The sequence below is a fragment of the Nycticebus coucang genome, chromosome 3 (genome assembly GCF_027406575.1).
Source record: "Nycticebus coucang isolate mNycCou1 chromosome 3, mNycCou1.pri, whole genome shotgun sequence".
NCBI classification, from domain to species: Eukaryota; Metazoa; Chordata; class Mammalia; order Primates; family Lorisidae; genus Nycticebus; species Nycticebus coucang.
The window spans coordinates 6,208,109-6,347,655 of NC_069782.1; the positions used below are offsets into that span (position 1 = coordinate 6,208,109).

At 49.5% G+C, this 139,547-nt stretch overlaps 5 protein-coding genes and 2 non-coding genes across 9 annotated transcripts; 5 read left to right on the plus strand and 2 right to left on the minus strand.

The window, feature by feature from the left end:
- Nucleotides 1-22,555: 22,555 nt before the first annotated feature.
- Nucleotides 22,556-23,432, plus strand: LOC128581912 (S-formylglutathione hydrolase-like). The gene has a single exon (XM_053585251.1). The coding sequence runs from the start codon at nucleotides 22,584-22,586 to the stop codon at nucleotides 23,430-23,432; it is 849 nt and encodes a 282-aa protein (XP_053441226.1). The 5' UTR covers nucleotides 22,556-22,583.
- Nucleotides 23,433-25,357: 1,925 nt separating this feature from the next.
- LOC128581911 (NADH-cytochrome b5 reductase 3) lies at nucleotides 25,358-49,246 on the plus strand. The gene is made up of 9 exons (XM_053585250.1): nucleotides 25,358-25,479; nucleotides 33,420-33,551; nucleotides 35,694-35,766; nucleotides 36,145-36,251; nucleotides 38,249-38,378; nucleotides 38,943-39,026; nucleotides 39,238-39,323; nucleotides 44,372-44,471; nucleotides 48,149-49,246. The coding sequence occupies exons 1-9, from the start codon at nucleotides 25,459-25,461 to the stop codon at nucleotides 48,319-48,321; spliced, it is 906 nt and encodes a 301-aa protein (XP_053441225.1). The 5' UTR covers nucleotides 25,358-25,458; the 3' UTR covers nucleotides 48,322-49,246.
- A 1,079-nt stretch (nucleotides 49,247-50,325) lies between these two features.
- LOC128582794 (U6 spliceosomal RNA) lies at nucleotides 50,326-50,432 on the plus strand. Its single transcript, XR_008379235.1, has one exon. It is a non-coding gene; the product is annotated as a U6 spliceosomal RNA (small nuclear RNA).
- Nucleotides 50,433-54,869: 4,437 nt separating this feature from the next.
- Nucleotides 54,870-55,019, minus strand: LOC128582975 (U12 minor spliceosomal RNA). Its single transcript, XR_008379362.1, has one exon. It is a non-coding gene; the product is annotated as a U12 minor spliceosomal RNA (small nuclear RNA).
- A 280-nt stretch (nucleotides 55,020-55,299) lies between these two features.
- Nucleotides 55,300-80,293, plus strand: POLDIP3 (DNA polymerase delta interacting protein 3). 2 transcript variants are annotated; one of them, XM_053585248.1, is made up of 9 exons: nucleotides 55,300-55,479; nucleotides 68,327-68,717; nucleotides 70,026-70,112; nucleotides 71,546-71,641; nucleotides 72,200-72,379; nucleotides 72,933-73,010; nucleotides 75,744-75,873; nucleotides 78,579-78,645; nucleotides 79,974-80,293. In XM_053585248.1, exons 1-9 carry the CDS (start codon nucleotides 55,421-55,423, stop codon nucleotides 80,149-80,151), a joined length of 1,266 nt encoding a protein of 421 aa, XP_053441223.1. In that variant the 5' UTR covers nucleotides 55,300-55,420; the 3' UTR covers nucleotides 80,152-80,293. The 2 variants fall into 2 exon arrangements, with proteins under 2 accessions (XP_053441223.1, XP_053441222.1); XM_053585247.1 differs by lacking the exon at nucleotides 55,300-55,479 and adding an exon at nucleotides 56,001-56,287.
- A 4,797-nt stretch (nucleotides 80,294-85,090) lies between these two features.
- Nucleotides 85,091-93,677, plus strand: RRP7A (ribosomal RNA processing 7 homolog A). The gene is made up of 7 exons (XM_053584492.1): nucleotides 85,091-85,193; nucleotides 87,004-87,146; nucleotides 89,140-89,265; nucleotides 89,973-90,090; nucleotides 90,452-90,549; nucleotides 90,972-91,170; nucleotides 92,226-93,677. The coding sequence occupies exons 1-7, from the start codon at nucleotides 85,121-85,123 to the stop codon at nucleotides 92,309-92,311; spliced, it is 843 nt and encodes a 280-aa protein (XP_053440467.1). The 5' UTR covers nucleotides 85,091-85,120; the 3' UTR covers nucleotides 92,312-93,677.
- Nucleotides 92,774-114,855, minus strand: SERHL2 (serine hydrolase like 2). 2 transcript variants are annotated; one of them, XM_053584491.1, is made up of 12 exons: nucleotides 114,776-114,855; nucleotides 113,585-113,734; nucleotides 113,388-113,501; nucleotides 113,032-113,073; nucleotides 112,633-112,652; nucleotides 112,180-112,254; nucleotides 110,660-110,769; nucleotides 109,865-109,944; nucleotides 101,569-101,603; nucleotides 95,411-95,493; nucleotides 93,837-93,933; nucleotides 92,774-92,902 (listed from the first exon to the last, which is right to left on the minus strand). In XM_053584491.1, the coding sequence occupies exons 1-12, from the start codon at nucleotides 114,777-114,779 to the stop codon at nucleotides 92,783-92,785; spliced, it is 930 nt and encodes a 309-aa protein (XP_053440466.1). In that variant the 5' UTR covers nucleotides 114,780-114,855; the 3' UTR covers nucleotides 92,774-92,782. The 2 variants fall into 2 exon arrangements, with proteins under 2 accessions (XP_053440466.1, XP_053440465.1); XM_053584490.1 differs by lacking the exon at nucleotides 92,774-92,902 and having other exon boundaries at nucleotides 93,700-93,933.
- Nucleotides 114,856-139,547: the final 24,692 nt, after the last annotated feature.

Consider the following 139,547-nt stretch of genomic DNA (forward strand, 5'->3'; position numbering starts at 1 on the left):
CCACGGTTGGATTAGAGGGGCCTGGCACTGTGCCTGAAAGTAGTAATTAAGAGTAGCTGGAAGCTTCTCATGAAATAGAAATGTTACCCTGAGGGGAAACCATGAAAGTTAGCAGGTAGAAGGAAGGGAAGCGAAGGCACTGGCCTTCTTTTTGATTTTTAATAAAATGGTCTTTTTTGAGGAGAAGGGGATGGAAAGGGATGGAAGAAAGTTCCAGAGTATGCCACCTTCTTAGTGCCAGGCCCTGTCCCCAGCACTGACCAGCAAGACCTCACTGACCCTTGCACGTGGGGATGTCCCCTCAAGGCGTGCGGCATCCCCCGTCCCTAACTCGGTCTCCATTGAAGGGCTCCGTCCCCGCACCATCCACAGCCCCCGCGCGGGGCGCTGGAGACCCAGAGGGATGGGGGCAGAGGAGCTGCGGGCAGCAGAGGCCGTGACCGCTGAAGGCGCCCGCGGGAAGGGCACTCGGTCGCGAGCCCCGCGTCCCCGCAGGCGGACGCCCCTGCCCCAGGCCCTCGGTGTCCCCAAGCCTGGCGGCTCACGGGCCCCGCAGCCCAGGTGTCCCACGCGGGACCCGCGGCCTCTCTTCGCCACTAGGTGAGCAGGCGCCGGGTGATCCCCAACAGCACCTCCCAGGGAGGGCTCGAGGTGGGCACAGGAAGGGACGCAGAGCTGGGAAGGGGGATGGGCAGGACCCCCAGCCCAAGGCGGCTGGACCGGACGGAGTGAGAGGGCAAGTTAGGCTTGGGAGCGCCCCCTGGGGGCCGGAGCCTTCCTTCAGGACGCCCCTACTTCGGATCTCAGGACCAAGGATGCCTTTGTCAACCCAAGGCTGGGTCTCCCCCGCCCGGCATTCCCCGGCTCTTTCCAGAGCCATCGCGCTCTGGGGATCCTTGATGACTATGGGCCTCCCCGGGACAAAGGCAGGGAGAGACTGCGGATCCAAGTCCTCCACGGACCATGCTTTTCCGTCCTCCACTCTGTCTCCACGTACACTCGGTGGGCGTGGGCGCACACACGTCCAGGGTGCAGCACTTGATGCATGCATGGCCCACTGCACCCATGCACGTGTGCACACAGACACACTGCCTTTTTGGTGAGTGTGAGCCATCCTTTTGCCCACCACACTTCACCTGGTTCCTCTCAGGGCTGGTCAGTACTCCTTCCCCTAGGAGACTGGAATGTGTCCCCATAGGGCCTTAGGTTTAAGGCCTCCTGGGTGTTCAGAATAGTGAGCCCTTGTAAGTAGTAGTCCCAGGATTTCCCCAGGAGCTCTCTCTCTTCTAGACCAGGACCCTCAACTCCCAGCTTATGCATAAACACTCATGTATTTGAACTAAAATAAAATCTTAGGCCAGGCACAGTGGCTCACTCCTGTAATTCTAGCACTCTGGGAGGCGGAGGCGGGTGAATTGCTTGAGCTCACGAGTTTGAGACTAGCCGAGCAAAAGCGAGACCCCATCTCTACTGAAAAAACCAAATAGAAAAAGTGAGGCAAGATCACTTGAGCCCAAGAGTTGGAGGTTGCTGTGAGCTATGACACCATAGCACTCTACCCAGGGTGACAGCTTGAGACTCTGTCTCAAACAAAAAACAAAAAACAAACAAACAAAAAAACTTGCTGGGCAACTGTAGCACATACATCAAGGGTGGCAGGTTCCAACACAGCTAAACAATGGCAATTGCAAAAAAAAAAAAAAAAAAGACGGGCATTGTGGCAGGTGCCTGTAGTCCCAGCTACTTAGGAGGCTGGGGGAGAAGAATCACTTAAGCCCAAGAGTTTGAGGTTACTGTGAGCTGTGATGCTACGGCACTCTACCAAGGGCAACAAAGTGAGACTCTGTCACAAAAAAAAAAAGAAAAAAAACAAGACTGAGTGCGGTGGCTCACATCTGTAATCCCAGCACTTGGGAGGCCAAGCCAGGTGGATTGCCAGAGGTCACAGGTTTGAGACCAGTCTGAGCCAGAGCACTGTGGTGGGTGCCTGTCATCCCAGCTACTTGGGAGGCTGAGGCAAGAGAATCGCTTAAGCCCATGAGTTTGAGGTTACTGTGGGCTGTGATGCCACCTAGGGCTACAAAGTGAGATTCTGTCTCAAGTAAATAAATAAAAATAAAATCGTAAGCCTCCCCCTCTCAACAACTAACTGGACCCACTCTTGGCCAAGAGGATCCCTAAAACCAAGTTGCTAGCCGTGAGAAAGGCGATCAGATATGTCTCATCATAGCCCTTACCCTTCTTAGAGATGTCCTCCGTGATTTGCTAACAGTTCTAAGGTTATGCAAGACACACCTGCAGGTCTTTGATATATATAACAAACCTTTAGAGTCAGTCTGGTACTTTGTCTCGGATTAACAGATCCTTTATCTGAAGTATTCCTTTTAGCCAAGTGTCAGCTAAAGAATCTTTAAACCCACCTATCACCTGTAAGCTCCCCCTCACTTCCAGGGTAATTCCTAAATGTGTAAAATCAAATTGTGTCCCCACGACCATGAGTCCACTAGCTGAAGGCTTCCTGAGTCATGGTCTTCAAATTTGTCTCAGAATAAACCTCTTTAAATTATTTTACACAGTATGGCCCTTTTTTCTTTTTTTTTTTCTAGACAGAGTCTCACTTTGTCCCCATCTGGGAAGTGAGGCTGCAGCGGGGTTTCCTTTCTCCTTTTTCAACGTTTTCAGTCATCCTCAAATTATCCACCTGGGGGCGCTGATGGCCTAAGGCCACTGTTAAAGCAAGGGGATCAGGGCTGTGGCTGGCCAATGAGGCTGTGGCATGGGCTGGGCAGAGAGATCCCTGGCTCAGCCAGCCTAGATGTCTTCCCTAAGGGCCCCATCGCCCTCTCATATCTCCCAGAACCAAGCTCAGTCTTTCTCCCACCTGAACCTTCTCCACGCCCACCCTAGGGCCTTGTAGGATGCCAAGATGACATGTTTATCTTGACTCCTCCACCTACCCCCAGGTCTAGCCCTGAGTATGGGAGGGGAGGCACCTTGAGAGCAGAAGCCCAGACGGGCCTGGGCTGAAAGAGGCCAGGGGCCCAACCCTGCTGGCATCTCACCTGGCCAGTGGGGCCCTTGGCCTCTTCCATCTCCAGAACTCCTTGGCCTCCATCTTCGCCCTGAATCTGGCCTGGTGACCTCACAGGGCTGCTCACAGACTCAAGGGGGTACCCCTATCACCCTCTCATCTCTCTGTAATCACCTATGTCTGGCTCTGCTCTCTAGGCCTCCTGCAGTTTTGGGAGTGAAGGAACACCTCAAGGCTAAGGGCTGTGTCCAGGGAGGTCAGGGTCTTTGGGGGACAGACCCTGGGACAGGGGGTGGCTATGGTTGGGTCCTCTGCCCCTTGTACTCCCAGCATGAGTTAAAACATGGGACTGTGAGTTCAGGCAATTCACGTGCCTCAGACTCCCAGAGTGCTAGAATTACAGGCGTGAGCCACTGCACCTGGCCTGGGTTTATTTTTGTTTTATTTTTTTTTGTTGCCCTGGGTAGAGTGCCATGGCATCATAACTCATAGCAACCTCAAACTCTTGGGCTCAAGTGCTCCTCTTGCCTCAGCTTCCTGAGTAGCTGAGACTACAGACACCCATCACAACATCTGGCTAGTTTTTCTTTTCTGTTTTTGAGACAGTCTCACTTTGTCCAACTTGATAGAGTACTGTGATATCATAGCTCACAGCAACCTCAAACTCGGGCTTAAGTGATCCTCTTCCCTCAGCCTCCCAAGTAGCTGGGACTACAGGAGCCCACCACAACGCCCAGCTATTTTTAGAGACGAGGTCTCGCTTTTGCTCAGGCTGGTCTCAAACATATAAGCTTAGGCAATCCACCCACCTTGGCCTTCTAGAGTACTAGCATTACAGGCATAAGCCACCACACCTGGCCAAGACTAGGCTTTTCAAAGTAGAGCTAGCAGCTCTGCTTACAAATGTGAGCAGCCAGGTGTGGTGGCTCACGTCTGTAATCCTAGCACTCTGGGAGGCTGAGGCAGGTGGACGAACCTAAACTTCAGGAGTTTGAGACCAGCCTGAGCAAGATTGAGTCCCCATCTCTACGAAACATAGAAAAACTAGCCAAGTGTTGTGGTGGGTGCATGTAGTCCCAGCTGAGACAAGAGGATTCCTTGAGCTGAGATTCTCTCAAAAAATACCCCCCAAAACAAAAGTCCCCCCCAAAAAAAATCAAAGTAGAGCTAGTACCTTCAGTGGCTTAAGACATCTGAGTGCAAGTCCTTCTAGATTTTGAATATTTAGCACTTATTTCGCTCACCTAAATTGCAGACATTTTTAAAAGCAATTTGCCTATATCAAGCTTTTCCATGAGATTCAAGGTCATTTCACAGAAACTACCACGATTTTTCTGTTTGCTCTTGAATTTGAGCAGCTTAGCTAACAATTACATTTGATATTTAATATCAATTTAATATTAAGGACTTAACAGGCACATACTGGTTTGGGGACAAACACCCTGGATCTCAGAAGAAAGTTACTCAGGAGGGCGAGGTGGCCTGGATAGGAGCCCCGAAGGCACCCAGATGCCCTTGTGGCAACGGGGATTTGGGGCTGCAGTGAAGACAGCAGATCTGGCCTGTTTTCTGTCAGCAGCAGGAATGTTGGGAGCATCTTCATGGCCAGAAATGAGAGCAAAGCTAGGTGCCCTGTGGGTCCCCACTCCTTGGCTTGACAGCATGTCCTCTGGCTCCCCATCCTTTTTGCTAAAGTCTCATCCCACATCCAGTCACCAAAAACCTTTGGGAATCAATGAGGTGTCCTGGCACTAATGACCACAGGGCCTGGTCCTTTTCCTTCAGATCCATTGAGGCCAGAGTGAAAGGAGAGGTGCCTCAAGTGCAAAACTGGAGGGGGCACCAAAAGTCAGTAATCAAGACAATAATGCAATTAAAACAGGGAGAGGGTTTAAATAGACATTTCTCCAAAGAAGGTGTACAAATGGCCAATAAGCACATGAAAGATGCTCAACATCATTAGTCACCAGGGAGTATGAATCACAACTGTAACGACATAACACTTTATATCCACTAGAATGGCTATCATCAAAAAATCAGAGGGCGGTGCCTGTTGCTCAAAGGAGTAGGGTGCAGGCCCCATCTGCTGGCCCCAGCCCCGGCTAAAAACTGGAAAAAAAAAAAAAAATCAGATAGTAACAAATGTTAGTGAGTGAAAGGTTCTGGACCCAAAGATGAAAGATTATTCCAAGGTGTGAAACAAAGGAAAACAGAATCCCTGTTCTGTAAAAATAATGTAGCCTTGATTTCCACCTGGGTGCAGGTGCGGTGAAATCAAGAAAAGAATTCCACATGTGGGTTACGGCGGATGGGGAGTTGAAGAGTCAGGGAGGGCAGCAATTGGCGGCATTCCTATTTCCTGGGAGGGACATGAGTCTGACCCTGCCTGAGCAGGGCAGACCTATTTGGGCAGGTACAGCTGATTCCATCAGTAAGGAGGTGGGGAAATCCAAAACCTCCAGTATTGCTGTTGGGAATGTAAAATGGCACAGACACTTTGGAAAACAGTTTGGTGTTTCCTCAATATGGTAAACAGAGAATAGAGAGATGACCCAGCAATTCCACTTTTATGTATATGCCTAAGAGAAATAAAAACGTGTTAACACAAAAATTCGTACATAGATTTTCATAGTAGCATTATTCATAATAGCCAAGAAGTGGAAACGACATCAATATACATAAACGGATAAAGAAAGAAGATACAGCCAGATCTTGTCTTGGTTTCTGGTATCCTTCTTCTTCTTCTTCTTTTTTGAGACAGAGTCTCACTATGTCACCCTAGGTCTCACTCTTGCTAAAGCTGGTCTGGAACTCCTGAACTCAAACAATCTACCCACCTCGGCCTCCCAAAGTGCTAGGATTACAGGCGTGAGCCACCACAACCAGATTCTTGTATCATTCTTCAAAAAAGGAACTAAGGCTCCTTGGAGAAATGGTTGATTCTGGGATTAGGGCAGGAAGCACACAAAATGAGCATGGAGCCCTTGTAGTGCTGGGAACTAAGGAGGTGACCGAACGCCCACATGGACACATACGCACTATAACGCTCTCTGTGAAGGGACACGAGCTAACTAAAAGAGCTCCCAGTAGCAAAGCTGGGAACAAAGTGAGCAAAGAATAAACACATACTGGATTATAACCCACAGTAGGACAAGACTGTCAAAACATACTCATCAATCTGTAAGAGGTGAAACAGCCTCAACACCCCCACCTCCACCCACCGCCTGTAAAAGTTACTTAACTAGTCACGTCAGCCAGTTCTCCCCTGGTTTCAACACCATGAAGGCCATCACAACCCTGGGCTGAAGAAATGAGGCAACAAGTCCTATAGCTAATAGAGATTAGAGGGCTGGATGATGTATAGCTAAAGATAACTTTGGGGGAGAGAATAAGAACTCGGTGAATCTCTCACAGTAAAGCAGGCTTTGAGAATGATCTCCCTGTCTTCCTGGGATTCCCAATCTTGATAATAAAGGACAACTTTAATCTACATGAGTGTCTGGCTCTTGCTTCTGGTTCCAGCACCCCAGTAACAAATCCATCTAATACATATAAATGAATGGGAGCTGGGCTTGGTGGCTCATACCTGTAATCCTAGTACTCTGGGAGGCTGAGACTGGTGGACTGCTTGAGTTCAGGAGTTGAAGACCAGCCTGAGCAAGAGCGAGACCCCGTCTCTACTAAAAAAGAAAATAGAAAAACTAGGTGGGCATTGTGGTGGGTGCCTGTGGTGCCAGCTACTCAGGAGGCTGAGGCAAGAGGATTGCTTGAACCCAGGAGTTGTAGGTTGCTATGAGCTATGATACCATAGCACTCCGAGTGAGACTCTGTCTCAAAAAAAAATCCAAGTAACTAACGTAGCTGTCTCATCATCAAGGTGAAGCATAACTCCTTACTCCTTAGGTATGGACCTTGCATAGCAATTTCTTTACACAGAGTCCCTCTGCCTGGATCCTTTCAAAAGCGCCAAGCCGGGCGCGGTAGCTCATGCCTATAATCTAGCACTCTGGGAGGCCAAGGCCGGTGGATTGCTTGAGCTCACGAGTTCGAGACCAGCCTGAACAAAAGCGAGACCCCCATCTCTACTAAAAATAGAAAAACTGAGGCAAGAGGATTGCTTGAGCCCAAGTTGGAGGTTGCTGTGAGCTATGGTGCCACAGCACTCTACCCAGGGTGACAGCTTGAGAGTGTCTCAAAAAAAAGAGTGCCAGAAGGTGCATAACTCTATTATCCTCATTTTACAGATGGCTTAGGGAAACTAAACCTCAGAGAGGTCAAACTCTAGGTCAGTTGGTCCAAGTCACACAGCTACCCTGTTTCCCCGAAAATAAGACAGTGTCTTATAGTAAGGTGGGCTTCCAAAGATGCACTAGGTCTTATTTTCAGGGGACATCGTATCTTTCCTGTGAGTAGGACTTATTTTCGGAGGATGTCTTATTTTCGGGGAATTTTTCAGCTCCTCTAGGGCACTTTTATTCTGTTCCCTGTCTGGCAGTTCTCCATTGTATGCCCTGGGATCTAACAGGGTATGAGAGGTACTCAACAAAATTGTGAAATGACTAAAAGAAGCAATGAGCATTGAAAAGAGGAGAAAAAGAGAGAGAGAAAGACTGAGTTAGAGAGGGACTGCTCCCAGTGCCACTGCAGAGAGGCTGTGTGGCTCTGGGCAGGTTTCTTGACCTCTCTGAATCAGTCTCACTTTCCTCATCTCTGACTTGGGGATAGACTTTCTGACCTCATAGGGTTGATGTGAGAATGAGGTCATTGGTGTGTATTGGATATGAATTTCATTCCACATATACAGTTGTGCAAGAAATGTTTTGTTTTGTAAAAGGGAATTTCAGTCTTGATGTCCCCAATCTGCAAGGACACATGACTACTCACGGAGGAGTTTCAAGGTAAGGGACTGGGCGGGGTAGGTTTCTCAGGATGGGCCATCTTCACAAATCAGCATAGTGGGGGCTCCCACTGAACAGTTCCCTGCTGAATCTCCATCTCCTTGGGTTCCAATAGCCCATTATTATTATTATTTATTTATTTTTTATTTTTTTTGTAAAGACAAGAGTCTCACTTTATGGCCCTTGGTAGAGTGCCTTGGCCTCACACAGCTCACAGCAACCTCCAACTCCTGGGCTTAAGCGATTCTCCTGCCTCAGCCTCCCGAGCAGCTGGGACTACAAGCACTCGCCACAATGCCCGGCTACCAATAGCTCATTATTTACCAGGAAGACGCCCGCTCTCTGGCAGTGTGGCCCACCGATGAAGCAGGTACAACTAAAACCATTTTCCCTGTTGCCTAAGAACCCAAACCCAAAGAGGGGTGCACCTCGCCTTAATCCAACACTTTAGGAGGGCAAGGCAGGAAGACGGCCTGACTGGAGAAGTCCCAAACCAGTCTGAGCAACATGGTGAGAGACCCCCCTCCCTCTCTACTACTAGTACTAATAAAATATTAGCCAGGCCTGGTAGCACAGGCCTGTAGTCCCAGCTGCTTAGGGGACTTAAGGTGGGAGAATCAGTTGAGTCCCAGGAGTTCAAGGTTATAATGAGCAATGATGTGCCATTGCACCCCAGTCTCGGTGACCTCGGTGACACAGCAAGATAGTTAAAAAAAAAAAAAAAAAAAAAAAAAACACCCCTGAGTTGGGGAGTGGAGCTTGAAACACGGTGAGGCCACCTGTCAAGCCCCAGGTCCCAGCGTGGGTGGAAGAAAGCATTCCCCGGGCGAGCCCTTCAGCTCCACGTTTACAGACCTCCTTTAGCCTCTCCCCACTCGCCCCAACCCTGGGTTCGCCTCTCTGGACCCTTCCATGCGTCCTAAGGAGCTCTGCCCACGCTGTGGAATCCTCTCCCACTCACTCCAAGCAGGTAGCTTTCGGTCCCGCCATACCCTTCCTCTGAGGCAGCAAGTACAGGAAAAACAGAAAGCAGAGTCCAAATTAACATCTGTTCTGGGCAAAGCGCCTGCACCCGCCAGCTGCACAGTGCCTCTCATTTCGGATGGTTCCTTTCCTTCTTCGTTTGCGTTAAATCATGTAAGTTTTTAGGTTCCAGAGTATTTCCTCATTCTGTCCACCGCCAAGGTCATACAGCAAATCGAGGACCCTGCGGTGGCCCGCCCCGGATGGAAACCAGCTCACTGCCACTCTCCTGGCAAAGGCTAAAGTAGCGCTTCCCCCAACCAAAACCAGCTCTGAGCTTGGGACAGGAGGTACAGAACCTCACTTGAGCCCGCCTCCTTCACCACAGTGATTGGCTAAAGACCCAAACTGGGCCAATTGGGGAGCACCAACCCGGTGGCAGCACTGATTGGGCCACTGGTGGGCACGTGACAAAACAGACCAATCAGGATCCTACGCGAGTGTTTCTCCATCTGAGATCCGCCCGCCTGCGACTGAGTCTCGGCACCTCTGCACGGAATCGTGGGCGGAGGAGGGGGCGGAGCTTCGGTGCTTTGGCTGTGGTCATTCCCAGCCTTTCCAAGACCCGTCATATATTTGGTGAGTCTGCCCGAGGGACTTTAAAGGAGGTTCTTTCCTCCTTACCTAGTTTTGTTTTCTTTAAATAACAAAAAATATTTTATTAAAACATAAGATTTACCGAAGTTTCCACGCAAGCCATACAAAGTGGTCACAAGCCCTTTTTCGAAGGGGAGAATCTGTATTCAACAGCAAAGTCACAATGTTATTAGTGAGAACTATGATGTTTGTTGACTGTTCCCATTTTGGTCCAAAGAACCTTGTTCATCTACAGCGTCTAATGTTAGAGTATATTCTAAAGAACTGGTTAGCGGCTTTTAATTAGATCACCATAAAAGGGGGGAAAGGAGCCCATAAAATAAAACTACCTCCCCATAAAAAATAAAAACACCCACACCCCTGCCACTAACCCTGACAACTACCTTCATTCACAGTGCTTTAGACTTATACCATGATGGGGGGGAATGAGTAAAAGCACAGAGAGGCCGCTGCTTTTAAACGTTTCATAATATAGAAGATACTTCTAGCCTCTGCTCATGCTTTACAACAGTGAATCACAACAAGACATGCATTTGCTAATGTGCATTTAATCACCAAAGGACTGAAGATGTCTGAACTTTTATCTGCAGTGTTTCCAAGACTGTCCATTAAATGCAAACAAGGAAGAAGTATTTTTTTTTTTTTTGAGATGGAGTCTCACTGTGTCACCCTCAGTAGACTGCTGTAGCGTCACAGCTCACAGCAACCTCAAACTCTTGGGCTTAAATAATTCTGTTGCCTCAACCTCCCAAGTAGCTGGGACTACAGGCACCAGCCACAAGGCCTGGCTATTTTTTGTTGTTGTCATTGTTTAGCTTGCCAGAGCCGGGTTCAAACCAGTGTGGCCAGTGCCATAACCACTGTGCTACAAATGCCAAGCCAGAAGAAGTCTTTTTTTTTTTTTTAAATAGACAAGAGTTTCACTTTGTCACCCGTGGTAGAGTGCTGTGACGTCATAGCTCACAGCAACCTCAAACTCTTGGACTCAAGTGATTCTTTTGCCTCAATCTCCCAGTAGCTGAGACTACAGGCACACGCCACAATGTCAGGCTATTTTTAGAGACAAGGGTCTCACTCTGTCTCAGGCTGGTCTCAAACCTGTGAGCTCAGGCAATCTACCCGCCTAGGTCTGAAACCTGTGAGCTCAGGCAATCCACCCACTTTGGCCTCCCAGAATGCTAGGATTACAGGCATGAGCCACCTCAACTGGCCAAGGAAGAAATCTTGACAGAACAGGAGAAGTGAAGCACACTTGAGGATCAGATGGATTTAAATATTATTCATGGCATATAACCTAGCCCATGCTCTAGGTGTTTCTATGGCGTGGGCTTTGCTGGCCTTCCACCGCTCTGCTACAGCCATCTGCTAATGGATCATCTGGATTGGGAGTGTTAACAAAGTCTGGATAGGTAGCAGGACCATGTCTGTAGTGCTGGGACCATTTATCTTTCAAATACCTAAATATATTCTTCCTGACTTGTCTACATTATGATGATAAATTTTGGCCATGAAACATACTTTAGGAGCTGCCATTGAGTATTGTTCTGGAAGAAATAGTTCAAATTTAAAAGTCCCTCAAAGGCAAGGGAATCGCGTAAGCCCAAGAGTTAGAGGTTGCTGTGAGCCGTGTGATGCCACAGCACTCTACCCGAGGGCGGTACAGTGAGACTCGGTCTCTACAAAATAAATAAATAAATAAAATAAACAGGGGGAAAAAAAAAAGTCCCTCAAAGGGAGAATCCTGGGAGCCAGCAATGATCACTTGAAAATCATGGGCACTGCTCTCATCTGGTTCTGCTTTAATGCCAGGAACTGGTTCTGCCAGCTGGTCTTTCTTTGAGGATCCTGCAGGGCAGCTGGCCATCTCATCAAATCCTGAGTTTGGCTTCTGCCTTTTTAGTTATTTGAATCAGGCTTTATGGTGGTATGCACCGATAACCTCAACTACAGGGTCAGCTAATGCAGGAGGATCGCTGGAGGCCAAGAATTGGAGACCTTGTCTCTTAAAGAAACAGACAAAAAAAAAAAAAAAAAGAAAAAGAAAAGAAACAGACAAAAAACATGGACTCCAGAGTCAGCTAGCCTGGCTTCAGGTAAACTCAATAGCTGTGTACCTGGGGCATGTCACTGAATAGCTCTCTGCCTCTCCTTCCCCCAGCTAGAACCATTACTTTGGGGATTAAATGAGTTAATAACAGCACCTGGCACACAGAAACCCCTCAGTAAACACCAGCTCTTCAAACAGGAACATGCTGGGTCCTACACTTGGGACCCTTAACTCCTCCCTACATGGTGGAATCTCAACTGTGACCTTATTTGAAAATAAGGTCTTTGCAGATATAATGAAAGACTTCAGGAATTTAGGGTGAGCCCTCAATCTAATGGCTGATGCCATTGGAAGATACCAGTGAGGAGAGGGACGGGAGAGGAGAGGACATACACGAAGAGGAAGGTCATGTGAAAACCAGGGTGTGCAGGCAGAGGTTAGTACCGCCGCCCAGCCAGCAATTCCAAGGATTGCTGGCAACCACCAGAAGCTAGGAGAGAGACTTGGGAAGTTTCTCCTTTGGAACCTTCAGAGAGAATCATCCTTGATTTTGGACTTCAGGCCTTCTGAACTGTGAAATAATAACTTTCTGATTGTTAGGGCTAGCCAATTTGTGGACTCTGGTTTCGGCAGCTCCAGGACACTGATCCAAGCTCACACAGGGCAGTTTGGTTATATGAGTAAGAAGCTCTAACACTTTGCCCTCTCTATTCCCAAACAATGCCATGTCTAAATGTTTATTTCTATTTATTTATTTGTTCATTTAATTTTTTGAGACAGTCTTACTTTGTTGCCCTCAGTAGAGTACCAGTGGTGTCACTGCAATCTCAAACTCTAGGGCTCAAGCAATCCTCTTGCCTCAGCCTCCCAAGTAGCTGGGACTACAGGCACCTGACACAGCGGGTGCTATTTTAGAGATAGGAATCTCCCTCTTGCTCATGCTGGTCTCAAACTCCAGAGCTCAGGAAATCCACCCACCTCTGCCTCTCACAGTGGTAGGATTACAGGCATGAACCACCATGCCTGGCCTTTCTGCCATGTTCTATTGGTCAAGTGATCACATAGCCCAGATGAAAGGAGAGGGGACACAGACTCCCATCTTTCACTGGGGAGGGTGTCAAAGAATTTAAATGTTTTAAAACTGCAGCAGGCTTGCTATGAGGATGAAATGGTGTACTTAGTCTCAAGGGATCACCATGGGTCATTTATGAATATGAGAGAATGCAGCTTTATTAGAAGCCTGGCAGACAGGACTTAGCCAAGTGATCAAAGATAGCATCACAGTAATAAAGCACAGAGACACTGCCACTTAAAGAAGCCAAGATACTCTTGCCTTGGGGCCTGTGTGCTTGCCACCCTCCCCACCCACAGTGTCCCTGCCCAGTTATCCCCAGAGCTTGCTCCCTTACTTCCTCCAGGTCTCTGCTTCACTGTCCCCACCTCAGAAAGCTCCTCCCACTACCACGTGCATGCCTGTGACCAGCTCTGCCTTGCCTTTTCCATCTGACATTACATGGATTTTTTTTGTTTGTTTCTTGTTTATTTTGTTCTCCAGTAGAATGCTAGTTTTTCTTTTTTTTTTTTTTTTTTTGTAGAGACAGAGTCTCACTTTATGGCCCTCAGTAGAGTGCCGTGGCCTCACACAGCTCACAGCAACCTCCAACTCCGGGGCTTAAGCGATTCTCTTGTCTCAGCCTCCCAAGTAGCTGGGACTACAGGCGCCCGCCACAACGCCCGGCTAAGAATGCTAGTTTTTCAAAGCATTTTTGTTTGTCTTGTGAGCAAACAAGTATCCCTTGCAGTATCCCTAGAACCCAGGACACTGCCTGGCACATAGTAGGAGCTCAGTCAAAATAGGTCGAATGAATGAATAAACCTGGTCTCCCTTGATTTAACCCACTTGTGAAGGACCTGCACCTGGGGTGTTTCTTCCCACTGTTTTCAGCTTGCATTTGTGCATATCTCTGGGGACTGAGTCACATTCATGTCTGGTTTCCCACTCTAGCCCATGGCACACTGTAGACCCTCAAGGATCTACCTGTTCACAAGCACCTGGCATCTCAAGGAATCCTCACCCCAGCCTTCTCAGCTGGGTGTGATCATTCCCAGCAACAGACGTGGTCCAGAGAGGAACAGTGGCTGGGCCAAGGACACTGAGGCACAGCTGAGCCCTGAACCCCAGTCTCCCACTTCTCAAGGAAAAAGTGCTTTACAGCTCCGAAGCTCCACAGGGGTAGCAAATCCAATACCTGGAGGGCCATAATTGGGAGCTGGTGCAGCAAAAGCCTTGGCTGGGGGCAGTACCTGTGGCTCAAGGAGTAGGACGCTGGCCCCATATACCGGAGGTGGTGGGTTCAAAACCAGGCCCCGGCCAAAAAAAAAACACCCTTGGTTGTTCACAAAAAGTCAGAAATCCTGACTTGGCCATTGAGGGAACAGCCAGGACAGATTCTCTGTAAGTGGCTGCCATCTTTTGGCCAGTAGTTTGCAACCTCTGCTTTATACTGTATCTACATTCTAGACTGATCCTCCATGTTATGGTCCAGAGAAAGGACCGATTCATCAACCAAAGTCAAGAGCCATGATTTGAATGTGGGATCTGGCCTGGGGAAGACAGGATTAGGTGGGTAGTGATTCCCCAAACCCCAACTCAATCCCTGCCATCCACTGTAAGGCAGCCCAGGCAAACACCAAAGAGGAAAACCAGATGCAGACCGAGTGGGGAGGGCTGAGTTTCAGAAGAAAGCAGACCCAAGGTGTGGCCTCCAGCTCTCTCCAACTGTGTGATGCTGGCAAGGCTCTCCCCTCTCTGAGCCTTGGCCTTCCCTCCGTAAGATGGAAACACGATGCCCTGAGTAAGGGCTGACTCGTTATTGTCCAGCTTGGCTGGTCCAATGTGAGCTCCTCCACCCCAGGGGCCTGGCCTGATTCCACTTGCTCTGCAGGTTAAGGGACCAACAGGCAGGACTGTGCTTTGAATACGTCCTGAAATTCCTGCTGTGTCTACCACACAGATTGCATAGAAATCAACATGACTTTTGGCTTCAAAAGAGGCCTCAGGACAGTCCCGCTGACCCTGGAGGCACCCTTACCATCCTAGTATCCCTACCTCACTACACTTCTTCCCAGGCTAAGTGGGTGCTTGGGATCCTCCATGACTGACATTAACAAGCTTTCTGACATTAACAAGTTTTGTTAGTCCTGTCTTCATTTTTTTTTTTTTCAAATGAACTCATCCTTCAAATTGCAAGAGCCCTAGGGTATTAATATATTAGCTCCACAGTGGCCCAGCTGTGGGTGGGAGGAAGGGAAGTGGGGGCTGGTGATCTGGCTGGTTCTGGCTTCCCCCACCAAGGCTATGGAGACCATGCCGTCCTGACCCAGGGCCTCGCGTGCCAGCTGCTTCTGCAACAGAAATGAGGGGATGGGTAGTATGGGTAGAAACATCTCCCCTGCAGGAGATCACTGTTCAGCCTTCTACCCTGGCCAGCCTCTGCATCTCTTCTTGGGTTGTCTCCTCCTTCCCTGCCCCAGGACCACATTCAGCCCCTTCAGAATTCCAGAGCTGAACCCACTGCCTCCCTAACGTTTCCTGTCCCTTCCCACGCCAGGCCCAAGGGTAGCACCTCATCCAGCCAAGCAGCTTCTCCCCAGCTGTATAAGGCCTCAAGCCCATTGGCCCTGCCTGCTGGGTGCACTTTTCTTGCCCTGACCATGGGGCTGAGCCTCCAGGACCGTCATCAGCCACCACAGCTGCTCCCTCCCTCGTTGGTCTTGAAGGGAATGAAAACGTTACTCCACAGAATATTGAGGAGTGTTAAATTAAAGGCACTGAAAGTGTAGGGGAGTGTTCAGTCTCAGCTTCTATCTGTCTGATGGTGGGAAATAAACACCTCCTCACTGGAGATAGCACTTGCTTATTAGCCCAGAGAAGGTACCAGCAGGCATCAGAGGATTCTGGAAACAGTCTGTCTTCCTCCATTTCCCCACCTTCCCTGCTCCCCACCTCAAAGAAGACAGATTTTTCCCACCTTTCAAAAGATAACCCAGTTCAAAAGACTGCACTCTGGGAGGCTGAGATGGTCCTCCTGATGTAGTTGGCAACCAGGAGTTGCATCTGGTGTGTTGTGTGCCTGGGAGGCTGAGGTGGGTGGATCATCTGAGCTCAGGAGTTCAAGATCAGCCTGAACAAGAGTGAGAACCTGTCTCTACTAAAAATAGAAAAACTAGCTGGACGTTGAGGCAGGTGACTATAGTCCCAGCTACTTGGGAGGCTGAGGCAAGAGAATCACTTGAGTCTGGGAGTTTAAGGTTTCTGTCATCTGTGGTGCCATGGCACTCTACCCAGGGTGACAGAGTGAGACTCTGTCTCAAAACAAAAACAAAAAACCTTAAAAAATAAAAGACCGGACCTGCTCTCTCCTTTGTCTTGTAACTATATAGGATTTATGACTCTTTGTTAAAATAGTATATAAGCAAGGCCCTAAACCACTGTGTTGAGAGAGAAATACTTTTAATCTGAGACTTCTCTTGAGGGATGATTTTTGTTGTTATTGTTAACATGACTTTTGTTTTCAGGAAAGTTTCTCAACTAAGAACCTAAAAAGGGAAAGAAAAGAAATTATGTGTGCCAGGCACAGTGGCTCATGCCTGTAATCCCAGCACTCTGGGAGGCTGAGGCGGGCAGATTGCTTGAGCTCAGGAGTTTGAGACCAACCTGAGCAACAGTGAGACCCTGTCTCTAAAACTTAGCCGGGTGTTGTGACGGGTGCCTGTAGTCCCAGCTTCTGGGGGGCTCTAAGTGAAACTCCCACTCTGTTGCCCAGGCTAGAGTGCTATGGCATCACCTAGATCACAGCAACCTCAAACTCCTGGGTTCAAGTGATCTTCCCAACTCAGCCTCCCAAGTAGCTGGGACTACAGACAACTGCAATGATGCCCAGCTAGTTTTTTCTTTTTCTTTTTTGTTTTGAGACAGAGTTGCCCTTGGTAGAGTGCTGTGGTGTTATAGCTCACAGCAACCTCAAACTCTTGGGTTCAGGCGATTCTCTTGCCTCAGCCTCCCGAGTAGCTGGGACTATAGGCACCTGCCACAATGCCCGGCTATTTTTAGGAACAGGGTCTCACTCTTGCTGAGGCTGGTCTTGAACATGTGAACTCAGGGCAATCCACCTGCCTCAGCCTGCCAGAGTGCTAGGATTACAGGCGTGAGCCACCCAACCCAGTCCTGTGCCCTCTGTTTTTATTTGCTAAATCTGGCAACTGGTTCCTATACCTATAATAGGGACCTTAGGGTCCATCAGGGGTAGGACAGCTCCAACCTGGCCCAAAACTTTGTCCTTGCACCTGCCTGAAAACCTCTTTCCCAAACTCCCCTTAACTTCCTGGGTCCCTGGAAGGCTGGAGCCCAGAGACTCCAGGGGAGCTGCTCTACCACTGACCCAATTAATCTGCTCTCTATGGTCTCAGGCTGCTCCCCTAGAAAATGGGACTGATGGTTTCTCTGCCCAGCCTCTCTTAACCCAAGGATCATACTCCTTAGCTGGGTCAGGGATTCTCAGCCAACATTCCTGAAGGAGGAAGGTTTGAGGTTTGTGAGAGTTTCTATTCTTTGGCTCATGGCAGGACTGGGAGATTAAGATGAGGGATTAATGTTTTTGTTTTGTTTGTTTTGTTTTGTTTTTGAGACAAGGTCTCAAGCTGTCACCCTGGTTAGAGTGCTGTGCTGTCATAGCTCACAGCAACCTCCAACTCTTGGGCTCAAGTGATCCTTTTGCCTCAATTTTTTCTATTTTTAGTAGATATGGGGGTCTCACTTTTGCTCAAGCTGATCTCAAACTCCTGAGCTCCAGCAATCCACCCACCTCCGCCTCCCAGAAGGCTAGGATTACAGCTGTGAGCAACTGTGCCAGGCAAGAGTTTTCTTCCCCCACTCCCCCAAAGCAAATCATAAACCAGTTAAACCAGTTAAACTTCAGTAATAATTAATTCAGGCCAGGATCATCAACAGATTCGGAAACCATTCTATGGAGTTTGTTGGGAATAAGAACACTTATGTGGTATCAAAGTGAAAGGCTACCTTACTCTGGGGAGGTCTGGCAGGTGCCACCAACAGTGGGATGAGCTGACATCACAAATATCCTGACCTCAGATCTGTCTCCAGAGTCAAGGAGACTAAAGACACTTACCACGTAAATGCAATGCTTGACCTGGGATCAGTATTTGGGTCAGAAAAGAAGAATAGCTAGAGGCTCAGCGCCTGTGGCTCAGGCAGCTAAGGCGCCAGCCACATACGCCTGAGCTGACGGGTTCAAATCTAGCTCAAGCCTGCCAAACAACAATGACAGCTGCAACCAAAACATAGCTGGGCGTTGTGGCGGGCGCCTATAGTCCCACCTACTTGGGAGGCTGAGGCAAGAGTATCGCTTGAGCCCAGGAGTTGGAAGTTGCTGTGAGCTGTGATGCCAAGGCACTCTACCCAGGGTGTCAGCTTGAGGTTCTGTCTCAAAAAAAAGAAAAAGAATAGCTAGAAAGGACATTATGGGGACTGGAATGGAATATGGACTAGAGGTTGGATATACTAATAGTATTATATCAGTTACATTTCCTGAATTTGATAGTTGCACAGCATAGCAATGTGGCCTTGTTTTTAGTAGATATGTAGGCAAGTTGTTAGTGGTAAAGGGCCAGACAGCCCCAACTAACTCCCATGTGGTTCAGCAAAAGCAAATGGAGAAACAGGGAGGGAAGGAGTGTGAGAGGTGGGGGTAGAGAGAGGTGAACTGATAACAACTGGTGAATCCAATTGTCTGTTGTCCTATTCTTGCAACTTCTCTAAACAAGACCTCTGGGGAGCACACAAGCAGAATCAACTATCAGAAGCAGAAGGGGCTTTACAGACCTTGCAGCCTTCACCAGAAGAGGGGTTAAAACAAACAAAAAGACCTTGCAAGCCTGCCTGCCCTCTCTCTGACAAGCAGCAAGGACTGTGAGAAGGAGAAGCCTTGGCCTGTTGGTTACACAATTGTCTGCAGTAGAGCTGGTCAGACCCTGCCTTGCTAGCTGAAAAGACAAGGCCTCAGCCCCTAGTCAATGTCATCCCTGCTTCCTCTCCCTGTTCCCCCAGGCTGCTCCACAGTCAGCACCTTGTGGAATTGAGCAGTCCTCATGGGGCTCAGGGGAGAAATCTACCCCTGGCTTCTCAAAGAAACTGGATCTCAACTTCTCTCCACCTGGTCTGCCCACATCCCCTGGGGTGACATCCCCACCTCTGTAGATACAGGCAGGATGGCGAGGGGGAGGAGGACTCAGAGGAAAGGGACAGGAATTTTGACATTGTCTCCTAGAAAGCAGCAAGTTCTGGGGCCTCACTTGGCCACCACAAACAGATTGAAACCCCTGGAGGGGAAATTGTTGGGAGTTAAGACCCAGAACTACAGGGTAAAATAAACACATGTGGGCCAGTCCCTTGCCAGGGCTAGGGGCAGCCAGAGGACAGGATGGATGCCAGAGTACAGGATGGTTTGGGGACCAAACCAGCTGGAGGTGGCAGACAACAAAGACTTCTGACCTCAGTCTTCACATCCCAGAGGTCATAGCAACTGTCCTGACCACCCAAGTGTCCCAACCAGACAAAATCTGTCCCCAGTTTTAGCTTCAGCCTTTATCCATTCCTGTATCAGGTCTGTCTGGAGGTCACATAGCTATATGGGCCGATATCAGTGGGAGGCCAGGCCTTGCATGGGGGTCACTTTCTAGGGGACCTTCCAGATGGAACCAGGAATAAAATCTCCTTTTGTGCTTCACACATTGAAATTGTGTGAGTAGGCTGAGGTATAAACGCAGATGGGATTTATTACAAGAGCAAATTGTTTTAGTAATACATGTTGATTGCGAATGATGTGATTTTTATGTACAGAAATAATTATAAAGAGTGTCAAACAGCTTGTCAACCTAAAAGAAACCCAGAGAGAAAGGCTCTGCAGAACAAATGATTTTATTTGGGAATAGCAGAAAGACTGCAATCTGGGATGCACAAGCTACAGCAGGTCATAGCCGTGTCCAAGGAGGGGGGGGGGGAACTGGAATCTTTTAAAGACAAGGAGAAGTTTGCCTAGGTTGTTTCAAAACTAACAATTATAAAAACTGAAGTTCACAAAGACCAAAGGTACAGGAGTTTGTTGCAGGAGGTGGTGTGAATTTATCCACTATGACTAAGCAAGTGGCCTTGTGAAAGTAACTCATCTGACTTGACCCCAGCGAGGTAACCTAAAAGCGCTCTAGGGGGGTATGACTTATCCTACTCACAGCCATGTTTGCCTGAGGGCTTCTTTGTCAAGGCCTCTCTGACTCCATTTTGTTGGACTTTGACATAAGCAACTCCATTTTGTTATTTGCAACTTTCTTTTTTTTTGTAGAGACAGAGTCTCACTGTACCGCCCTCGGGTAGAGTGTTGTGGCGTCACACGGCTCACAGCAACCTCTAACTCTTGGGCTTACGTGATTCTCTTGCCTCAGCCTCCCGAGCAGCTGGGACTACAGACGCCCGCCACAACGCCCGGCAATTTTTTTGTTGCAGTTTGTCTGGGGCTGGGCTTGAACCCACCACCCTCGGCATATGGGGCCGGCGCCCTACTCACTGAGCCACAGGCGCCGCCCGTTATTTGCAACTTTCACAAGATAAAGTAAGAAGGCCAGGCATGGTGGGCTGTGTCTATAATCGTAGCATTCAGAGAGGCCGAGGTGGGTAGATCTCTTGAGCTCAGGAGCTAGAGACCAGCCTGAGGAAGAGTGAGACCCTGTATCTAGTAAAAATAGAAAAACTATCCAGGCATTGTGGTGGACACCTATAGCCCCAGCTACTTGGGAGGCTAGGGCAAGACGATTGCTCAAGTCCAAGAGTTTGAGGTTGCTGTGAGCTATGATGTCACAGCACTCTACCCAGGGCACAGAGTGAGACTCTGTCTCAAAATATGTAAATAGGGTGGCGCCTGTAGCTCAAAGGAGTGGGGCGCTGGCCCCATATACCAGAAGTGGCAGGTTCAAACCCAGCCACAGCCAAAAACTGCAAAAAAAAAAAAAAAAAAAGTAAAATAAATAAGGAAAGAGAAAGTTAAGATCTTGAGAAAGGCAGTGATAGCATGATGACTTCAGGAGGAAAATTATTTCCTCCTTGAGTCTACAAATGTATATAATAATTTAAATAACCATAAAAGGAAGGAAAGTAGATTCCATTCCAGCTTTGATTTTGTAGGATTGTTTGCTGGACTAGCATTTACAGCCTTAATCTAAACTGCAGCAGACCAAATAGCTCATGGGAAGGAGAAACAAGAGTTAAGCTTTGAACACTCTGTAAGAAACACTGTAACATCTCAGTAATATGACACTTTGGTGACAAGGGGAAGGGATCTCCTGGTTCTTGAGAACGGCCACCGGATCAGTCTATAAGTAGCTGCAGGAGCTGTTAGTCCGGTTCAGTTCTTATTCTTTCACGGACTCGCTCACTCTCTTTCACTCCTCCTACTTGGACACCCCCTGCCCCGGGCCCTTCTAAGAAGACTGCTAAGATTTACTCTCCTACTAAGACTGTTTCTCTCTCCCTTCTGCTAAGATGAACAGCCCTCAGGCACCTAAGGGGAGTTGATCCTGAGCTAGGTAGCACAGCAGTCCCTTCCTGGACAATACATAGCCCGGGGGCTGGAGACCTGGCCAGTACCAAGCCCTGACAAGTGGTGAGGGATAATGGAAGCCACTGGCACTAAACAGCATTTTTTTCTTTTTCCTCAACAGTATTTAAGTTTTGCTTATTTTAAACTATTAAGAGATGAGTCTTATAAGGAAAAGTCACGTGTTTGGGAGGGATGATTAAAAGGAGAACACCAACTTTATCACCTTGAAATTTTACAAGAAGAAACTCTAACATCACGTATCCAAGTGATGATAAGTGATAATCCTCATTAATTTGGTTGTAATAAAGAAAATCCTAAGGTGCTAGGGGACTGGATGAGCTTCTGCTGAGGCTCTGGATGACGTTCTGCTGCTCTCGTCACCATGGAAGGTGTTTATAGAGAAGGGTTGTGTATGAAGAACATTAGCAAGGTGGCAGTTACTGGTTCCACATGCTAAAGTCAAGCTTTAGATCATAGGGGGCCTCAAACTGCAGCCCGCGGGCCACATGAGGCGGTGTGATTGTATTTGTTCCCATTTTGTTTTTTTACTTCAAAATAAGATATGTGCAGTGTGCATAGGAATTTGTTCATAGTTTTTTTTTTAAACTATAGTCCAGCCCTCCAATGGTCTGAGGGACAGTGAACTGACCCCCTGTTTAAAAAGTTTGAGGACCCCTGCATATGATTCTGTCTTTTATAATTTTTTTTTTTGTTGTTGCAGTTTTTGGTCAGGGCTGGGTTTGAACCCATCACCTCAGGCATATGGAGCTGGCAACCTACTCCTTTGAGCCATAGGCACCACCCTTCTATAATTTTTTTTTTTTTTTGAGATAAGCTCTCTGATATCCAGGCTGGAGGACAGCAGCATGATCATAGCTCATTATAACCTTGAATTCCTGGGCTCAAATTATCCTCCTTCCTTAGCCTCCCAAAGTGCTGGGATTACAGGTGTGAGCCACTGCACTCAGTCTTCTTTATAATACTAAAATTGTATGGCTGGGCGAGGTGGCTCATGCCTGTAATCCTAGCACTCTGGGAGGCCAAGTGGGTAGATTGCCTGAACTCACGGGTTTGAGACCAGCCTGAGCCCGATCGAGACCTCGTCTCTAAAAATAGCCCAGCATTGTGGGCACCTATAATCCCAGCTACTTGGGAGACTGAGGCAAGAGAACTGCTTAAGCCCAGGAGTATGAGGTTGCTGTGAGCTGTGATGCCATGGCCCTCTACCCAGGGCAACAAAGTGAGACTCTGTCTCAAAAAAAAAAAAAGACTTCCGACTGCTTTTTCTGGCTACGCTGCTATGGCTGTTGAGGAGAAAAATGGCGTTGAAACAGATTTCCAGCAATAAGTGCTTTGGGGGATTGCAGAAAGTTTTTGAACATGACAGTGTTGAACTGAACTGCAAAATGAAATTTGCTGTCTACTTACCACCAAAGGCAGAAACTGGAAAGTGCCCTGCACTATATTGGCTGTCTGGTTTAACATGCACAGAGCAAAATTTTATATCAAAATCTGGTTATCATCAAGCTGCCTCCGAACATGGCCTTGTCGTCATTGCTCCAGACACCAGCCCTCGTGGCTGCAATATTAAAGGAGAAGATGACAGCTGGGACTTTGGTACTGGAGCTGGGTTTTACGTGGACGCCACTGAAGATCCTTGGAAAACTAACTATAGAATGTACTCTTACATAACAGAGGAGCTTCCCCAACTCATAAATGCCAATTTTCCAGTGGACCCTCAAAGGATGTCAATTTTTGGCCACTCCATGGGAGGCCATGGAGCTCTTATTTGTGCTTTGAAAAATCCTGGAAAATACAAATCTGTATCAGCATTTGCTCCAATTTGCAACCCAGTTCTCTGTCCTTGGGGCAAAAAAGCCTTTGGTGGATATTTAGGACCAGATCAAAGTAAATGGAAGGCTTATGATGCTACCTTTCTTGTGAAGTCTTATCAAGGTGCTCAGCTGGACATACTAATTGATCAAGGAAAAGATGACCGGTTTCTTTCAGATGGACAGTTACTTCCTGATAACTTCATAGCTGCCTCCACAGAAAAGAAAATCCCCGTTGTTTTTAGATTACAAGAGGATTATGATCACATCTTCTATTTCATTGCAACCTTTATTGCTGATCACGTTAGACATCATGCAAAATACGTGAATGCATAAAAAACTTCAGGGTTATAAAAGATGTAAAAACAGTATTGCCAACTATAAAAAGATTGCAAAATGTTGGATTTTATAATGCTAAAAGAACTTTATTCTGTGGTTAAATCACGTTCTGAATAAAGACATTAAACTTAAAAAAAAATAGAACAGAATAGAAAATATAAAATAAAATTATAATCATGAAAATTGAAAAAATACCTACTTGATCCTGACTAAGGTTTATCCAAGTAATCTATGGTAGTAGGTCCCTCCCTCCAGGGCCAGAGTTCTTTCTTTCTTTTTTTTTTTTTTTTGAGACAGAGTCTCACTTTGTCACCCTGGGTAGAGTGCCATGGTGTCATAGCACACAGTAACCTCAAACTCTTGGGCTCAAGCAATCCTCTTACCTCAGCCTTTGGAGTAGCTGGGACTACTGATGCTTGCCATAATGACCAGCTTGTTTTTCTATTTTTAGCAGAGATGGGGTCCTGCTTTTGCTCAGGCTGGTCTGAACTCCTGAGCTCAGGCAATCCACCCATCTGGGGGGCCTCCAAGAGTGCTAGGATTACAGGTGTGAGCCACCCTGGCCAGCCAGAGTTCTCTTTCTTTTCTTTTTTTCTTGAGACACAAGCTGTCGCCCTGGGTAGAGTGCCATGAAGTCACAGCTCACAGCAACCTCCAACTCTTGGGCTTAAATGATTCTCTTGCCTCAGCCTCCCAAGAAGCTGGGATTACAGGTGCCCACCACAACACCCAGCTATTTTTTTGGTTGTAGTTGCCTCCACAGAAAAGAAAATCCCTGTTGTTTTTAGATTACAAGAGGGTTATGATCACATCTTCTATTTCATGGCAACCTTTATTGCTGATCACGTCATTGTTTGGCGGGCCTGGGCTGGATTCGAATCTGCCAGCTTCTGTGTACGCGGCTGGCGCCTTAGCCGCTTGAGCTACAGGCGCGGAGCCCAGAGTTCTCTTTCTAAAACCAGCAGGTCATTCACTGAAGGTGAGTTTGAGCAAAAAATTAAAAAAAAAAAAATAAAACCAGTAGGTCACTCCTTCTCATGTCTAGATCTTGCATGATTCCCTACTCTCCTGGACATCTCAGTTCCTCCCATCAGGGCCCCACGCTGCCTCTCCCTGACCTCATGACATCACTCTGTGCCCCCAGCTCCCCTGTATCAGCCTCTCTAGCCTCGCCAGAGAGGCTGCATCTGTTCACCTCCTCTTTATGTCCTGGCTCTCCAGATTCCCTCTGCTACTGGAGAGGCGTTTCTCTGCCTGGTTAGTGTCACACTGCAGGAACATGGGTAGAGACAGTTCCTCAGAGTACCAGAGCTCACCCCTGGGTCCAACACCCTTCCACGAGGACAAGGCCAGAGAGTGGCCATCCCGCCTAACATAGATAAGTGTCCACCGTCGAAGTCACCCATTCAACAAGTATTTATGGGGCTCTATGCTAGGCTCCAGGCATTCCGGGGACTTCAAACCGGGCCCTCGAGGGAATGCGCAAGTGGCTTCAGCTAAGAACTGCCAGGACCCTCCACCTGTGAGGTAGTGGGGTGGAGAGAGAGTCCGCGGAGGCACCTGCGCAATAAGCAAGCGCTGTCCCCGAGCCCAGCCGGCACGTCGTCTCTGAGGGAACCGCAGGCCTGGAGGTGGGACCGCACTGGGCAGCGGCAGGCACAACCCAGGCGGGGTCACTCCCACAGGCCTCAGGGCCCCCGCGGGGAAGGTTCTGGATTTTACTTTCGATCCCAACACGGGGCGCGCCATCTTTTTCCCTCTGTGGTAGCTAACGAGGCCCAGAAGAGGCCCCACCCCGGCCACCCGGCGGCCTGAGCTCGGCGCGAGGCCACGCCCGCTCTCCGCGCCGCGCAGGGAGCCCTGTCCGGGTCCCCGGTCCAGCATGCGGAGCAGCCGGGCCTCCGCCCCCGCGCCGCGACTGGCCCGGTGCCGCCCCTCCCCCAGGGTGACGCGAGCCGGGGCGGGGCGCGGAGCGACTGTCTAGGCGGCGGCGGCGGCGGAGCGAGGGCAGCGCGGCGGCACCATGGGGGCCCAGCTGAGCACGGTAGGTGGGGAAGGGGACACCGGCCACGGCGGGCGGGCTGCCCCGCGGGGCGTCGCGAGGGAACGGCGGCGCCGACGGCCACCGTGCCGCGAGGGGGCGGGGCCGGTCTGCGGGGAGGGGCGCGGGACCCCCGCCGCCCAGGGTGCGCCCGCTGCGCCCGGACCGCGCACTGCGCGCCGGCCGGTCGCACCCGGTCCCACCCGGCCCCGGCCCGCCGGGCGTGCGCGGAGAGGATGGTGACTCACGCCCTGCCGCCCGAGGGGCGTGAGAGAGGCCGGCACCTGGGGCAGACAGCGGTGGCCCAGCCCGCTGCTGTCCCTAGGGTCACCCCCATTCCGGAAGCTGTAGCTGTGAGTGTGTGAGTGCATGAAAGTGGTTTTTGAGAGTGCGAGTGTGACTAAGCAAGTTCAGTGTACGTGTGTGAGTCTATGTGACTGTGAGAGTGAAAGTATGTGCGTGAAGTGTGAGTAGGCGCGTGAGTGTGAGAGCGAGTGTGTGAACGTGTGTGTAAGGGAGTTTGTGCGTGTGTGTGAATGTGTGTGATGTCACTGGATGAGTGGGCTTCGCACATTTTTATCTTTTTACTTTTATAATTTGTACTTGGATAGATGTAGGGGTACACGTGGTTTTGGTTATACAGGTGGTGATGTCTGGGTTTTTAGTGTACCAGACACCCCCGATCAGTGGTTTTTCTTCCTTTACACCCCTCCTACATCTTACAGCAGCAAGAAGAACACCCATGACACCTGGGCATCCTCTTTAAGTGGTGGGCCAGGCTGGGGTCAGGTGCAGCCCTCCCCGGAAGCCCCACTCTGTGCTGTGGCGGCCGCACTAGAGAGGTCTACACTGTAGCCCCATTTCACTGCTGGGGAAATTCAACCCAGATGTGGCCACCTGGGGGCGCAGGCTCTGGTGGGGCTCCAAAGTTCACCCTAAGCGTTCTGGGTTGGTCCAGGGCCTGCATTCCTTTTGCCCAGGCCACCTCTTCTCTCTGCCTTTTTTTTTTTTTTTTTGAGACAGAGTCTCACTATGTCACTCTCAGTAAAGTGCTGTGATGTCACAGCTCACAGCAACCTAAACTCTTGGGCTTAAGCAGTTCTCTTGCCTCAGCCTCCCAAGTAGCTGGAACAACAGGTGCCAACCACAACATTAGACTATTTTTAGAGACGGGGTCTCACTCTTGCTCAGGCTGGTCTCTAACTCCTGAGCTCAGGCAGTCCACCCACCTTGCCCTTCCAGAGTGCTAGGATTACAGGCATGAGCCCCTGCGCCTGGCCTTCTCTCTGTGGTATCTTAAAAGTGAAGTGATGCTGGCTTGGCACTAATGGCTCAAGTGGCTAAGGCGCCAGCCACATACACCTGAGCTGGCAGATTCGAATCCAGCCAGAGCCCCCCCAAACAACAATGATGGCTGTAACCAAAAAATAGCCAGGTGTTGTGGTGGGTGCCTGTCATCCCAGCTGCTTGAGAGGCAGAGGCAAGAGAATTGCTTGAGCCCAGGAGTTGGAGGTTGCTGTGAGCTGTATGCCACGGCACTCTACCCAGGGTGACAGCTTGAGGCTCTGTTGTAAAAAAGAAGAAAAAAAAAAAAGAGTGATGCCATGAAGGCTGAAGCTACGGAGGACATTCCTCACCTCCTTGTGGCACGTGGCTCTCGGGCTCCCTGGACCGGAAGGCTGGCACTGCAGGGTTCAGCCCAGCATCTTGCCACCTTCACCTCCACCTCTTGCCAGATGCCTCTTCCTCCTTGGGCACTGGAGGCCCCTCTTTGGGGAAGCAGGCAAAAGGCCTCTTGGCCAGGGCATTTACTCTGGAAAGTGTGGCCCAGCCTGGATTCTGGTGGTATCACCAGCCTCTGTGTAACATCCTGCCATTTTCCCCAAAAAGCACTCTCTTCCACCATTGTTGAAGCATCCTATGGGCTCTGAAACCTGTCCCCTCCCTTCTGCTTGCCCTGTGCTTCTTACCTTCGAACAGGTGCCATTGGCCAGTGGAGTGAGTGTTGTATCCCCAGCACCTGTTTGCTCCATGCAGTTTGTTGAACAGACTGATGGTCCCCTGTAAGGGGAAGGGCCCTGTGTGGGAGTCAGGAGACCTTCAGCAGCCCCTCAACCAAATCTGCCTAGCAGGTAGATGGTGATTACTCCATGTGGTTCCTGCTGGGGTCCCGCCTGGGTCCAGAATGTTCCCAGCACGCCCTGAACCTGGCCTTCTGGCTCAGGGGCTCTCTGAGGTCTGCAGGAAGCCCGCTGGGGGCCTCAGGTGCCAGGCATCTTATCTGGGTTATGCAAGCCCATGGGAGGCCTCCTCCCACACTTTGGGGGGCCCAGCCCAAGGTTGGCTCTGAGTTTGCCAGCACTTAGGGAGAGCACTGGGGACTTGGCCTGCCATCCTGGACCCTCGCTCTCTTGACTCCCAGCCCAGCTGTGTGCTCAGCAGACCCTGATAGGCTGACACCACAGGTAGAGTCTACCAGGCTTTCAGCAGCACTGTGCCTAGTTGGTGACCCAGATCCTAGCTTTGGCATCCACCTGCCCTCCCTCCTGGGCTCCCTTCCCCCCAGTCCCCAGACAGACTGGGAGCCACCACTGCAGAACTTCCTCCATTTCCTCCCACTTCCTCCTACTTAGAACAGGACCAGGAGCGAGGCAGACTTCAGATCCAGGCAGGACAGCTGGTGGGCAGGTAAGCAAGTGCACTGACTGGCTTGTCCAAGCCCCAGGTCAGGGAGCTCGCACCTAGGGAGGACTGTCCCTGACAGGTTGGGGATCCTACCCCAAACCTGGCCCGGGCAGGGTGGGTATCAGGTTCCGGTGGGGAATTCCAGGGTGAACAGCTGGGCTGGGTATTCTGTGGGTGGGGAGCAGAGCTATGCAACCACTCAGCTGTAGTAGGTGAGCTAGAGGCTCCCAGGATATGTGCTGGAACACTGGCCCCATGTCCTTGTTCCCCTCCATGCTATACGTATCAGAAGCAGATAATGGGCTCTCTAGTGGGGTAGAGCATGGCCTGTGGGGCATTAGGTCAGGGCCTGGGAGGCAGATGACCCTGAGACCCCTAAGTAGTGGGGCGAGGTGGTGTGAGAGTTTGTGTGTGAACATGCACACTGCACAGCTCAGGAGGAGCTCGGGCAGGACCTTGACCTCAGCCATCTGCCTCCTGTTTACTTGGCTCACTGCTCTTGGGGCTGGGGGTGGTGCCGTGGCCTGGGTCAGGGGCAAAGCCTGTTGCAACCCAGGTCGGCAGGAACAGAGTGCACCCCGACTCCTGTGAGTTTGGTAGGGCCTCTGACTTTTTTTTTTGAGACAGAGCCTCACATCTCACTTTCTTGCCCTTGGTAGATGGCTGTGGTGTCGTAGCTCACAGCAACCTCAAACTTTTGGGCACAAGTAATCCTCCTGCCTCAGTCTCCCGAGTAGCTAGGACTACTGATGCCTGCCACAGTGCCTGGCTTTTTTTTTTTTTGAGACAAAGTCTCAAGCTGTTACTCTGGGTGGAGTGCCATAGCATCATAGCTCACGGCAACCTCAAACTCTTGGGCTCAAGTGATCCACTTGCCTCAGTTTTTCTATTTTTAGTAGAGATGGGGTCTTGCTTTTGCTCAGGCTGGTCTCAGCTTGTGAGCTCAAGTAATCCACCCGCCTCGGCCTCCCAGAGTGCTAGGATTACAGGCGTGAGCCACTGCACCAGGCCCCCCAGCTATTTTTGTTTTCTTTTTTTTTTTTTTAGATAAGGGTCTCCCTCTTGCTCAAGCTGTTCTTGAACTTCTGAGCTCAGGCAATACACCCACCGTGGCCTCTCAGAGTGCTGGGATTACAGGTGTGAACCACCATGCCCAGACTGGCCTCTGACTTTCTGGGGATGGAACGTTTGCCGCCGTGCTGCTCCTGGTTGTGGTGTACCATTTCCTCTGCTGGTATCTGTCTCTCTGGCTTGGGCTCCTCAGGGGGGGCCTCCTGGTCTGTGTCCCCCACATTGAACATGTGCCCTGATATGTGAGTGCCCACTGGGGTTTGTGGATGAAACCATTGACTGACGGTGATGGTTTGTGATGGTCTGCCCCAGCAGCCTTACATATAAAAACTCCACCTCAGCAGGGCGCAGTGGCTCACACCTATAATCCTAGCACTCTGGGAGGCCGAGGCGGGTGGATGGCTTGAGCTGGTGGGTTCCAGACCAGCCTGAGCAAGAGCAAGACACTGTCTCTACTAAAAATAGAAAAACTAGCTAGGGGGCAGCACCTGTGGCTCAGTGAGTAGGGTGCCAGCCCCATTTACTGAGGGTGGTGGGTTTAAACCCAGCCCCGGCCAAACTGCAACAACAACAAAAAATAGCCGGGCACTGTGGCAGGCGCCTGTATTCCCAGCTACTCGGGAGGCTGAGGCAAGAGAATCGCCTAAGCCCAGGAGTTGGAGGTTGCTGTGAGCTGTGATGCCAGAGCACTCTACCAAGGGTGATAAAATAAGACTCTGTTTCTACCAAAAAAAAAAGAAAGAAAGAAAAACTAGCTGGGTGTTGTGGTGGATGCCTGGATTGCTTGAGCCCAAGTTTGAGGTTGCTGTGAGCTATGATGCCAGAGCACTCTAGCCAGGGCACCAGAGTGAAACTCTGTCTCAAAAAAGAAAAAAAAAAAAAAAAAAGTCCACCTCCTCCCCTTTGGTGGCCAGGGGGGGTCATGTCTGTTACCTGGACCTTAGTTTCCTCACTTGAAATGGGGTGGGTAATAGCACCTACCTGAGTCCTATGGGCTTGAGGATTATGTGAGGTAATACGAGCAGAGTGGCTCTCCTCTGCTCTGCTTAGTGGGGAGCAGACACTGGGAGGAAGGCCATGGCGTTGGTCAGTTGCCCACAGTGAGCCTGCCTCACAGGCTGTGCTCCTGGAGGGCAGTGGGTTTTTCAGACAAACAGGATGGGGTGTGCCCCGCCTTCACTGGGAGGAGTCTGGGCTCTTGTCCTGGTTCTGGAAACTTCTAAACAAAATAAAAAAAGAAACAGAGGATGGGAACTTATTATTATCCCGTCACTAATTCATTCCACAAATACTTGCTGAGTGTTTTCTGTGCTGAGTGCTGGAGACAAAGTGGTGATGAGATGCACACAGATACTGGGGTTTCTGCTCCAGGGTTACGTGTGGATGAGATGGGAGCTGCATGGGGGCTTGGCAGAAGCTCCCTGCACGGGCCAAGGCCAGGATTCAGGAATTCACCATCAGAGTTGCTGGGATGTGGGCCTCTTTTTCTCATTTGTGGGCTTAGGGCAAGTGAAGGACAGGGGACTAACAACAGAAAATGGGAAACCAAAGCCTAGACTCCACCCGAGGCCTCCTGAGTCTCATTGTCCCCGCTTGTCTGGTGGGAATGCCATCAGAGCTCCCACCAATGTGGGAGGGCCAGCCCAGGGGTCGTAAATTTGACTCTGCTGTGCTGGGAAAACAAAACTCCAGGGAGCACCAAAAACAGCACCAGGTGGCTCTTAATGTCATTTCCAGGGCTCCCAAAAATGGACACTTCCTATGGATGTAACTTTACCCAGTTTTTTCACTACACCAATGGATATTCCCCATGGATATGGTTTCTTTGAGTGACATGGAAGAGGTCCATAGCACAGGAATCATCCAAAGAGTCCTCACCACCAGGCAGTTTACAGGAGGGCCTGAGGACTGTGAAAAGTCCACCAGGAGCCTGGTTAGCTAGGGAAGATTTGACATTTGAGCTGGTCTCTGGAGGATGAATAGGAGTTTGCTGGTTGGATAAGTGCAGAGGAAGGGCATTTGGGGTGGAAAGGAGAGTATGTGCAAAGGCCTGAAGCAAGATGGGCTTGACATTGAGGGAACTGAGACCTGGGATGTATCTGGAGTTGAAACCATAGAGCTGGTACCTTAAAGGTAGGTAGTAGGGAACCATGGTGGGTGTTTGAGGAGGTGGAGCTGCCTATTGGTTTAGGCAACCATGGCTGGAGGCAGGATATTGGATTTGGGCTTTGGGTCCTGTGACTTGGACACAGAGAGGGTGTTTTGTTCTGGGAGGTGGCTCAGGAGGAGCAAGGCTTTGGGGTAGAAAGGCCTTTTGGCAAACTCTGGTTCCACCCCTGTTTGGTTGCATGACCATGTGGTCACTCATTCACTCTCAGAAACAGAGATAAAAGCATCATGTGGTGTCACGAGTGGTACTTGGAGGGTTGGCTTGGTGTGACTTAGGGCAAGTTACTTGCCTTCTCTGGCTCTCAAACTGCATCTATGGCCTAGAGCTGAAGTGGGGAATATCCCAGAGAACTCAAGGCCAATACTTGGGCCAGAGCCAGCTCGGGGTCATCAGCCATTGTCTTGTGCTAAGCATGGCCTTTTGCAGCCTTTGCTTTCCTCCCCAGTCTCCCTGGTACTAGGTGGGACCTGGGAAGGAAAAGTGATTCTCCTGAGGTCCTGAGCTGGTCTTTGTGACCACAGAGTCTTTAGCTATCAACCAGGGCCTTAAATGAACCCCAGGATGGGTGAGACACCTGCACATCTGCCTGGGCTGTGGTAGGTGCTGGTTAAATGGGTGGTGGACAGAGCTCCCTGTGGGGCGGCCCTGGGCATGGGTTGGGAGTGGGCTAGGCACCTGCAGCCCTTCCTTTTAGACGTTATACATACCAGGGGCCCCATGGAGGCCCTGCCTGGGAAAGATGCATTTTATTCTATGTGGGACAAAGGGCCTGTAACTATAGACAGGCAGCTTGAAGCCGCTGGGCCGGTTTGGGGCCAGGGGCCAGGTGTGAAATCTTAGTGTCTCTGCCCTGCATTTACTTGAGTACCCACCTCTCAGTTGGTAGTGGCCCCATGAAGGTGGCAGGAAAAGTTCTTGTGAATGAGCCTTTGCTTCCCAGTTTCAGACCCCTGTATGATGTGGGCTCCCATCTCATATCACAGCTCTCCAAGGAGGTAGGCCAGGTAGTGGCTCTCACCTTCCTGCTGGAGACAGGGCATGAGGCTCAGTTAGGGCACCTATCCTGAGTTATTGGGGAGTGGGGAGTTCTGGCAGGGCTTCTAGGAAGTGGAGGGACTGGCACTAGGACTTGCGTGGTGAGGAGAGTCTCACCTAGCCCTGAATAGATCAGGAGCCACTTCCAGATGTGCAGTCTGCAGAATATGCTACCTCAAAAGTTCCACAGTAAATCCCACAAAGGAAGAAGACAGGCCTCCATGCAAACAAGGAACTTGGTTCTGAGTTTCCTGGCAGCCAAGGTGAAAAGGGGAACTTGTAGGTGAAGAGAACACACATGGTCATTTGCTAAGAGAACTAAAGTCAGAGAGGTATACTTGAGAGGGTGAGTAAACAAGTTGTAAGGCTTGGCGTGGTGGCTCACACTTGTAATCCTAGCACTCTGGAAGGCTGAGGCAGGAGGATCCCTTGAGCTCAGAAGTTTGAGACCAGCCTGAGCAAGAGTGAGACCCCGTCTCTACTAAAATTAGAAAAATTAGCTGGGTGTTATAGTGGGCTAACACTACCTACCTTTGGGGCTGCTGTGAGCTAGGCTGATGCAACAGCTCTCCAGCTGGACAACAAAAGTGAGACTCTGTCTCAAAAAAATAAAATAAAGATAAATTTACTCTTGAGCTTCCTGGTAGCCAAAGTGAAAAGGGATACATGTTTAGACAAGTAGCTTTGTTTGTCCCTGTTCCACATCGGAGATGGAGCTTTTCCAAGAAGTTTTTCTCATGGTACTGAACCTAGAAGACTGAGTAATGTGGTGGGAGGTGTGGCAAGTCTGTGGATTTCGTAGCTTCTCCTAACACACCAAAAGGGATGATGGGTTTTCTGGATGAGCATGGTGGGAAGAGGGCATTCCCAGCAGAGTGGGTTCCTGGAGTATGAACTAACTGGCAAGTTTTGGGGGAAGGTAGGTGGCGAGGCCCTGTTCCACTCCTGCACTGACCTTGTGGGCCTGTCCCTGTTGTTTCAGTTGGGCCATGTGGTGCTGTCCCCAGTCTGGTTCCTCTACAGCCTGCTCATGAAGCTGTTCCAGCGCTCCTTGCCGCCCATCACCCTTGAGAACCCAGATATCAAGTACCCACTGCGGCTCGTCGATAAGGAAGTAAGTGCCAGGCATTGGCCCCTCCTAGCTGTCCATGCGGCATTTCTCAGGCACATGCTCTGTGCTCTGGGCAGGGATCCGCTCTGAAGTAGGTCCTTACTATCTGCCCATTTTATAGTTGGAGAAAGTGAGGTGATGTCTTTTGCTAAGGCCATCAGGAAGTGGTGGAAGGAATTAAACCTAGGTCTCTCTGACCACAAAGCCTGTTCTCTGAAGCATGTTGACTATCCCATGGAAGATCAGAGTGGGAGGGGCCTGTCAAGACTTTTGGGTCCCAGCCCCCATTTAGCAAATGGAAAAATAGAGGGTGAGAGGGACTGAATGCCCAGTTCCCTGACAATATGGACTCTTCCTTTCTCCCGGTCCCCGCCTACCCCACAGGGTCGTGGTCACAGCCTGGCCGGTACTTGTTGGGCCTGCATATCTTTTACATCTTCCCCTGGGAAGTCTCTCCTGACCGGGCTCTAGCTGCCCAGCCAAGAGGCTCCCTCTGCCCTCCTGTTTAACATTTTTCTTTTTCAAACCTCTGGTTATGACTTAAACTGTCCTCTTCCTCCCTCGCCTCGCCTCAGTCACTCACGCTCTTCATAGCTGCTCTCTACTCTATTTCTGGCCACCTCCAGCTGCTGCAGGAGGGGTGTGGCAGGGAAAACTGAGTCATAGAGCACAGAAAGTCATCTGCCTGAGGCACTGGGCCCTGCTGTCCACAGTGGGTTTGTGCCCAGCGTGTCTGACCTGTGTCCTGCGTGCAGCTCAGTCTCCAGGGCACGGAGCTTGCAGCTTCCTGCGACGGATGGGCGTGTCTGTGAGTGTCCCAGGAGTTCACAGAGAAGTCGAAAGCCAGAGAAAAGCAAATATTACCAAAATAAAAAGTAAATCACTGCTTCCCACCCAAGGCCACACTTCTCCTTGCAATATGCTTCATACATATGTGGTCACAGACACACAGGAGGATCCCTTGAGCTCACGAGCTTGAGACTGGCCTGAACGAAGTGAGACCCCATTTCCATTAAAAATAGAAAAATTAGCCAGATGTGGTAGTGGTACCTGCAGTCCCAGCTACTCAGGAGGCTGAGGCAAGAGGATTGAGTGAGCCCAGGGATTTGTGGTGTCCGGGAACTAGGCTGACACCATGGCACTCTTGCCTGGGTGACAGAGCGAGACTCTGTCAAAAAAAAAGGGCTCGGCGCCTGTGGCTCAAGCGGCTAAGGCACCAGCCACATACACCTGAGGTGGAGGATTCAAATCCAGCCCGGGCCTGCCAAACAACAATGACAGCTGCAACCAAAAAATAACTGGGCGTGTGGCGGATGCCTGTAGTCCCAGCTACTTTGGGAGGTGGAAACAGGAGAATCACTTGAGCCCAGGAGTTAGCGGTTGCTGTGAGCTATGATGCCACGGTACTGTACCTAAGGTGATAGCTTGAGGCTCTGTCTCAAAAAAAAAAAAAAAATACCCACCCTCTTAAGGAGAACTCAGGGGCTTCAGTCTTAGCTCCTTCCTTGGCCCACCTGGCTCTTAGCCAGCTCCCACCCCCTCTAGAGGGGAAATGGCTGCCACTGCCCCACCCATTGACCATGCCCCCTGGGGTGCCCGCCCTGTGCAAAGAAGCCTGGCTTTGGGCTTATGGCCATGGCCAGCCCTAGCACCTCCTGGACAGGAAAGGCTGCTGTTTGCTGTTCTGTGCGGCCCCGCTGCAGTCCCACCTCCCAAGGGCTTTTAGGTGCTGTAGCTTCCAGAGCCCCTCTCTTGGGCCATGGGCCTGGGCAGCCATGTCTCAGCTTTGCCCAGTTTGATAGTCCAGGCCCTGAGTTCTTCCTGCCACGCCCACACCACTGTTTGAGCAGAAAGCAGAGATGGAGTCTTCCTTCCCCCTCTTTGTCCTCCCCTTGGGTTTATTCTCTACTTTAAACACTTTGTTACGAGGCCCTGGAGGATCACTGCCCCTCCTGGGCCTGCAAGAAACTTCTGTGCCCTTGCCTGCAAGTGTGCAGGTGTCATATCCACACATGGCATCAGTATCGCCTTTCAGGAGGGCACTCGGGCCCTGGGGAGGGGTGGGGACAATGGGGAGGTGTGGGCCTTGAGGTCTGGTGCTCCCTCCACCTGGATGCTGTCCAGCAGCTTCTGGCCTCTTTGCAGATCATCAACCATGACACCCGACGTTTCCGCTTCGCCCTGCCAACACCCCAGCATATACTGGGCCTCCCCGTGGGTGAGTCCTGCCTCTCAGCCCAAACTCAGCCAATAGCAGGCTGGGCACTAGATCAGAGAGGCGAAACTTTGTGCTTCCCTTAGGGAGGGTAGGGAAGCTTTCAAGGAGGAGGTGACAGCTGTCCTGGGCCTTCAAGGGTGAGTCTGTCAGGATGAGAGTGGGCAAGATCCCTGGGCCCCTGGCAGTGGTACTGTAGGAGTAGAGACATGGAGGCAGGAAGCTAGGCTGTGATGGGAACCCCTGTAGGGGAAGCTGGGGGCAGTGGAGCTGGGCTAGGCTCTGAATGCCAGGTGGGGCACAGGAGTGGTTGACAATGGTCAGGGGTCATGACCCGCAGGGATAATCCCTGACCCGGAGTGACCCTCCCCTGTCCTGCAGGCCAGCACATCTACCTCTCAGCTCGAATTGATGGAAACCTGGTCATTCGGCCCTACACGCCTGTCTCCAGTGATGACGACAAGGGCTTCGTGGACCTGGTCATTAAGGTGAAATCTCTAGACCAGGATAACAAAGAGGCGGGTAGGGGTGGCTGTGGCAGCAGCCCAGGCTGCCAAGGGGCCCTTGTGTCCCCACAGCCTGGTCTCTAAAGACCCAGTGCTGCCTTGTGCCTGGTTTCTGAGTAAATAGCAAATCCGTTCACCAAACAAAGCCAAGTGGAGGGGTCTTGGCACAGGTTGGGCTGGGGACCCTTAGCAAAGACAGGTGTATCTACAGGAGAGGAGCCAGGAGGACTGACTGGCTCGTGTAGAGGCAGCGACAAGCCCTTTCCCTGCTATGACCCTGGAAAAGCCCAGGGAACTGAGTGCCGAGCATGGGGCCAGGGCGGCCATCCCACCGTGCTCAGTGGCAGGGCCTCTGTGAGGTGCAGGCCCCTAGGGAAGTGTGTGAGGAATGTGTCAGGGTTATCTGGGGAGCTGAGGTGAAGGGCTTTTTAGGGTCCCTCACTGGGCTGGAGGTGGGTGCTCGCCAAGAAGATGCAGCATCAGCAGCAGCAAACTGGAGAGGAGCGCTGGCAGGGACCCCAGACGCGAGAGAAAGAGGGAAACTGAGGAACAACCGCAGCACAGGGCGTTTTTATGAAAATGAGACAGGAGCTTTACTGGGCGCCTGTGCTCCCTGACAACACATCCTGTGGGTGAGGACCACCCCAGGCCCACAGCAGAGACCCACCTAGTTGAGGCCCTGACCTCCGGCCCAAGAGGGGGAGGGGAGGTGGGTATGTCTGTCCTGGTTCTGGCCTGGGGTCCTTCCGTGCTGCAGTTCCCAAGCCTGGACTCAAGAGCCTACCTTTGGCTAGAGCAGGAGTTCTCAATCTTCCTAATGCCACAGTTTATTTTCATTGTTAAAAAGGGGTCGTGACCCACAGGTTGAGAACCGCTGGGTTAGAGGCTGGGCACTGAACAAATGGTCACACAAGAAGCCAGCGGACAGGGGACAAGTGCCCAAAATGGGCACCAGAGCTGGGCAGGGGTGGGCTGGCAAGAGCAGCTCCTGAGCAGGCAGTGACGAAGGTGATGTCTGGGGCGGAGTGGGCGTCAACCAGGAGAAGAGGGAAGAAAAGGCCCTTCCAGGCACAAAGGCCCCGAGGTCAGGAGGCTAGGGGCCTAGAGTAGCCCTATGGTAGGCATGGGAGGTGGGAGAGGTCCGTGGGGCCAGGATGGGATCTGGAGGCCCCGGTTCAGGGCTTTGCCCAGAAGTAGAGGGAAGTTGGTGAGGGCTTGGATATCTGTCCATGGTGTCTGTCATTGTTAAAGGAGGGTCGTGACCTGGACTATCTGACATCGTTAGTCCAAGTGTGGAGAAGATACTGAGGGGATTCAAGTTGAGGTTGGAGAGCTCATAGGCAACCAGACCAGAAGTCAAAGCCCTGGCCTGGCACCCTGGCACTTCTCCCGGGCCCTTCCTCCCTTCCATCCCCTGGGGCCCTTTGCACACCCTTTCCCCCTTCCTCCTTCTCTGCCTGCCCAGCTCAGACACCCCCAACGAAGCCTTCCCAACCTGGGAAGGGTGAGCTGCTGCTCCTCTGTCCCCATCTCTATATGCGTATTGGGTCCTCACTTCCAATTTCCAAGGCAGTAAATCCCAGAGGGCACAGGGAAGGCCGTTGTTTCAGTATTTTTCTGACAGCACAAAATGGGAAGACCAAACCTCCACCAGGGGGCGAGGCTGAGCCTGTCTGAAGCCTTCACTGTGCTGACAAGTCAGCATCCCCGGACAGGAGGCCGAGAGGCAGGGAAGTATTAGTATGTCCAGCAGCTTGGCCTTGTGCTCTAGGCTGGCACTTTGCTTTCTTGAGAGGGTTTTAGGTGGAGGATGGGACCTGGTACGGGTAAGTTTTGATGGATGAATGAGCGGGATTCCACAAAAGAGGCCACGCATGGGCTTTGGAAGAACCCAGAAGAGGTGACTGCTTCCCACTGAGGGCAGAGCTCGCCTGGGAGACCCTGGGGTGGGGACTGAGGGCTGCGGATGTGTCCTGCAGATTTACTTCAAGGATACCAACCCCAAGTTTCCTGCTGGAGGGAAGATGTCTCAGTACCTGGAAAGCATGCAGACTGGGGACACCATTGACTTCCGAGGCCCGAATGGGTTGCTGGTCTACCAGGGCAAAGGTGATTCGGGTCAGAACCCTCTGGCTACCAAGAAGGAGAGCCTGAGAGCTTGATGGGTGTGGGGTTTGGGGTGTGGGTGCTGACTCCGCAGTATTTGGATACACAGCCCTTGCTGCACAAGCTGCCTCCTCTCCAGGAACTCAGGCTCCCCAGCTGTGTAGAGGATAAGTCGGCAGTGCAGGTCTTGCAGACAGGCTGTTCTTGGGGGCCAAAAACCTGGCACAGATGGCCTTTGTCAGTGTCTGAAAACAAATGAGCAGAAGGACCGAGCCTGGGCACTGTGGTTTGCAGCCTCTCTGCTGCCCTACACTGCCAGCAGCGAGGAACTCCCACCCTTTATTTGTGACTAAATATGTGAACCTTGTAAAGCAGCGGTTCTCTCTAGCATCTGAGCGGAGTCCTGGGTCCCCACTTTACCCTCAGCTCCCCCACCCTGATGACTGGGCTCACATTGTAGCTGTCTCCACCTTGGACTCTTAGAGTGGGGACAGGTCCCTCCCACCTGTAAGCCCCTGAGCCTGGTCTATTTGAGAGCTGTGTCTCACCCCTTCCCTTTCTCCCCAGGGAAATTCGCCATCCGTCCAGACAAGAAATCCAACCCCGTCATTAAGACAGTGAAATCTGTTGGCATGATCGCAGGAGGGACAGGTATGTGGGACCTGGAGCCCCTGGGAGTTGCCAGGTGACAGAGTCATGGGTTGGGGTTGGGGCACTGGGTGAGGCACAGGCTTCGAGTGATTTATGAGCTGCCCCGGTTAGGGGCCCAGGCCCAGTTGTACTGGCACTGACCCTGCTCAGGCGCCTGGCACCATGCCTAGAGCAGTGCTAACTCAGCATGGGGGGCCTGGTTGTTTTGCAGGCATCACCCCAATGCTTCAGGTGATCCGCGCCATCATAAAAGACCCAGACGACCACACCGTGTGCCACCTGCTCTTTGCCAACCAGGTCAGTAGACAGTCCCCACAATATGCAGACTCAGTTTCCCGAGAGGGGACTTAGGGCTTGGCCAGGCGTTCAGGGGATCTGCACAGCTCTGTTGAAGTGCTAGGGATGACTGGGATGAGGGGTGCTCTGGACATTCTGTGCTCTGGCAGCCTTTGCAGCAGCAGGTGGAGGTCAGAGTTTACAGTGCAGAGTCTGAGTGTCTGACAAGGGGGCACTTCTTTAGAGGGGAGACTTCTTGAGCACCCCAACCCTGACTGCTTCCTCCAAACCTTAGAGCTTCCTTCTCCTTGAGCAGAGTTTGGAACCTGCTAGGAGGTGGGCAGAAGGCTGGCCTGGACTGGGCCCAGGCCGATGTCAGAGGGCCCATTTTACAAACAAGCAGATAACTTCCCGGGTGTTGGCAGGGGTTGAACCTTGGCCTCTGTGGCTCACTACTCCCATCCCCATGCCTACTGCCTGCTTGCCCTGGCCTGCTGTGTGACTGTGGATGAGTCACTTTCCCTCTCTGGGCCATTATCTGTAGAATGAGCTCATAAAGCAAAGTTGTGGCAAGGTCTTTGCAGGTTCTGTGTTTTGTGACTAAATATGCAGACCTTGTAAAGCAGTGGTTCTCAGCCTGTGGGTTGCGACCCACAGGAACTATATTGAAGGGTCACAGCCTTAGGAAGATTGAGAACCGCTGCTATCAAGTGACACTCCTCTGGGGGAGAGCAAGATGAGATTATTTTTCTCCTACTCCAACAGTCAGGGGCCATGCCCCAAACCCCCACCTTATGCCTCTCACATTTGGTTTATGTCAGCTTGGTCCCTCTGGTCCAAATGCCACACTGCCTATCTGTGAGGAAACTAAACCCAGAGGGGAGGGAGGGGCCTGCCTGAAGTCCTTGGACGTGGATACTAACTAGGACTCCTGTACACTTGCAGGAAACTGTCCCAAGGCAGACTAGGTCCAAGAGTGGGGAGAAAGAGCCAGAAATTCTGAGCCTACTGGTGTGGAGAAAGGGAGGGCAGTGGTTGAGCTTGTTGGTGCTGGGTAGAGTCTGTGGAGGCCTTCAGGTTTGCCCTCACCTGTGAGCCAGGGTGAGGTCATGAGATTCGGCCTCACCTATGAGCGGAGGCCATCAAACTCACCCTCACCTATGAGCGGAGGCCATCAGACTCACCCTCACCTATGAGTGGAGACCGTCAAACTCACCCTCACCTATGAGCGGAGGCCGTCAGACTCACCCTCATCTATGAGCAGAGGCCGTCAAACTCACCCTCACCTATGAGCGGAGGCCATCAGACTCACCCTCACCTATGAGCGGAGGCCATCAGACTCACCCTCACCTATGAGCGGAGGCCATCAGACTCACCCTCACCTATGAGTGGAGGCCGTCAGACTCACCCTCACCTATGAGCGGAGGCCGTCAGACTCACCCTCACCTGTGAGCCAGGGCAGTGGGATCACTGCATTTTGTAGCTCAAACTACACTTTAGAAAACATTATTGTTGCCTAGAGCAGTGGCTCACGCCTGTAATCCCAACACTTGGGAGGCCGAGGTGGTGGATCGCCTGAGCTCACAGGTTCAAGACCAGCCTGAGCCAGAGCAAGACCCTGTCTCTAAAAATAGCTGGGCATTGTGGTGAGCGCCTATAGTCCCAGCTACTTGGGAGCCTGAGGCAAGAGAATTGCTTGAGCCCAAGAATTTGAGGTTGCTGTGAGCTGTGATGCCAGGGCAACTACCAAAGATGACAAAGTGAGACTCTGTCTCAAAAAAAAAAAATATTATTATTTTACAAAACATTTGCATTTTACCTTATGGCACATGTCTGGCCTAATGGAAGCAGTGGATCCCAGTTTGTTTTGCATTCATTCTGTGTGAATCTAAGTCTTGTAAGAGAGCGAGAGCCAGAGAGCAAGGGTGACAAATACAAGGGTGACTAATACAGGTCTTAGCATAGTATAGAAATTGTGTGGTACCAGCCACTTCAGAAGCAAAGGTGGGAGGATCACATAAGCCTAAGAATTCAAGGATGCTGTGAGCTATGATAATCGGGCCACTGCACTCCAACCTGGATGACAGAGTGAGACTTTGTCTCTTAAAAAAAGGAAAAAGAAAATTGTTTTGATCTCACAGATCCTCTGAAGGGTCTGAACCCCAGGCTCCCCAGGCCACACACACTCCAAGAGAACCTATCCAGAGGGTCCTTGCCCCTTCCTTCTTCCTCTGCAGCCCTCTGCCCTCAGGGTAGCAGCCCTGGGGTCCCATCCTCTGTTTTATGTGAGTAACAGTGGCGGCCACTTCACAGGATGGTCGTTAGGATTAAAGCATGAGACACACCATGGCTTACATGCGAGTTCTTCCAGAATTGATTAGGAGTGAAGGTGGGGAGGGGCTGGGTGAGGACAGGAGTCCTGGGGCTCTGCCCTCAGCATTAGTCCACAAGTGCAGTGGAGACTCTTAAGTCTCCACTGGCCTCTGTTCACAGGTGAGGGTGAGTCTAATGACCTCTGCTTGATATTCTCAAGATGCCAGCTCTTTCTAAATAACACTCAGATTCTCAGCTGGCTCCCCTTTTAATGTAAAACAATCTAGAAGACAAAGTATACACACACAACCAGGAAAGTTCTGGAAAAGAGTAATAAGGAAGAATACATTAGATGTTAAAAACACTCAAAAGTGTCAGTGATGACGACAGTGTGGTTCTAGAGCCATGTGTGATATCTGGACTTTCAGGATAATACAACAGAAAATCTAGAATTGTGGGCTGGGTGAGGTGGCTCACGCCTGTAATCCTAGCACTCTGGGAGGACGAGGTGGGTGGATCGCCTGACCTCACAGGTTGGAGACCAGCCTGAGCCAGAGCGAGACCCCCTCTCTGAAAAATAGCTGGGCATTGTGACTGGTGCCAGTAGTCTCCATCTACTTGGGAGGCTGAGGCAAGAGAATGACTTAAGCCCAGGAGTTTGAGGTTGCTGTGAGCTGTGATGCCATGGCACTCTACTGAGGGTGACAAAGTGAGACTCTGTCCCCCCTCCAAAAAAAGAGACTGCTTAAAAATTAAAAGTTCTGGGAGAAAAAAAATAAAAACACACAGCACTATAGATAAGGTAGAAAGACAATTAACTAGGGAAAAATTGCATTACCAATAAAAAATTCATATCTCTAACATAAAATGCTTTTACAAACTAATAAAAAAAAGACACGACTAGACAAGTGGCACGTTTATTTTTTATTACTAATAAAAAATGAAAATTAAAGCAAAAACTGGGCACAGTGGTGGGCACTTGTGGTCCCAGCTGCTCAGGAGGCTGAGGTAGGAGGATCACTGGAGCCCAGGAGTTCTGTTCTAGCTTGGGCAACATAACAAGACCTCATCCTTTAAAAAAAAAGAAAAAGAAAATGAAAACATAACGTTTCCTTGCAATCAATATGATTGGCAAAAATTAAATAAATATTCCCCAATGCTAGCAAAATCCTAGGAAGATAGATATGCGTGGGCAGGCAGCTGGGCCGTGGTGACCTGGTGGGGTGAAGGCCTTCTCCACGCACAAGTCGCCACCGAGAACCCACCGCTTCACATTTACCCTAAGGAACAGGGAGGGCAGTGAGAGTGCTCAGAGCCGTGCCATTTATGAAGGAGGATGTGTGAACAGCCTTGAAATCCTTCAGCTGGAAACAGCTGGTCCCTTGTTTGCTGGGCAGCTGGTAAGATGGGGTTGGTGCAGGGGCTACTGACACACGGACAGTCTGAATAGGAAAAAATATAAAAACTACACACTGAAATTCTAATACAAGGTCAAACAATTAAGTTCATAAACTTGTCTTGATAAAGTGCTACATACGTCATTGCTGAGTATCACTGAAGTCACCTTTGATGTACGCCCCTTGGGACCAGCTATGCACCTATGCCAGTGCCTAGTCTATCCTTCAAAGCAATTTTGGAACTCTTTTTGTGGAATGGTCAGCAGAGCTGTCATTCGATGATCATTAAGTTCACACACTCATCCTAGAAAAAGTGCTACACACCTCATTGCTGAATTTAACACTACAGTCACCGTTTTTGTTTGTTTGTTTTGAGACAGATTCTCACTTTGTTGCCCTGGGTAGAATACCGTGGTATCATAGCCCACAGCAACCTCACACTCTTGGGCTCAAGCCATCCTCTTGCCTCAGCCTCCTGAATAGCTGGGACTATAGGTGCTGCCACAGCACTTGGCTAATTTTTCTATTTTTGGTAGAGACGGGGTCTCTTGCTCAGGTCTGGAACGCCCGAGCTCAAGTGATCCACCTGCCTTGTCCTCCCAGAGTGCTGAGATTATAGGTGTGAGCCACTGCGTCCAGCTAGGGTCACCTTGAAGACTTGGCCATCTGGTACCGAGTCTAGGCACCTCTGGTCACATGCTCCCTGGACTGGGAGCAGAGAAGCTACATCCCTGGGTGGGTCTGCCCACCTTTCACCCAGCCTTGCTGTTGGGCAGTGACCTTAGCAGTACTCTTTGGCCTCATGGTCTAACTCCCATGGTGTCAGTGACACTGCACTCTAGCCTGAGCTGCTCATATGTCCCTGAGTGACCTGCAAATACACCAGCCTTGGCCTGGGGTCAGAAACTGGGGCCAACTCAGGTGAAGGGGGAGATCTCTGCATGCCATCCTGGGAGGGATGAGGCTGCCGGTGCAGCTGGCCAGGAAGATGGTGGGGAGGTAGGGGTTGCAGGGAGTGGTGGGTAACAGCAGAAAGATTTGCCTGAGGGAGGGTTGCAAACCATCATCCTTTTAACTGAACTGGTCCTCACTTGAAGTATGATAAGCACCCCCAGGGCCAGTCTCCACCAATGTTTGGCAATCTCCTTCCCCTCTTCCTCCCTCACTGTGGTGTGCACGTCTGTCTGCAGGCTGTCTGCAGACTGTGCTTTGACAAGTTCTTCTGGGCAGCCTGGGCCAGCTCCTTGGGGATGCAGGGGAGGAGGGCCCTGGCAGCCGTTTGGCATCTTTGTTGAGTATCTCCCAGGGTCATTCCTGCCACCCCCAACCTCCCTGACACTTGGCCCCATTCGCCCACAGACGGAGAAGGACATCCTGCTGCGGCCCGAGCTGGAGGAGCTGAGGAACCAACATTCTGCTCAATTCAAGCTCTGGTACACGGTGGACAGAGCCCCTGAAGGTGAGCATGGAAGGCTCTGGCCTGGGGCTCCCTTGTGTGAGCCTCAAGCTTTGTTTGGGGCCCGCTGTGGCCCTGCCAGGGGGAGGTAGTGTGACCCCACCTCACACATGAAGCCTGTAGAGCCAGAAAACACCAGACCCAGGAACTCAGGTCTCTTTCCCCAGAGCGGGGTCCTTCCCTGACCCAGTGTGCTGTCCCCTGCTGGATAAGGAAGGCTGGGCGTTGCCTCTGGTCTAGAGGCACTCTGCAGTGGTCTCCCGGGGCAGTGCTGGCTGCAGGGCCGTGGCCCCCACTTTACAGTTTGTACTCAGTGAGACACTTTACACATATCTTCTCTCCCATTGTCAGCCCTGGGAGGTGGGCTGGGCTGATGGATGGTGACCCTCATTCTGCCCGTCCAGGCGGTTGAGCTGTTGGCCTAGGTCGCAGTGAGGTGGGAAGAGCCAAGTCCACACAGGAGTGGGTGACTGAGGCTGCCCCAAAGCTGGAAATGCGAGTGCCCTATGGGTTGACTGTCCTTCCTTTATCTGCTTTAGCTGGAGATGTGGCTACAAGAAGTATCTTTTTTTGTGTGTGTGTATGTGTGTGTATGTGTTTTTGGCCGGGGCTGGGTTTGAACCCCCTACCTCCAGCATATGGGACCGGCGCCCTACTCCTTGAGCCACAGGTGCCGCCCTACAAGAAGTATCTTAATTCCTTCTTTCTTTAAGAAAAGCAGCAGCTCAGGCTCCTCAGGGTCAGGAAACTGGGGAGTGGTGAGGACTGCAGTCTGTTGCCCCAAGCAGGCAGCCCCTTCTCAGCCGTGGGCAGGCTGGCCGTGCAGGAACTCAGCCAGTGCGGCCAGGCCTTTCTGCTTTTCTAGAGAAGCTGGTTCCTGCATCCTCATGGGGAATCTCCAAGTTTGGAAACTGGACATTTTTGAAGCACCCACCTGGGTGCCGGGCTGTGGTCTGCCTCCGTGTCCTGCCCCCTGCCTTTGCTGTCCCTACCCCATTCACACTGGGGGGCACCACCTGCTGACAAGAACACGCAGTCCACAGCACCCTCTGCTCCCCCCAGAAATGAGCAGAGGGGCTCTGGGGGTGGGGCCCATCTGGTGAGCTAGCCCTGAGGATGGGTTGCCCAATTTGTTTTTTGTTTTGAGACAGAGTCTTACTATGTCTCCCTGGGTAGAGTGTCGAGATGTCACAGCTCACAACAACCTCCAACTCTTGGGCTTAAGTGATTCTCTTGTCTCAGCCTCCCAAGTAGGTAGGACTACAGGTGCCCACCACAACGTCTGGCTATTGTTTTTTGGTTGCAATTGTCATTGTTGTATTAGCAGGCCCAGGCTGGGCTCGAACCCACCAGCTTTGGTGTATGTGGCTGACGCCCTACTCACTGAGCTACGGGCACTGAGCCAAGGGCCACCCAATTTGGATTCTGGGTCTTTCTGTCTGAGACCCAGACCTGGGGCTGAATGCATCTTTGAACTTGATATCCATGTCCTGAGGACCTTGGCTGGACTGGCTGCTCTGGGCCAGCCCCTCCTGGTTGGACCCTCCTCCCTGTGTGTTCATGAAGCCAGCCTGGCCCCAGGATCCTGCATGCTGTTAAGGGAGGTGGAGCACAGATGGGAACCAGTTTGTTTTTTTTTTTGGTTTTTGGCCGGGGCTAGGTTTGAACCCACCACCTCCAGCATATGGGACTGGTGCCCTACTCCTTGAGCCACAGGCGCCGCCCCGGGAACCAGTTTTATTTGTAAATTATAGAGTGGAGTAGCAGGTGGTTAGTGTAGTGACAAGACAGGGTAGAGCCAGGCAGGGGGCTGGGAGTGGGGCTTTCTTGTCCTGGGAGCCAAGCTGCTGTTTTTTTCTGCTAGTAAAGAAAGGAACGTTTTTCTTGTATCCATGTTTTGATCAAAAGGGAAGAAATGAAAGATGGGTTAGCTCCCTTCTCTTTGCAGTTTCTAATAGTGTGGTCACGGTAGGCTTGTGGGCAAGGTGGCACTTAGCTATGGCGAGAACACCCTGGCCGGGTACCAGCGGGAGTCCTTGTCTGCTGGGAATAGGCGGGTGCTGCCCCTGGCGGTAGCGAGCAGCAGCGCCAAGCCTGGCATTGGGATCGTTTGTTTTAGCAATAATAATAGTTAAGTCCCCAGGTTACCAGCCGCTGAGAAGAAGAGTTGTGTGGTTTCCCAGCATTTTTCACTGACTTTTATTACCTCCCTGACCCCCAATTCAAGACTAGTTGAGCTACTGCTGTAACATTGAGTATAAGCTGAGACTCTAGATGTTAGGAAAGAGTGTGGTAATGAGCCAGTTCTCTGTCTAGTGGAGCTGAGGGGAGGAACAGGGGCAAGTAACCAGAACCCATGACAGGTACAGCAGACTTACATTCCCCTGCAAAGCCACCTTCGTGCGTGTGTAGAGAAAGATACACTCTCCATCATCTAAATAAAAGTCCTGATAAAATTGAGATTAATCCTGGTTATCTACACAGTTTGTATGCTAGCAAATGGTTTATTCTCATACACTTTTTTTTCTTCTTTTTTTTTCTTCTCATACACTTTTTTAAAAAGTATATTCAAATCCGTTACTGAGCTAGGAAAATGTTTTCGTGCCCCGCCTTGTTCCAGAAGGGATTTTAAGAGGTTTATAAAGATCATATGATGAGTCACAGAGGCCCAAATGGAAAGTTGAAGTGAAAGAAAAACAAGGGCAGGGCCATAGAATGGAATCAGGAATGAGGTTTGTACAAAGTGTTCCGTGGTACATACTTGCTGTGGATGGGTAATGCCTATTACTCTGAGCTTCCTAGCAGCCAAGGTGTAAGGGGAAATGTGGTCATACTCAGTACAGCTGACTCTTCCTGGTTCCAAGGCCGGCTGAGACTGTTTTGGCCTCAGAGTGCACATAGAGTGTCGTCCATCGAGGCGAGGTGTCTCAGTGCCAGCCAGCACCCTCCTCACTGTGGGCTTCTGCAGCAGCCTTTCTGTTGGTGGTAAGGGCTATGAGGAGGCTCTTTCTGGTTGCAAAGAACAGGGACAAACCATGTAATATTGGGTGTCCAGGACCAGAGGGGCTTGAGGGGACAGGATACCACTCCCCAGCTCAGCCAGTCCTGGTGGAGTGCTGCGTCTCTCTGACGGGAGCCTCAAAGGCAAGCGTCGGTGGCACAGCATCCGTCCGTCTCTCCCACCACTTCCCACATGTCTGCACGCTGCTGCCGCTGGCATTCTGCCCTCTCCCACCCACCACCTGCTGTGTCTCTCTGACCATTGTCATTGCCCTTCCAAAGCCAAGCAACAAGGTCTTCCTGAGTGATAGTGCTGCCCATGAGGCAGAGGTAGGGGCTAGCCAGGGTCAGGTGCCCACAGTGGGGTCAGGCCATGGCTGAGGAGGAAGGATTTGGCAGGCAGTGGCCTTGGCTGGCCCTTCCATCCATCCCTTGGGGCTGAGCTCCTGCTGAGGTGCTTGGCATGGGGGTCATCTGAGAGGACCCTGGCTGCATGGCCAGTATGTGTCCTTAGGTCCCCAGGTGGTATCTGTCCCACTGAGCACTTAGGAGACGTGAAGGTGGTGAGTGTAGCGCAGCTACCTACTCCTCATCCACAGGAGCCGATTGAGCAGGTGGCTGTGGGTTGGCTGGTCAGCTGCGCAGCCACACATTGGCTTACGTGGTCTCTCGCCCTACAGGCTGGGACTACAGCCAAGGCTTTGTGAACGAGGAGATGATTCGGGACCACCTTCCGCCCCCAGAGGAGGAGCCGCTTGTGCTGATGTGCGGACCCCCACCCATGATTCAGTATGCCTGCCTGCCCAACCTGGACCACGTGGGCCACCCCAAGGAGCGCTGCTTCACCTTCTGAGGGCCAGTGCTGGCCGCATACACCTGCCCCGCATACGCACCTTGCCCCGTCCACATTGACCCCACCACCACCCCACTCTGCCCCTTTTCACACTGGGGCCTACCTTCAGCCTGGCCTGCCCTCGCCCTGGTGACTACCCAGCTGAGCTGGCCCCCGAGGGGCCCCTTTGGGAGCAGGGTTCTGTTTCAGCCACAGTGGAACCTCCAGGATAGGTTCCCATCCAGCACCCCCATCCCTGTCCTCATCCCCTGACTCCCCCAACACCACACTACAAGGCCGAGAGCTCCCAGTGCCACATTCTGCTTGCTGCCTTGGGGCAGTGGACCACAGTCTGGATGGAAGCCCACCCTCGCCAGCGTCCTTGTTCACCCCTCACTGCCTGCCTTGGGCCACGGTCAGGCCCCTGACACTACATGAGATGGGTGACACTAAAAAGTCCTCTGGGGGTGGGCTGCTGCGGATGAGAGGCTGTCCTGACTCCAGGGCCCAGAGCGGAGTGGGGGGGACTGGGCAGCTGGGGAGTTGGCTCTTCCCATGGCCAGAGTGGGATGCAAGTGCTGGCCAAGACCGGGAGGCCAGCAAGTGGGCCCTCTGGAATGGCGCCATTTCTCCCAACACAGCAAATGTTAAGCAGCCGTGGGAGTCCCGAGCTGTCAGTCAGCAGCCCCACGGGCTACCCTAGGCCAGCAGTCCTGACATCAACCTACAGCAACCGTGTTGGTTTATTCCTCCGTCCTAAGCCCACCTCCTCCTCCCGCCTTGTCCCAGCACAGGGAGAGTTTGAGCAGTGCCTCTTGTCCTAGAGACCTATGTGACCTCGATGTTGCCCTTAGGTAGCAGCTGTGCTAGCTCTTGCTACTGGCTTTTTCAGAGTCATTTATGAGCAGAAAAAAATTGAATTAAAACTTTGCTAATGTTAACCCTCCAGCAGCTCCTTGAGGCTCTGTGACTGGTGCCGCAGAGTTGGGGGCAGGGTGGGACAGCTATTTCTGATTGTGTTTGTGTGTGTGGTTGAAAATTTGGAAAGTGCAGAAAAGTATTCACAGGAAAAAAATACCCGACATCAGAGGCGAAGGCTGCCAACTTTACCTGAAACCGCTGTGGGCTCCTCCTTCCTCTCAGCATCAAATGGGCTTTTCCCTGTCACCAGATTCTCATCATTAACCCAAAGGATCCTGATCTATTCTTCAGTGAACAGTTTTGTGACTAACAGTGGCCATTCTCACCTTCCTCCAGATGCCTATCCTAGAAAGAGGAGGCCCAGGCCCAGGGGCAGGGACTCTGGAGTTCAGCCCTCTTCATGCCCAGCCTCATCCAGGTCATCTCATCTGGGAAAAGGCGCCCCAGGCCTGTCTTTGGATAACTGTATGCCTCCAGCCTCTCTGTACAGCCCTGAGAGGAGTGTGGGTGGGGCAGGTGATCTATAGCCCCATTTTCCTCTGGAGGCTCCTGCAGTGAATGTTTCTCACGCTGAGGCCTGAGGTGAGGTAGGTGTCACTGTCTCAGGTGCTGGGTACTCAGCTGGGATGCCTGAAGCACAGCTCGTCCCTTACTCTGTGAGCTGGGCTTCTCGTGGAGACTAGACAAATTTTAACCAAGGGTGTCATTTGTCAGATGGTACATTAAAGACAGGTGATGAGACGAGGCGACGTGAGGGCTGCGCCTAAAATCGAGCAGCAGGAAAGCCCCTCTGAATAGAGGGCGTTTGTGCTGGAACATGAAGAGCTGGAGCTAGGTGTTCAAGGTGGTGGGAACAGCAAGAGACCCTGTGGTTGAAACAAGCTTGTGGAATAAGCTTGTGGCTGGAGGGGCTAGTGGAGATGAAACTGGGGAGGGAGATAGGACTAGAATGGGGCTCAGAGGGAGTGACCAGCAAGCACCAAGGCCCTGGTGCCCAGTGACTAACAGTGGCCATTCTCACCTTGATTCTGTATTCCCTGATGGCCCAAGGAATACAGGGAAAGCCAGTGTGCTGGAGTGGAGTAGGGAGGAAGCCAGGATGGGGTGCTCGATTTGGCAGCACTTACACTAAAATTGGAATAATACAGGGAAGGAGAGTGTGGCCCCTTCACAAGGATGACATGCAAATTTGTCAAGTGTTCTATATTAAAATATATATTTTTAAGAAAGAGAAGATGGGGCAAGTTCAAAGAAAGGAATGCCTGATAAAGCGGGGGGGGGGGACGCTCTCCTCTAGCCTCCCATTCTGTCTCTGGCCCACAGCTTAACCCTCACTACCTACTGGGGGCAAGGAAAGGACTTGGCCTGGGACTCTGGTGCCCAGTGGCCCTTCTCCACACTGCCAATTGTTTGATACACATGAGGTCTCACCCCCATTCCTGTGCCTGTCTGAGGATGACAAAACAGGTCAGGCTGGGCCCAGGAGAGCCTGGCTCCTGGAGGGGGAAATGAAAGGCACCCACCTCCCACCATCTCTCTTGCTGTTTCCCCTACAACAGGGCAGTGAATGACGTCAGTCATTATCTCTCAGCCCTTATGCCTTTTTTTTTTTCTGAGACAGAATCTCACTATGTCACCCTTGGTAGAGTGCTGTGGCATCACAGCTCACAGCAACCTCAAACTCCTAGGCTCAAGCGAGTCTCTTGCCTCAGCTTCCTGCCTAGTAGCTGGGACTACAGGCACCTGCCACAATGCCCAGCTATTTTTTAATTTTTGTTTTTGTTGTTGTCATTGTTGTTCAGCAGGCCCAGGGCAGGTTTGAACTCGCCAGCCCCAGTGTATGTTGCTGGCGCCCTAACCACTGAGCTATGGGCACTAAGCCTTTTTTTTTTCTGAGTCAGAGTCTTACTTTGTTGCCCTCAGTACAGTGCTATGGCATCATAGCTCACAGCAACCTAACTCTTGGGCTCAAGCAATTCTCTTGCCTCGGCCTCCCAAGTAGTTGGGACTACAGGCACTGGCCACAATGCCCAGCTATGTTTAAGAGATGAGGTCTTACTCTGGCTTAGGCTGGTCTCAAACCTATGAGCTCAGGCATTCCGCCCACCTGGGCCTCCCAGAGTGCTAGGATTATAGGCGTGAGCCACTGTGCCTGGCCAGGCCTGACAACTTTAAAATCATGATTATAACAGGTCCTTCACTCCCCTGAAAGAAGTTCACAGGTAATATCCTACCTACACACCCAATTTTATTTACTTTTACTTATTTTTTCTGAGACAGGATCTTGCTCTGTTCCCCTCCTCCCCCGCTGGAGTTCAGTGGCACAATCAATAGCTCACTGCAGCCTCTTTAACACAAAGCTCTATTTTATAAAAGAACAAGAAAGGAAAGGAATCTGTAATAAAATTATGGGAAATGCTGAGTCCAAGCCCTTCAGACCACTTGGGCCTTGGGAGCACAGGCAGTTGTCTGGTTGTAGGATCCCAGGGACTGCCACAGCCCCAAGTGCCTCCAGGGGTCGGTTTTCCAAGCTGGGATCGAACTCCTGGTCAATTTTCAAACAAAGTGGAACCAAATTCCTTCTGCTATGGTGCACCTGCTTTGCTGGACGTTCCATGTTTGTTCACACTGGGCAAAAAGTCCTGGGTGTCTATGCAAGAAAGGGAGTGAGGCCCTCACAGATTAAGGGGCCTCTTCCCTGCAGGAATCTCCAGGGAGGTTGGGAAGGCCCTACCCAGTCTCCACCTCCCCTGTCTTGGAGACCACTAACCGAATGGCCCCCACAAAGCTCTGAAATGCCTGGATGGGGGTGGGGAGGAGCCATCCCAGAATTAGATGACCTCAGTTTATGACCCAATCTCCCTGGTTTACAAAAATCATTTAAGTGTCTTTTAAACATTTAACTTTTTTCATGTTAAGGTTTTATGTTAAGGCCACTCCGGTGGCCCCCTGGGTTCCTCAGCATCTGCCCTAGACAGTGTCAGGGCTGAGGCCCACCTGGCCCACCCTTCTTCCTGGCACCCCTGGGAGGGAGGAAAGGCTTAATGATGATGTCAAGGGAAAAATCCAAATTCTAAAATAATTTAAAGAGGTTTATTCTGAATTGGGGACAAATTCTGAAAAGGTCTTGAGAAAATGTGTCTGAGGTGGCAGGAATACAGTTTGATTTTATACATTCATGGAGACAGAAATTAATTACAGGTAAAATCATGAAGCAATATGTGGAAGGTATACATTCATTTCCCAGAAAAGGCTGGACATCTTGAAGTGGAGCTTACAGGGCATGGGTGGGTGTTAGGGATTCTTTAGCTGGGAACTAGTTGAGAGAGTTAAGTTTCGTTTGACTAGGCAAGGGCAAGGTGGCTCAGCCTGTAATCCTAGCACTCTGAGAGGCCAAGGCAGGAGGAGGATCACTTAAACTCAGGAGTTCAAGACCGGCCTGACCCTGTCTCTACTAAAAGTACAAAAATTAGCCGGTGCGGTGGCATGTGCCTGCAGTCTCAGTAGCTACTCAGATCAACTGAACCCAGAGATCCAAGTGAGCTTTGATGATGGCACTGCACTCTAGCCTGGTTGTGTTAAGATAATGGGTCTTCTCTCCATGTAATATTGTACTAGAATTAGGTTGGAAAGTAAACCACATTATATTGGATTAATAAACATCTATTTAGTGAGATGTTACCCATTGTAGGTATGACTCACGAGGCCTCTTAGAAAGGAATTTTAGGGGCGGCGCCTGTGGCTCAGCAGGTAGGGCGCCGGACCCATATACCGAGGGTGGCGGGTTCAAAACCAGCCCCGGCCAAAATTGCAACAAAAAAATAGCCGGGTGTTGCGGCGGGCACCTGTAGTCCCAGCTACTTGGGAGGCTGAGGCAGGAGAATCGCCTAAGTCCAGGAGCTGGAGGTTGCTGTGAGCTGTGTGATGCCATAAGCACTCTACCGAGGGCGATAAGGTGAGACTCTATCTCTACAAAAAAAAAGAAAGGAATTTTAGCAAAAGAAGTAAGATCAGACTTCAATAGTCCCATTTTACAGGTGATGAAAGGAGGACCAGAGAGAGAAGGGGCTGGGACGCTGTCACTGCTGCTCAGGACTCCCCTCCTCTGCTTGGTGCCCAATCCCAGCTCCCTGTTTCTGCTGGGCGTTTCTGATAGATCAAATTTTTAATTGTGGCGATGATCTGTTAAGAGCACAATTTTTTTGAGACAGAGTCTCAAGCTGTTGCCCTGGGTAGTAGAGTACTCTGACGTCATAGCTCACAGCAACTTCCAACTCTCGGGCTCAAGAGATCCTCTTGCCTCAGTTTTTCTGTCCTAAGGGCACTGAATGTATTTTTCTTTTTTTTTTTTTGGCCGGGGCTAGGTTTGAACCTGCCACCTCCGGCATATGGGACCGGCGCCCTACTCCTTGAGCCACAGGCGCCGCCCCTGAATGTATTTTTCATTGAGCAGATTGGACAAATATGAGTTAAACACCTAACTCATGCCTGCTTCAATGCTGGAGGCTGGGGTTGCATCAGTTGAAAAAGCCACGTATGTGTACTGAACAAGTAAATGAATTAGTCTATTTAACTCTCTCAACGGCCCATTTTACAGATTAGGGAGTGATTTGCTTGTGACGGTCACATCATCAAAAGAGCATAACACTGACCGCCAAGAGCGTTACATTATGTCAACAGGAAAGAAGGCAAACGCTAAAATAATTTAAGGAGGTTAATTCTGAGCCGAATTTGAAGACCATGCCCAAGAAGCCTCCAGCATAGTTTATTTAGTTTTGTACATTTCGGGGAGACAAGAATGACGTTTAAACTCATAAATCAATACATGGAAGGCCCACTTTGGTTTGGCCTGAAAAGGTGGGACATCTCAAAGAGGCTCACAGATTATAAGCGGGTTTAACGACTCTTTGATTTATAATTGATTAAAGAAATGAAGCTTTGTCTAAAGGCCTGGGATGCTTTAAAGATGAAATGGTTAATCAGAGACAAGCCCCTGGACCCATTGCCAGTGATAGCTGAAGTGATCTGTTAAGTAAGTTGAGGACCTGCGGGTTTGTCTTGCGTAGTCTTAACCCCGCTCTTGAGTAACAAAGGACGCCTCCAATAAGGGTGGGGCACGATGAGGCAGGTCTGACCTCCTTTCTCACCGCCAGCAGCGGTATCTACTCGGCCGAGAGAGTCCTTCCAATCAGCGGGAATTCAGGAATGGCTGGAAGTCTTAGGGACCGGGACCGAGAGGGTAGAAAAAACCACCAAGCCAACATTCTCTAGGTACACAAGTTAACAAATTAGGATAAACCCAATGAGAAATGCCAAATGGGGCGGCTCCTGTGCTCAAAGGAGTAGGGTGTCAGCGCCATATGCCAGAGGTGGCAGGTTCAAACCCAGCCTCGGCCAAAAACTACAAAAAAAAAAAAAAAAATAGCTAGGCGTTGTGGCTTGTGCCTGTAGTCCCAGCTTCTTGGGAGACTGAGGTCAGAGAATCACTTGTGCCCAAGCGTTTGAGGTTGCTGTGGGTTATGACCATACAGCACTCCTGACTGTCTCAAGGAATCAAAAAAAAAAAAAAACAAAAAAACCCAAATGCCCGCCACTTTTGCCTTCCACTTAGCACAAACTAGTCTACTTTCACAGTTAATAAAAGGGGTCGGGCAGATCGCGACACCCAGGCATCCCGCAAAGTAGGCGGGTCACCTTTGGGGCGACCTTTACCCGCTCAAAAATTCGTCTCACATAAGCAGTGAGGATTCGGGCGTCACCCCGAATCGTTATTTTCCTTACTCATAAGTTTAAGGCATAAAGGAAAAATAAGACTGACTTCCTTGGTAATAAATGCTATTCTCATTAGCCTTACGGTGAGTAAGATAACTGCCTATCCAACTAATACCCGAGGTCTTTTAAAGTTTGTTTTACTCATTAATCAAATTATTTTATCACTTTTTATTTTATTTGCTCGTCTGGGAAGAATAAAGTGTCGATGGTGCTCAGAGCCCTGTATGCAGATAAGCAGCCGGCACGCGAAGGCTCACGGGGAGCGCCCCGCCTCTTCCGGTTCTTGCCTGGATTTTCTTTTTTTTGAGTTGTCGCGAGAGTTGGTCGGCCGATCGCCGGAAGCAGCTAGACGCTTCGTAGCGGCCGAAGGGGCGGACTTGTGGGTTCGGGAAGTCTAATCTGCTTTCTGCTGGCTCGGCCGTGCAAGATGGCGGACATCTCCCTGGACGAGCTCATCAGGAAGCGCGGGGCTGCGGCGAAGGGACGGTGAGCGGCCTTTTATTTTTTCGGGGTTCAGGGTCTGCAGCCAAGCGGGGCTGGGGACGGAGGAGGGAGCGGCCGGGCAGCGCCGCGGAGGGCCGTCTGCTCCCGCCCCCTACCGCCGCCGCGCTGCTCATTGGCCGGGCCGCCGCCTCCGCGGGCCTAGCTGCCCGCCCGCCCGCCCACTGGCTGGAGGCGTCGTCCCTCGGAGGAGGCCGGGAGAGCCGCGGCGGGGGCCCGACTGCCCCTGCGGCCCCGCGGCCGGGAGTCCGGGCGGCGCAGCCTGGTCCCCTGGCCGGAGCGGCCTTCTGGCCTCGTTCCTCTGTGGTTCCTGCGCTGCTCGTCCCTCCTTCCGTCTTCAGAGTTAAGGCAACTGGAGTCAGCAGCCAAGTGACTTGAGGAGACGCGGTCGGAGCTGCGACTCAGACACCCTGCCAGCCGCCCCCTGAACACACGCCTCCCTTTGTAAGGGGTTTTAAGTCGTCGTCTTTTTTGAGAGAGAATCCCAGGCTTTGGCGCCGGGTAGAGTGCCGTGGCGTCATAGCTGGACGCAAGCGGCCCTCTTGCCTCAGTTTTTCTATTTGTGGTAGAGGCAGGGCCTCGCTTTTTGCTCAGGCTGGTCTCGAACTCGTGAGCTGAGGCAATCCGCCCGCCTCGGCCTCCCCGCGTGCCGGGTTACGGGCGTGCGCCACCGCGCCGGCCCGGGGTTTGGAGTCTTCTAAGCGTTGTGTGTGTGCATAATGCCGCGCTTGCACTCCTTTTTGCTGGCTACAGACGTTACCCATGTTGCCGACGGGAACCGAGGCTGGAAAAGGTAGTGTGACGTGCCCGAGGCCTCGGTAGCGGGGCTGACCGCCGGCCTTGGCCATTTCCTGAGAGCTGTAGCTCCTCACCTCCCTGAAAGGCAGCTCCGGAACTGTGGACGTGATTTGCATTAGGTGCCTCAGACTTCGCAACACTTACATATTATTCGTACTTTATAGCTTTTTTTTTTTTAGAGACAGAGTCTCACTTTGTCGCCCTCGGTACTGTGGCGTCACAGCTCGCAGCAACCTCCAACTCCTGGGCTTAGGCGATTCTCTTGCCTCCCGAGTAGCTGGGACTACAGGCGCCCGCCACAACGCCCGGGGGCCGGGTTCGAACCGGGAACCCTCCGTATATGGGGCCGGCATCCTACCCACTAGGCCACAGGCGCCGCCCAAGTACTTTCTAGCTTTTATGAGCTGAGTTCTTCTGTATGGAGAACTTGCTTATAGTTTTCCAGCTCACATGAAGTAAGTTTAAATGTCATTGTAAACAGCCAGAGTGTAGAGGTGTTAGGTATTGTTTTTCAGACATTCGCTCAGCACACGTTTATTAATGCCTTCTGTGGGCTTGTGGCCAGAAAAGAGATTTTTCTCTTGCTGTCTGAAATGTGTGCCTCACCTCCGTCCCCACCCTTGACACACATATCCTCCTGCCACCACTGCCTCCTAATTCAGAGCCAGCACTTACTGGTTTGTGGTTGGTAATAGGCATGCCGTCAGTATTTATTTCCTCAACTATTATCTGTGAGTAGTTCTCTTCCCTGCCAGTGGCTGATGGGGAATGGGTCCTGGGACCTTTGGCTGCTTCTAAATCTGTCCAGGTTTCTTAGCTTCCTTCCGTAGTAGCTGAGTGAGCCACAACCCAGGTCATGCTCTCTGAGCTCACAGCCCTCAGTGACTGTGGGCAGTCGGTGCCAGATATGGGGTCTGTGCTTTTTGGCTTTGGTGTGTGCAGAACCTTGTTTGCCCTCCTGTAGGTGGGGTCGATGGGATGGGATGGGACAATATCCGGGGAAGATCAGGGCCTGGGCCTGTACAGCCAGGTGGATCTAGACCCTGACAGGTCACTGTTGGGTTCTCTGCCTCCCCGGCCAGGAAACTCACACACTGGGCAGCAGCATGAGGGTGTATGTTTAAAGTTGGTATCATGTGGTAAGTTTACAGCAAATGGTGCTAATTGTGGTGGACCTTTCCTTCAGTAGAAGTATGAAACACCCCAGGGACATAATAGGTAGGCATGAGGCTCTAGAGTCAGACTGCCAGTTTTCAAATCCCTGCTTTTCCTACTTTCCATGTGATCTTATGCCAGTTATTTAACCATTCCATGCTTCTCTTTCCTGTTTATAAAATGTGGATAATAGGTACTTCATTAGGTTATTGTCTGGACTGAGCAGATTAATATACCTAAGTGCTGTGAAAAGTGCCTGACGGATACTAATGTTCAATAGATATGAGCTTGCTTCATCGTCACCATTGAAGGCTTTTTAAGTGAAAAAGTAATATGATCCCATTTTCAGCAAGAGAATATTGCTTCGCTAATATGTGAGGACTGGATTGTGGCCAAGGGTACAGAAAGAGAGAGCAGTGTAGAAGAAATTGGAGTGGACATTACGTTTAGGTGAAATCTTGTGCAAACTGTTTTTATTTCACTTGCACTGCCAACAAAGAGAAAAGCTAATCTAGGCTTCCCTATCAAAATTGGTGAAGAGTTTGAACAAATGTCATTACTAAAGTAAATAGAGTCTAAAGGGTGTCCCCAAAGTTGCCCCAGAAGTTGCCATAAGAAGTCTGACAGTTAAGTTCTTGAACTCATCGTAGAAAAAGTGTTCCATACCTCGTTGCTAAATATCCCTACGGTCACCTTTGCAGCACGCCCCTTGGGAAGCTATTGGCCAATGCTAGGGCCTAGTCCACCCTTCAGAACAATTTTGGAACTCTTTTTCTGGAATGGTCATCAGTGATGTCATCATGTTAACCTTGATGTCCTGAATGTTTTCACAGTATCTTCCTTTCAATACTTTATTTGTGGCGGTGCCCATAGCTCAGTGGGTAGGGCGCCGGTCACATACATCGAGGCTGGTGGGTTTGAGTCCGGCCCAGGCCAGATAAAACAACAATGACAACTGCAACAGAAAAATAGTGGGGCGTTGTGGCGGGTGCCTGTCGTCCCAGCTACTTGGGAGGGTGAGGCAGGAGAATCACTTAAGCCCAAGAGTTTGAGGTTGCTGTGAGCTGTGATGCCATGGCACTCTACCCAGGGAGACAGCTTGAGACTCTATCTCAAAAAAACAACCCCAAAAAACAAAAAAACTTTATCTTCAGGTAAAGAAAAACGTCACTGGGGCCAGATCAGATGAATAAGGAGGGTTTTCCAAACATGTTTGTTTACTGGCTAAAAACTCTAACCTTCCAGTGAGATGCGAGCTCCTTTGGGACCATTTTTGCACATGTCTTTTTTTTTTTTTTGAGACAGTCTCACTATGTCACCCTCAGTAGAGTGCTGTGGTGTGCCAGCTCACAGCAACCTCAAACTCTCGGGCTTAAGCGATTCTCTTTCCTTACCTCCCAAGTAGCTGGGTCTACAGGCACCCGCCACAGTGCTGGTTATTTTTTTGTTGTTGTTGTAGTTGTCATTGTTTAGCAGGCCCCGGCCAGGTTCGAACCTACCAGCCCCTTTGTATGTGGCCGGTACCCTAACCACTGAGCTACAGGTACCGAGCCCATGCATCTTTCTCATGCCAAGATTTTCAGTTAAGATTTTCTTGTTTCTGGGCGGTGCCTGTGGCTCAAGGAGTAGGGCGCCGGTCCCATATGCCGGAGGTGGAGGGTTCAAACCTAGCCCCGGCCAAAAACCAAAAAAAAAAAAAAAAAAAAAAGATTTTCTTGTTTCTCTATCAGTATTTACTTACTTGGCCTGCTATGTTTCTCACAGCTAACGATTTTGACACAAAAGGCGACAAACTTTTGTTAAGATTTCTGTCAGTTCTGTTCCTTACTGGCTGACCTCTCTTCATTGGTGATTCTTTCTTTTCCCCCTAGAATCTGAAAACACATAATCCATTTGTACACAGCTGTTTTCTTCATCGCATTATCCCCATAAACTTGGTCTAACATGTTCCTGATTTCACTTCCACTCTTGCCAAGTTTAACAAAAAATTTAGGCTCGGCACCCATAGTTCAGTGGTTAGGGTGCTGGCCGCATATACTGGGGCTGGCGTGTTTGAACGCAGCCCGGCCCTGCTAAAAACAACAATGACAACAACAAAAAAATTGCCGGGCATTGGGGCGGGCGCCCATAGTCCCAGCTACTTGGAAGGCTGAGACAAGAGAATCGCTTAAGCCCAAGAGTTTGAGGTTGCTATGAGCTGTGACTCCATGGCACTCTACTGAGGGTGACATAGTGAGACTGTCTCAAAAAAAAAAAAAAAAAAAAGACATGTGCAAAAATGGTCCCAAAGGAGCTCGCATCTCACTGGAAGGTTAGAGTTTTTAGCCAGTGAGACTCTGTCACAAAAAAAAAAAAAAAAGAAAAGAAATTTAATGTTTTTTGTTGGTCTAATTCAAGCTCCAACTTTCTCATAATGGCACACAAAAACATACGTCAATAATGGATGCCACTCAGCAGATACCGCCACATGTTGACACAATACACGAAGATTATGAAACCTAACCCAGCTGTTTGTACAGTGCTGCCAGTTAAAGAACATGGTGGCAAGTTCACAAACCTACTTGTCAGACGTATACATAGGGAAAATGGGAATTATAGCTAAATATGCCTTTATTTACAGGATATTCATTTCAGAGTTTTACAAAATATTGTGTACATGTTGGCCACCTCTTTGTAAAATTTGGGACACCCTGTATTTTAGATTTTAAATTTTCTACAAGAAATTTCCGTATTGGTTTTAATGGTACATGGATATTCCTGGAAGAAGCTGTGACTTTCTCAGGTTTCTCTCCTCTTTGTGGAAATAGCAAAAAATTGAGCATGTGGAGGTGTCTCCACCAGTCTGGTACCGTTTCCTGTGATCCTTGAGGATTGCATTTGTGGAATGTGCTCCTTCTCCAGAGCACCCATTCTGTGTTGTGATCTTGTAAGTCAAGAAAATGTCATCACTGTTATTATTACCTTGTCCTCCAATTAATCATCCAAACATTTCTTGTTTAAGGAGAAAGTGTAGAACCAGGAGGGTGTGGTTTTGAGTGCCGCTTCCTCTGGGCCATGATGAGATGCTTTCCTTCCTCACATGGCATTTCTCTGGTGACTTGAGTTGTGGAGGATTCATGAATGAGGCTCCTCAGCACAGAAGTGGGCACCAGTTTCATTACAAGCCTGTCTCGCCCCCTCCCCCCCCATGTCAGTTTCTTCAAGGTATGAGAGCATGGCTGATTTAGTCAAGGTGTCCTCTATTTGGTGAGTTTAGCTCTCGCAGGATATGTAGCTGTCTATTACTTCCAAGTAGTTGAAGGGGCAGCCTTCAGTGTGCTGGGGTTGAACATCTCTGGGCTGAGGCCCTGTCTGGTGAGTCTTTGGAGCCGGGGGTGGGAAATAGTGAACTTTTTGGTTCAGCCCACGGCTCTGGTCCTGGTACTAATTGCTTGTTTCCTTGTTGAAATAAGATAAAGGAAATTTAGACCTGGACACAAAAAAGGAGGAAATGAGTTGTTATATGACTTGAAGGGGAAGAATTATGTTTTAAAATGAAACATCTGCATAAGACTTTTGGGTAAGGGCTGGTGTCTTAGTGTCCTGTTTTGCTTTGTGTCTCTAAAGCATCTAATCAGAGTTGATCCTCAGTAATAGTTTGAATTAAACTTTTTTCCCTATAAAAATAACTTCAGCGTATACTCTAGCTCAAGAGACCCCCTGGATTAAAATTCACTTTTTTTTTTTTAAATTTCAGGTTAATGTGAGGGTACAAACAACCAGGTCAAAATATTTGAATGTGTCAGGTAGAGTCCCTCTTCAGTTATGTCCTGCACCCAGAAGGTGTGCCAAACACCCCCACACTGTGCCTGTTCAGTGGGAGCACCTCCCCCTCCCTAGGTCCCCTCCCCCCAACTTGAATTGAAATGGATTTTTTTTTTTTTTTTTTTTTTGTAGAGACAGAGTCTCACTTTATGGCCCTCAGTAGAGTGCCGTGGCATCACACAGCTCACAGCAACCTCCAACTCCTGGGCTTAAGCGATTCTCTTGCCTCAGCCTCCCGAGTAGCTGGGACTACAGGCGCCCGCCACAACGCCCGGCTATTTTTTGGTTGCAGTTTGGCCGGGGCCGGGTTTGAACACGCCACCCTCGGTATATGGGGCCGGCGCCTTACCGACTGAGCCACAGGCGCCGCCCTGAAATGGATTTTTTGTGTGTGTGGGCATGCATTAGATTGTTTACCGCCTTCGTATCAGTATTGAGTACATTGGATAATTGTTTTTCCATTCTTGTGATACTTTACTAAGAAGAATGTGTTTCAGCTCCATCAAGATAAATACAAACGGTGTGAAGTCACCATCATTTTTATGGCTAAATAATATTCTGTGGTATACATATACCACAATTTGGAAAATTCACTTTGTAATGATCCAGGGCACCCTTCCTGGGGCCTGAATCCTTTGGACTAGACATCTGCCCAGAGCTGGCTGCATACCTGCCTCCATAGATAGAGCAGGAGCATGGAGTGTTCTTAGCCCTGCAGACGTGTGCATCAGGTTCCAATTAGTGGTGTGGGGGGAAGATTTCAGGGTCCAGTGTGGCCTTTGCCGTCTCACCCACCTGCAGCAAGTGACCTTGTGGACGACTTGGTGAGGGCTTGGAGGCAGTTGCAGAATGTAGTTTCAAGGTGAGAGACGTAGCAATTAAGAGATTTGCTCAAAAACTTTTCTTTCCCATCCCAAACATTTACTGAGGATGAAAGTACAGGAATGTGTTTTGGGAACATCAGTAGCTCTACAATGGTGAGTGAAATTGTGGCAGAAGTTGGGGCCAGACCAGAGGCTCCCCCAAGGTGTTGGGCTTTGTTAGGGAATCCTCAGCAGTTCTTGGAGCAGGAGGGTAACATAATCGAGTGTTTAGAGACCTACCCCTAGCAGGAGTGTTTATTTGAAAAATTCCAGATGACTAATGCCTGCCTTGAACCAGTGCTCCTGCCTGCTGAGATGAATAACTATCTTTTCAGGCAGGAAGGGAGCTGTGATTATAAAAAGCCTGAACACTAAAGCCTCCTAATGCTGTGCATGAAAGGAGTTGAAAGAACTGGTGTAACCAGGGGACTGGATACATCAAATTGAGGGGAAATAGCTTACTCTCACGGTGAGCAGCTCCTGGGTCCACAACTGCCCTTACCTCCCTCTCTCAAAAGTTTTTTTTTTGCAGTTTTTGGCCGGGGCTGGGTTTGAACCCGCCACCCCTGGCATATGGGGCCATCGCCCTACCCCTTTGAGCCACAGGTGCTGCCCCCTTCAAAAGTATTTTTGATGCTGTTAGATGATGCTAGATTAAAATGCCAGCACATGGCATCTTGGTAGTTTTTCTTGCTTGAGAACTATTAATGGCATGAGGGTCCTCAAGAGAGTACATTGCTGACTGGCCTTGCTGCATGTGCTTACCCTCTGGTCACTAGAGAGTGTGCTGTGTGTCCCTGGGCATGAAAGGAGTCCTAATTTTTTTTTTTTTTTTTTCAGTCTCACTTTGTAGTCCTGGATAGAGGGCGCTGGGACTACAGACATGTACCACCTCTACATGCCCCTAATTTTTCTATTTTAATAGAGACAGGGTCTGGCTTCTGCTCAGTCTGGTCTTAAACTCCTGAGCTCAAGTAATCCACCTGCCTCGGCCTCCCCAAGTGCTGAGATTACAGGTGTGAGCCACCTCACTTGGCCATGGAGTCCTAAGATTTTTAACTTTTAAGAGTTTAGTAAACAGGCTGGGCACGATGGCTCATGCCTGTAATCCCAGCACTTTGGGATGCAGAGGTGGGTGTATTGCTTGAGCTCAGGAGTTGAGAGCCTGTTATTGTAGGCTCCTATTGTCCAGGTACTTGGGAAGCTGAGGCAAGAGGGTCACTTGAGCCCAAGAGTTTGAGGTTGCTCTGAGCTATGATGATGTTACTGCACTCTACCCAAGGCAACAGAGTAAGACGTGTCTCAAAAAAAAGTTTAATAATGATACTAAAATATCAGACACTAACAGTAGAGAAGATTATTTGTTTTTTGTCTTTTTTTGGAGACAGAGTCACCCTCAGTCCAGTACTGTGGCATCATAGCTCACAGCAACCTCTAACTCGTGGGCTCAAGTGTCCCTTGCCTCAGCCTCCCAAGTAACTGGGACTATAGGCTCCTACCACAGCGCCTGGCTATTTTTAGAGGTGGGGTCTCACTCTGGCTCAGGCTGGTCTCCATCCTCTGAGCTCAGGCTGTCCACCCACCTCAACCTCCCAGAGTGCTAGGATTACAGGAGTGAGCCACAGTGCCCAGCCAATTATTTGTTATTTTTGTTTCCTGTTCTTTAACTTCAAATTCTGGTCTTTACTTTTGACCCATGCTTAATTTATTGGTGCTTTAACTAGAGACAGTGAGGTTCAAATCCCTTCTTTGCCAGCTGTAGATATTGTTACTCTTCTTGATTCTTGGTTTCCTTATTTACAAAATGTGGGCAGTAACCTAATTCACATGGTTTAAAAGGAAGTCTGAGTCAAAACTTGCCAACCTGAAGTAAGTGCTCAGCAATTTTCATTGATCCCATTTCCTTTTATATGGTCATAGCAGCCATTGTTATCAACCAGAGACTCCTTTGGAGACTGGAAATTTCCTCAGAATTCTCAGTCAAACATACAGCCATGACTGATAATCAGAAAAGGGAAAATCTTGAGGAACGTGAGTAAGTTTGCAGAAACCTAAACCCCTCCATACCCCTTCCTTTCACGAAGGTTTTTTCATACAGAATTGGAGTGAGCCAGAAGACTTGAGTCTGCCCTTTTTTCCATTCTCTGTTCAGTTATATGAAATTTATTTTCAAGAATCTTCCTTGCCGGGCACAGTGGCTCACGCCTGTAATCCTAGCACTCTGGGAGGCTACGGTGGGTGGATAACTTGAGCTCAAGACCAACCTGAGCAAAAGCGAGACCCCATCTCTACTAAAAAAAAAAAAAAAAAAAGTAGAAAAACTGAGGCAAGAGGATCACTCGAGCCCAAAAGTTTGAGGTTTCTGTGAGCTGGGACACGATGGCACTCTACCCAAGGTGACAGCTTGAGACCCCCCCCCCCAAAAAAAAAAAAGAATCTTCCTTTTTGGTCTCTCTCAGGAGAGGGACCCACTTCCAGTTGTTTTTGGAATTGCAAAAAAAAAAAAAAGGAAGAAAAAAAGAATCTTCATTGTTACTTTAGTTATTTGAAGTAATTGTTTTTGATTGGTTATCCTTTTCTCCCCCTATTTTTTATTTGGCAGTGATGTCTTATTACTTGAATGATGGGTGAAATTAGGAAACTTGACTTCTTGAAACCAAGATTGTTGCTATGGGCGGTCTAGATTTCCCATTTTATGGTGTTGTAAAGTCATGGAGTGCCACATGTTCAGATGGTCCCACCTCCTTTATTATAAATATCAGGAGCCCTTCAGTAGTAAGGAATGCCCTGGTGATAAGAGGAGATGAAATTTGGCAAAGACATAAGAAAAAGCTTTGGGAAGGGATTGAGTTTGGATTGGGAAGTGTTTGACCACCTGCTTAGTGGATGACGTTGTTCATCCAGTATTCTTTAGTTCTCTCAGCTGGAAGGGGTGATTAGAGGGCAGGATCCTAGTAGGACCCCCCCGCTAGTGGGTGAGTGCTAGGATTTCTAGGATAACTGTTAAAATGTGGGCTCTGGAGTCAGGTGGACCCAGGGGTCTAGTCCCAGCCATGCCACTAGCTCTGTGATTTGGTTCCTTTTGTAAGTGGAGGTGGTGGAGGCTACCTTCAAACAATATGAGCCTAAAAGTGGAACGTGTAAGGTAAGAGCCCTGTAGGGGCCCTGTCATTCAGCAGGAGCTCAGCATACAGAGGCTTTTGGGGCCCTTGTCATTCCCCTGATGCAGGACATGGTTGAGGAGGTGCAGGGTGTGTCCTGAGAAGCTCTTAATCCTGTGGGGGATGCAGGCTTGTAAACAAATCAGTGATGCAGCCTTGGAAGTGCCTTAATGGAAGCTTGGTGAGGGCTCTGACAGCTAAAAGGAGGGAGCCTCCAGCTGCGGAAGCAGTGCTGCAGGGGTGATGGGGAGCAATGGGATAGGTCAGAACCCCCTCAGCTGCCTGCTGGATGTGCAGGAACAAAGAAGGTGCATGCTGTGGGCTGTAGAGGGCTTTTCTCCATTTGGTTCTCCTATGCTGCCCTTTGACAGCTACTTTTCCTAGACACTCTGGGGCCACCTCCAAGCATTCCCAGGGCCCTCTGGGTGTCCAGTTGCTTGTGTCCCCACAGACTTAGTACGTTTCTTCCCTGGAGTAAGGGGTGTGGTAATTTGGTATCTCTAGGTCACTCCTACATTTGGAGCAGCTGAAGGCTGGTGCCTCATAGGTTCCGCCCTCCCCCCCTTTTTTTTGAGGGGTCTCAGGCTGTCGCCCTGGTTAGAGTACTGCGGTGTCACAGCTCACAGGAGCCTCTAATTCTTGGGCTTAAGTGATTCTCTTGCCTCAGCCTCCCAAGTAGCTGCGACTACAGGCGCCCACCACAACACCCAGCTATTTTTTTGCTGTAGTTGTCATTGTTGTTTTAGCTGATCCGGACCAGGTTCAAACCTGCCACCTCAGTGTATGTGGCCGGCACCATACCCACTGAGCTAGGTGTGCTGCCCTTCACAGACTCCTTTTGCTAACTTGATTGCCTGCCCAGAGACTGTGGCTTTGGAGGGTATGTAATTAGTGAGCAGTTTCATTTGGAGAGCGTCCCCAATCCTGATTTTTGTCTGGGGGTAAGGGTTGGTCAGAATCCTTCCCATTTATGAGCAGGACTTCTGTAGCAGCTCCTGGTCTGAACTGGTCTGTTTGATGGGCATTATCACCAGAAGTGAGAGAATTGAAAGCATTTTTTAAAAGTTTGGGGTAGGCGTGGCCTCCCTGCCAGTTGGTCGCAGGGGTCCTCAAACTGTGGCCCGCGGGCCCCATGAGGCGGTGTGATTGTTATTTCTTCCTGTTTTGTTTTTTTACTTCAAAATAAGATATGTGCATTGTGCATAGGAATTTGTTCATAGTTTTTATTTTTTAAGCTATATAGTCCAGCCCTCCAATGATCTGAGGGACAGTAAACTGGTACCCTGTTTTAAAAAGCTTGGGGACGTCTGGCTTGGGTGTAGGGCTTGGTCCCATTGGCAGAGTTGTTCCCTTCATTCCCACCAAGGGCTTCTTACTGTAGCTGCACATCTCTGGAATGACCACCAAGCATAGCCTCACTATTGGCCATGGCTTTTCAGGCCATGAACCATGGAGTCTGGGGTAGCCTAGGAGAGGTGGGAGCCATCAGCTGCACCTCGTTGTTTCTCCCGTTTTGCTCTGCCTGCTGTAGCGCTTCCATCTCCTAGAGCTCACAGCGGAGACAGAACACACCCCTTAACCTAGTCTTAGTGCGTCCGTAATTGACCCTTCCAGCTTCTCTTCCACCTAGTTCTTACCTGAACCCACTAGAAAATACTGAAATCTTAATTTGTCCTTTTCCAAAGAGAAAAATGATACTGTGCATTACTGCCCATGCAGCTGTAACAGAATAGCATAAACTGGGTGGTTTATAAAGGGAAAACTTGTTTTTCATGTTCTAGAATCTAAGAAGGCCAGGATCAAGGTGCTGGCAGATTCCATGTCTGATGAAGTCCAGCTCCCAGGTTCTAGACCATTGTTTTTGGGTGAGGGTTTTGCTCTGGTGTCTGGGCTCTTAGAATGCAGTGGCATCATCATGGCTCATGGTAGCAATCCTCCTGCCTCAACTTTCAGTAGCTGGCACTATAGGCATAACTCCCCAAGCCCACCTAATTTTAAAATGACATTTTGTGTGTGTGTGTATCAACAGGTTATTTCTATGTTGCTGATTCTTTTTTTTTTTTTTTTTTTAATTAAATCATAGCTGTGTACATTGATATGATCATGGGGCATCATTCACTAGCTTCACAGACCGTTTATGTTGCTGATTCTTATCTTGAACTCCTGGCCTTGAGGGATCCTCCTACCATGGCCTCTGAAAATGTGAGCCACCTTGTCCCAGCCTAGACCATCTTTTTGCTGTGTCCTCAAATGGTGGAAGTGGACAGGTAGAAAGAAGCAGGAGAAGCCTGCAGACCCCAGGGAGGATCTCTAGCATTCTTCTTGGGAAGGTTTTCTGTTCACCTTTGAGCTGCTAAAGGCTAACAGAGGAACCCCAGAAAGAGAATGAAGCCTATTTAATTCATTTTCAGTTGTAATAATTTCTGTATTTGACGTTTTTGTTATTGTAGAACAAGTTTATTTTCTTTTCTACCGAGTCTTTGTCTTCAGTCTGTTGGCCCTTTAGGTCTAAGCCAGACCTATATGTTGGTTTTCTTGGTCCTAGCTCCGTTGATGTATCTGCCTCCATTAGAGGCACTTGTTAATCATTGAGCCTCTCCAAGCCTGTTTCTCCCACTGTACATGGGCACAGGGTGCTGAGGGGGCTGAGAATGGATGACGGAAGAGAACATGGATATGGAAGGGACTTGGAATCTAAAATTGTTCTTCAGATGGGTGGGATTATGGTATTTGGAGGGTATATTTATTCTGTTTGACTGGCATTGTTTGGAGGTTATTACTCATGTAGGAATATCAAAGCAATTGGTCAAGAGAGCAAAACAGTCTTAATTGGTGATAAAAATCACCTAATTTTTTTTATAATGCAAAGTTAAAAGCCATGAAACCAAGAAAGAAGTCTTTCTATAGGCTGAATTGTTTACTTAGGCACTGGCTGGGGGCTGCTGCTTCCCGGTTTCTCTCAGATTGCCTCTGTGCCCACTATTCCCATGGCTCTGCTTCCATGGGCTGCTGTTGGTACCCAGATCCACTTATTGCAATTTGTGTTTGCAGGCTCAGTGCCAGACCAGGAGTTGGAGGTGTTCGATCTAGAGTTGGGATTCAGCAGGGCCTTCTCAGCCAACCAACACGCACAGCCACCTTCCAGCAAAGATTTGATGCCCGGCAGAAAATTGGCCTTGTGGATGCCCGGCTCAAGCTAGGAGTCAAGGATGCTCGGGAGAAGCTTTTGCAGAAAGATGCTCGGTTTCGGATCAGAGGAAAAGTGCAGGATGCCAGAGAGATGTTGAACTCCCGCAAGCAGCAGACCACAGTGCCCCAGAAGCCCCGCCAGGTGACTGATGCCCGAGAGAAGATCAGCTTGAAGAGGAGTTCTCCTGCTGCCTTCATGAACCCACCCATTGGGACAGTGACCCCTGCTCTGAAGCTCACTAAAACCATCCAGGTAGGTTGTAGCCTTTACCATAAATTCCCAAGGTAGGGAATTAACAAAGGTAGATTCAGGCAGGGAGTCCAGGAGCATTTGGACAAAAATACAGTTCTTCCAAGTGTTGGTATAGAACTTTGTTGCTTACAAAGGCTTTTAAGTACATTATAGTGAAGTAATCATAAGGGAATGGTAAGATATTATCTCAGTTTTATTTTTAAAAAGGTAGAGGGCTGGGCATGGTGCCTCATGCCTATACTCCTAATATTCTGGGAGGCTGAGGCAAGAAGATTGCTTGAGCTCAGGAGTTTGGGACCAACCAGAGCAAGAGTGAGACGCTATCTCTACTAAAATAGAAAAATTAGCCCGGCATCACAGTGCATGCCTATATCTCACGTACTTGGGGAGACTGAGGCAGGAGGATCACTTGAACCCAGGAGTTTGAGGTTGCAGTGAGCTACAGTGATTCCACAGTGCTTTAGCCTGGGCAACAGAGCAATATTCTGTTTCAAAAGTTGGAGGAGTCCATGGATTTTAAGTGACTTCCTTACTTCCCAAATGAGATAGTAATGAAAGGAAAAGAGGGAAAAGGAGAACACTGCTGTGCACCAGGCACTTCCCATATATGATCTTATGTTCCTCATTTCAGCCCTAGGAGTTTTATAAAAGAAGAATCTTGGCTCAGTGCCTGTAGCTCAGCGGCTAGGGTGCTGGCCACATACACCAGGGCTGATGAGTTCGAACCAGCCCCGGCCTGCCAACAGAATAGCCGAGCCTTGTGGCGGTTGTCTGTAGTCCTAGCTACTCAGGAGGCTGAGGCAAGAGAATCACTTAAGCCTAAGAGTTTGAGTTGCTGTGAGCTGTGATACCACAGCACTCTACCAAGGGTGACATAGACTCTGTCTCAAAAAAAAAAAAAAATCTTGAGTCTCAGATGTGAAATATTATGTCCAACATGACACAGGCAGTCATTGGGAAGATCGGAGTAGGAACCCAGTCAGGTCTGGCTTCTAGTTCCTTGTTCTGGCCACCCTCCACAGCTGCCACCCAGAGGAAAAGGAACCTCATTTACCCTGTGCAGTAGCTTGGGTGGTAGGAACAGCAGCAGGGGTAAAGATTTATTGAGCCACGTTCATTAAGCCCTACATGTGCATTACCACATGGTTTGTGGGTGATTTTTCTTCCTATCACTTCCTGCAGTGGGGTAAGGCATTATGTGTAGTGCAAAGATCAAAAGTGTGTGCCCACCATGTATCAGGTTTGGGGACCCCTCCTCAGAGGACATGCTTGCACCCTGTGGGATGAATTGTGACCACTGTTTTCTAGGTTCCACAGCAGAAGGCCATGTTACCACTTCATACCCATCCTGCTGGAATGAGGATCAATGTTGTCAATAACCACCAGGCCAAACAGGTAGAGTGTATGTGTGTGTGTTTGTCAGTGATGTGTACACATACATGAATCTGTATGCATGCACACATTTTAATGGGGCCTACTTGGGTTGTTTGACTGAGGCCTGCCCTAGGTTCTCAGTTTGAAAGTATTGGAGGACAGATTACATTTGACTTTCTGTAATTTACAAGTTTTAAGACAGTCCTCCTTAATGGGGGAGGGGATATGTAAGAGGCAAATTAAATTATTAATAGTTTATGAAATTATTCTTTTTGTTTTTTTTAATTGAGACAGTCTCACTTTGTCACCCTCTGTAGAGTACGTGATGTCACAGCTCACAGCAACCTCAAACTCTTGGGCTCAAGTGAGTCTCTTGCCTCAGCCTCCCCAGTAGTTGGGACTACAGGTGCCTGCCACAACGCCTGGCTATTTTTTGTTGTTGTTTAGCAGGCCTGGGCCCGGTTCAAACCCACCAGCCCCAGTACGAGTGGCTGGCACCCTAACCACTAAGCTATGGGTGCCCCTTGAAATTTTATTAAGTGTTTAACACAGAAATTTGCAAAATGTCTCTCAAGTTTCTATTCTTCAGACCCCAACCACTTCTGAGATTTTGCCATAGTTCCTTAAGTGTCATCACTTTTCACTTAACAGGTAGTTGTAGTTGTGGTTATATTCTTACCCAATTTTATGCCATTCTTTTTTTGTTTATTTGCTTTTGAGACAGAGTCTTGCTCTATCACCTGGGCTAGAGTGCCATGGCCTTAGCCTCGCTCACACCAACCTCAAATTTCTGGGTTGAAGCGATCTTCTTACCTCAGCCTCTTGAGTAGTTGGGACTACAGGGCCCACCACCATATCTGGCTAATTTTTCTATTTTTTTTTTACTAAAGATCGGGTCTCACTTTTGCTCAGGCCGATCTCAAACTCCTGACCTCAAGCAATCCTCCAGCCTTGGCCTGTTAGAATGCTAGAATTGTAGGCCACTGCACCCCGCCTGTCACTCTTTTTTCCCTTTGCAATTCAAGCATTTTTCTGAGATGATTCACATTCACTGTAAACATTTTTATAATTGCATAATCCATTGAGTTGACATTCTACTTTATTTAAACGTTTTCCTGTCATTTTCACTGATAGAGATCCTTTTGCTATGAACATCTTTGTTCAATGAAGCCTTTCCAGAGTTTGGATTTACTTTTGTAGGACAGATTACTCAGGATGGACTTTCTAAGCCAAAGGATGTAAATAAACATTTTAGGGACTCTTGCTAGGTATTACCCTCTTGTGAAAGGCGTTTTTGGACTTGAACCCAGCCTCCAAGGGTGGTCCAGGCACCTGACTCCTTTGCCCACTTCTTCCAGGGACCCTTGCTCCAGCAGTCATCTCCCTGCTGTGCTTGTTCCAGATATCTGTTGAGGGCCTGCATGCCATAGTAACTAAGATTTCTTTATTCTCAGAATTTATATGATTTGGATGAAGATGATGATGGTATAGCTCCCATTCCTACTAAACAGATGAAGTTTGCAGCCTCAGGCAGCTTTCTGCACCATGGGGTATGGCATTTTGTTTTCCTTACACTCACTTGTGTGTCTGATTGGGTAGAATGGAGAGCTTGTGGAGAATAGGGCCTTTCCATGCAGAAATATTTTGTATCTGGCAAGAAGATGATGTGCCACGGCATTCTACCAAGGGCAACAAAGTGGGACTCTGTCTCAAAAAAGAAAAAAGTGGGTTTCTAAGCCCAGACAGACAGAAACATACCCAGACATGAATTTGACTAAACTTTTGTCCTTCTGACCAGCCCCCACAGAGTTTTTAGAAAGTCTAAACAGTGTAGATGAGCCTGTGGTTCTTAGGTGAGTTTTCAGGTCGAGGCTGTGTGGAAACTCCCTGCCAAGAGCTTCTGGTGATCCATGCCTGGGCCATGCATTTCTCCCTCCCCTTCCCTGTGGGGTGTCACTGGCAGCTTTTTTGACTGTAGACTTGTAATGGGGTTGGAGAGCTTGGGGGCGTTGAGGCTTCATCCTTTCAGCTAGTTGTCGGCACCTTAGGGCTTCTTCAGAAGAGTGCAGAACTCTGGCTTCTCACATCCTTTCTGTGCTTTTGTTTAGTCTGGGCTGAGCAGTTCTAAGCTCTCCATGTCCAAGGCCCTTCCTCTCACCAAAGTGGTTCAGAATGATGCCTATACAGCGCCTACTCTCCCCTCTTCTGTTCGAACAAAAGCTTTGACCAACATGTCCCGGACACTGGTGAATAAGGAGGAAACCCCCAAAGAACTGCCACCTGCTGAGGTGAGGTGAAGGTGACCACACCAGTTAGGAATCAACCTGTGCTGGGTGGGTAAAGTGCAGCACGTTCCCCATTGGGTCCTTACAATGTAAGGTTGGCAAATCAAGACCTAGGGACATCTGTCCTCAAAAAACTTGTAGGCTTGTGGGGACAGCAGACTGCAGAGAGATTGCTGTGTCTCATGATAGGGGAGAGGTTCTCCCAGAAGAGGCAGCTGGGAGTGCTGAGGAAAGAGCACCTCATCCCACTTGGGAAGTCTGGGAAGGCTTTTAAGTTTCAAGAAAGTGCCATTTGAGCTGAGTGAGCCTGGGAACACGAGTAGCATTCCAGACAGAAGCTTGGGGCCCAAGAGGCCTGGGCATTCGGGAAGGGGGAGAATCCATGTCTTTAAGCATAGAGTAAGGGGGCCATGGTGGGTGGTGAGCTCTAAGGGGCCTAGTTGTGATGACTCTCTGTGGAGATGTCCTGTGGGTCTTCCTGATCATATGCCCGGAGTAAATTCTGTTGTGTGAGTCCATGCCCACTGGCTTCTTAACACTCTTGTCTGTGTGGCAGCCTGTCCTCAGCCCTTTGGAAGGCACCAAGATGACTGTGAATAATCTGCATCCTCGAGTCACAGAGGAAGACATCGTTGTAAGTACTGTAACAAGCCAGAAATTGAAATCTCAAACCGCTTCTGTGGCAGAGGTCTCTTAAGACCCACCCCCAAGTTTGATGATTTGCCCATAGTTGTGTGCTGGGGTAAGATTCATCAGAGTTAAAGCATATAAAACTAATGGCTCCTGAGGCAAAGTCTGGAAAAATGAGGCTTCTGTATCCAGAATCTTCTCCAGTAGAGTCATACTAGATGTTCAATTTATTCCCCCAGCAACAAGTTGTGGTAACACATGTGAAATCTGGGAAAATAAGACTTAGTCCTGGGGGTTAACTGGGGACTAGGCACATAAGTGTTCTCTGCCTGTCATGCACCAGAATTCTACACTCTGGAAGGAAAGCAGGTGTTTAGCATAAACCGTATCGTTCATACTGTTTGGGCTTTATCAGTGGGGTGGTGGGAACTCTCCCTAAATATAACTTCCCAGATAGCCAAAGGCCAGCTTTAGAAGCCGTCAGGCCAGCTATGCCTTTTCTTCTGCAAAGCTTCCAAACCAGGGCCAGTTGCCTGGCCTGAATCTCAGGGTCTTTAGTCCCACTGTGCAATGTCCAGTGGTTCATATTTTTTCATGAGTCTTTGGAACATCCTGCTTCCTTTGGGTAAGAGTAAAAGGAGTGAGATTGGTGGTGTCTGCCTTCCTGGTTCATCCCACCTTACCTATAGCAGTCATGGTCAAAATCTAAGCCAGGTGCCTGGTAAATTAGGGGCCCAGATGCAACTTCTTTTTCAGGAGTTCTTTTTCAACCTCATTTTCACCCAAAAGAACCATCCAGGCCAGGTGAGGTGCCTCTCACCTATAATCCTAGCACTTAGGAGGCCCAGGCAGATGGATTGCAGAGCTCACAGGTTCGAGACCAGCCTGAGCCAGAGTGAGACCTCATTTCTAAAAATAGCTGTGCATTGTGGTGGGTACATGTCCCACCCCCAAAATGATTTTGAAAAGAAAGAAGAAAAGATGCGTACTGAAAAACCATAAAAATCATTTTTTGGTCAGAGGGGAGACAGAGTCTAACTCTGTTGCCCTGGGTAGAGTGCTGTGGTGTCATACCTCACAGCAACCTCAAATTCCTGGGTTCAAGCAATCCTTATTGCCTCAGCCTCCCAAGTAGCTGAGACATTAGGCACCCACTACAATGCCTGGCTAGTTTTTCTATTTTTAGTAGACAGAAGATTTAGCTTTTGCTCAGACTGGTCTTGAACTCCTGAGCTCAAGCAGTCCACCTGCCTTGGCCTCCAGTGTGTTAGGATTATAGGCATGAGCCACCATGCCCAGCCATAAACTTTATTTTTTAAAAGAAACAATATTTAGGCTCCGTGCCCGTAGCACAGTGGTTATGGCACCAGCCACATGCACCGAGGCTGGCGGGTTTGAACCCAGCCCTGGACAGCTAAACAACAATGACAACTGCAACAAGAAAATAGCCGGGTATTGTGGTGGATGTCTGTAGTCTCAGCTACTTGGGAGACTCAGGCAAAAGAATCACTTAAGCCCAAGAGTTTGAGGGTGCGGTGAGCTGTGATGTCATTGAACTTTACTGAGGGCAAAGTTCTGTATCGAAAGAAAAAAAAAAGAAAGAATATTTAAATAAAAAATAATAATTTAAACAATACAGATTTAAAAACAATATAGTTTAACAACTTTAAATAGCATTTACATTGTATTAGGTATTATATGTAATTCCAGGATTTTATTTATTTTATTTTTATTTTTTTATAGTCTCACTTTGTCACTCTCAGTAGAGTACTATGGCATCATAGCTCACAGCAACCTCAGACTCTTGGGCTCAAGCAATTCTCTTGTCTCAGCCTCCTGAGTAGCTGGAAACTACAGGCGCCTGCCACAACCAACACCCTGCTATTTTTATAGGCAGGATCTCGCTCTTGCTAAGGCTGGTCTCCAACCCGTAAACTCTGGCAATGCACCTGCCTCAGCCTTCCAGAGTGCTGGGATTACAGGTGTGAGCCACCACTCCCGGCCACAAGATGATTTTAAAGTGTACAGAAGGGGCTAGGAGTAGTAGTTGAGGCCTATAATCCTAGTACTGGGGGGCTAAGGGAGTAGGATAGCCTGAGACCAGCCTGGGCAACATAGTGAGACCCCAACTCTACAAAAATTTTTTTAAAATTTAGGCACACGCCTGTAATCCCAGTTATTGAGGAGGCTGAGGCAGGAGTTTGAAGCTGCAGTGAACTATGATCGTGCCACTGCACTCCAGCCTGGACAGTAGAGTGAGTCCCTGACTACAGAAAAGTAAAAATGAGCATCCATATATTTTGATACCTATAGGGGCTCCTGGAACTAGTCCCCTACAGGTACAAAGGGATGACTGTAGCTCTATATCTTGGTTTTGATGTTTAAATTTTTCCTTTTATCATTAAAAACCTTTCAAGGATCTTTCATAAGCCTCTTTGTCCTCACTACAACCCTTATAAAAGGCATTTGTAGGTGGGGAAATGGCTGAGTGCTAGTTGATCCCTGTAGTCTGTTCGTTTCTCACTGCCAGCACAGCTTGTCGGTTCCTCATCTGGTTCAGTGTTGGGGCCTGTGAATGTCTCGAGAATACTATCTAAAACAGTCCCCCGAAATCTTGGCCACAGGGCATATTTAGCACAGTACAGCCACCAGCAACCCTAGAGCCCTTAGAGTACAGGCTGTAAGTGGCAGGCAGGCAGGAACTCTTCCCCAATCCCAACCCTCTTATTCTTTATAGGAGCTTTTCTGTGTGTGTGGAGCCCTCAAACGAGCTCGGCTGGTCCATCCCGGGGTGGCAGAAGTGGTCTTTGTGAAGAAGGATGATGCCATCACTGCATATAAGAAGTATAACAACCGGTGTCTGGATGGTAAGTTAGGGAGAAAGCAGCCCCTCACTCTTCCCACACCTCCTTCCCCTCCTGTCAGGCAGCAAGCTTTCCCTTGAGAGGGGCGGAAGGATGTCCTGGTTTAGTCACCCCTCTGGGGCCTCCTGTGTACCAGATACAGGCAGGGACATGCTCAATGTGGGGTCTACAGCACCTTAGGTTTTGTCCCTATACTCGAACTTAAGTCTAGCAGGAAGGGAAACACCATTTCTCCATGGGTACATTTCTCCATGGGTATTCTCATAAGAGGTCTTGCCAAGGAAGCCAAAGAGCCACAGCCTTCCCCTTCCAGATGTTGGTCTGCTTAGGACAAAGGTTTTTCTGAGGTCTGTAGCCTTGTCTGAATGTTAGCACCTATGTGTGAGCTCGGCTTCTAGTGAGTAAACTACTGACATTGAATTCAAATTCATATTATGCATGTAGAGAGTAACTGTGCCCTGCTCCTTCTTTCCTTTCATTTGTTCTTTGAGTGTGTATTGAGCACCTGTGGACCAAAATACCCTGTGCTAGAAGTGGGGAAACAGGGAGTAATAAAAATTATACAACAAAATACTGATAAAAGACCTGTATCTGGCTCGGTGCCTGTAGCACAGTGGTTACAGTGCCAGCCACGTGCACGGAGACTGGCAGGTTCGAACCCAGCCCAGGCCAGCTAAGCAACAATGACAACTGCAACAAAAAATAGCCAGGCGTTGTAGCAGGCACCCGTAGTCCCAACTACTGGGGAGGCTGAGGCAAGAGAATCGCTTAAGTCCAAGAGTTGGAGGTTGCTGTGAGCTGTGACGCCATAGCACTACTACTGAGGGCGACATAGTGAAACTCTGTCTCCAAAAAAAGAAAAAGATCTGGATCCTTATCTAAATGTTGGCATCTGGGTGAGCTCATCTTGAGGAGTGATTGATCTGAATTTCCTTAATGGCTAATGATGTCGAGCAGCTTTCCAAGTGCTTTTTGACTATTTGTATATCGTTGAAGAAATATCTGTTCAGAATATTTGTTCACTTTTTTTTTTTGAAGATAGAGTCTCACTGTCACCCAAACTACAGTGCCATCTTAGCTCACAGCAACCTCAAACTCTTTGGGCTCTAGTGATCCTCTTACTTCAGCCTCCCAAGTAACTGGGATTAAGGTGCTAGCCACAAGGCCCAGCTAGCTTTTTCTATTTTTAGTAGAGACATGGCTCTTGCCTTTGCTCAGGCTGTCTCGAATTCCTGAGCTCAAGCAGTTCTCCTGCCTCAGCCTCCTAGTGTGCTAGGATTATAGGTGTGAGCCACCATGCCTGTCTTCAGTGTCCCTCTTTATCTCTAGTAATATTTTTTGTTTTAAAGTCTATTTTATTTTCTATTAATATAGCTAGTCCACGTTTCTTAGGGTTGCTATTTGGGTGATACTTCTTTTTCTTCCCTTTTACTGTCAACCTTTTAACATCTTTGTAAAACATATCTCCTATAGGTAGCATATAGTTGGATCTTTGTTTTTAATCTGGCCTGATAGTCTCCGCCTTTTGATTAGATTAATTGATCTGTTTGTATTTGTGTTAGCATTGATGACTGGGTTTAACTTAACTTCAGTAAGATATACAGACATTATACCTACATGGCTCTAGCCCTTCTTTTTTGTACTGTTACTATTACACACACACACACACACACACACACCTACCTTATATACAGCCAAAATATGTGCCGTCCTGGCAGTTAGTTATTCCTTCACAGACAAAGTAGAAGGCTACAGATGCTTTTTTTTTTTTAAGCCAGTTTCTCAGTTTCTAACTCTATTGCCTGGGCTAGAGTGCCGTGGTGTGGTGTCATACTAGCTCACAGCAACCTCAGATTCCTGGGGTTAAGCTATCCTCCTGCTCCAGCCTCCAGAGTAGCTGGGACTATAGGCACCCACCACAATGCCCAGCTAATTTTTCTATTTTTAATAGAGACAAATTCTTGCTTTTGCTTAGGCTGGTCTTGAGCTTCAGAGCTCAAGGAATCCTCCTGCCTCAGCCTCCCAGAGTGCTAGGATTACAGGATTATAGGCATGAACCACCATGCCCAGGCTGTATATATACTTTTGAATTCTCTTTTCACTTAATTTAGTAGTGCTGCACACCTGTAGTCCCAGCTGTTTGGGAGGCTGAGGTGGGAGGATCTCTTGAGTCCAGGAGTTTGAGGCTAGCCTGGGCAAGGGAGAAAGACCCTATCTCTTGAAAAAGCTAAAAATTGTGTGGCGCCTGTGGCTCACTGGGTAGGGCACCGGCCCCATATACCGAGGGTGGCAGGTTTGAACCCGGCCCCAGCCAAACTGCAACAAAAAAAGAAATAGCCCAGGCATTGTGGTGGGCGCCTGTAGTCCCAGCTACTCAGGAGGCTGAGGCAAGAGAATCGCCTAAGTCCAGGAGCTAGAGGTTACTGTGAGCTGTGATGCCACGGTACTCTGCCAAGGGCAACAAAGTGAGACTATGTCTCTAAAAAAAGAAAGAAAGAAAAAGCAAAAAATTTAAAAAACATGTACATATCTTTTCACTTAATTTGATAGCATAACCATTTTCCCTTACTACTTGCTTAACAAAAGTTTGAGTGGTGTCACACTGAGTAGAGTCTGTAGAGTCAGAGCTGCCTGTGGCTGTGCTTTGACCCTTGGTGGTCGAGGAGCTGAGGTCTAATGACAAGCTTTTTCTTTCTTTGGTTTTTCAGGGCAACCAATGAAGTGCAACCTTCACATGAATGGGAATGTTATCACCTCAGACCAGCCCATCCTGCTGTAAGTTTCAGAGACCGGTGCTGGGACTGGGATGGTGCTGAGCCTCTGCTCATTTACTCTGCACAGACATGTCTTTATGCCGAGGCACAAATACCTGCATTACAACTCCTTTCCATCCCCATTCTGGTTCTTCTGTTCTCATGGCAACTGGACATCCAGAGTGCATGAATGTAACCAAATTGCTTTGCTTTGCCAGTTTCCCAGAGGTTGGCCCGCAGTGCGCTAGAATTATGACCACTCAGAATTTGGAAATACCTGCAAGGAAAGTGCAGCACAGGCTCCTCTTGTGTTCTTTGCATAGTTGTGTGTGGTGCTACCCCTAGCTTTGCATTCCAGTGGGTTTGTTTTTTTTTTTGTTTTTTTTTTAAGTTTTTGTTGTTTTTAGAGACAGTCTGTGTTGCCCAGGCTGGTTTTGAACTCCTGGGCTCAAGTGTTCCTTCTGCCTCAGCTGGGTCTAGAGGCACACGACATAACACCCATCTCCTACACCTTGTTTTGTCATGCACACCTGGCTGTATATACCTGGCCTGGGACTGAGGATTTTTCTGGAGCCTGAGATACATAAAGTATGCAGACTGGCAAGGTGTCATTTTCTAGATAAGGAGGAGGTTAGACTTGCCAGGGTGGGTGGGGTAAGGCGAGGCAGGCCGGAAATAAACTTTGAGATTGAGCAAGACTAAGATTTGAAACCTGGGTGATGTATTATGCAATTTGGATGATTTTTTTTTTTTTTTTTTTTTCTTTTCAAGTTGTCGCCCTGGCTAGAGTGCTATGGTCTTGTAGCTCACAGCAACCCCAAACTCTTGGGCTTAAGCTATTCTCTTGCCTGAGCCTCCAAGTAGCTGGGACTACAGGCACCCTCCTTTGGTTGTAGTTGTCATTGTTGTTTGGCAGACCTGGCTGGATTTGAACCTACCAGCTCCATTGTATGTGGCTGGTGCCCTAGCCGTTGAGCTATAGGCACCGAGTCTAGATGAATTTCTTAAACTTTGTTCCAGAAGTAAGTTGTGTTCTCAAATGTTTCTTAGGGTTTTGTGACCTAGTAAGTTTGGGAACTTGGGCTTCTCAGATTCTGTAATATACTAATGTGTTCCTACCATCTGGGAACAACATGTGATGTTTCATCACAACGCCATAGGCTACATCTCAATTTTCTTGTCAGTAACTAAGAGAACTGATCAGTTTGTTATAAGATGGAATGAGATAATGAAGTACAGAAAGCACTGTGCTCGGTTCCCAGCATCGGAACAGATGCTCAGTAAAGGTGGGTCCTCTCCCCATCCAAGGGAAAACCGACAAGGACTTTGACTCTTTTCTGCTCTCCACAGGCGGTTGAGTGACAGCCCCTCAGTGAGAAAAGAGAGTGAGCTGCCTCGCAGGGTGAATTCAGCCTCCTCAGTCAATCCTCCTGCGGAAGTGGACCCTGACACCATCCTGAAGGCACTCTTCAAGTCCTCAGGGACTTCTGTGACCACACAGCCCACAGAATTCAAAATCAAACTTTGAGCAGAGGAGTGAGGCAGCCAAAAGTGGGGGTAGAGGAAGGTGTCTCTGTTTTCTAAGGCAAAGCTTGTGACCAAGACGCCATCGGACTGGAAACCCCTGAGCATGGGAGAGGTTGCCGGAAGTAGGGAGCTTCCTCGCTGGACGGGACCTGCCTTTGTGCCGTTCTGTCCTGTGCTTTTCTGTATGTAAACATTTCCTGTAGTGTGTATCTTTCCTGCCTCATCACCAAGGTAGGCTTGTGTTTCTCAGCGTATGCCTCCCCCAGCCTTAGCCCCAACCTCATTTCTGACCTGGAAATGGTACACTAAATAATCTGGGTGGCTTGTAGCCCTGTGGGATGCGGGGCAGGTGCTGTTTGAAGGACACTGCTTTTTCCAGGGACCAAGGGGTTGCCTTTCCTTTCTGTTTTTTTTAAGCTTTCAAACAAAGAAGGTAATGGAAACTTCTGTCATCCTAATGGAGCCAGGTCCACTGAGCTGTGCTGCTCACCTTCCTGGGCCCTTAGTGCAGGTGGCATAGGTGGGGAATCAGGAGGTCACTGACCTCTTTTCTTCCCACCACTGTCTCCAGGCCTGGCTAGGGGAGAAGGGCGGTGTGAGGCCAGTGCCCTGCTAGTGAGAGTACACCTCCAAGTGCTGGCTTGGGGAGCCTGTGCGACTTTACACAGCCCAGAGCAAATTCTTAAGTGTTTCGTTTCCTTTTTCCTTGCCTTGTGCTGAATGCCTCACCCCAGTTCTCTTGGTTCTGGGTGTTGCTGCTGGGAGTGGCTTGCATTTTTAGGTCTCCCAACTCTCACCTAGCATGGCGCTCATCACACCCTGGTTTGGGTACAAATGCCAGCTCCCGGGCAGTTGGGCCTCTCAAAGGCTCTGCCTCCCATTCTGCAGCACTGAGTTTCGGGGATTATGGGAGTGGGAGGTGTGGACTTGATCCTGGCTCTAGCTTTCTGGCCTAGTAGTCTACAGGTCAGTAGTCAGGATTGGCAGGAGACATATATCCAGCTGCCACCAAGGGGCACTGTCCCCACATTTGTGAGTGTCCTGTCTGTCCATGTAGAGGGGTATTTTCCTGCCTTGGCAGTGGGGGATGTGGGGGCATAAGAGAGAGATCAAGGAGTAAGGCAGTCCTGCTGGGCATGCTGGGGGCTGTTTCTCCAGCTTGGCAAAACTATAAAACCCAGGGGCAGTCCTTGAATACCAGGGCAGCATTGCCCTGGGTGTTATTTGGCAGTTCCCTGCTGGTGGGATAGTAAGGGGAATCCAGACAGGTGCAGTGCTGGAGCATTGGGGAGCAGTATTCTGGCAGCTCTACAGAGTCAGTAGCAAGTGCTCCCAAAGCAGAAGCCTAGGAAGTAAAGGGAACCTGAGAAATGAAGAGCTTCTCAAGATTGAGGCTGGTCTGGTGAAATGCAGCCTAGAAACTCATGTTTCCAAATTTACGTCTGTCAAGCCAGAAGGACCTGAGTTTGACCCTGGCTTCCTGGAACCAAGGAGGCCCAGGGAGGGGCTGATGGTGCTCTGAGCTCTGGCTCTTTAAAGAAAGCCGCATTTTTCCTCTTAATCTGCTTCCCATAGGTACAAACTTCTTACTCTTTAGCAGCTGGAAGACATTCCTTCTACACTTTACCCTTCCTGGCCCAAGAGAGCTCCCCAAAGGCAGTAGGGCCTGATTTCTCAGGTACTGGGAACAGTCAGATCAGTGCCCTGGACATGGCTAGAGCAGGGCTGGTGAATATCCTGCCCATGTGGCGTCCTCTTCCCCTCTTACTCTTAAGCCGACACGCTCTTGTTATCACCTGGTTTCACTGGGCCTAGCTGCAGCTCCCTGGCCATCCGGAGCTCAATTTCTGGGTGGCCATATGGTACATTGAGGGGAGAGGGGGACTGTTTGCACCTCTGCTTGATAAGCTGTCATCTTGGGAAACAGGGAAGAGGAGGTGGTAGGCTAGTCCTGTGTCCTTCTCCACCTCCCACTCCCCTTCGCTACCTATCTGTGTTCTCTTGTTCAGGAGAGGAAGGGGCATTAAGGAATGGAGGGTGACTGTGTATTACTTATACATTTCTGAATAAACGTTTGTTATTCCTACCTTTGAGTTGTCATTTCTATTTTTTTTTTTTTTTTTTGCGGTTTGGCTGGGTCTGGGTTTGAACCTGTCACCTCCAGTATATGGGACGGGTCATTTCTTAAAAGATTGTGTAAAGTGGCCTTAGTGAAACTAAGCACCAGCAAATGGGAATTTGCCTCCCTGCTTTACTGCTCACCACTGTGACCTTGGGCATTTACTCCCAGGAGTTGCTGAACCTCAATCTCTACAGCTGAGAGACTAATCCCTAGTGTCCATGAAAGCACCTGGCACAGGGATGAAAATACCCCCTGCACCTAAAGTGCTTCCCTGGGTATGAAGCATGGTCTTAGAAATGCACAGTTAGGGGACTCTTTGCAGGGAACAAGGCAGCCAAGACCATTGGCCTTTGCCTTGGTTTGAAGAAGTTACAAGGGTGTAAATTACCTCTTAAATGAACCATGTACTAGAAAAGATGAAATTATTTATCGTTAGTTTTATTACATTAGAAGTGGGTTGGAAGGACATCCTTATCTTCCACCAAGTACAACTCTGGACATTTGGTATAAAACAAACATAAAATTGCCAGGCACAGTGGCTCACGCCTATAATCCTAGCACACTGGGAAGCCAAGGCAGGGGGATTGCGTGAGCTCAGGAGTTTGAGACAAGTGAGCCCCATCTCTACAACTAGCCTGGCATTGTGGTGGGTGCCAGTAGTTGCAGCTTGTAATGGGGCGAGATAAGGACCACCGACTCAAATTAGAAGTTCAAAAAGGAGTCTTATTAACCATGGGGCTGTCTTGGCAAAGTAAAGCAGACTAAGTGAAAGCATTGAGGGGTCTGAAGTTGGGGTTGTTAAGAGTCTGAAAGTTGGCAGAAACAAACAGGTGGGCTGAAAGCAAAAGAAAAAGTTGGCAAAAGAAGCAAAAAGCAAGTGCAGGGTCACGACTCCTTTTACAGAAGCGAACCCTGCAATTTAGCGGACTAGCAGATGGGTAACATAAAGGTCACGTCAAGTAGATCTGGCAATTAGCAAATAAGTAAAACAATTTGTCACAGCACTTAGAATGTTAGCTCTTACTATGACAACACTGAGCTTGTTAACTCTCATCTTGTTTTGTTCTGGCCGGATCTAAGACCAATCTAAGAATAATGGTACTTTCGCATCATTTCATTTACCTCTTTTTTCTCCTTCCTCCTACCTGGGTGGGGGTGGTGGGCGGTTGTGTGAGGTCCTTTGAGGCTGCAGGCATCTACCTTATGGGGGTAATGAGGCTGCTGGTACCCATCTCAAGGTAATCATGAGGCTGAGGCAAGAGGGTCACTTGAGGCTGAGAGTTTGAGGTTGCTGTGAGCTATGATGACACGCACTCTACCCAGAGTGAGACAGTCTCAAAAACAAAAACATTGAGAGGTGGGAAGAAGAGAAACTGCCTGGGGACCTCAGGTCCCAAGGAGTGACTAGCATTGAGTCTCCCGGGTTTTCTTACTGCTTCACATCCCAAACTAGGCATTGGAGTTAACTAGCTACCCAGAAATGCCAACGGGGAAGGTCCCAAGCAAAATATGCCAAAGGACCAGGAAAGAGATAGCTTAATAAGAATGAAAACACCAGGGCGGTGCCTGTGGCTCAGTGAGTAGGGCGCCGGCCCCATATGCCGAGGGTGGCGGGTTCAAACCCAGCCCCGGCCAAACTGCAACCAAAAAATAGCCGGGCGTTGTGGCGGGCGCCTGTAGTCCCAGCTGCTCGGGAGGCTGAGGCAAGAGAATCGCTGAAGCCCAAGAGTTAGAGGTTGCTGTGAGCTGTGTGAGGCCACGGCACTCTACCCGAGGGAGGTACAGTGAGACTCTGTCTCTACAAAAAAAAAAAAAAAAAGAATGAAAACACCCAAATGCCATATAAGAAATTGCAACCAGGGCGGCGCCTGTGGCTCAGTGAGTACCGGCGCTGGCCCCATATACCAAGGTTGGCGGGTTCAAACCTGGCCCCAAACTGCAACAAAAAAATAGCTGGGCATTGTGGCAGGCGCCTGTAGTCCCAGCTACTCGGGAGGCTGAGGTAAGAGAATCGCCTAAGTCCAGGAGTTGGAGGTTGCTGTGAGCTGTGATGTGACGGCACTCTGCCGAGGGCCACATAGTGAGACTCTGTCTCTACAAAAAAAAAAAAAAAGAAATTGCAACCAGCGAAGGCCAAGTTGGGAACCCATATTTCATCCTCACTAGGCTATGTTGGGGGCACACCAAAATCGGTGCTAGGATGGTGACTGAGAAGGCCAAATAGGGAACTGGGAACTTGAGTTGGTGTTAGAGATCACGGACTGGGGAGAAAGGAAGCATGGCAGCCACTTCTGCCAGTGGGTCCAAAATCGAGTTCTGTTTGGGTATTGTGCTGGCTGTCGGCATTGGGGGAGCTGGGGTAAATTGTGTGTGGTCTTCCTGTGCATTTCTTTTCAACTTTCTGTGAATTAATAATTTCAAAATAATTAAAATTGTGCTATCTCCTTTATTTTAAAATTGCCTCGTCCTCCACTTTCTCTTTGGCGCTTTCTGGTAACATATATGCACTGTATTACGCTTCTTTATTGTTTATTTTTTTCCTTCCTTCCCTTGTTGGAAGGCAAACTCCAGAAAGGCTGCGTGGTGTTTCACTTCTGTATCTCTAGCCTCTAACGCTTACGGCTGCAGGCACTGCTGTTTCTGAAAGGAAGGCATGAACGAAAGGATGGACAGACAGAAAGTTGCGTTTGTACTCGCAAACGGCCTGGACTGGCATTCTGTCTGACGTTCACGAGGACGGCCCGGAACCGGTAGGGCGGGGCCCCCACGCGGCGCCGTTGCCAGGGAAACGGACTCTTCCACTGCGGAACTACAACTCCCAGCGGCCTCTGCGCGCCCAGCCGGCAAGATGGTGGCGCGCAAGAGGAAGCGTGCGGCGCGGGACGCTGAGGAGGGAATCCTGAGTCCGCCGGGCTACTCAGGTACGGGGCTCCGGGACGCGAGGCGGGGGGTCTTTCAAGCACTGCTGGGAGGTAATTTGGGGGGTTGGCGGTGGCTGGGGGCCTCCAGGAGCAGCCGCACAGTAGGACGTGAGTCCCGGTGGTCGCTGGCTCCGGGCCCGGCAGGTCGTGAGGCCGCAGGGGCTGAAGAACCCACGCTGTCGTCTGCCCGCACTGTCCTGGGCGAACAATCTCGGTCCACACCCCTTCTCCAGAGTGGGGCCCATCACCTTCTCATCACGTATTTGCAGTTTCTACTTCAGACCCCATCAGGCCTCACTAGGGCTGTATCTGCCCTTTCAGTTCGGTCTCCCTCCTTCCATTATTGCTCCTGCGTTCTCCACCAGTTGCCAGAGTGTTTTTAATAAAGTCAGATTTAACCAGATCACGTCTCTCACGCCTACTGATAGCCCCCAACCCGACCTCAGGCTTCTTACCTGCACGCCATGGCCCACGTGTTCGGGCTTAGCGGAACAGGCTTGGGGTGAAAATACTTTGACTTGGGCTCCTTTGGGCTCCCGGCAAGGTCCAGCTTCTCCTGTAATTCCACTACTGGATGGGGCCACCGGGGGACAGCAAGCCTGCTGTGGCGCGAGGGCTGTCCTCTGATGCAGCAGGCTCTTCCCACCCTCAGGGTTTTTGTGCTTGGTGTGCCCTCTTCCTTAAGCAGCTCTGTGCTGGACTATTGCTCTGTGTCATTTGGTCTGAACTTTAATGTAGCTTTTTTCAAAGAGTCCATTTCTGTTGTATGAAGGCCTCTGCCTGCCACTTGTCGCCTTGTTTCTTCCATATATGATGCAAGGTGGTTGTAGGTTGGCACCTCAATGATCTGGTCTTCTCCCTTTATTACAATGTGAGCTTCGTGAGAATAGGTGCTGCAGCTGTTTCTCCATTGTACTCTGAGAAAAGTGATGAGAAAAACAGTCTGTAGCCTTATGAGTACTGAAATTTCTGGGCATGCCAGCAATTAACAATCGCTAATCTCTGTGAGAGAAGCTATGACCGCACAGACCCAGCACAAGGGGGAGGGGACGATGGTAAGGTTCTTGTGAGGAAGTGAAATTGGAGCTAAAACTGTAGTTTATGGGAGGAAAGAGATTGATGTGGTAGTAGAGAGGACCACGACAGTGAAGCCATGGCTTATTGGAAGAAGAGAGAATCCCTGGTAGTGGGTAGGATGGTACAGGAAGAGGCCACAGTGGCAGGCTGATAGATACCAGCTGTGGTTGGTGTTCACCCCAAGAGCAGCAGGTTTGGGGAGGGAGCGGGGAGTGGGTAGAGGGAGGGGGATTGAAAGGATCACACCTGTGGTGCATCTTACAAGGGTACATGTGAGCCTTGGCAAATGTGGAATGTAAATGTCTTGGCAAAGTAACTAGGAAAATGCCAGGAGGGCTGTATCAACTCATGAGATGAAAATGTGTCAAATATTCTATGAAACAAGTGTATGGTGCCCCATGATCATATTGATGTACACAGCTATGATTTAATAATAATAATAAAAAAAAAAGAGCAGCAGGTTTGAGCTTCGTTCCCATGTACAGATAATTGCCCAGGTACAGTCTCCCCATCAGCTTGGGAGCCCCTCCTGGGCAGATTCTCTGTTAGCTCTCACAGGTCTGCAAGGCTTTGCCAAGGGAGAGGGCTCACTGAAGGATGGGGACAGATGGACAGATGGACTAGAAGGGATGCCAAGAAAGGAAATTGTGTGAATGCCTAGCTGGTCTCAGCTCAGGGTGGCGTGAACCTGACCACTCAGGCCATCCCTCTCCTGCCCCCTTTTCCCTTTCAGCCATTCCAATCAAGTTCTCTGAAAAGCAGCGAGCTTCTCATTACCTCTATGTGAGGGCACACAGTGTCCGGGAAGGTGCCAAATCCACCTGGCCTCAGAAGCGCACCCTTTTCGTCCTCAATGTGCCCCCATATTGCACGGAGGTGAGCTGTATCTGGGAGGAGACATGTGGGCTCCGGGATGGAGGGTCTCATGGCACCCACCCAGTCCTCGGTGAGATGGAGGCAGCTGAGGGGAGCCCTAGAGGAGTGTGTCAAGAGGGCTGCCTCTGTCTCTTGTGACAGGAAACTGGCTTTTTTAAAAGATGTTGAAAAATACATAATTCTGAAGAGCCCCAAGCTTTTTATCTGTCACTCAAGATTGTTTGAATTACATGTTTTTCCATTATAAATAATAGATGTATAAGAATATAAAAACTGTTGGGCGGCGCCTGTGGCTCAGTCGATAAGGCGCCGGCCCCATATACCGAGGGTGGCGGGTTCAAACCCAGCCCCGGCCGAACTGCAACAAAAAAATAGGCGGGCGTTGTGGCGGGCGCCTGTAGTCCCAGCTACTCGGGAGGCTGAGGCAGGAGAATCGCTTAAGCCCAGGAGTTGGAGGTTGCTGTGAGCTGTGTGAGGCCACGGCACTCTACCGAGGGCCATAAAGTGAGACTCTGTCTCTACAAAAAAAAAAAGAATATAAAAACTGTCTCTAAATCTACTATTTAGACCTATCTGTTAATTTTTCTTCACATGAACTATTTAGTATTATATAAAGAAACTAAGAAATTGCTGGATTTTAGATGCGTTTATTTTCAAAAAGGAAAACCTAGTTTCTAAAAAGAATTCCTCTAAAAGAAAGAAAAATGTTCAGAAGAGTGTCTTTTTGGTTTTTACATGAGCCAATTTCTGTAAGAGTGTCATTTTTTTTTTTTTACTGTTGGGGATTCATTGAGGGTACATTAAGCCAGGTTACACTGATTGCATTTGTTAGAGAGTGTCATTTTTTTTTTTTTTTTTTTATCGTTGGGGATTCATTGAGGGTACACTAAGCCAGGTTACACTGATTGTATTTGTTAGAGAGTGTCATTTTTTTTTTTTATTGTTGGGGATTCTGATTGCATTTGTTAGAGAGTGTCATTTTTAGCCTTTTTTGAAGTGTAGCACATGTGCAGAGAAAGACCTCAGTCAAAAGAGTGTGCCACTCTGAACACGCCGTGTCATCAGCACCCAGATAGAGAAACCTCAGCACACTTCAGAAATCTGCACCTGTCCCCCACACTCTGGAAACAACCTGATTTTCGTGGCACAGATTTTTCTTTTTTTTTTTTTTTTTTTTTTGTAGAGACAGAGTCTCACTGTACCACCCTCAGGTAGAGTGCCGTGGCGTCACACGGCTCACAGCAACCTCTAACTCTTGGGCTTACGTGATTCTCTTGCCTCAGCCTCCGGAGCAGCTGGGACTACAGGCGCCTGCCACAACGCCCGGCTATTTTTTTGTTGCAGTTTGGCCGGGGCTGGGTTTGAACCCGCCACCCTCGGCATATGGGGCCGGCGCCCCACTCACTGAGCCACAGGCGCCGCCCGGCACAGATTTTTCTTTTTTTGAAATAGTCCCACTCTTGTCTCCCAGGCTAGAGTGCTATGACCTATGACATCAACCTAGCTCACAAGCAACCTCAAACTGCTGGGCTCAAACATCTCCTGCCTCAGCCTCCTGAAGTAGGGACTATAGGCATCCACCATAAGGCCTGGCTAATTTTTCTATTTTTAGTAGAGACGGGGTCTCACTCTTGCTCAGGCTGGTCTGGAATTTCTGAGCTCAAGCAATCTGCCCATATTGGCCTCCCAGAATGCTGGGGTTATAGGTGTGAGCCACCGTGCCCAGCAAGCTATTTACCTCTGATTCAGGAAATAGAACTTAGTTGTCATATAAAATCAACACTACCAAAAATGTCCCCCCACCTGTCTTGTATGAGAGAGAGCAGGAATGTCAACCTTCCTATTGTCCATGAGGGAACCAGAGGCCATATGCCCACTGGCTCTTTGGTTTGAGCTCTGAATACTTCAGGGTCTCAAGTCCTCTGGTAGCACCTCCCAGGTTGAATGGAAGGCCCTGCACCATTCACACTCGGCTTCCCTTGCACCACATCAGGAGAGCCTACTGCGCCTGCTGTCCTCCTGCGGCCCCATCCAGTCTGTGGAGTTGCAGGAGAAGCCAGACCTTGCCGAAAGCCCAAAGGAGCCAAAGTCAAAGTATTTTTACCCCAAGCCAGTTCCGGTAAGCCTCCAAGTGCTGAATTCTGCTAGAATTGGGGCATGGGGTGGGGCTGGGGCACTGCCCCAGCCTATGAGGAGGAGTTGGCAGTGGGACTTTCCAAGCATTCGGTGCCATCCTGGCTGTGTGGCCTAGGATGCTGTGAGGATGATAAGACTCTGATTTTTCCCTGTGTTTACCACATCCTTTAATTTCATGCCCAGCATCTTTTGTTGACCTGTGTTAAAACTCGGGGACCATCTCTGTTGGCTGTACGGAACGGCCTTTCTGAGCCTCCTATCTGCTTTCCTCAACATAGATTCTTCTGTGGGCTTGGTGGCCTTGGTCTCCAGGAGCACTGTTCTTCCCACATTTACCTGTGACCTCGAGCCCATTCCTCCTCCAGCACAGTGGTGTCTGTCCATCTGCCCTGGCCAGGCCAGGACCCATTTTTCACTATATCCTTCCCATAACTGGAGGAAAGGCCTCCTTTGTGCTCCCTTTTCCTGGGGGAGGAGCTAGGAACAGGTGTCACTTCTATAGAAGTTGGATAAGTAGGAGTGTGACTGTCCCTTACCTGGGTTATGGGGTGACTTCTGGTTGGCTTCATGGTTCAGAAACAGCACAACGCTGTCCCCTGGTCCAGCAACCAGTTAAGCTGAGTGTGGGTGTAGAGACTGTGTGCCAGGTGTGGGGAAGGTCCTCACACTGTGACATCTATCTCTTCCCAGGGGTTCCAGGTAGCCTATGTGGTGTTCCAGAAGCCAAGAGGAGTGTCAGCTGCCTTGACCCTGAAAGGCCCTTTGCTGGTCTCTACGGAGAGTCATCCAGTGAAGAGTGGCATTCACAGTCAGTAACACCAGTGGTGTTGGGCACCTACTTCATGGGCCATAAGTCCGTGGGAAGCTCTGTAGGGATGGCATCCTGCACGTCAGGAGCTGCATCCACCCTCCCTTGAGGGCAGCATATTGGGAACCCTGAGCAGGGGAGCACCTGGGTGGTGTCTGGGACACATTCAAGAAATGTTAGCTTGAGTCTTTGGCACTGGCAGGCAGGGTGGCATAGGCGCAGGCTCAGCTTGCTGCTGCTGGGATCTTTCTTGCCACCTGCCTCCCAGTAAGAAGATCCCCATTGGGCTGGGGTGGGGGCTGCATGGGGCCCAAGAGTCAGTCCTGAGGAAGCCACGTTTCCCTGGCCCCCTCTGCCTCAGAGTGGATCAGCGACTACACAGACTCCATACTTGACCCCGAGGCCCTGAGGGTCGAAGTGGACACGTTCATGGAGGCATATGACCAGAAGATAGCTGAGGTAGGGTCTCGAAGGAACAGTTGAGCTTACCTGTATGGCCTCAGGGAGGTGGTAGCATAGGTGTCCTGGTGTGGCTTCCAAGGCGGGGGGGGGAGGGGGCAAGTGGCAACTTGTCCTTGGTCACCCTATAGAGTCCAGGCTCCCTTTTTCTCTGCTAATCATGAGCCACCTGGCTGGGTGACTAGATCTAGTTTCTAAATGGTGCATAGGGGGAGTCAGTGTTGTATTTCTGCCCCCTGCCCATAGGCTTGGCTACAATACTACTGGGGTCGGGAGTGTAGCAGGGGGGCAGTCTACACCTTTGGGTGCCCAGGGCAGTTCTGATGGCAGTAGGAGGGGGTGCACGGGAGCTTCAGGGTAGGCCCAGGAACATGTTCTCTGGCCAAGGAGCCTGCCCATCAACAGGGTCGTGCTCCTTGCAGGAGGAGGCTAAGGCCAAGGAGGAGGAAGGAGTCCCTGATGAGGAGGGCTGGGTGAAGGTGACCCGCCGGGGCCGGAGGCCCGGGCTGCCCCGTACAGAGGCAGCCAGCCTGCGAGTGCTGGAGAGAGAGAGACGGAAGCGCGCACGCAAGGAGCTGCTCAACTTCTATGCCTGGCAGCACCGCGAGTCCAAGATGGAGCGTAAGAGAGCACCCTAGCTCCTGTCCTCAGGCCCCACCACCCCTGGTGCCCAGTCTCTCTGGAGAGAGGCCTGTGGCCAGTGCCCCAAAAGGGCAGGAGCTGGACCTGGGGGGTGGAGAGGGAGGGCATCCTTAGGCACAGGCATCCCACCAGGCTCTGAGATAGGAGGCCTGGGGTAGCAAGCATACCCATGTGGGAGACCCTGGGATGTTAACAGCTGTATAGGCCCATGCAGGGCCTGGAGCTGGGGCCTCCTCTGGGTCCCTGAACAGTTAGTGCTAGAGTCTGTCAGCCTCCAGTCTGCACAGAGTCCAGTTGCAGAGGGTGGATCTCAAGGGTGCATTGGGGACAGAGGACATTGCCGAGTGTGTGTGTGTGTGTGTGTGTGAGAGTGAATGTGGGGATGTGGGTAGGGCGTGTGTGTTAGGTCGCCCTGTATGGCCGCTCCTATGGCTGAGTACCTGATCACTGCATCCTCTTGGTGGTGCAGCTGCTGAGCTTGCTGCCCTGCCACCCTTGTCCTCCCTGCTGCAGGACGGCTTCCCTGGGGCCAGGAGAGGGTGCCGACCCTGCCTAGGCTTGGGCTGGGCTCTGCCTCATCACCACAGCCTCTCCCATGCCTGTGTTCCTGCTCTCATCCTCTGGGCCTTCCAGACACCCTCTGGCCTGGGCCACTCAGTTCCCATGGCCACCTTCTGGCTTGTGTGGCACTGGGGGTGGAGGCCCTCCAGGCACAGCTTCCCGGGGCCCCTGGGGTGGGTGAACACAGGTGCCTCCTGCTTTCTCTGCGCTGCTTCTCTTTCCACTGCTTTCTCTGTCTCTGGACTCCAGGCTGCCACCTTAGCCTCCCTGTGACCTAGCCTGCAGTCATTCTGTTTCCCTGCAGTATCTAGACCTTATCTCCAGAGGAGGGGGGAGGGGAACGGGAAGGCAGTGCTGAGTCCCTCTCATGGGAGCTGGGGGAGGGGTGGATGAGGAGCCGGCTAGTGGGGGCAGCAGGCACAGCTCCCACCTGGGTGTGCTACCTGACCCTGCCCCATCTCCTTGCACCCCAGATCTGGCACAGCTGCGCAAAAAGTTTGAGGAGGACAAGCAGAGGATTGAACTGATGCGGGCTCAACGCAAGTTCCGACCTTACTGAACTGTGCTGGCTAGTGGCCCCTACAGAACGCCCCTGGGAGGCTGTGCTCTCGGACAGGTGGCAACCCCATCTCCAAGTCCACACAGGCTGGGAGTGAAGAATAGTGTTGTCACCCCTCAGTCCTTCTGCTCCTACAGTCTGGGGCCCACCACTGACCACACCTGCCCAGCAGGACTTGGCCCTTGAGAAGTGGCTGCTTCTGTCTCCTGGCTCCAGACTCTGTTTTCGTGGGAATGGATTAATGATCTGCTCTGTACTCCCCTGTCCCCAGCCCCTGCTGGCAGTGAAACAGCCTCACAGCAACAAGGACACAGCAGTGTTTACTTTCCAGTCAGGCAGCAGTGAGAAGCTTGCTCCCCTCCCCTTAACCACCAGCCCACACTGGGCTCCAAGACCACTGAGGCCTGTCCCCACCACGCCTGGCCTTGGTAGAAGGAGCTCAATCTTGGTGGTGAATCTGGTGAGTACAGGCTATAGATGTGCTGGGTCCTGGTGTTTGCTCTGCAGAAAAGAGCTGATGATGCTGGCCACGTGGTGAGGCTCATTCATGTGGACGTAGTGATTGCCTGGGACTTCAACATACTGGAACCGCTGAGAAGGGGGGGTGCGTGGTGAGGTGAGGACAGGAAGTGGCACTGCCTTAAGCACTTTGCTCAAGCCTGCCTTTGGCCAGCTGAACCTGGGGAGCTCTATAGGCCCTGGGTGCATAGAGACTATCCTGGCGGGTCAAGAGCGCCCCCGTGTGTCTTCCCAGACTTAGCTCCGGGGACCTCAGTTCACAGCACCCTGGGGGTGCCCAGACACTAGGGACTTGGAGACCACCGCAGGGGTCTGAGCCAGCTGAGTTGTGAAGTGGCACAGCCAGGATCAGAAGGGACCCAAAGGCAGGCTTGCTACCGATCCTGATGCTTGCAATTAGACCTCAACTTGGGAAAGGATGAGGCAATGTGAGCCAATGCAGCCTCCAGGCCAGGTGCTCCCTGGGAGGAAATGCCATGGCGGGAAAGTCCCACCATCCTGGTTCTGACTGCCAGAATGTCTGCAGAGGCTCCAGAGTCAGATGTTCATGGGTGATGCTCCCAGGAACTGGGGCAAGGGTCACAGTTACAGCTCAAGTCCCTTCTGCCTCCCCGACATGCTGCCCTCAGCCACACCTACTGGGTGCTGATACCAAGGAAGGGAAAGGCAACAAGGTGACCTTTTCTGGTTTGGGACCCTCTGAAATGTGGGACTGCTGCTGGCAGTTGGGTCACTGAATTGTACCCAGTCCAGGGGAACATGTGAGAGCAATAAAGCAAAGCTCTGCCAGCTGACCTGTTTCTTGCTCCTACTGTGTATAATCCCGGGTCTCGGATTATGGACCACTGTGGAGAGCAAGGCCTGACAGCTCCTAGGGGTCACTAGTTGGACCAGGGACCAGACCAGGGGTCCCAGTGTAAGAACAGATGGGTGAGCTGGGTATAGGGTGGGCGACAGTGGCCTGACACCACCCGGACACTGGATACCTGAGCCCTGTGCACGTTACCTTTTTCAGGACAGATTTTAGCACATCAGTCATGAAGAGCAAGAGCTCCTTGTTGGCATCATTCTCTCTTCTCACATCATAAAATCCTTGGATTGCTCTGGAAAGTGAGAAGGAAGGGTTCACCTTAGGACCATCTGCTGGTAGTGCCTCATTCTGCCTCCATTTTCAGGCCTCTGAGAAACCAAGCCTGGGACTTCCCTACAGCTCGGTCCCTTTGAGCTTAGATTTGAGATTCCGTCATTCCCCGTCAGCTCACACTCAGAGCTGGCCACAGCCCAGGCTTGAGCAGAGCTTAAGAGGCACCGTACTGGGGCTCGGGGCAGGACTTGCCAACAGGCACAGGCATCAGGTGGCAGAGCTGGGACCTAAACAGTCTCTTGACTCCTGCTCTGCTGGTTATTTCATTTTTTTCTCTCTGTTGGTTTTTAAAGCAACTTTATTAATAAACCACATGGTCTCCCCTTGAGGGTAAAAAGTGCAACTAATAGTTTTTAGTACATTGAGGGTTGTGCACCCATCACCTCAATTATGGGACATTTTCATCACTCACAAAAGAAACCCTAGACCTCTAGCTTTCACACGCTACACACTACCTGGTTTTTTTTTTTTTTGCAGTTTTTGGCTGGGGCTGGGTTTGAACCCACCACCTCTGGCGTATGGGCCCGGTGCCCTACTCCTTTGAGCCACAGGCACCACCCGACTACCTGCTTTCATCCTTGTGCAACCACTAACGGGCTGTCTCCAGATTGCCCTATGTGAATGGCCCACTGGGTGTGTAGACCTTTGTGCTCGGCACGGTGTTTTCAAGGCACACCTGTGCTGCAGCGCATGTCAGTACAACTCTCCTTGTGGCTTCAAAATGACCCACTGCATGGACTGCCCAAACTTTGCTCATCTCTTTGTCCAGTGGTGGACTGGACGTCTGAGTTGTCCCTACCTTTTGGCTAGTATGTAATACTGCTGTACCTGTTCATACATTAAGTTGTGTGGACATGTTTTCAGAAAGTCTGTTGGGTATACACCTGAGAATAGAACTGGGTGTCTGCCAGGTGTGGTGGCTCACACCTGTAATCCTAGCATTCTGGGAGGCCGAGGCAGGTGGATTGCTCGAGCTGATGAGTTTGAGACCAGCCTGACCCAGGACGAGACCCTGTCTCTAAAAAATAGGATCTCTTCAGCCCAAGAGTTGGAGGTTCCTATGAGGTATGACACCACGGCACTCTACCAAGGGTGACAAAGTGAGACTCTGTAAAAAAAAAAAAAAGCTGCTGGGTCGTATGGTAACTCTATTTAATGGCTTGAGGTGCTGCCAGACTTTTTCCTAAGTGCACCATTTCACACTGCCACAGTGTGTGGACATGCTGGTTTCTCCGAGTGGTCACCAAGACTTATTTTACCTTCCTCCTTCCACAGACCTACTACTACCAAGGGGTCTTCCCAAGAAAGATCTTGAGCCACAGCAGTGTGGTGGTACCCCAGGAGAACTGGGAGCCTCCCACTAGGGCTCCCTCCTGGAGATTCCCAGTGCTCATGTCTCTCTCAGAGTGACCAAAGGGCACTTGGTCCAGACTTACTTGATGAGCAGGACGTGGGCCTGCAGCTTCTTGATAGAGTGTACGTACAGCTCCCTGCTGATGAACTCAAAGCAGTGCTGTAGCTGCAGAGATGAAACCACAGTGAGTTCTCACTGCTAGTCACCCAGCACTCCTGTGGCCCAAAGCCTGGCTCTGCTGGGGCAGCTGGCCACCATGCATCTGGGACCCAGTCTCTGAATCTGTTCTCCCCTCCAGAGCTCATAGCAACCTGGTCAGACTCCACTTTGCAGGCTCTTTACCTCTGGGGGTGGCTGTGTGACTAAAGGCAGAGAAGTGACTTGGGCTACTTCTGGGCCTTGATTATAGGACTGAGGTGTGACCATACCCCCTTTACTGGTCCACAGGCTGCCTCCAAGACAGCCAGGATGGGGCCCTGGCCTTTCAGCTGATGAGCATCTCAGGGCCATTTCCATAAGAAAGAAATTCCCTTGGCCTGCAGTGCAGGGTGGTCCACACTGCTGTCTGTTGCTGGGCTCCAGCACAGCCTGCCTGGCTGACATGACCCTTCCAGCATCCAGGCCTACACCTGGCTACTGGGAAACGCAGCTCCTCGGAACTGAGATGGGCTGCAGGCATGACAAGCACACGGGATTGGGAAGACTTAGCAGGAAAACTAATGTAATCAAATTGTATGTTGATTACATCGCAGGCACAATGAGAAATAAAAAATATTAGAACAATTAATAGCACTTGATTTGCTTTGTGCTCTTTCAACATGGCTACTAGGAAATGGCAGATGACTCGCGGCTCACATTCTACTTCCAACAACAGGGTTGATCTTCGGGGCCTCCAGAGGCAGGAGCTCCCAGAATTTTCTCCATGTTCATAGCTTTCAGCACATGGAGAGACCAAGGAGAAACTTGATAAATGTGGGTTGAGTGGATTAATTCAAGGGGATATGAGGAAGTATCTCATTGGCCGTCTGGACAGCCTCTTCCTGTCCAGGGCCTTCTCTACTCTTAATAAGTTTGTCAGTCTTTTTCTTAGTGATTTGTAGGACTTCTTTATATATCCTAGGTAGGAGCCCTTCAGCAGACCCATGCATTTAAATGCCTTCTCTCAGTCTGAGGCCTACCTTTCCACTTCTTTTGATGAACAGAAATGTTAAATTTGAATGACACCCTATTTATTGACCCTTGCCTTGATTTATGACGTGAGTACATACATTTATCTGCCCTAAGGTATGAAGATGTTCCCAATGTTTTCTTCCAGAACTTTTACTGTTTTACCTTTTACATTCTGATCTATGACTCATCTTAGTTTTTGTGCATAAGGTGAGGCAGGGATCTAGAAGCACACTTTCCACATGGACAGCAAGTATACAGCCCTCACTGAATTGGGGTGCCTTCACTGCACATCAGGTGATCCTCATTCATAATTTCTTTTCTTCTGTCTTTTTCTTTTTTTGAGACAGAGATTCTGTTGCCCTGGCTAGAGTGCACCCTGGCTAGCTCACAGCAAGCTCAAACTCCTTGGCTCAAGCCATCCTCTTGCCTCAGCCTCCCAAGTAGCTGGGAATACAGGTACCCACCACAATGCTCGGCTAATTTTTCTATTTTAATAAAGACAGGGTCTCTTGTTCAGGCTGCTTGTGAACTGCTGAGCTCAAGAGATCCTCCCACGTCAGCCTTCCAGAGTATTGGGATTACAGGCGTGAGCCACTGCGCTCAGCCTCTAATTTCTTTTTTTTTTTTTTTTTGTAGAGACAAAGCGATTCTCTTGCCTCAGCCTCCCGAGTAGCTGGGACTACAGGCGCCCGCCACAACGCCCGGCTATTTTTTGGTTGCAGTTTGGCCGGGGCCGGGTTTGAACCCGCCACCCTCGGTATATGGGGCCAGTGCCTTACTGACTGAGCCACAGGCGCCTCCCCCAGCCTCTAATTTCTATAATAAGTTTCCAAAGTATTCTACAAATTTAATGCAATCCCATTATAAATTTTTAACAGATGTTGATAATTCTAAATCTCATTTGGAAGTGAAAATATGTAAGAATAGTCAAGGAAAATTTTTAAAAGAAGAGCAAGGAGATCAGACTTGTTTTGCTAAATATTGAAACTTATTAGAAAAGGGAATGAAACCAGGGTGGCAGCTCAGGTGTTTACAAACGGACGGGAGAGAATGTATGTGTGTGTGTGTGCGGGGGGGGGGGGGGGGGGGAGTCTCCTTTGGGGCTTTTTATCTTCTGTGGTTTAGTTTACGCCCCAAGGGAAGTCTTTACATCAGTGGGCAGTTGTCTCCCCACAGCTTCAGCTGTTGGACAGTCTGTAGGAAACAGAAAGGGAGCATCACGCACACCCTTGAAAATAAGCCAAACCTAGGCTGCCAGGCAGCTGGGAGGGGCACTCCACCAGTGGAACCAGCAGGAGACAGCACTCTGAGGAGGACAGCTGTGCAGCTGGGCCTCCAGAGCCTGCTGGGCAGAACCTGCAATAAGCTCCCAAAGCAAGAATCAGCCACGGCACACAGGCAGGACCCCCACTGCTGGGCCCTGTGGTGAGGGAGGCCCACCCAGTGACTGGTGCTGGACCGACTAACTAGCTAGAAAAAAAGAAAAAGAGAACAGACTCCTACCTTATACCAGGCTTCAGAATAAATTCCAGATGGTTCAAAGGCAAAACTTGAACATTCCCACCCCCTCGGTCCCAGGCGTTGTCTGTAGCTTGGGCCTGGGCAGCAGCTCTCCATGGGCTTCCTAAGGCCACGGCTTCCCAGCCTCTAATGACAGTATCTCATGTGTGTACAGAGTTTCACCATTTTGAGCAATCACAGTAAGACAGTAACAGCTCTGCTCTGAGCACCTGAGTGACAGCACTATGCCAGGCCCTCACCCACATGACCTCAGCCCATCTCCACAACAGCCCTGCAAAGGCAGCAGGGCCTGGCTCCTCCTAGCTGCTCAGGAACTAACTGAATGAATAAAAGCACTTTTTTTCTGTACATGAGATAACCAAGGTTCAGAGAACATAAGCCTCTTCTTCAAGGTCACACAGCCACTAAGTGGCAGAGATAGCAGAAATGGCCAAGTTTCCCTAAGTGCTCCCGTGACATGACTCACTTCTAGACCTCCGGACTGGCCCCCTCTCAGCTGCACTGACCTGCTTCCCAGCCTTCACCTGTGCGCCAGCAAATACCTGCGTTGGCTTTCCCTCCTCCACCCACCTGGCCCTGGCACAAACCCACCTCTTCCCCAAAACCCCCCTGACCTCACCCCTGCCCCAGGGGCCAGCACCACTGCCTGGGAACTCCCATACCCATCTGGTTAATCCAGTTAACCGTTTGCAACCACTTATGTTAAAACCTAAATAAACACAACAAAACGCCCTAAAATTGGGGTCTATGTCTACATACATCTATGCATATGAAAACACACAGATGGGTCTGTGAATCTGCCGTGATGCGGCTGGCGGTGGGCCACCTGGAAGATGGTGACTCCATTACTTGAGATAGACAATAAAGGTGGAAAAGAAAAGTATTAAATTTAATCTAAACATTTTACACTTCAGGCACCTTCTGAAACATACAGGAAGAATTATCCAGGTGGTAGATGGGAAATGGTCCAGATGGATCAAAGACCTAAACTTAAATGCTAAAACTATCCAACTCTTAGAAGAAAACATGGGGGAATCTTCCTCATGCTGGATTTGGCAATGTTGCTATGTTCCACACCAAAAGGCAGCAAAGGAAAAAAACAGATAAATTGAACTTCATTAAAATTAAGAATTTTGTGTATCAAAGGATACTACCAAGAATGTGAGGCGGTATAATCCTAACACTCTAGGCGGCAAAGGAGAGAGGATTGCTTGAAAGCAGGAGTTCGAGACCAGCCTGGGCAAGAGTTGAAACCTATTCTCTACTAAAAATAGAAAATATTAGTCAAACGCTGTGGCAGGCACCCGTAGTCTTCTACAGGCCTACTTGGGAGGCTGAGACAGGAGGATCACTTGGGCCCAGGAGTTTGAGGTTGCTGTAAACTAGGCTAATACCACTGCACCCTAGCCTGGGCAATAAAGTGAAAAGAGAATCTATAAAACAGGAGAAAATATTTGCAAATCATGTATCTGGTAAGGGATTAATATACAGAATTTTTTTTTTTTTTTAGAGACAGAGTCTCACTTTGTCACCCTCCGTAGAGTGCTGTGGATCACAGCCCACAGCAACATCCAACTCCTGGGCTTAGGCGATTCTCTTGCCTCAGCCTCCCGAGTAGCTGGGACTACAGGCGCCCGCCACAACGCCCAGCTATTTTTTTTGTTGCAGTTTGACCTTTTTTTTTTTTTTAGAGACAGAATCTCACTTTATGGCCCTCGGTAAAGTGCCATGGCATCACACAGCTCACAGCAACCTCCAACTCCTGGGCTTAAGCGATTCTCTTGCCTCAGCCTCCCGAGCAGCTGGGACTACAGGCGCCCGCCACAACGCCCAGCTATTTTTTGGTTGCAGTTCAGCCAGGGCCGGGTTTGAACCCCCCACCCTCGGTATATGGGGCCGGCGCCTTACCGACTGAGCCACAGGCACCGCCCTGCAGTTTGACCTTTTTTGTTGCAGTTTGACCGGGGTCGGGTTTGAACTTGCTACCCTCGGTCTATGGGGCCAGCGCCCTATTCACTGAGCCATAGGCACTGCCCAATATGCAGAATTTTATTAAAAACTTCTAAAACTCAACAAAAAACCCAAACAACTCAATTCAAAAATGGGCAAAGAATGTGACATTTCTCCAGAGAAGATACACAAATGATGGATCAGCACATGACAAGGTGTTCAACATCACTGGTCTTTCAGAAAATACAAATCAAAACCACAGTCAGATACCACTCACACCTACTAAGATGGCGAAAATCAATTAAAATCAACGATCTGGAGAATAAAAAGGGTCACTGGGCCTGTGGAGACTTAGAACCCTTGTACAGCTGCTGTGGGCAACAGTTTGGTGGTTTCTCAAACTTAAATGATGATTTACCATGTGGTCAGCAATTCCACTGCTCGGTGTATACCCAAGGGAATTGCAGGCAGGAACCCAGATGCTTTGTGGAAGCTGAGGGAACTCCATCTCTCTTTTTTTTTTTTTTTTTTGCAGTTTTTGGCCAGGGCTGGGTTTGAACCTGCCACCTCCGGCATATGGAACCGGCGCCCTACTCCTTTGAGCCACAGGCCCCGCCCAGAACTCCATCTTAGATGCTAACCTGCCAGCCACGTTGACTTCTGACTAATGGCAGCCCTGGGAATGCCTCCAGGATTTCTACTTTGTTTACTGTTTCTTGCGAAAGCGAAGACAGCCTTGGTGTTTATTGTCAACATGTGACGTCCTAGACTTTCCTTCTGAAGCATGTGCACCTTTGCCCTACATACAAGCCCTGAGTCTTACGGGGGAGCAGCTCTGAGATCCATCGGTCTTGATGCCACCCAAGACCACGCTCCTGTCCCTAAGTTCCCCAATGTATCACCTTTTACTGACAAGCTGGATTGTCTGCCTCATTCTTTGGTTTCTTAGCTCCTTCTGCTTCTGGGGGGGGGGGTCACTTTGCACGCAGGCACTTTCACAAAGCACGTTGTCCACCAATGTCCACAGCAGTATTAGTCACAATCGCCAAAGGGCGAGCACAACACACGTGTCCGTCCACAGACAAGGGATAAAGAAAATGTGTACTGTCCATGCAATGGGGTACTACTCGGCCTTCAAGAGGAATGAAATTCTGGAATATGCTACAACATGAATGGACCTTGAAAGCACGCTAAGTGAAAGAAACCAGAGACAGATGGACAGATACTGAGATTCCTCTTACATGAGGTCCCTAAATTCACAGAAACAGAGAGTAGAATGGAGGTTGCCAGGGATGGGGGCTGGGGAGTTAGCGTTTAAATGGTTAAAATGATAATGATTATGTTTGTACGTAACATACGTATGTACGTAACGTACGTAGGTACGTACGTTTTGGGTTTTTGGGGGGTTTTTTTTGCAGTTTTTGGCAGGGGCTGGGTTTGAACTCGCCACCTCCGGCATATGGGGCCAGTGTCCTACTCCTTTGAGCCACAGGCACCTCCCCGTACGTACGTACGTATTTTGTAGGTACATATCGTGTTATCCTAAAAATAGAGGCCAACAGGTGCCCGGTGAAGGGACCCAGGGACAGCAGCACTTACCCAGGCGATCCTCCGGTCTCTGTTCAGCACCAGACCTGAGGGTGGAAGCACAGACATGGCCTCAGTGCCCTCGGTCAGGGTGGAGGGACGCACCTTGCTTCCCTGGGCACCCGGGACCCTTCCAGCTGGGTCCAATTCTCCCACCTGTCCTGGTGAGAACCACCCCACCCTGGGGTCCAGCTGGGGCAGAAACTGACCACAGCCACCTGGCCTTGGGCCGAGGTGACCTCACTGACCACCCAAAGGGGCAACACAGAATGAGGCCAGGAACAATGAGGCTAGCTGGCATCGGAACGCTCTCATCATCCAGATCTTAAAGCCTCAGGAAGTAGCAGGTAATTAAGAATTGTGTCATCACTTGTTGCAGTAAAAATGAGTGACAAAAGAAAACACCAGTGGAGTTCCAAGCCTGGGCGGCCTCCAGCTTTAGCTTAAGTGGGGCTCGGTTCTTTACCACAGTCACCATGATGGACAACAACCTGGCCTCCGCCAGGGGGGCTGAACACCTGGACAATGTCCTCCCCCTTTTTTTAGAGACAGAATCTCACTTTACCGCCCTTGGTAGAGTGCTGTGGCATTACAGCTCACAGCAACCTCCAACTCTTGTCTCAGCTTCCCAAGTAGCTGGGACTACAGGTGCCTACCACAACACCCGGCTATTTTTTTTGTTGCAGTTTGGCCAGGGCCGCATTCAAACCCACCATTGGGCCAGCACCCTATTCACTGAGCCACAGGCACTGCCCACAATGTCCCCTTAAGAATCACTTGCACGAGGTGCCAGGGAGGTGCACACAGAGAGAGTAATCACAAACCTTGGCAGCCGCCAAATGTGGGGGACATGAAATGAGCTGTGGGGGATGCAGGGCACCTCTGACAGGGGACAGGGACTACAGCTTTCTCCACTGAGTTAAGTGCTCAAAAGTGCTTGCCGAATGAGTAAACAGATATAGATATTTATCTCTGGGTGAGGTCCAGGAGGAGTTGGGGAAGGTTGAAAGGAACGGAGTCCTGTATTATTGTTTTAGCAGGGTCTGTAGGTGTCACTGGTTTTATTGTTATTAACATTATTATTATTTAAATATACAGAGAAGGTGCACTAACAAGATTTTTTTTTTTTAAATTAAACTACCTAAGTCTAAAATTCACATAAAAAAGAAAAAAAAGCAAACGCTGGAGCTGTGGCTCACACCTGTAATCCCAGCACTCTGGGAGGCCAAGGCAGGTGGGTTGCTTGAGCTCAGGAGTTCAAGACCAACCTGAACAAGAGTAAGATCTCGACATCATGGCACTCTACCGAAGGCAGTTAAATGAGACTCTGTCTCTACAAAAAAAAAAAAAAAGAGTGAGATCTCTTCTCTACTAAAAATAGAAAAATTAGGTGGGCATTGTAGTGGGCACCTGTAGTCCCAGCTGCTCAGAAGGCTAAGGCAGGATGATTGCTTAAGCCCAAGAGTTTGAGGTTGCTGTGACCGAGGCTGAGGCCATGGCACTCACCTGGGTGACAGGGAGACTGTCTCAAAAAAATAAATAAATGAAATAAAATAAAAAGAAAAGAAAAACTAGCAGGAAAACTCTGTGAAACAGCCATAAATGGAGAATATCCTATCAGATATGGCACACTCTGTTGGGCCTCACTAATTTAAACTGTGTGGTGCAATAAGAGTTAGGTAGCCAGAAAAACAGACAGACAGACAGAAAGCCTAGAAATAGATCCATAGATGGGCAGGCAGTGTACAAGGAAGGCAGCCCCTTATGTCAGTGGGGATAAAGACAGACTTTTAAACAATGATGTTAGGCAACAACGGAGCCATCTGGAGGAGGATAAACTCAGACCTTCGCATTAACCTGAAATAAATTTACTGTTCAATTAAAAAAAAAGATAAACTCAGATCCAAATCTTGCCCTGTATACTAGATAAGTGCCCATACAGCAAATATTAAAAAAAATAATAATAAACAAATACTAAACCCAGAAGAGCATCAGAAATCAAACATGAACTTTTTTTTTTTGGCTGGGCCTGGGTTTGAACCCACCACCTCCGGCATATGGAACCAGCGCCCTACTCCTTTAGCCACAGGCACCGCCCCAAACATGAACTTTTAACTACGACTCAAAATCTAGAAGGCATAAAAAAACCACACATTTAATTTCATTTAAGAAAAGTTTTGCAGAGGCGGTGCCTGTGGCTCAGGGAGTAGAGCGCTGGTCCTCTATACTGGAAGTGACAGGTTCAAGCCCGACCCCGGCCCAAAACTGCAATAAAAAAAAAAAAAGTTCTGGGCAGCGCCTGTGGCTCAGTTGGTAGGGCGCCGGCCCCATATACCGGGGGTGGCAGGTTCAAACCCGGCCCCAGCCAGCTAAAACAGCAGTGACAAGGGCAACCAAAAAATAGCCGGGCCTTGTGGCAGGCACCTGTAGTCCCCGCTACTTGGGAGACTGAGGCAAGAGAATCGCTTAAGCCCAAGAGTTGAAGGTTGCTGTGAGCTGTGATGCCACTCACTCTACCAAGGGCAACAAAGTAAGACTCTGCCTCAAAAAAAAACAAAACAAAACAAAAAAGTTCTGCATTGTAAGAAAGAAAAAAAAAAACCCTGAAAAAGTTAAAAGATAAATGGCAACATGGGGAAATGTATTTGCAGTTCAATCTCCCCAACATAGGAAGAACTCCTAAAAATTGGGAAAAGGCCAATTACCTGACAGAAAGATGGGTCAGAGGACAGGAATATGTAGTTCTCAGGAAAAAATAAACACAAGAGGTTGATCCCCATCATAAAAAGAAAACACACAGACAGGGGTTGTGGTAGGTGCCTGTAGTCCCAGCTCCTTGGGAGGCTGAGGCAAGAGGATCCCTTGAGCCCAAGAGTCTGAGGTTGCTGTAAGCTATGACACCACAGCACTCTACCCGGGTGACAAAGTGAGACTCTATCTTTTTTTTTTGAGACAGAGTCTCAAGCTGTCACCCTGGGTAGAGTGCTGTGGCTCTAGCAATCTCAAACTCTTGGGCTTTAAGTGATTCTCTTGCCTTAGCCTCCCAAGGACCTGGGACTACAGGCGCCTGCCACAATGCCCAGTTGTTTTTTGGTTGTAGTTGTCATTGTTGTTTGGCGGGCCCAGGCTGGATTCGAGCCCACCGGCTCTGGTGTATGTGGCTGGCGCCTTAGCTGCTTGTGCTACAGTCACTGAGCCTAGACTCTATTTAAAAAAAAAAAAAAAAACAGAAAAGAAAACACAAATTAAAGCCATACTGAGATATTGTTTCTCACTTACCAAATGAGCAAAATTCCAACCAAGTGACAGCTAGGGACATAAGCCTCTCAGCTGCACAGACATGGCTGCTAAAAGACAGTACTGGACGACACCTGGCAACACCTTCAGAGCCCCAGTACCTTTCCCCTTGCCAGGGGAGAAAAACATCTCAGGTTTTAATTCGTGTGCATGCCACCAGCTGCAGGTGGTACACATTCGAGAAGCCAGGGAGCGGGGCTGTGCAGAGCAGATTCTCCTAACTGCAAAGACCGGAACACCAGCATCCCTTCATCAGGGACTGGTTAAGTAAGCCCTGACACTCACGGGGGACACTCAGAAAGATGTGGCCCGTCTCCAGGATCTGCCCCTGAGTCCACGAAACACAGAGACTGCGGAACAGGCTCTACACGAGGCCTGTCATATAAGGGAGGGGGAAATAAGAGCACAGATGTGCACTTGTGTTCACCTAAGAAAAGCCTGGAAGGATGTGGAAATGTTTAAAAACATGGGGGTGAGGAACAGATGGATGGGACAGGGATGAGACCCAGTGAGATGTGCACATCTTTTGATACCACTGAGGTTTTTAAACCATGTGATAGAGCACCTGTTCAAAACAGTAATGTTAAATTAAAAACAAAACCAAAGTGACAGCTAGTTTAGTGCCTTTCCCCTTCCCCTCTGGAAACGCCATCAACTCCATGGGAATGTTCAGGAAGGGGTCAACGAGGCAGGGAGGGGACATTAGGCCTCTCTGCTGGAAAACCACTGCCTGAACACCCATGTGGTTCTCTGAGACAGAAACAAATTGTGGAAACATTAAGGAAAGCTACCTTCAGTAATTAATTAGGTTTTCCCCACTTACTAGATCACAGAAAGACACTCTTCCCTCCAGGGGTTTTCAAATCCCTGAAACTTGCATGAAACACACATTTTACTGGAAAATAGTATGTGATGAAGGAGATTTTATCAGAGCACTAAACTCCTTCCTCTCCTGCCATAGTCAGTAATTAGGGATAAGTCATTTTCTGTCCCCTGCCCCTGCTTGGGTTCAGGCTTCTCACCTTCTCCCATCCTAAACCAACTCCCGATTCCAGCCCTACTCCACCTGCCGTTGCCCTTCCTACAGCTGCCAGATGGATCTTTCCAGAACTCCAATCTGCCACGGCTCACTCCAGTACCCTTTCACCTTCAGGACAGTCCTGATTCTTTTTTTTTTTTTTGGCCGGGGCTGGGTTTGAACCCGCCACCTCCGGCATATGGGACCAGCACCCTACCACTTTGAGCCACAGGCACTACCCCAGAGTCCTGATTTTTGCATGGCCCTTCCTCCCTGTCACTCCTTCCCTCTCCTCCTCTGTGACCCCAGGAAGCCGCCCCTGGCCTCCCCGGGATCCCTGGGTGTGGACACTCTATAACAATGTGCTCGGAGGAAGAAAATGACCTCCTTTCTCTCTTTTCTAGAAACTGGACCTTCCCCTTTTTATGAATTGGGATACTTGCCCCAGGCTGAGAGCCCCTGGGAATAAGACTCAGAGCCACAGCCTGTTGGCCCCTCACTCTACCCAGTGGGGAAACATCCATCTCAAAACACTCTTGGAGTTTTCCTAAAGAACTCAGTTTCCAAGTATCCCCAGCAGGAGAACATCTGTCCCAAAAGGCTTGGTGACCCCTTAAAAACCCTTCAACCAAAAACAATGAGGAACCAAAGAGCCAGCAAGACACCCCTGGCCCGTGTGCCCCTCACCTGTGGCCTGGCCCAGGGTAGGGGCCTGAGCTAGGTCGATCCCTGAGACCCTAAAGCTCCATGGTGCAGCTATTGACATGGACTGTCCCTTTGTCCTTAGTGAACCTCAAACAGAGCTGGGTTCTCCCTCCTTCATGGAGAGAACATGCTCAAGCTTGTTTCCAGAAAGCCAGCATTACATGTGGGTAGGATGGCTGAAGTAACTAAGAAGATAAAGAGACGATAAAGACACGCCTCTCCTCTCCCTGTGCCCTCTGGGCACCCAAGGGGGACACATTTCTGTGGTGCTCTGTTGCAGCAGCCCAGGAAGCCAATACAGATTCTGGAGGGATGGGGTTGGACCAAGGCAGTTGTCCCAGCCCCCTGATGGCTCCAAAATGGAATGTGGTCTCTGGGGCTGGAGGGGCAGGACCTGGGAGAAGCCCACATCATCCCTCTGAGGTGCTGGTCCAGGCTCTCTGGGTCCCAAAGGGCCACCATTGCTGCAGGAGATGGTCCTGCAACACAACACTCAAGCCACTTGCCCATCCCACAGTACCTCTGGGGTTCAGCCCCTTCCCAGCCCTCCCTCTCTCCTTTCCCCATGCCCCCTAGACACCCACAGATGGGGCCCTGTTCATCATTTCATGTGACCTTGGGCTTAATCAGATTCCCCAGCCTGGTTGGAGCACATCTCATTCCGGATTAGCCCAATTCTACGCCTGGGGCCCTCTGGGGCCGCCGTCTGTGCAGAGCACGCAGGGAAGCCTGGGACCGAGGAGCTGGACCCACTCCATCCCTGGGGGGGTTGCAGGGAGCTGACACAAGACTCAGAGATGAAAACAAAGGCCCAGCAGGTCACAAACTGACTAAACTGGCAGGCGGCCAGAACAGCCCACAGCCATATAGCATTAGAACCGTGTGGTCCCAGCTGCTCAGGAGGCTGAGGCAAGAGAATTATCTAAACCCAGGAATTGGAAGTTGCTGTGAGGTGTGATGCTACAGCACTCTACCCAGAGCGACAGCTCAAGGCTCTGTCTCAAAAAAAAAGAACCTCGGCGGCGCCTGTGGCTCAGTGAGTAGGGCGCCAGCCCCATATGCCGAGGGTGGCGGGTTCAAACCCAGCCCCGGCCAAACTGCAACCAAAAAATAGCCGGGCGTTGTGGCGGGCGCCTGTAGTCCCAGCTGCTCGGGAGGCTGAGGCAAGAGAATCGCGTAAGCCCAAGAGTTAAGAGGTTGCTGTGAGCTGTGTGATGCCACGGCACTCTACCCGAGGGCGGTACAGTGAGACTCTGTCTCTACAAAAAAAAAAAAAAAAAAAAAAGAACCTCACAGTGTGTTGTCAATTTCTGGATCGATGCCCAATACCTGAAAATACACAACTCCGCGGGTCATTGGTTTCTCTAAACCAACTGGAAATTCTGGCCACACTAGACCTGAATTCGCACAAGGCAACCAGCCTGAAGGCCCTCCCCCTCCTTCCCCCCAGGATGAAGCCCTCAACTTGCCCAGCCCCCACAGGAATGTGGAATTTTGACTCTTGGCTTCATTCGGTACTTTATAAACTGAAGTCGTTTTTTTTTTACCACCTTGCTTGATCTTTGTTTTCTGTTTTTTGTTTTATTTTGAGGTAAACAAATTTTTACACATTCCTTGATCTTATAAGCCTATGAGCACATAGATCCCAAGCTCTTGCCTGGGTGCGATGGCTCAGGCCTATAATCCCAGCACTCTGGGAGGCAGAGGCCCGTGATTTGCTTGAGCTCAGGAGTTTGAGACCAGCCTGAACAAGAGGGAGACCTTGTCTCTAAAAATAGCTGGGCACTGTGGTGAGCTCCCGTAGTCCCAGCTACTTGGGAGGCTGAGGCAAGAGAATCACTTGAGCCCAAAAGTTTGAGGTTGCTGTGAGCTGTGATGCCAGGACATTCTACCAAGGTGACAAAGTGAGACTCTGTCTCAAAAAAAAAAAAAAAAAAAAATTCCTGAGCAAACCAGGGGGACTAAAAGGAGACACCCAACTGGTGAATTGGGGAATCAGAGCCAGGTCTTGCCCTTCGACCATGCCATCTCCCCCCAGCTTCCTCCCCACCCCTCAGAAGTGGGCCCCCATAAGTCTCTTCCAGAGCATTCTGCAAGTGTCCTTTGTCACACTAGGGAAGGTCAGACCACTGAGTTGTCTGTTATCCCTGTTCATCACCTGTTTCTCCTCCTAGAACATGGGTTCCTATCCAGCTTCCTTGGAGTTCACCTCCTGAGCTGCACTTCCATTGAAGAAGGGGAGCCCCTGGAGTTGTGCCCCAGAGACCCTGCTCCCAAGGGGGTCTGCTCACTGGCAGTCCCCATAGCCTGGAAGACGTTTAGGAAAGGTTTCCTGAATGACTGTATTAGAAAACAAAGAGGCTGCCCTGAAGCCAAAGTACCAGCTAGCTACTTCTGTGGAGCGGAAAGCCCTTTTTATTTTTATTTTTACTTTTTTTTTGAGACAGAGTCTCATTGTGTCACCCTCAGAAGAGTGCTGTGACATCACAGCTCACAGAACCTCCAACTCTTGGGCTTAAGTGATTCTCTTGCCTCAACCTCCCAAGTAGCTGGGACTACAGGCGCCTGCCACAATGCCCGGCTATTTTTTTTTTGTTTGTTTGTTTTAGAGACAGAGCCTCAAGCTGTCACCCTGGGTAGAGTGCCATGGCATCACAACTCACAGCAACCTCCAAATCCTAGGCTCAAGCAATTCTCCTGCCTCCACCTCCCGGCGCCTGCCACAATGCCGGGCTATTTTTTGGTTGCAGCCATCATTGTTGTTTGGTGGGCCCAGGCTGAATTTGAACCTGCCAGTTCTGGTATATGTGGCTGGCGCCTTAGCTGCTTGAGCCACGGGCACCAAGATGTGCCAGATATTTTTTGTTGTAATTCTCATTGCCGTTTTAGCTGGCCGGGGCCAGGTTTGAGCCCACCACCCTCCTGGTGGTGCTCTACCCACTGAGCCACAGGTGCCGCCCATGAAAAGCCCTTTCAAAGTCACTCGGCCCCCAGGATGTCCTCAGAGCCTCCCAATAGCACCCACCCCACGGGTCAAGCACAGACACGACATTCACCATTTAGTCCCGAGACGGGGGACCACACGTCCTACAGAGTATGGCTTTCCTGGACATTGCGTGGCCGTGGGTTGCTGGGCCACACCTCAATGTCTCCCACTCTGAATGGGCTGAGAAGGGGGTGCAAGGACCCAGTGAGAGGCCATGTGGAAGCTCGGGTACCAGCCCTGGTTATCCTTCCTCAGTGCGAACAGTGACCACATGCAGTGGCCTTGGACAGAGAGACGCTTACCTGTGGCTACCTTCATGGTTCCTCTCTGCAGGAGCAGCGCCCCACACTCTTCACTCATATGACTGTTGTTCTTCAGGAACCTGGGGAGACAGAGGTCACTGGGGCCTCAGTCAGGTGAAAAGGAGAGGTGTCCAGTGAAAGGGAGGTCACCCCTAAAGGATGCATGGGTGTTCCCCATGTGTGGGTAGCATGTTCACAGCAGCGGGATGTGTGTGTGTGTTTCTACTCCTTTAGACGGCAAACATTTATGGAGCCCTGATCTGCTGGGCACACTGCCAGATGCAGGACATGCAAATGTGATCAGGACAGCCACTGGCACTAAGAAACCAGGGAGTCAGTAGGCTCTTAATAGAGCTGTGGTCACTTCCAGGGCAGGGGTGACAGCTCAGCCAGGGGAGTTGGGCAGGCTTCTGGAGGGAGTACCAGCCAGCGGTGGCCCAAGAAGGAGCTGAGAAGTTGGCAGGGTGAGGGGAGAATGCCAGGTGGAGGGTGCCATGGGAGCGGCAGCGTGGAAGGAGAACACGTGTGTGTGTTTGTGTGTGTGTGCACATGTGCCCGTGTCTTTGTGTGCATGTGTGTGCACACCTGCAGGAAGAGGAAGGGGTGAGAGGTATGAGAGGAGTGCTGAAGTGGAGTGTGACTGTCACGAGGCGCAGAGGGAAAGGCAGATAAAGTCTCCACCAGGGCAGTGAAGACAGCCTAGGCCCCTGACCACAGATGGAAACAGGCTTGGCCAGTTAGAAGCCTCCCCTGGTCCGGCCGCTCCCCGCACCTCTCCCTGTGCTGAGCACCCACCCCTGCAGCATCTCCTCCGGGCTGACCACGCTCGGGGGCTTCTGGGAGGCCTCCATCTGCAGTACGTGCTCTATGGCTCTCCTCTTGTAGGTCAGCAGGTTCTCCATTTCCTAAGGATTCAGGGTCACTGGGTAGGCAGGCCGGGGCTCCAGACGCCCCACCCCACCCACCTTGTGCTCTCAGCCCTGCAACCCTGAGCGAGGCCTCCCCTCTGACTTGGCGCAGACTGCCTAGCTCTGCCTGTGGCCAGAGACAACTGAAAGAACCAGGCTGGGTGATGAGGAAGAAAAGAGACCTCTTCAGCTGCCAAGTGCCTTCCAAAGGTACACTATTAGGTCAGGAGGCATCAGGGGCTGGTGATTTCATCTGGTTCGACAGATGGCAGAGAAGCTGGCATTAAGAAGTGCCCCACAAGCCACCCTGTGAGCAGACAGGGTCAGACTCCCTGGGGTGCGGAGGGAGGTGACACTCCCCTCACACCAGGGAATGGAGAATTGGGGGGGACCAAATGCTCCCTAGATTGGCCCAGGGGGAAGCCCCTGGAACCCTGCTTCAGGGCTAGGTGGGTGAAATACAGAAAGGAGGGAGAGTGTTGGCCACCTGCAGCCTGACTTGGATCCTTTCAATGACCCACGAGCTAGCTGGGCTATGTGTTCATGCAAGGCACATTTATTGAGCACTTACTACTTGCCAGGATTGGAGTGTGGTGATAAACACAGACATGAGCCAGGCACAGTGGCTTATGGGAGGCTGAGGCAGGTGAATTGCTTGAACTCAGGAGTTTGAGACCAGCCTGAGCAAGAATGAGACCCTGCCTCTATTAAAAATAGAAAAACTGGGGCGGCGCCTGTGGCTCAAGTGGTAGGGCGCCGGTCCCATATGCCAGAGGTGGCAGGTTCAAACCCAGCCCCGGCCAAAAACCAAAAAAAAAAAATAGAGCCAGGCTAGGCGTGGTGGCTCACGCCTGTAATCCTAGCACTCTGGGAGGCTGAGTCGGGTGGATTGCCTGAGCTCACAGGTTCAAGATCAGCCTGAGCCAGAGTGAGACCTCATCTCTAAAAATAGCCGGGTGTTGTGGCAGGCACCTGTAGTCCCAGCCACTCGGGAGGCTGAGGCAAGAGAATTGCTTGAGCCCAAGAGTTTGAAGTTGCTGTGAGCTATGATGATGCCATGGCACTCTACCCAAGGTGACAGTGTGAGACTCTGTCTTAAGAAAAAAAAAAAGAAAAAAAGGACAAATAGGTTCTTGTACTGTGTTTCCCCAGCGGTTTCTCCACGCTGCTCCCTTCTCTACCTCCGCCTGCCACTGCGCCATCCTCCTGGCATTCTGCAGATCCCAGGCCACACAGTTTCCAGGGGCCCCTGAACCCCTTCTCCTGACCACTTTTAGGGGTAGAAAGCAGCAGAACACCATCCCCTGTAGGGCCCCAGTACCCCCTCTCCCATCCACCCTCCGCCATGTCCTCTTGCTGCCCTAGTATCCACTGAGGACACGGCAGCACGCCAGAACCCCTGCTCACGTTGCAGTCCACAACAAATGGTGACGAGTCCAGCAAGATGAGTTTATCCACCATCTCAGGGAAGATACAGGAAAACTACGATGGGACACCAGAGGGGAGAATGAGCAGGGGAGGAAGGCGGAAGGCTCTCTCACTTCGTTCTGGAGACCCTGACAGACATCTTTCAGGCTGGGGAATGGTGCTGACCAAGAGGCCAGCAGGGGAATCTTCTGTCCCTCCTGTGCCTCCTCCATCTCTAGGTCTACACCCCAAACCAAGCTCTAGGCCCTGGTGATGGCCGGACTCTAGGGTGCTCTGCGACAGAGTGGGGGCACCTCCACCATCACCACCTTTCCCGCAGGTGAACTGTGAACTGCTGTGCCGGGCACTTCCCACTCCAGGTAACCACCCTCCTCCTCTGCTCGTCCCACTCCCTGCAGGGGCCCCCAGGAGCCAGTTAGGCCTTCTACTCACCATTCCAGCCACAGTGCCACCTGGAGGACAAAGGGGCAGCTGGTGACATCCCTTCACTCCTTCCCCAGCTACAAAACTCTAAAGCTTCTTCCCAGGAACTGCCCCATCTCTAGGCTAGAGACCCACCTACCACCAATGGGTGGGGACTTCCTCCCCTGGGCCCATTATGGCTCCTCTATCAGCCCTAACCACTCAAAAGGCCACATTTCACTTGTATCAGGGAACAGCCACTTACGGGGTCAGATGTCCCTCAGGGAAGCTGCCTGAGGTCAGAGGGCACAGTGCCCAAAGGTTACTACCTAATGACCTTATCATTTCTCCTTTCAGTCCCCAGAGGCACAGGGGTCAGGTGCCAGTGTGACAGCCCCTGCCCCCAGTCAGGGTCTGGCTGGTACTCACCGAAACTGTGGCCCATAAGGGAAAAGCGACTCCATCTCATGGCTGAAAACACAAGGAACCAGGTGATCTAGTTGGGACGGCCTCAGTCTGCCCTGTCTCCTACAGCCTAGGGCTCAGAAACCCCTTCCTGGTTTCAGGGTGCCCACTGGAAGACCAGCTTAGGGAGCTCCAACTCTACTGCAGGGGGGACCCCACAGAAGGGCGTAGGCTCTTCTCCACAGCCGTCTCCGACTTTGCAAAGCTACCCATGACTTGCTGGCAGAATTGGGGCCAGCCTCCAGACCCCAACCCTAAGCCAAGGTTGCTTCCTGGATGGTGTCTCAGAGAACCCCATATACCCTCTGCCTCTTACTCACATGCTGCGACTCTTCGGACCTCACTCACAAAGTTTTGGTGGTAATACGGGAAACCTGGGCTATAATGGGACGAGAGCCCATGACCCCCAAAATCTATGGCAACATAATGAAAGTCTGAAACAGAGAGAAGTGGGTAGCAGGAGGTGTCTATGCCAGCGTCTCCCGCCCGCCTTAGCCCCCCTCAGCCCCAGCCCCACCTTGTGGGAGAAGAGGGATGAGTCTGTCAAAGGAGTTGGCATTGTCCAGCCAGCCGTGCAGGCAGAGAACTGGGGTGCCCTGCAGTGAGCCCCAGGCTTTGGCAGCGATGTGACCCCAGGGCACAGCCAGCTTCAGCTCTGAGAGCAGACCTGAAAGAGTCAGCTGTTTATTCCATCACCGGTTCACTCGTGCACCTGGGCTTCATCTACCTACATCAGTGCTACCCAGGGCAGCTCAGTCCCTGAGCTGCCCCCACAGGGTTATGAGGAGAGTCAGACACCGGAAAGATGAACGGAGTCCACTGGGTGAGGAAAACTTTGGGTGGGTGTCACAGGTTGCACCCTATTTGAGCTGGGCCAGAACTTTCTGGAATGCATGGGGGCGGGGGCAGGGGAGAGAGAAGGCGTTGGCCAGGACTGGACCCTGCCACTTGCTGGTTGTGTGACCTTGGGAAAGTTACTAAAACCTCTTGAGCCTCAGTTTCCTTTTCCATAAAAGCAGAGTAAACAGGGACGGTTGCCTGTGGCTCAAGGAGTAGGGCGCTGGTCCCATATGCCAGAGGTGGCGGGTTGAAACCCAGCCCCGGCCAAAAACAAAACAAAACAAACAAACGAAAAGAAGCAGAGTAAACAGAATAGTAACAGCCAACACTTTCTGTGCCTTGTCTAAGGGCCAGACTGGTACTGAGCACTCTGGGTGCACCTGTGCCCCACATCCTCGGTATGCCACCCCCACTTCACAGGGCAGGAAACTGAGGCACTGGGGGGGGGTGCAATAAGTGCCCAAAGGTCACACAGGGACACCGAGGTAGAGGGAGGATTTAGGGCAGGAGGCACCGCTCCAGGCACCAGCGCCTCCCCCATCCCTCCCCGGGCAGCCTCTGGCCTGGTGCCTCCTGACACGGACAGGACCCTATTTGAGCTGGCCTAGAACTTTCTAGAATGCACTGGGGGGAAGAGCGGCGTCGTGGCTGCGTCCTGGTGCCCCCCCGTCAGGCCGGCTGGCTCTGCGGTTCCCGGGACCGCAGACGAAGCATCTGCGGCACCCAGGAGCGCGGGGTGGTGAGCGAACACCCCCCTCCAGCAGCCGCCTCCTCCACGGTCCCGAGTAGGTGGGTGGGCAGCAGAGTGTCTGCGCGGGGCCTCCCCTTGTCCCGCTCGGTCTAAGGGGCCCGGGTGGGGCGTCTTTACCCATTGCTCTGGTCCAGCGTGCTCGTGGCTGTCACCCCGTAGGCGAGGTCACGGGAGCAGAGGAAGCCGACAGCTCTGAGCCCCGCCCCCACCGCAGCCCCGCCCCCAACGACCCTGTCCCTGGGAAGGTCCCGCCCTAGGCAGCCTGTCTTAGACCTTGACCTGGGTAGACCGGCTCGAGGAGTAGGGAGCACTAGGACGCGCCGCCACCCACCTGAGGCCTTGGGCAGCGCGCCAGGGAGCCCTGGGATGGTGGCCGAGGTCTCTGGGGCTCCCAGTCACGCCAGGGCACCGTGGGAGGGCGGGAGAAGGCTCTGTTTGGCCGGACCTCCACCGCCGTGCTAGGGGACAGCCACAGCAGGGTTTCCCCCTGGGTCCTTGCTGGCTCAAACCGCAAGGCTAAAGGTGGGGTGACTCTATTTAAAGGTTGTGAAGGCCCCCTTGAAAGCCAGCCTGCGTCTGCCGCGTTCCCATCGCGTCCTAGGGTCCTCAGCAGCGCCTGGCACAAACAAACCAGTCTTAGTTGTGCAGATGAACGAACGTATGAAGCGGGGGCCTGGAAGAGCCCCGGGTATGGAGGGATTGTGAACAATATCGTCCTGCCCGGAAAGGATCTGCAACCCCAAGTCAGGAAGAGGATGTTTGGGGCTAGCAGGTTGGTGCACCAGATTCAGCCAGGAAGGAAGAACAGCCTCTCGCTGAGCCTCAGAAAGTGGCAAATAGTTGTGACAAATAGGACAAAATAGTTGTGAATTTTTAACATTTTGTGTTGCCTGGTTAAACAACCGTTTTGGACACAGGTTTAACTTTCTCACACCAGAAGCAGGGCTCAGTCGTCCTTGACACGGTTTCCAGTTCTGCGTCAAGCCCACGTGACTTGCCCTGGTGACCGGAGGTCAGAATCTAGAGGCACATGTCCCGCAGCAGGCTGGGCTCCCCGCTTTCCGGCTGCTTCCTTTAGGAACCACTGGGCATTTGCCAGTGAACTTACAGTGATGCTTGTAACCCATGCGGCATGTGCGAAGTTGGGCAATCACGTTTGAGGCTGGACAATTAAGTTTGAGAACTCGTCCTAAAAAAAGTGCCCCATACCTCATTGCTAAATATCACTATGGTCACCCTGGAAGTACTCCCTTTAGGAGACTGTGCATTGAGGTCGGCACCCAATCCACCCTTCAAAGCAATTTTGAAACTTTTTCTGGAATGGCCACAAAAGCTATTGTTGTAATACTCTTGATGTCCTGAATGTCATCAAAATGGCTTTCTTTTAATATTTCCTGTATCTTCAGGTAAAGAAAAAGGTCACTCACTGGAGGCCAGATCAGGTGAGTAGGGAGAGTGTTCCAATACAGTTATTTGTTTACTGGGCAAAAACTCCCTCGTGGTCAGTGCCATGTGAAACAGGTGCACTGTCATGAACCTGAGTTGTTGGCCAAGATTTTCAGTAAAGAGTTTCCTCGGGTGGCGCCTGTGGCTCAGTGAGTAGGGCGCCGGCCCCATATACCGAGGGTGGCGGGTTCAAACCCAGCCCTGGCCAAACTGCAACAAAAAAATAGCTGGGCGTTGTGGCGGGCGCCTGTAGTCCCAGCTGCTCGGGAGGCTGAGGCAGGAGAATCGCCTAAGCCCAGGAGTTGGAGGTTGCTGTGAGCTGTGTGAGGCCACGGCACTCTACCGAGGGCCATAAAGTGAGATGCTGTCTCTACCAAAAAAAAAAAAAAGAGTTTCCTATGGCAGGCGCCTGTAGTCCCAGCTACTCGGGAGGCTGAGGCGAGAGAATCTCTTGGGCCCAGGAGTTGGAGGTTGCTGTGAGCTGTGTGAGGCCACGGCACTCTATTGAGGGCCATAAAGTGAGACCCTGTCTCTACAAAAAAAAAAAAAAAAAAAAAGAGTTTCCTAACTTGGCCTGCTATGCTTTTCAGTCAGCCGATGATTTTGATACACTATTCGATGAATTTTAGCAATGTTTTTGTCAGTTCTGCTCATTACTGGCCGCCCTGACCTCTCTTTATCAATGACGCTTTCTCTCCCCTCAGAAAATGTTTAATCCATTTGTACCCTGCCGTTTTCTTCATGGCATTATCCCCATAAACTTGGATTACCATAGCCTTGATTTCATTTCCACTCTTGCCAAGTTTAACAAGAAGTTTAATGTTTGTTGGTCTCGTTCAAGCTCCACCGTTCTTGAAACGGCATACAAAACATACCGCAGTAATGAACACCACTCAGCAAGACAATGCCACACGTTGACACGAACATGGCTATGAGACACTGATATACCAGGGTTATGAAACCTTACCGGGCTGTTTATACAGTGCTGCCAATGTGAACGAATGGTGGTAAGTTGTCAAACTTAATTGTCAGACCCAATAGACAGCCGTTGCCCAGCTCTCTCGCTTTCTCTAATTCTCCATCCTTGCCTCATATGACTGGGGATGGAGGACTGCCCTCCTTGCCCAAAAGCCACAAAAAAATCTTTGAACTTGTTTTCTGTCATGGCAGTGTATTGAATTTGGGCTCCATCAGAAGAAGCAGGGGCTCCCAGCTCCAGAGAGATGGGCAGGTCTCCAGAGGCTGGACATGGGTGAGACAAGAGCCACAGGCATGTGCCAATTTAAATCAGTTTCCTGTGGGAGAAGCCCTGGTCACAGGTAGGAAAACTAGGCATTGGGTTGCCTGCCAGGCACTAGACTGCCCTGTGAAAGGCATGCTGTGAACACTGCATCCAGCCCTTCCTCCCACCCCCCTACAGGTTGCTAGCTGCTTTGATACTGGAGCCACAGTTTACTGAGTTCTCTCAAAACAGTCCTTTCTATTTGTTCATTATCTTTGCTTAGTTGGCAGCTCTGGGAGTAAATAGGATGTGGTCCCTCAGGGCTTCCAGCCCAGCAGGGTTCATAACTGCAGAGTCACTGTCCAGCAAGCTAATGGCTGGGGAAAGCTCTGCACAGTGAGACCTCCCGTGGGTGATGGGACCATGCCGTGGAGACTGAGAAGACCCTGGAAGTTCAGAGGGGTCCCAGAGTGGGCCACAATGCAGGGAGAGTTGCAGGTGGCTAGAGAATGTGGGTGCCCATGGCACAGTGGTTACCACACCAGCCACATGCACTGAGGCTGGAGGGTTTGAACCCGGTCCAGGCCAGCTAAACAAAAATGACAACTGCAACGACAGAAAATAGCCGGGCGTGGGCAGTGCCTGTGGCTCAAAGAAGTAGGGCACCAGCCCTATATGCCGGAGGTGGTGTGTTCAAACCCGACCCCAGCCAATAACTACAAAAATAAATAAATAAATAAATAGCCAAGCATTGTGGCGGGCGCCTGTAGTCCCAGTTACTTGGGAGGCTGAGGCAAGAGAATCGCTTGAGCCCAGGAGTTGGAGGTTGCTGTGAGCTGTGATGCCACGGCACTCTACCCAGGGTGACAGCTTGAGGCTCTGTCTCAAAAAAAAACAACAAAACAGAAACACACTGGTGGTTGCATCTGTGGGGAAAAGCATACAGAAAGGGAAAAGATCTCATACATTTCAAGAAAGTGTGTACTCAAGGAAATGATCTTCAAGGGTGGTAAGGAAATGATCTCCAAAATACTACATGCAATTTTTCTCCACTAATCCTTCAAGGAACTGCCATAAAATGCTTGATGTTTAACATTAGTCTTACTACTACAGGCCTGAACCTTGCTCCTCCAGGATTACTGAGTTACTTGGTGGCTTGCCTTCCAAGTCACAAGAGATTTCCAGGCTTGCCAGGAGAATGTCTTGTTCTCAGTAATTCCTCAGATGAGTTATGATATTGGTAGCTGTTGTAGTAAGTATGATGTTCAATCCTCTATAGGAAATTCTGAACTATCTGCCACTTCTCTGTAAGTGTACAATTACCACAAAATTTAGACTTCTTTTTTTTTTTTTTTGTAGAGACAGAGTCTTGCTGTACCGCCCTCGGTAGAGTGCTGTGGCATCACACGGCTCACAGCAACCTCTAACTCTTGGGCTTACGCTATTCTCTTGCCTCAGCCTCCTGAGCAGCTGGGACTACAGGCGCCTGCCACAACGCCCGGCTATTTTTTAGTTGCAGTTTGGCCGGGGCTGGGTTTGAACCCACCACCCTTGGCATATGGGGCCGGCGCCCTACTCACTGAGCCACAGGCGCCACCCAAGACTTCATTTTTGTAAATTAAACTGGATAAGAACATTTGATTTATTATTTTTATTTGTTCAAATAATTTTGCCCAGGCTAGAGTGCAGTGGCATCATCATAGCTCAAACTCCTAGACTGGGTAACGAGGTCTATTCTTGCCTCAGCCGCCGGAATAGCTGGTATACAGGTGCCTGGTTGATGTGAGAGGTTTCTTGGAGATAGGGTCTCACTCTGTTGCCCAGGCTGGTCTTGAGCTCTTGGCCTCAAGTGATGATCCCATCCTGGCCTCCCAAATGCTGGGATTATAAGCGTGTGTGTCACCACACCCGGCCTTTCCTTTTTAATTGGGAAGGACCTCAGAAAGCAGAGCAAGAACTGGGCCCAGAGCCAGAAGACCTGGCTAGAGCCTTCTGAGGCTGTGGGCAGGTCCTGGAATCCTGGGCTTCACACCCACTACTCAGGAAGGTGGGTCAGACACCTGGTGACCTGGAAGGTTCCTTCTCAGTACCTGTGGACAACACTGTCCTACTCACGGGAGGATGCTTTCAGCATCAGATCAGATTGTGAGGATAAGCTATTAAATGCAACACTGGTGGAGTTCTGAAATAGGATATCATGTGAAGTAACACATTCAGATCCAAGTTCTTTTAATCTTAAAATAGATTATATGTATCTTTGATTCAATGTCAAAAATTTCTGCAAAATTTTTGGTTCTTTTGAGAGACCAGCTAATTCTAAGCTGAATATAGCAAATAGTAACCCTAGCAGCTAAGACAATCCAGGATGCTACATAATGTTTTTACACTTTTTAATGCTAATAAGAATAGGTTCAAGGGCAAGAGGGCCAACTAAGAGCTGAAAGTACCATCTATTTCCTTATACCTTGTACTAAATTTATATGTGATAACCTGATTTTCTGTAAAGTCCTAAGGGATATGTTCACAACCTTCTCTTTCTTTGGGTGACATTAACATTTCTGCATGAACCAGAAATTAAATACAAAATTCAACCATTTATCTCCTTTGGCAGCTCATGGCTTTGAGCATCACAGATGCCCGACAGCTCCCACATTTATATCTCTGGCCAGACCCTCTCCCTTGGACAGCGAGTCCTACACCCACTGTCCACTCAAGGTTGGCAGGTTCGGTCCATGCATCCCATCTACCCTCAGGCCTGCCCCCCTCTGGGTCTGCCCCTCTCAGCTGATGGCAACTCCATTCCCAGTTGCCCTCCCAGTCGCCCAGACTGAAACCCTTAGTGTCATTCTGTGTCCTCCTACTCTTACACCCAAGAGCTGGTTTGTCACAGGACACCCTTGTTTCTTTGTTCAAATAAAAGCAGAACCTGTCTACACCTCACCTCTGCTCCTGCTGGCCAGCTGAAGCCACTCCCACTGCCCCAGTGCCTCCACCTGTCATCAGACTTGTTTTTGTCTCCTAAAACCCAGTTCCGGCACAGGAGCTCGAGTAATGGATGCCCTGTTCAAAACTTTGCACCAGCTCTTCTTTCTGCTGCATAATTGCCGGTGTCCTCACTACCGCTCCTCAAGTCACTGCAGAGGCTCTGTCTCCTGGAGCTTCCAGGAACACCCCTGGCCTCTTCTGTCCCCTTGGTAGGATGCTCATCCTTCCTGGTGATCCCCAGGTGGCTGCACCACACCTAAATGTCCTCTCTGTACCCTGACCACCAGACTACATTTCAGCCCACCCAGGCACTCCAGGTCCCCATCCTCTCTGCCTCCTCTTTTCCCCTTGCATTGTCATTTTTCAGCATACCAGTGACATTTTTTCTCATGTCTATTATTTGTCATTCGTCTCCCTCTGCTGGCATGTGAGCTCTTACAAGAGTAGGGATTTTGTTTTGCTCCCTTCGTACGCCCCTGAAGACCCTTACTAAGCTGAATGAAGGAAGGAATAAATGAATGCTCACAGCCGGCCCCCTAAGGGCTCTGCCAACTTGCTGAGCAGCGCTGGCGTCTTCCTGGGTCAGCCCCAAATGCATCTGCTGAGTGCCACTGACAGCCACCTTGGGGTCTCCATGCAGGTCGCTGCTGGCCTTTTCTGCTTCCGGTTTGAAACAGTGTAGCTACTTTACAGATAGCCACTTTCTACCTTGTGAGGACTGCCGCACAGGGCACAGGTCAGGTTCAGGAGCTGGACTGCCCCGGTTTGAATCCTGGCCAAGCATGTACCTGCTGTGTGACTCTGGAAGAGTTACTTTACCTCTCTGAGCCTTGGTTCCCTCATCACAGAGGGAACTTGCTGAACAAGTTAATTCAAATAAAGGCTGAGGCTGCCTGAGGCCTGTAATACACAATAGCTGCTCTCATAATAATGTGACAGCCGGACAAACTGTCCCATGCAAGGGTTTGAGTTTCAACTCGAAAGGTAATTGAACATTTTGTTGCAGGGTGAGGTGTGAAGAGCCTACTTGGAACAGGAAGGCGTCTGTTCTGGAAACTTTCTGATTAACGCCGGAGTGTCACAGAGGAACGCACTTCAGTGAAGACTCGGAAGATTTGGTTCCTGAAAAGTTTTTTAAAATTAAGTAGAAGTAAATGAAAAATATGAAGTACAACAACATATTTTCCCCCAACAATATATACAATTAGAATATTTACACTGGAGGCAGCTATGATTGATCAAGAAATAGTTCTGGAACTTCTCTTAGAATCCCGAAAGAGGTAGTCAGAGCTACACAATAAATTAATTACTTCCTGGCCACATTTGAGGGGCTTTGTTTTGGGTTCTAAATGATATTACTTATTTTTGATCAATATCTTTACTGATTTATTTATTTATTTATCGTTTTGTTAAGCAGGCCCAGGTTAGCGTTCCATGTGATGCTAACCACTGAGTACAGGAGCCCAGCCTGATCAATATCTTTATTAATCAGGCTAGGTTGCAATAACTTACACGTATTTCCGGAAATAAAATTCGCCTCCCAGAGATGATTATTTTCTGGTACTGAGGACAATAAAGAAATGTGCCTTGTGCTGATTTCACAGGTGTACACGTTAATTAGCTCATCACACAAGCGGCCCACTTAACAGAAGCACACATTTTTGGGGCCTGAATTATACTCCATTTAAGTTTAAAGACAGGCTCAGTGCCTGTAGCTCAAGTGGCTAAGGCACCAGCCACATACACCTGAGCTGGCGGGTTCAAATCCAGCCCGGGCCTGCCAAATGACAATGACGGCTGCAACCAAAAAATAGTTGGGCATTATGGCAGGTGCCTGTAGTCCCAGCTACTTGGGCGGCTGAGGCAAGAGAATCACTTAAGTCCAAGAGTTTGAGGTTGCTGTGAGCTGTGACGCCATGGCACTGTACTGAGGACAACATAGTGAGACTCTGTCTCTAAATAAATAAATAAAGTTTAAAGACAGGTAAAGAACTCCCCAAAATATGCACCTGGTGCCCCAGTGACAGTGCTGTCGAGATCACCGCACACCCACCCTCCTCAGAAGGATCCGGCTTCTGCAGATGTGCATGCTGGCGCTGCTCACAAGGGTGGCCCACACTTCTCCAACACCGTGTGTGTGGCGGTGACAGGGCTGGTGGGTGCAAACTCTGATCGAGCCTGGGAGCAAACCCTTCTCCAGGTCAGGGATGCCCATGTTTCTTCCTTGGACCTGTGAGTGATGAGAGATGTATGGCGGGAGAGTGAGGGGAGGCATCCCGTCCTGTCCCCAGCCCTTCCTTTCGTTGTCCCAACTGCTGAGCATCCTGCATGTCCAGGCTTCTACGGCAGTAAGCCTCAGAGACCTACCTCTTCCTGGCTGATGCCACACAGCTGCCTGTTAGCCTGGGTGGCACCGTCAGCTTCTGGATGTCCCTCCAAAGAGGATACCTCTGGCTGGAGAACTGGTCCTCGGGCTTCATGGGAAGGCTTCTGGAAAGGATTGTGGAAGCAACTCAGCTATCTCTGTTTAAGTGGTGGCCATGGTGGGCACCATGCCCGGCCAGGGCCTGTGCTGCAGAGTAGGGAAAGGGACCTGCTGACACCAACGCCCACACCCTTCGAGAACACTTGCTGCAGCTGGAGGACTCGCGCTCCTGAGATACGCATTAGCGACCGCCTGCCAGGCAGTAGTGTCCTACCCAAGTGCCCCTTCTAGAATGCCCAGACCAACCTTGCTGTTGGTGGTCGTCATTTTTTAAATTGTGGTTGCACATATAAAGTTCAGAGGGAAGTTTGAGGCTGTTTGATCCTAAACAGACCATGGTCCCCTACTGCTGTCCCCACGGGGGGTTGTGGCTCCCCTTTTGGCACAATTAGTTCCTTTTCCCCGTTACACCTCCCGAAAGGGCAGGGTGGGGGTTGGACTGCTTGCATGTGCTCTCCTGATGCGTGCCTGCAAAACCTGTTACAGGCCACACTCCACGGGGAATCAGCTTTTGTCTAGGACTCGCTCAGTGGTCGGTGTGTCTTGTTTTCCTGGACAGCTAGCTTCTTGTGTGGCTTCCTTCGACAGCACATGTTTTCTCTCCAGCCCTGTGCTCTGCCAGGATTGGACTCGGGGAGTTAGTTTCATAACAAGCCTCGGTGTCAGTATAAGTGCCTGGATAGCAGGGCAGGTGTTTCCTCCTAGAAAATCTGCCAAGTCAGCCCCAAATGGGATACCGCAAAATGTATTAATGGTTTTATAAAAGATAGGAAAAGGGAAAATCTGGCAGATGTTCTCTTAATAGTAGCTACCTGTTCGGGGGCGTGCCCTGCAGTGGGGCTGACACCCTTCTGTAACCCCAGTAACATAGAATTGCTTATACCTGCGGCAGGGCTAGGAGAGAGCGCTCAGCTCCCATCCTCCGTAGTGTTTATCTTTCCTCACAAACCACCCTGCCCTGTCAAAGTAATTTGCACAAGTGTTTGCTAGGGTCACTGATTCATTCAGCTAAAATGCAGCCCCAGTGGAGCAGCACCTCATTGTCTAGGAGGTCCGGGCAAGTCTACAGGGAAAAAGAGAGTGATTTAAGGGGCTTTCCCAGAGGCCCCGGTTGAGCAGAAAGCCCAGGTGAAAGGCTGGCATCTGGTTCTGGGGTGAACCTTAACTTTGTGGAGTGGGAAATGAAGTCCTGTAGAGAGGAAAGGATTTCCACAGTATCTCCTGCTTCCAACCTGCAGGGCTTTTCTAGAATTTGCCATCGTGCTTTTACTTTATTTTATTTTATTTTTTTCGAGACAGAGTCTCACTCTGTTGTTCTAGGCTCAAGGGTGGGAAAGTCAGCCTAGCTCAGAGCAACCTCAAATGCCTGGACTCAAGTGATCCTCCTGAGTAGCTGGGACTACAGGCATCCACAACACCTGGCTGAGTTTTCTACTTTTAGTAGAAACGGGGGTGGGTGGTGGGAGGTCTCATTCTGGCTTAGGCTAGTCTTGAACTCCTGAGCTCCAGGGATCCTTCCACCTTGGCCTCTCAGAGTGCCAGGATTACAGGCATGAGCCACCACACCCAGCCCTTATTGTGCTTTTAATTTGATTTTTTTCAAAGACTATTTTTGGGAAGCAGGCTGAGGTTCACAGCAAAAATTGATAGGAAGGTATATTGATTTGAATTTTAAACTTTGGAGAAATAGACATTCTTTTCATACTCTTAAAACTTTTTGTATTTATGTGAAAACACTATTTCCCAAACTGTGTTTCATGGAATATTAATTCTATGAGATATTATTATATATTCTTCATTTTTAAAATTATGGTAATGGTATTTTTTCCAAAAATTACAGAGATATAAAAATGTTAACCCCATGTATATGGTTATTATTGATATGATATTATTATAATATGATAATCCTCTTTCAGTGAATACCTTAGAAAATCCTAAAATTCAAGGGCGATAAAGTAAGACTGTCTCTCTGCAAAAAAAAAAAAAAGAAAGAAAGAAAGAAATGGGCATTTCTTTGAGAACTTCATGCCAGGGAGGGACATTGTAGACACTGAGGACATCTATCCCTCAGGCACCAGTGAAGGTCACCTATGCCATGGCCAAGGGTGTGACAGAGCCTTCAGGACCTGCCCAGTGCAGAGGAGAAGAGCAGGTGTGGGCTTTGTAATCTGTTGAGTTCGGTTCAATGGGCATAAACAGAGGAGTCTTTAAAGTAGAAAGGGAAACGAGCCCCTTCAGAGAACAATCTGTTCTGTGAGCCCAGGCCCCAACAATGCCACCTCTGGGGTGGTGCCGCCTCCTCTGCCCCTGCAGACAGTGGGGGCAGGAGGACTGGGACATGTGGCAGCCAGGGCCAGGCTGCAGATGTGGGGCCTCATTTCCTTACCTTGTAAAGCGAATTCCCCAAAGAGGGTTCGTTGCTTTTGCTTGGCAGAGCAAGGGAAAATAAGACATTTCAAATGCATCTCATTGCCTTCCCGGTGACAGAGCGGCTTCTGCGGCGTTTCCAAGGTCTCTGCAGCCTGCGAGAGGGGTTGCTTCTCCTAAAGTGATGCAATAACGAGTGGGAAGAAAAGTGTGTTGCAAAGGACTCATTATTACATGTCTCTGAGCGTTCTGCATCCACCTGCTGAGGAAATCATGACTTTGAATGTGCAGGGATTTATTGCTGTGCAAGTTCATTTGCAAGTTTAGAAGACCTATCAGGAACCAACTAATATTGAATTACAGAGGCAAAGAGGGTTGAATGTGTGAAGAGGTACAGCCTAATTTAAAAATCTGCTACATCTTATCCTCAGCCCTGGCCAGGCCAGGCCTGAGCTCAGGGTTCACCTAAGTATGGGAAGGGCTTCCTACCAGCTGGCTTGTGAGATGAGAGCTGTGACACATTGTGTTTATAGTGGCCCAGGATCCCAAGCTCCAGCTAGCTCCAGCCCCAGGAAATGTGCCATCTGCACAGCAGTACTGGCAAGGCTACATGAAAGGGCTGAGGGATATTACTGCCCCTGGCCAAGGAAGAGTGGTGGACTGGAAGGAGAAGTGGGGCTGGATTGCAGAATTTCCTTTCCCCACGTCCCTGATGTGGTCTTCAGAAAGTCCTGTAAACTTTCAGGCCCCAAATACCTCCTTTTCCAGATGGAGGAGGGCCAGTGGGCTCCTTGGACTCTAAGGCCATCTGAGTAGCAGGACACAACTGCAAGCGTCCAGTGGCAGGTGGTGGAGTTCCAGGGAACCCTGGACTGAGCAACACCTGCACAAAATGCACTCTGAGTCCTTCCCCAAGCCTCCTTTGCACTGCAGCCTTCAGCCAGCCCTGGCAGCTCAGGAGAAAACCATTTTAGTGCATGAGCTTATGTGTATTGTCAACAGACAAGAACCCAAACTCCATAAAATAATGGGCAGAGGTGAATATGTGTTACCATGGCTAAGAGAGACATGCCCAAGAAATCTTGAGCAAGTGGTGTCACTTTGGTTGGTTATAGTTTGGTTTATACATTTGAGGGAGACAGGAATTATATGCAAAGCTTGTATAAATCAATGCATAAAAGTTATACATTGATTTGGCCCTAAAAGGCAGGATGTCTCAAAGTGGAGGGGCTTTTAGGTGATAGGTGGATTACAAGATTCTTTGATTTGTGATTGGTTAAGAAAATGAATCTTTGTCTAAAGGCTTGGCATGTTTTCACTTAAGGAAGTCCGTTAATCAGGGACAAGTGTCGGACATATACCCAGACTCAAGTGATTTGTTGGGTAAACGGAGGACCCACAGGGTGGTTTCAGCTTCATCTCGGATAGCCTTAGGCCTATTCACAAGTTACAAGGAAGGGAGGGTGCGTGAGGCGCTGTGTCTGACCTCCCTTCTCCCGTCAGCAACTCAGCTTTAGGGTATTTCTGGGGTCCCTTTGGCAAGGACCAAAGGGTCTATTAGTCTATTTAGTCAGTGGGGGACTTAAGATTTTATTTTAGTTCATAGTATACTAATTAGCAGGTGTGAAGATCAAACTCAGGTTCTCCCCAGGTTTCTAAGACAAGCACTTTACAGAGAGAAATAAACCTGGAAGGAGGCATCTGGAGGATTTAAACTGTGTGTGTCGTAGCATTTTCGGTAAAAATAGTTCTGGCTGCAATCAGGGGAGGGTGACAGGTGATGAGGAGGAGTGTCTCGAGTGCAGAACCATAACCAAGAAGCCTGACTCTGAGAAGCTGGCTCCAAGCTAAGGAAGCTCAAGGGGAGCGGGTGAGGATGCTCAGGGAGCCTTAGCCAGGGAGGGGTGGGTGTGAGGAGCTGAAGGTGCTCTGAGGGGCAAAGTGCCCCACCAGATTTGCATCTACCTGGCACCTGTGAAAATGCCACATGGTTTGGAAATAAGGTCTTCAACAGATGTAATCAAGTTCAGAGGCAGCCACACTGGATTAGGATAGGCCAGTTTTTCCTTGTAAGAGGAAAAATTGGACATAAAGACATGGCCACAGAGAGAAGTCATTCTGTGAAGGCCGAAGTGGAGATTAGAGCAGTGATTTCCAACCAGTGTGCCTCGAACATTTTTAAAGATCATTAGTTAAATTATTTTTGAAAGAAGTTCAAACCATAGTAAGTTTATTCTCTTTTTCACTCTTTTTTTTTAATCAACATAATTTAAGTGTGCTGTGGAAGTTTACTACAGGTTCAAGTGTGCCGTAAGATACAAAAGATTAAAAACTCTGGACTAGAGGGATGCTGCCAGAAACCAAGGAGGGCCAAGGATTGCAGGGGTCTGCGTCTGCTGGGGCTACTAGGAGAAAATACCATAAACTGGGGAGCTAAAACAACAAACATTTGTTTCTCAGAGTTCTGGAAGGTGGGAAGTTCACGATCAAGGTGCTGGCAGATTTGGTTCCATCTGGGGAAGGCCTGCTTCCTGGTGTTCAGGATGGCTGTGTCCTCCCATAGTGGGGAGGGAGGAGGCAGGGAGAGGGTATGAGAGAGGGAGAAATCACCCCCGTGTTGTCTTTCCTTTTCTTTTTGAGACAGAGTCTTACTTTGTTGTCCAGGCTAGGCCTTAGCCTAGTTCATAGCAACCTCAGACTCCTGGGCTCAAGCAATCCTCCTGCCTCAGCCTCTGGAGTAGCTGGGACTATAAGTGCCTACCACAATGCCCAGCTATTTTTTTTTTTTTTTAATTTTTAGAAATGGGGTCTCACTCTTGCTCAGGCTGGCCTTGAACTCCTGAGCTCAAGCAATTCTTCCTCCGTCTCCCAGAGTCCTAGGATTACAGGTGTGACCCCCTGTGCCCTGTTTCTTCTCATAACGGCTCCACTGTCATGACCTCCTCTAAACCTAATTTCCTCCCAAAGTTCTCACCCCCGAATAACATCACATTGGAGGTCAGGGTTTCAACATATGAATTTGGGGGCGAGGGACGCAATCATTCAGTTCGTAACAGCCAGGAACCACCAGAAGTTAAAGGAGGCAAAAAAGGATTCCTTCCTTGATTTGACACCTTGATTTCAGAATTGATTTTAGCGTCAACAGTAAGAGAATAAAGTCTTGTTTTAAGCCACACAGGTTGTAGTCATTTGTAATTGTGACTGCAGTAAGAAACTATAAATACTATAGGAGGAAAGATGTCTTCAGAGTGAGCTGGGGGTGCACATCTGCCTCTCACATCCTTGCCCCTCACCCCCACCAGGGTCTCCTTTCCTTGTCTTGCCTCATCCACTGGGATCAGGGCCATTGGCAAAGTGGAATCATCCCACAACCCAGCAGGAGGTGACACTTTCATGGCCCTTACACAGTCTCTTCCTCTGCTTTTTCAGCAGGTGATCCCCAAAACTGGGCAGGGTGGGACACAGCATGTTTTAAAGTCAATGCCTGGCCGGGTCCAGTGGCTCATGTCTGTAATCCTAAAGCCGGGAGTTTGAGACCAGCCTGGGCAACATTGCAAGACCCCATCTCTACAAAACCCAGAAAAATCAGTGGAGCATCGTGCCATGCACCTGTACCCCCAGCTATTTGGGAGGCGAGGCAGGCAGATTGCTTGAGCCCAGGAGTTTGAGGTCGTAGTGAGCTATGATGATGCCACTGCACTCCAGCCTATGTGGCAGTGCAAGGCTCTGTCTCAAAATAAATAAATAAAATATAAATGAGCAAGTGAGCATTAGAAACTGTGCTAAGAACCACGTGGATATTTTGCATAGAGTGTGTTATTGTGGGGCAGTATTTTATTGTGGGAGGCACTGGGTAGAGCCCGCGCAGGGGAGGTAGGAGGGGCTGCCTGTGGCCTTCTGAGGAGACACAGCGATTTTCCCTCCCAATCTAGGGCACGTTTGGTCCCCACCCCACTGTTAAGCACAAGCTGGTTTTGTGCGTGAGTCAACTGCATTTTAATAATGTGTGATTCTCATGGGTTTGTTCTATGAAGTTATTTGGGATCTAACTGTAGGACGCAGACAATTGTTTCATTCATTGATGAAGTCGCCTTTTAAACTTGCTAGATGCACTAATTGATTTTTCCTTCAAAGAGAAGGGATGGACTTATTTGACCAATTCTACTATAATTATTATGAAAGACTGGACATATACCCTCCTCTCCTTTTCTCCGCCATTGTGGTGTGTGTGATTAAGCCCCTTTCTCATCTTGTCCTCTCTCGAGACTTTCAGAATCAAGCAGTTTCTGGCCAAGAAACAAAAACAAAATCGTTTCATTCCCCAGTGGATTCAAATGAAAACTGGTAATAAAATCAGATACAACTCGAAGAGGAGACATTGGAGAGAGCCAAGCTGGGTCTGTAAGGAATTGCACATGAGATGGCATATATTTATGCTGTATCAAAGTCTCTGTCATCTTACCATATTAAGCTGAAAATGTCATCAGTTGGATAGTCAGCCATGTTTCATCAGGAAAATGAGTTTTCTCTTTGGTTATATGCACTGCACTAATAAGCTGGTCCAGTAATAAATATGTGAGACCTTTTGTTTGGGGGAAAAAAAGACTGGATATACAAAGGGAAATGGCCAGAGCATGCATAAAAATAGAAGTTGGACCCACAACCTGCGACAACCAACTTGCAACCAAGCCCCTTGTCTATTGCAGTGAATTGCCCGGGAGGCAGCCTGCTGCATTACAGGAAGCCAAACTGCTGTCTCAAGTGATAACCCAGGAAGCTAAATAATAACTTCCGCGACAATCCAAAATGGTTAGCATTTGGTGACCCTAATTTTTGTCACTGCTTCCAAGTTAGGGGCAACCAGCGAAAGCCAAATGTGGACCCCTAACCAATCACCTGGGACACCCCACTTTGAGAAGCTGCCAGCGGCTTCTGCAAGAAAGCAGCCTCCAGAATGGGCGTCCCCAAGGCCTTCACAGTCCTTTGCCTGCCCGCGAGTCTCTGCCAAGACAGACACGGTGGCCAACCCCCCTGCTATAGCAAGTTTGGAATAAATGCCTTTGCTTTTCTCGCTTGGTTGGCCTTCATTTATTTCATTTATTTCCACAGTTAATAGGATCAAGGAGATTTAAATACGTATACATGTATGCATAAAATATAAATGTGTATACACATACACCCACGAAAGAACAGAGATAGCTGTTATTTTTAAAATTAGTTTTAATCTGCAAATAACTGAATTTTAATTCCAGGATTCTTTGGCAAATATCTAAGTAAATGTGTCTCTAAGCCAAGTGTGGGCACTTTTCCAGAAGCTACTATCCCCAAAATGGCATGGCTCTAAATTTAGAGCTTTATCTTCAAAGTGTAACCTCTGCTTTGATTGAGGAAGGTTCCCGGGACAGGTAGCACCCACCTTCTCTAACACACTTCTGCCTTGAGATGGTGAAACGGGCAGATCCCAGCACACTTCAGGCTGAGCCTGCAGGCTGTGGAGATCAAAGACCCTCCTCTCTTCCTCTTCCTTGACCCTCCCTCAGAATGGGTTTGAATTGTGAGACCACATGTGGGCAGAGACACAGAGGGCTTTGGGTGCCACTGCATAAGAGGGACCCTGGGGTTGGGTGAAGAAGGGGAAGGCTCTGTGAGGTCACCGTGAGGCAGGCAGGAATGAACGAACCTTGAAAATTCGGGTGGCGCCTGTGGCTCAGTTGGTGGGGCGCCAGCCCCATGTACCGAGGGTGGCGGGTTCAGACCCGGCCCCGGCTTAACTGCAGCCAGAAAATGGCTGGGTGTTGTGGCGGGCGTCTGTGGTCCCAGCTGCTCGGGAGGCTGAGGCAGGACAGTCGCTGAAGCCCGGGAGTTGGAGGTTGCTGTGGGCTGTGTGGTGCCGCGGCACTCTGCCGAGGGCTATAGAGTGAGACTCTGTCTCTATAAAAAAATAATAATAATAATAATAAAAAGAAAATTGAATTGATCCCTGTGGACTAAAGAAATGAAGGTAGCCTTCAAATAATTTCAAATCTAAATCTACTTTCTAAACCAATGAGATTTAGAGCTGTAACTCTGCCACTGGCCTTGTTAGACCAGAGTTAGGACCTGGAGTGCTCTGCAGTGGAGATGTTGCTTTGAGAGTCACCTGCAGGCTGCTCCCCTGGGTTAATCACTTTAGAATTACAGGGGCCTGGGACAGTGCCGAGTGTTTGACACAGACTTCTGAATGGTCTACACTACCAGCTGTCTGATACCCGCCTTCCCCACGCCACGTTCTCCTGCCTTTCTCCCCGAGGACCATGCCCAACCTCACGGAAGCTCTCCAAATCAGGTCCATTGTCATGGAATCGTTAATAAGTGACTATTCCCTTTGGCTAACGAAATCTTTTTTTTTTTTTTTGGAGGCTGATTCTCACTCTGTCACCTGGGGTAGAATGCCAGGGCCTCAGCCTAGCTCACAGCAACTTCAAACTCCTAGGTTCAGGTGATCCTCCTGCCTCAGCCTCCTGAGTTGCTAGAACTATAGGCACTTGCCACAATACTCACCTGATTTTTACTATTTTTTGTAGAGATGGGGGTCTTGCTCTTGCTTGGGCTGGTCTCAAGCTCCTGAGCTCAAGTGATCCTCCTGTCTTGGCCTCCTAGAGTGCTAGCATTACAGGGGTGAGCCACTGTGCCCAACCCTGATAAAATCCTTCCTAGTGGGTTAATCACTGGTATCAGTGTTCAAGTTTCCCACATGCCATCCTGGGTATATGTACCTCGCTTTGTTTTATCATTGAAGTGACCATTTTCTCAGCATGGGTTCAAATCCTGGCTCTGCCTCTAACTGGATTCACATCCTCTGTGCCTCCATTTTCTCATTTGTGAAATGGCGGTGCAAACTACCCTGCCTTGTTGGGTTGATGTGAGGATTAAATGAGTAAAGTGTTGACAGGGGCCCCTGCCTGCACATGGTGGGCATGTGGAACGTCTAACGGATAAAATGTTAATCTGTTCCTGGAGCTGGGAGGTGAGGTGTGCAGTGGTGGGCAGCACTCTCAGATCTCAAGGGCTGCAGATGTCTCTGCAGGTCAGTCTGTATCAGTCTGTAAGGGAGAGGAAGGTAGTAGCTGCAAACATTGCACTTGAAAATAAATAAGATGCTCCTTGAGACTCTGAAATATTTGGCAGAAGGGGCTTTGGGGGATGCTATATTTCAACCTAAACAACAGATCAATTTGGCCGTGCAGGGTGGCTCACACCTGGAATCCCAGCACTCTGAGAGACTGAACCGGAGGATCCCTTGAGTTACAGGAGTTTGAGACCAGGCCAAGAAAAAGTGAGACCTTGTATTTACCAAAAATAAAAAAATTAGCTGTGGATTGTGATGGCACCTGTAGTCCCAGGTACTCAGGAGGTTGAGGCAGGAGGATTGCTTGAGCCCAAGAATTTGAGGTTGCTGTGAGCTAGGCTGGTGCCGTGGCACTATAGCTTGGGTGACGAAGTGAGACTTTGTCTCAAAAATAAACAAACAAATAAATAATAGACAGAGAGGGAGGCTTTCTAAAGGAAAATTATGTTTATTTGGTAATGGGCATTACAATGAGAATAGGCATGGGTTTATTGAGGGAGGGACAGGAGGACAAGAGTTTTCAAAGGAAAAATGAGGAGGGTTATATAAGTTATTTCAAGACAATTAACTTTAGCTATAAGGATTAATAACAAGAGTGGCATCAGTCCAAAGTTGGACAGTTTCCTGGGCAGCTGTCCTAACAGAAGTATTTCTGTGTGTGTAAGCTTGTGATGGCCCTTGTGCAAAGTTGCAGTTTTTACAGAGATTTTGTGCTAGTTCTTATTTTCAGGCTCACATACGTGAGAACCAGACCTTTAAGACTATCCCTTAAAGGGTTTGCCAGGGTTTTAACACAAGTGACTCCATTTTTATTCTGACAACTTTCACATTTCCCCCTTTTGATCAAGATCTTTCTCTGGCCCATTCAGATCACCTGGAAATCAGGGCCCATCCCGATCACCTGAAGTCAGGACGCCCATCTTGATCACTTAAAGTTGAACCTGATGACAAGGTACTTAGACACAGGAAGCGTGTGTATTGGAGGTTATGAATGTACACAGTATATAAGTGAACGTGAACAAGAAAACCAGTACCTTGGGTAGGAGGGTCTTAGAAAAGGTAACAGCCTGTGAAACTTCCTGGTTACACAGAACAATTCAGGCAAGAAAAGCCAAAAGTACAGAATCCAGGATCCAGGAGGAAAACAATGCTTTAAATCAGTGATTTTCAACCAGTGTGCCGTGAAACTTTTTAAAGATCATTCATTAAATTATTTTTGAAAGAAGCTCAAAGCACAGTAAGTATATTCTTTTTTTTTTTTTTAACTCTTTTCTTAGATCAACGTAATTTAAGAGGGCCGCAGAAGTTTTTCACAGGTTTAAATGTGACATGAGATTTAAAAGGTTGAAAAAACACTGCTCTAAATTATAAAGTGGCAATTCAGAGGTGGATGAAAATTTAAATAGATTTCAGAAGTAAAATCAAAACCTTTTGCAAAGTGTACTCAGAGTGGATCGATACCTCAAGAAAACCTAGTTCTGACATAGGGGACCAAAATTTTAGTTTTATGTCAGTGTACTTATTTAAAAAAAAATTAAATTAATTTTAAAAAATTTTTGAGACAGTCTCACTATGTTGCCCTCAGTAGAGTGTTGTGGCGTCATAGCTCACAGTAACCTCAAACTCTTGGGCTTAAGAGAGTCTCTTGCCTCATCCTCCCAAGTAGCTGGGACTACAGGTGCCCGCCACAACACCGGGCTATTTTTTTGTTGCAGTTGTTTAGCTGGCCTGGATCGGGTTTGAACCTGCCAGCCTCAGTGTATGTGGCTGGCGCCGTAACCACTGTGCTACAGGCACTGAGCCTATTAATTTATTTTTTTGAGACAGAGTCACTCTGTGGCTCTGGGTAGAGTGCTAAAGCATCATAGCTCACAGAAACCTCAAACTCCTGGGCTCAAGTGATCCTCTTGCCTTAGTCTCCTGAGTAGCTGGGACTACAGGCGCCCATCATAATGCCCGGCTAGTTTTCTATTTTTAGTAGAGACGGGGTCTTGCTCCTGCTCAGGCTGGTCTCCAACTCCTCAGCTCAAGGGATCCACCTGCCTTGACCTCCCAAAGTGCTAGGATTACAGGCGTGAGCCACCATGCCTGGCCTATGTCGGTGTACTTTTAATATCAAAGCTCGATCTTTAGAAAGACTTATAAATTATTTCCGTTTAATTTTAGCTAACTTGATGACACACAGTTTTTTCATGAATTTATCCTTCACAAACCTCTCACAACTTGCTCAGACCATTCCTGACCTGCACTAAGCCTTCAGTTTTGTCCTGTTTTCTTTCTTAAATGACCAGTCATTTTACTTTAGTACATAATATCTACTTTTTCTCTTATCATTTTGAAAAATAATTCTTTCTTTTAAACCTTTTTTCTTTTGTTTTTTACAAAAAGCACATCTTCATGCCTATAACTTGTTTTTTATTTATTTTTATTTGTATTTCTTTCTCCTACTTATTGACTCTTTAAAATTCTTGTTTCTATTTCCTTCTTAAATTGACTTTTTGAAATGACCTTAAATAACTTTTAGACAAAATTATTCTTTTTTAATAATCGACACATTTGTATGCCTTTTTAAAAATTTTTCTTATCAAAAATCACATCTTTGGCTCCGCACCTATAGCACAGTGGTTATGGCACCAGCCACATACACCGAGGCTGGCGGGTTCGAACCCAGCCCAGGCCAGCTAAACAACAATGACAACTGCAACAAAAAAATACCTGGGCATGGGCGGCGCCTGTGGCTCAGTGAGTAGGGCGCCGGCCCCATATACCGAGGGTGGTGGGTTCAAGCCCAGCCCCGGCCAAACTGCAACAAAAAAAAAAATAGCCGGACATTGTGGCAGGTGCCTGTAGTCCCAGCTGCTTGGGAGGCTGAGGCAAGAGAATTGCGTAAGCCCAAGAGTTAGAGGTTGCTGTGAGCCGTGTGATGCCCCGGCACTCTACCCAAGGGCAGTACAGTGAGACTCTGTCTCTACAAAAAAAAAAAAAAATACCTGGGCGTTGTGGCGGGCGCCTGTAGTCCCAGCTACTTGGGAGGCTGAAGCAAGAGAATCGCTTAAGCCGAAGAGTTTGAGGTTGCTATGAGCAGTGATGCCACGGCACTCTACCCAGGATGACATAGTGAGACTCTGTCTCAAAAAACAAACAAACAAAAAAACCACATCTTCTTTGGTATATGCTATATACAGAATTTTTAATATATTACATATATATTAATTAGAATTTTAAAACTTTTTTTTTTTTTGTGGTTTTTGGCTGGGGCTAGGTTTGAACGCGCCACCTCCAGCATATGGGACCGGCGCCTTACTCCTTGAGCCACAGGCGCCGCCCAGAATTTTAAAACTCTTATTTTTCCCTGACATAGTCTCATTCTGTTGCCCAGGCTACAGCGTCATGACCTTAGTCTAGGTCACAGCAACCTTAAACTCTTGGGTTCAAGCCATCCTCCTGTCTCAGCCTCCCGAGTAACTGGGTCTACAGATGCTTGACACAAAGCCCAGCAATTTTTCTATTTTTAGTAGAGACAGGGGTCTCTTGCTCAGGCTGGTCTGAACTGAGCTCAAGTGATCCTGCCTTGGCCTCCCAGAGCACAGGGATTATAGGTGTGAGCTTCCTGCGGATCTGCTGCTTTCTCTACTCCACACTGGCGAGTGTAGGATCCGTGAGGTTCTCTCCCAGCCCACCCTAGAAGACCCTTCCTGGGCCATTTCCAAACCACGGCTGGGTGACCTGTGTTGTGCTGGCACCACACTCAGCTTGGGCCTTCCCACCACTCTTTTGACCCCAAGGAGAGAGTTGGGACCCTCACATCTAACTCCCTGTGTCTTCCTACCTGGTGGAGACTTCCCTAAGCCACATCTTCCTACCTGGTGGAGACTTCCCTAAGCCACATCTTCCAACCTTGTACACTGCTTATAACCTAAGTCCGTCAGACTCTGCTCTTTGCTTCTTGAAGCAGAGCCTTTGAAATTTAGAAAACTCCTTTTTTTCCCCTGAAAGCTCAGTTCTCAGAAACTGTTGGCTGGCTGGCTGGGTGGATGGATAGATGGATGGGTGGAGGGAGGGATGGATGGGTGGGTGAACGGGTAGGTGGGAAGATGGGTTGTGGATGAGTACATGGGTGGATAGATTAAAAATAATTTTGTCCTATCAGTAAGGAGGCAGAATGGATAATGAGTATGCTGTTGCCAGTAACAGCTAGAGGAGGTTGCATTTTAGCCAAACCTTGCAGGATGCAGAGGAGGGGAAGGAAACAGCCTAACCAAAGATTGGAAGGCAAGAGAGTACCTACCAGGTGCAGGGGATGGCTGATAGTACATTCTGGAAAAATGTTAGCCCATCATCATTACTATATATAAGCAGGGGATTCTGTAGAAAGGATTTAACTTAAACTGTAAATAAATATTGCATTATAGAATGAGGCATGAAACTGACTTGTAAATGTGAGCTATTGTTGCTTTTGAATTTCTACTCTAGCTTGTGTTACGTTCCTTTTGTTCTTTTTTTTTTTTCTTTAGAGACAGAGTCTCACTTTATCGCCCTCAGTAGAGCGCTGTGATGTCACAGCTCACAGCAACCTCCAACTCCTGGGCTTAGGCGATTCTCTTGCCTCAGCCTCCCAAGTAGCTGGGACTACAGACATCCACCACAACGCCCGGCTATTTTTTGTTGCAATTCGGCAGCAGCCGGGTTTGAACCCACCCACCACAAAGCCCAGCTATTTTTTTTGTTGTTGCAATTTGGTGGAGGCCGGGTTTGAACCCATGGCCCTCAGTATATGGGGCGGGCGCCCTACACACTGAGCCACAGGCACTGCCCCCTTTTGTTCGTTCTTAACATGCCTTAGGCCTTCTCCTTTATTTCCTTAGCCACTCTTGCCAGGGATCTGCCAACTTTATTAGTCTTCTCAAAGATCCAGATCTGATTTTGTTGATCCTCTATTGGTTTTTTCTTTGATTAATTTCTCTTCTTACCTTTATAATTTTCTTATTTCCTTCCTTCTACTTTTTTTTTTTTTTGAGACAGAGTCTCACTTTGTGGCTCTGGGTAGAGAGCTGTGGCATCACAACTCACAGCAACTTCAAACTCTTGGGCTTAAGCGATTCTCTTGCCTCAGCCTCCCAAGTAGCTGGGACTATAGGTGCCCACCACAACGCTTGACGATTTTTTTGTCGTTGTTTGGCAGGCCCAGACTGAGTTTGAATCTGCCAGCTGCTGCTGTTTGAATCTGGCTAGAGCCCTAGATGCTGAACTATAGGCACTGAGCCCCTTCCTTCTACTTTTATTATGTTCTTTTTCTTACTTCTTAGAGTTGAACACTTAGCTCATTAATTCTGAATCTTCTGATGTATGTATTAAGGTGTAAATTTTCCACCGCATATTCCTTTGGTAGAATGCTTCTAGGCTGATGAAAGTGATTTAATTATCTTTCAGTTCTGAATATCTTCTGATTTCCTTTATGATATCCTCCTTGGCTTTTATGTTAGGCAATTCATGAATTTCAATTTCAAAACATATGGGTTTAAAAAATAATTTTATGAGTTATTTCTAATCTTACTGCATTGTAGCCAAATATCAATTGTTGTATGTGTTGATAATGGTGCAGTGATTTCCTACACATACAATTTAATAAAGTTCCATGTGTTAGGCTGGGTGCAGTGGCTCAGCCTGTAATCCTAGCTTTCTGGGAGGCCAAGGCCGGTGGATTGCCTGAGCTCAGGAGTTTGAGACCAGCCAGAGCAAGAGCAAGACCCCATCTCTAAAAAATAGCCGAGTTTTGTGGCAGATGCCTGTAGTCCCAGCTACTCAGGAGGCTGAGGCAAGAGTATTACTCAAGCCCAAGAGTTTGAGGTTGCTGTGAGCTGTGACACCATGGCACTCTACCTGGGCAAGAAAGTCAGACTCTGTCTCTAAAAAAAAAAAACAGTCCTACGTGTGATTAAAAAGGTATATTCTCCCATTCTTTGATATAGGAGTCTATTATCCATTAATCTTTAGGAGACTTTTTCTATTTTTGGTCTATGGATTCCTGGAAGATGTACAGTATGTAAATTATGATCTTCTACTATGATGGTACATAAAGACAGCATGGAAATATGCTTCTCAGAGTCTCCTTCAAAGGAACCTGCTGCAGGGAGCATGACAGACAACAGCCTGAAACTGCAGCAACCTAAAACCCTCCCTGCCCCGCCCACATGTTCCTCCCAGCCAATCACCAATGGGGCACTAGAGGTGGAGGGGAGGGGTGGCCACTTCTGCCCACGGAAAGTCATTGCTGGGAGACTACCCATTGGCCTCCTCTGAGTGTGCTGTAGCCGTGGCCTCCTCCTTCCCTCTGCCCTTGCACACGTGTCAGACCTGCCTTTGTGGTCTGAGGCTCTCTCAGCCTGCTCTGCACCTCTCCCCTTCAGCCCTCAGAGATGCTTCCCCCACAGAATCTCTTTTCCATCTAATGCCATTTTGGCATTTGTTTCTTGGAATCCAAACTAGCACAGGGGATTTATCCATTTCTCCTTGTAATTCTGACAATTCTTGGCATGTTTTGGAGAGCCTGAAAGTTCAGACTTATTATATCTTCTTGAGGAGTTGTCCCTATAATAATCCTCTTTATTCCTAAACACAGTCTCTGTCCCTGGATAGAGTATTGTTTTATATTTTTCAAACTTTAAATAGTAATTTTGAAGTATTCCTCTATAGTTTATGTTGGTGAGATTTATTCATGTAAATATGTGTAGTTGTAGTTTATTTTTACTGCTCTACCTTAATCTGTTCTATGAATAAAATGCAAACTGTTTATCTTCTCTGCCACTGAAGGATACTTAGTTTATTTACAACTTTTCCTTGTTATACATCATGTTGCTGTGAATGTTGTTGCGTAGATCATGGGGCTCCTATAGGCAGGTTTCTTTAGGATATTTGCCTCGAAATAAAACTGTGGGGTCATAGCAGGTGTACATCATCAGTATCGCTAGATAAGATCAAATTGCTCTCTGTAGTGGGGTAGCTAATTCACATACCACTAGCATTAGATGTGGGCTTTCTTTCCCTCATCTCCTCACACTTGGCATTGCGAGGTTCTGACATTTTTGACAATCTAATGTTATCTCGTTATAGTTTAAATGTTCATTTCCCCCAATATCAGTGTAGGCGATGTGAATTCTCATTCACCATTTAGCTTTTCCCTACTGTAATTTGCCTTTTGTTGTCCTTTGCCCATTTTTCTAATGGCCTGTTTTTATTTTATTTCTGGGAGTTCTTCATGTAGGTTGGAAATGATCTC

What these genes read in the sequence shown, in the direction of transcription:
- LOC128581912 (XM_053585251.1), top strand. Translation starts at nt 22,584, where the DNA reads ATGGCGTTGAAACAGATTTCCAGCAATAAGTGCTTTGGGGGATTGCAG.
- LOC128581911 (XM_053585250.1), top strand. Translation starts at nt 25,459, where the DNA reads ATGGGGGCCCAGCTGAGCACG. An exon ending in TATACTGGGCCTCCCCGTGG is followed by an intron (nt 35,767 to 36,144) that starts GTGAGTCCTGCC and finishes CCTGTCCTGCAG; the next exon opens with GCCAGCACATCTACCTCTCA. An exon ending in CATGATCGCAGGAGGGACAG is followed by an intron (nt 39,027 to 39,237) that starts GTATGTGGGACC and finishes GTTGTTTTGCAG; the next exon opens with GCATCACCCCAATGCTTCAG.
- POLDIP3 (XM_053585247.1), top strand. Translation starts at nt 56,214, where the DNA reads ATGCCGCGCTTGCACTCCTTTTTGCTGGCTACAGACGTTACCCATGTT. An exon ending in GGGAACCGAGGCTGGAAAAG is followed by an intron (nt 56,288 to 68,326) that starts GTAGTGTGACGT and finishes TTGTGTTTGCAG; the next exon opens with GCTCAGTGCCAGACCAGGAG. An exon ending in GCAGCTTTCTGCACCATGGG is followed by an intron (nt 71,642 to 72,199) that starts GTATGGCATTTT and finishes GCTTTTGTTTAG; the next exon opens with TCTGGGCTGAGCAGTTCTAA.
- RRP7A (XM_053584492.1), top strand. Translation starts at nt 85,121, where the DNA reads ATGGTGGCGCGCAAGAGGAAGCGTGCGGCGCGGGACGCTGAGGAGGGA. An exon ending in AGTGAAGAGTGGCATTCACA is followed by an intron (nt 90,091 to 90,451) that starts GTCAGTAACACC and finishes CCTCTGCCTCAG; the next exon opens with AGTGGATCAGCGACTACACA. An exon ending in CCGCGAGTCCAAGATGGAGC is followed by an intron (nt 91,171 to 92,225) that starts GTAAGAGAGCAC and finishes CTTGCACCCCAG; the next exon opens with ATCTGGCACAGCTGCGCAAA.
- SERHL2 (XM_053584490.1), bottom strand. An exon ending in CCGGAGGAGATGCTGCAGGG is followed by an intron (nt 109,945 to 110,659) that starts GTGGGTGCTCAG and finishes CTGTCTCCCCAG; the next exon opens with GTTCCTGAAGAACAACAGTC. An exon ending in GAGACCGGAGGATCGCCTGG is followed by an intron (nt 95,494 to 101,568) that starts GTAAGTGCTGCT and finishes TCATCTCTGCAG; the next exon opens with CTACAGCACTGCTTTGAGTT.